General features: G+C 41.6%; 3 protein-coding genes across 7 annotated transcripts; 1 reads left to right on the top strand and 2 right to left on the bottom strand.

Moving 5' to 3' along the window:
* Positions 1 to 22,657: 22,657 nt before the first annotated feature.
* Positions 22,658 to 35,949, bottom strand: ATG2 (metallopeptidase M24 family protein). The gene is made up of 10 exons (XM_087388166.1): positions 35,653 to 35,949; positions 35,340 to 35,466; positions 35,140 to 35,224; positions 34,291 to 34,440; positions 33,912 to 34,065; positions 24,238 to 24,453; positions 23,891 to 24,027; positions 23,620 to 23,711; positions 23,357 to 23,536; positions 22,658 to 23,182 (listed from the first exon to the last, which is right to left on the bottom strand). The coding sequence occupies exons 2-10, from the start codon at positions 35,431 to 35,433 to the stop codon at positions 23,109 to 23,111; spliced, it is 1,182 nt and encodes a 393-aa protein (XP_087244292.1). The 5' UTR covers positions 35,434 to 35,466; positions 35,653 to 35,949; the 3' UTR covers positions 22,658 to 23,108.
* Positions 35,950 to 73,221: 37,272 nt separating this feature from the next.
* LOC147904743 (uncharacterized) lies at positions 73,222 to 77,367 on the bottom strand. 4 transcript variants are annotated; one of them, XM_087388154.1, is made up of 3 exons: positions 76,893 to 77,367; positions 76,725 to 76,770; positions 73,222 to 76,607 (listed from the first exon to the last, which is right to left on the bottom strand). In XM_087388154.1, exon 3 carries the CDS (start codon positions 76,255 to 76,257, stop codon positions 73,657 to 73,659), a length of 2,601 nt encoding a protein of 866 aa, XP_087244280.1. In that variant the 5' UTR covers positions 76,258 to 76,607; positions 76,725 to 76,770; positions 76,893 to 77,367; the 3' UTR covers positions 73,222 to 73,656. The 4 variants fall into 4 exon arrangements, with proteins under 4 accessions (XP_087244280.1, XP_087244253.1, XP_087244271.1 ...); XM_087388127.1 differs by having other exon boundaries at positions 73,222 to 76,545; XM_087388145.1 differs by having other exon boundaries at positions 76,725 to 77,367.
* A 23,133-nt stretch (positions 77,368 to 100,500) lies between these two features.
* Positions 100,501 to 143,543, top strand: LOC147904742 (uncharacterized). 2 transcript variants are annotated; one of them, XM_087395320.1, is made up of 11 exons: positions 100,501 to 100,630; positions 101,870 to 101,965; positions 123,298 to 123,463; positions 123,552 to 123,636; positions 126,163 to 126,211; positions 126,349 to 126,377; positions 135,320 to 135,373; positions 135,505 to 135,572; positions 135,749 to 135,859; positions 142,037 to 142,108; positions 142,595 to 143,543. In XM_087395320.1, exons 1-11 carry the CDS (start codon positions 100,593 to 100,595, stop codon positions 142,841 to 142,843), a joined length of 1,017 nt encoding a protein of 338 aa, XP_087251446.1. In that variant the 5' UTR covers positions 100,501 to 100,592; the 3' UTR covers positions 142,844 to 143,543. The 2 variants fall into 2 exon arrangements, with proteins under 2 accessions (XP_087251446.1, XP_087251451.1); XM_087395325.1 differs by lacking the exon at positions 135,320 to 135,373.
* Positions 143,544 to 144,179: the final 636 nt, after the last annotated feature.

Genomic DNA, 144,179 nt, shown 5'->3' with positions numbered 1-144,179 from the left:
ACATCTTTACTTGCTTCTATCACCAAGGATTGTTTGTAGATGGGCACAAAACAATAGACGAGAAACAAGAACCAGCATCTTCTGTCATAGAATATGTTGAGCTGATTGTAGTGTGTCCACTTGTGAGCATTGGCTACAATTGCAGCTCCAAAAAATACACAAGCAAAACCGTAAAATTCTAGGTTTGGCTGTTGAACTGGTCTCCTCCTTCCTACCTAAGTTGCATTAATTCACCCTTTTTTTTTTAACTTTTAAAAAAATGCTCAAATTCGCATTTTTTGAGCTTTAAAATGCATAATCGATTTTTCTCATTTTATTCGTACGAATAACATAGTATTCATACAAATAAACGAATTATAAAAATAGGACCCACTCCCATTTTTTGCATGCATACGAATACTGCCACTTGCCACCTCAGCTACCTACTTGCTAACCTTACCTACCTCCTACTTGCTTACATTACCTGCTAGATTACCTTACCTACTAGCTCACCCACCCTTCATAGGTAACTTCTTCTCTTTTGTCTGAGACTAGCACTCATCTCTCTTGTGAGAGTTGTGTGTTGCAGTCTTTTTTATTAATTAATGTTTCTTTTGTTTTGTGTTTTAGACTAGCACTCATCTCTCTTGCGAGAGTTGTGTGCTACAGTATTTTTTTATTAATTAATGTTTGTTTTGTTTTGTGTTTTAGACTGGCACTCATCTCTCTTGCAAGAGTTGTGTGCTACAATCTTTTTTTTATTGAGTGGACCAAAAAGTAGTGTCCATGGACACTGCTATGAGGGACTAATTTAGGATGTCCAAAGCATAGGTGAACAAATATATTGTGCTTTTAATCCTCCTTATATTTAAAAAGAACTAGAAGCACTTCTTTTTGCCAATGGAAATTCTATTTTAACTACTAGCAAAGCAATAAAATCATACCAACCAATCATGCTTACAGCCAATGTTTGTTTTGTATTATGTTTAAGATTGGCACTCATCTCTCTTGCATACTGTAAAATACGACAAGAACGACGACTTGGTGGTAGCTTGCAGGTGGTGGGGGTAGGGGACAAGGAGCAGTATGTTTCTTTTGCATACGCGAATTCATTTTTTTGGTTTATGTTTTTCCTTGGAACTTCAAAAGCATGGTGCACGGCAAGATTTGGTCATATGTGATGGAGATACGAAAAGTGCATGCCTCAGTCTCTTTCATGTAGTGTAAATATTGAGGGGATGGATAGGAGAATATGTTAAGTGATGGAAGAGCACATATGCTCATATCCATCGAGTATCCATCTTGTCTCATTTTGTGCTTGAAAGCGAAGAGATGAAGCTCTAAATATGTAGCTTGGTACGTTGCATGTGAGGGGATGGGTACGAGAATATGTTAAGCGATGGAAAAGTGCATATGCTCGATTCCATCTCGTCCCATTTTGTACTTGAAAGCTAATAACTTATGGGCTATAAGTTATGTTGTTATGTTGTAATTATTCAGTTTGTGGATGATTTGATCTACATAATAGCTAGAGCCAACCTTGTGACTTGCAAATACTTTCAAGGCAACATCGAGAAAAAGGGGAGAACAATCATATATGCACAATCGAAGTTTATATTTTCAAGTCGCAAGGGTTGATCTTGTTATCATGTGCACTAATCCACTTCAATATATTTCAACATTAACTTTACAAGTCCACATAATCCACTTGATCCATGTAGTCAACTTTCAGGTAATGCTTGTCATTCTAATCCACACGTCGATGCAAGTTGTCACAAATGTACACCTGCTGAATGAAGAATATGGGTATATGCTAGTCATTGGAGATGCTTCCTTCCACCTCTATGAATCGTTAGAGAAAGATGTGGGCAAGGGTTTTGTGCCACAGGTCTATTTGGGCTATGCATATCTGTTTCTAGCATTTATGGTTCAAAGAAACAAGGTGTTTCTTATGAACTCCGATGGACAAAGGCTTTGTACTTGTTGAAGAGAGAGCGGGTCGCCTTGCCTAGTGTGATCATCCATTGGATCAATGGCAAACATACCCAATCTCTGCCTTCCCAACATCTCTCTTTGGGCTTGCAAGATAGCTTGAGCCTCATCATGATTTAGTTGGTCCACTAAATCAGTCTCTTGAGGCACAAATGGTGCTTTTGAATCCTCACATGAACTGGAGGATTCCTTGGTTGTGCTTGTGGTTGGGGAGGATCTTGTGGGAGAATGTTCTCTCCCTCCCTACTCATGTTTAACCTAAAAAATGACATGTAGATAGAATTTTTTTATGTCATGTATATTAAATTAAACAATTAAATTCAACATGACACTTATCGCATCAATTCTTATACAAATAATATCTCATTAAATTGTACCAACATGGTACTTATCACTTTAAATATTACTGACTTGAATTTCAAATATACAAACAATATTTAAATAATATGCATTGAATCATGGATTGGAGACTCAATGATATATAAAAATAGTAATGTTACAAGTAATCATGTTCTAAAATAGCTATTACAAATTGTTCAAGAGGGATTCAATCATTTGCTAGTCTAAGTCCTTGGTAGGGACTAAGTTGCATGCCGCATCTCGTAGCAATATCAAAAACACCACAAAATTTAATAGTGCTTAGACGACTATTTGGTTGTGCAATCTTTCCTTGAACCATAAGTCATCATAATCACCCGATTAAAGCTTTTGTAGGCCTAGTACTAGTACATGGTCTGCAAATGTCATCTTCAAAATGTGGTGGGACATTGCGTACACATCTTGTGCAACATCAAAAGGTGGGGGGTTGGTGCACAGGCACTCCGGAGTGACATGGTGAAATCTTTGATGGGAATTCTGCACAATGGTGGGAATGTTACTGAGTAATGCTGGATAATGCTTGCTAGTGCTTGTTGATGTCATCATTCCCCAATCACAAATGCCCAGATACACTTCCTTGAATGACTCAGAGAAATGTAGGATAATGTTTTGCGCATGCAAATCATTATGTAAGCACGAAGTCTATCTTAAAGTACCTGAATATTCAGAATCTCTAAAAATAGTAAATGTTGTGTTGGTGCATGTAATGAATAGTGCATACAAGAGCACTTAAAATATCAAAACATACTGATGGACCCATGGAGCTCTATTAGGCATTTTTGCATCATCTTTGTGTCCCACCAGAAATGGTCACCTTCTATCATGTCCGAGGTAGGTCAGCCATCTTTCCAAATGATTTCCATTCCAAAATGGAAATATTATCATTTGATTATCATCATGCACTAAACCTATAGCTCGAATGATGCCCAGATGTATGACATCACCCAGGCATGTGGCTTTCTCCAAGGCTTTTGCCTTCAACTCATCGGAAGACACAAAGTGCTTCAACACCTTGCAGTAGGCATAAATTGTACCGGAATCAAATGGTGAGATGAGAATATTAGAAAAGATAACTTTTACTACAATTCATTTTTACTAGTTTCTTACATCCGTGTGATTCCACAATCAACTTTTCTTGCATCAACAATAAAGGAGAGTTAGCTATTTGCCTAACAAGATTCACCAAACAATAATTATATATTTGGCATATTGTGTGCATCTGAGGTTAACAAAATAATCTAGGTGAGTAATAGTATGAGACTAGTTATTGTGGGGGTGGCTACCACCTCCTCCATGTCCATGGGTTGTCCCCCATCCACCATGATTAAAATTCCACTCTTCTAGTGCTTATAGCATATGTTGTTCATTATGTCCAGGTATCATCACTATAGTAAGATAAATAAATAGACTCCACGCACCATAGGGGGTGGTGTTGGAGTCCTCTACAAAGCCATGTGCTTTACTGCACCTTTTTAAAAATCTTAATAGTAGAGATGAACAAGGACACTTCACATAATGTCTGTAGACATTCCATAGTTGAGCAAGATAGTAGAATTATTCTTTCCCTTAGTACTGATAACATCGTTAGCTTTAATGATCATCCCAAAGGGGAATACATAGTTTTTAGGCTCAAATGAGTTCATGGGAAAAGGACAAGTGAGACTCATGGTCTCAAATAGACTAGACAAATTCTCTTTTGTAAGTTGCATCTCAGCCCAAGTAGATTGTGGGTTCCTTATCTTTGTCATTGAGCGGCACAATGACAAGACCTTCATTTATAAGAGCCATCAAATCCATCTTTCAATATCTGTAAGCTCTATTATCATCATGTCCATCAATCTAGGAGGGATAAATGGATCTGTATAAATATCAAACAGCTTTGTAACTCTCACCTAAGGAGTATGGAATATGGAATCCTATCTGGTCCTCTTGCTCTATGAGGAAGAAGGGATCGAAGTGCTCCCTCATGAGGGCATAGAATCACTACAAGATGATCCTTATAGAGGAGCATTTGATTCTACCTACTCAAAGGGTTGTTCTTTGGTTTTCGTCCATTCAAATCATAAAAATGGTGCATAATAGTGGGGAATTTCAATCCATTCTTTTTGGGCATGTGCATCTTCTTTCATGATCCCTTCAACTCCATGAGTCAGAGCATGAAAATGAGAAATAGCACCCTATCATATTCCTTAAAATGATGACATAGGGTTTGAACCAAGTGGCTATGTTCAACCGGAGGAGGATCCAATCAGAATTTCCACCCACATCTAATTTAGCATTGTCATGCCTGATGATGACCCAAAGAAACTTTGCATAATGATAGGAGGGGCTAGTAGTTTCCCATCATACCCAGTTGCAGTGTCTTACCATGCCATCCATTATACTCCTTCATGTAGCACGAGGTGGTGAGCAAACAATCAATCAAAGCTTCTTGAAGTATGAATCATGACAATGTACAAATATCCATGGGATCAAGAGGTAGTAGACTACCCTCAATCCATGTGTGTGTCTATGCATGGGTGCATGTACATGTGTGTGCATGCATGTGCATACATGTACATGCCTCTTTGTGCATGTGTGTGTGTGCATGTGTGTGCATATGTGTGCATGTGTGTGTATGTGTATGTACATGTATGTGTAAGTGTGGGTGCAGGTACAGGTGCATAGATGTGTGCACGTATAAACAAGGATACTTGCAATTAGGTTATATGATTAGGTGTTTGTAGTTAAGCAGCATTGATATTTAGAGGCTTGGCACTTATAGTCGGTGGCTTAGCAATAGGCTCAAGGGTTCATGACATGCAACCATGCCACATGGAACAAGTCATTGCAGGGCCCCTTTTGGGATTATTTTTGTATGTTGCCATACTCAAACAACATTTTATTATGTAGATGGATCCAATAGAATGATTCTGAAAGAATTGTCCAAACTTTACTTTGGAAAACAAAAATGAAACAAAATACAATTGAGAGATTCATGCTTTTTAAGTGATTACTATTTTACAAAAGCTTCCACTTTAAAAACTACCAATATCCATCCCATATTTCTAGAGAAAAATATCCATGACAAAAAGTCTATACGTTAAAAACGTCATTAGTATCTAGGAAGCATCCATAAACAATGTCACTACATAGGCCTAATACTTCATTTGTGAATCAAGCTCTAGATGGTTTGTTTTACTCTAAGAGTAATGTTATTAATAGTTACATCAAGACTGTAGACTACACATGGTTTGAAGGTTTTGTCTATTGAGATTCCTTTTGCACTAGCAAATTTATGGACTCTCCTAGAGGAGTCCTTCTATATTGGGTTTGCTATGTACACTAGTGCTAGATTGTCTAAGGGACCTTGGTCCGACAAACTTGTATGGAGTGAGTTTTGCCCCTTGTAGGTGTATGTTTGGCTTGGTCTTCACATTCACTTCATACTTGTGCATCACAATTCTCTTTCTCCTATTCTATCCTAGGGTTTTATCACATTCTTCGTTCACGCTCTCATTCATATATGTCTATATTTTTTATAGCATCTTGATGCCACCTTTGTGTGTCGAAACGCCCTTGTTCATGTCCACCACTACCAAAATAAAAAGATAAGATCAAAAATAAGTATCTAGGAAAATGAATGAAAACCTTGTGTTTGCAAAATGCATCCCATGTGACTAGAAAATAAAATTCCCTATTAATTCATTAAGGAGGATGAGGAGAACTTCAAGGTCATGAATAAGCTTAGGAAGTGGAATATGGGAAATTTTGATTAGTTTCTTATAAGACTAGCTACTTGCCTTTGTATGCTTTCAATAATATAAAGACCTTTAGGTATCGTCAAGGAAAAGGAGGAGAAAGGTGAAATAACTTCTTTTAGCTACCTTTCATTCACTTGACTCCCATCCCATCTAAAATAGGTCTATAGACATAATTGAGGGGAAGTTTTTGCATGCTATAATGTTAGATGCATGGTATAAAGGAAAAAGAAAGGAAATGCATTAAAATATACATAATTGGGATACAACTTATTGAGATGGAAAGCAAAGGTCAGGCAATTGTGGGAGTGTTGAAACATGAAAGTTTAAAGAATAGAAATTGAGACTACTACTCCTTCACATTTCAGTAGCAATACGAAGCTTCTACTAGTGGGTTGTGGCACAATAACATTGGAAATGATTGATTTTTTCTCTCTTTTTCCTTAAATGAAATCCATCAAGTAGGATCCCTTCCAATGAAAATCATTGCCTTGAAATCTGTGTTCCCCCTAATGCCAATAAATTTTCATCCCTTCTTGAAAATTGTAAATCTTGAATTCTTCATCCCTTCTATATGCAAGGTGTAGTTGAAAAGATAGGATGCAATTGGATTGTACTAGAACACAAGAATGTCTAGAGAAGATGTCACTGATAATAAATTGTTTGCTTGCATGACCACGCTCTCGCAATCAGATTCCATCTTTTTTACTAGAAGATTGCCATTATGTGAGAATCTTTATTGTTTGTTATTTCTCATAGATGAATAAAAGTTATGCATAGCATTGCACTTATACCTTAAGATGATACTTGAATTTAGCATTATAGGTTCCCTTTGTGCACTTATGTAAATAAGAGGATATTTGATTGTGAGAGTGCAGTCATGAAGATAAATGAGATTGGGAGACAAGATAACAAAGGCAATTTGTTTTGCTTGATTGCTAGTGAAATTCTCTTGAAATGCCTTCCTTTTTGTGCAATGCACAAAAATTATCATGGAGTCAAAAAATAGGGGAAATAAGGATAGCTATTTTGGATGTTTTCCCCTTAGAAGAGCATATTTTGGGTTTTGTTCCCTTGATGCATGACAAAACCATCCAAGGAAAAATGAAAGATGTCTATAAAGAAATGTCACATCAATTCTTCTCAATGGTGTGGTAAAAAGCACCCAAGCTCTCGAGTATGCAATGCTATTTCACATGGTCCCCACAATTTCCCACTTATTTCCCCTCTCTTCCATGAACATTTTGCAAAGCATAATGAAATAACTATTTCCTCTCTTTTTCCATCCATGATAGAAGACCCTAAGGTGGTATTCCAACCATTTACATTTCTTGATGCATTTACTTTTCCTTCCTTTGTGCCATGCATCTATGTATTTTGGCCTTTGTTTGACATGTTAACTTTTTCCGAAGATTATGGACCATTTCTAAATGGCACCAGAGTCGAGGTAGGCAAAAGAAACTAGTTCAAGATGTAATGATGTTGGTTCAAGAGGCAAATATGTGACGTAAAAAGAGTTAGTTCAAATGGAGAGAATAGGAGAAAAGGGATGAGAGGAGCGATGTGAAAAGGGAGTAGACCAACATTTATTAGAAGGGGAGAGGGCCCCATTGATTAGAAAGAGGAAGGTTAGTATCAAGCTCGTATCAAGGCATGGAGCTCATGTCATACATTTAATAAACGCCATGTGATGCATCTTTAATAAACCCCATTTCATGCATTCAATAAAGGCCAACCACCAAGGGTTTAAAAGACATCATAATCAAAGATTAATCACTAATTAAATGGGCAATTAACACAATCTCAAACAGTAATACATAATTCATTAATCAACGAAAAAATCAAAACCATACCTAAGATCACGAGCACAATCAATAAAAGGTTCCCATCTTGTACTAAGGAATTTTAGCCCTTAAAATGGAGGTAACATGTTTCAAAGTTATAGCTCACCTATGAAAGGGAATCTAGTACCTTAAGAATGGGGTGAGGGAAATATATGGGTTTATATATATCCCATTATTTTTCTAGAACGTAGGTGGAGACTTCCAAACACTGAGCTACAAAGATTATGCTAGGTAGCTTTGAAGTCAAACAATTTGTGAGGAGATCATGTGAAAATAATAAGTTCAGCAGATCTTAAGAAAGTATAGAGGGGAACGTCATCCATACCACATAAGTGAGAATGCACTCATTTAAGACATTATAGCGTAATAAGTTAGCTGTTGTAGTAGAGATAGCCATGTATATAGATATCCATAAATATGCATCAACCTCCTATGGTTGCCCTTGATGGGTGGACCTTGGCAAGGGGCGAGATAAACCCTTTGAGCATGCCATGTGGGTAAGTTGAGTTATGCAAAAAGAAGAGAATACAAACTTAAGTTTGGGTGAGTTAAGTAAAAGCTAAGTAAAAGTAAGGGAATAAAAACTTACAAAACTAAGTCCAAAACATAAGTGATTATGAAAATATTTATATATTTTTTGCAATATGAAAACATGAGCACAAAATAGACATCGCTGGAGTGATTATGAATATTGCTTACACTTAAGATAAGGGGCTTAGGGAAGTTGAGTCTGAAACGGTAGGTAAACCAATGTCACTAAATCCGTTCAAAATGAAGGCAACCACTAAATGTGTGAATATTGCTTACACATACTACATGGGGTTTAGGGGAAGTGGAGCCTCAAAATGTTGGTAAACCCACATCACTAGACGCATCACAAAATCTAATTGATTACGAATATTGCTTACACTTAAGATAAGGGGTTAGGGAAGTGGAGATTCAAAATGTCATCACTAAATCCGTTCAAAAGGAAGGCAACTCCAAGCAAACAGAATTAGTTTAAAAAGAGACTGAATCTCGTGTTTAGAAACCAGTATGTAATCGTCATTTCTGTCAAGACTTGCTTCAACCAAAAAGCCTCAGCGACTCTTTTCCTAAGCCTTTCGAGTTCCTATGTCCCAAGTGCCGCGTCCAGCAACACAACCTCACAGTTCGCTACACTCTGCTTGCGCATTTTACACCTCGGGCTTCTGTACACTATCGCCTCACCGCAAGGTTCTGGTATTCTGCTTATACATCTCTAAACCTCACGCAGAACGGGATGCTGGCCGCCTGTGAATGCTACATACAGGAGAGGATGAGTGGAGGGAGAATAGTCAGGGGGAGGAAGGACTAGATCTGTGGGAGCCGGCTGAAAGGAGAGAGGAGACTCCGCGCACCAAGGAAGTAGCGATGGCGACTTTGATCTGACCGCGACGAGGAGGAGGCCGGGGGCGATCTTTGGGGCGGTGAGGGGACTGAAGAGCTCGGAATGGGGAGTTGAGGTGGGAGGAGGCCATGAGCAAAGGAGCTCGAGGCAAAGCAAGACAGTATAGGATGGTGGGCGAAAACAGTATGGGCGGAAACCAAGGAGATGGAGTCTACATATAATTCGAGCACATGCAAAAGATGGCAAGAATTTCAAAGGGCAATTGGCAAGGTGATCCCACACTTCCAATAGCTATTAGTAAGGCCTCGCAGCCTTACGGAACTTTTAAGGCCAAAGATGCTTGCTCCAACAACAAGTAGTTTTACTCATAGAAAACAATTTCGAATTTTAAAACCATACATGCCATCTTGATTCTTGCACTTCCCCTTTATTTATGCTCTATTTTGAAAACTGATGGTTTCAGACACTCATCAATCTCATTGTTGGGTTACACACATGCATCTTCACACATGATGTCTCGTTTTTTGAAAAAGTGAGGGGGTACTTCCAAAAAATGAAAATGAAACTCTCAATTAAAAATGTGTGTGTGTGTGTGTGTGTATGTGTGTGTGTTGCCTATCAAACAACTATCCTACTACACTACTAGACCAGTTTCCAATGTCAAAATAGATCAATTGCAAGCATCTGCTCTTGCCCTTTTCAAACACTTAATGAGAGTAATCCATTATTAACCACTCTCTTAATACTACCTAAGTGAGAATAATTCATGTCATATCGTTTCTTTTGACAAAGTTGAAAGTCAATTTTTATACTCACATTCATGTCAAAACATTGCAAAAAGTACAACAATATTAATGGCTACTCTCCAATAGAATGTTCAACCATATTTACTAGTACTTGGAGATAACCCGCTCTATAGTATGCTTTGAAAATGCCAACACCGTCTTTCTGCCTTAGAATTTTCAATGCAAATCTGATGGAGAGGTATGCTGACTCACCTGCATCCATCCACAAACATAGCACGTTAAAACATGTACACTATGAATTGTGGGACTGCAAGCTTCAATGCCGACACACAATTGTTATCCGTGTCACTCGATCTAGATTAGCATAATCAAATCTTGGCATTAAACTATTCAATAGTAATCAGAGGTAGGCAATTAAAGATATGAAGGAATGTATATAAAATGTTAGTGAAATCCAAGTAATAAATGGAAAACTCAAATAAACCATAAATACAAGAGTTCCAACCAAGTCCAAGGGAATTCCCAAGGTCGAAAAATCCAGATATGCCCTCAGAATACTTATACCTTTTCTTGATTTCCTGTTGTCATTTTCCAATTCCAATTATCAATATTTAGGCTTAATGCCTCCTTAACCGTGGTACTTGTCCCTCAACAAAGAAAATGAAATAAATTCCCAAGGGAAATTCCAAAGGTACTTTTGCAAAATACAATCCTACCAAAGTCACCCAAATCCTAAACCTAAGAACGTCATCAATCTCTACAATAAAGGAAATGCCATCTTTATACTCTTCTTGTCAAGCAATGGACTTCATGTCTAAAGTATAGAAATCCCAAGTAGAAGGGTGCCTTAGGGCAAGTGTATGAATCCCAAGTAGCAAATTATAGTAAGAGAGTGTTTAAGAGTGAAATTTCCCTCATAACATAATAATCTTGCCCCACTTGCATATACTTATCAGTTCTAAGTTCTCAACGTTCTAAGTTTTTCCTTTTCTAATTTTCGAAATACAATAGTGAATAATTATCCTAAAGGAACTGAAGTTTCTTTTCTTTTGGTATAGTATGCTCTTTCCAAGTGTAAAACATCCAGTGGAAATTCACTAAAAAGTTTTCCCAATTAAGATACATAGATATCCATGGCAACTTGCCTCACGGATACCCATCCCTAAGAGGTAGAAAGGTGTTCGAATGGCTCTTGAAAACCAATAATTTTTAATTATTAAAGGAAGATCTAACTTCCTTTTCTCAATAAACTAAGTTTTTTGAAACTATCACTAAATAGTGCCATAAATAAACTCACCTTAATATGAAATGAAGAATCAATAAAGAGACTCTAAAATGCCTAAGTCTTTAGCTATCTCCAAAGTCTAAAGTCTATAGCTGAAGAGCTGGGTCTATAGCTATCTCCATAGTTCATGAGTGATTCCAAGGTATCTCTAAATCCACCAAAGCACTAAAGAAGAGCCGCCAACCTGGCCATTCTCTGTCTTGCCAGTTTTGGCTATTAGTGACCTCAAATTTGGAGGCAGCAAGTCTAAAAATGACAATCATTTATCACTGCAAAATTTAATACTGAAGCTATGCGAAGCTGCCTGCTCCTCGAACTATTCCCAAGTAATGCAGTGGTAAGGAGTCATAGTACAAATGAAATTATGGAACTTCTTCTAGCGAACGACAATCGACAAGATGGCCACTAGACATAAATACATGACCCTCACCATTCGATTCATTGCACCCTCCTATTCGTGTACACAGCATCCCTATCCAACACAAAATAGCTATCTCTAACAAGAGGCCATAAGCTATTGGCTAAGGCTTCGGCAGCTTGGGATGACCTTAGAAGAAGCTCCCAGCATCATCATGTAATTGGGTCTCAAGGAAGGAGTATAGCTCTACGCTCTGAAGTAGCCAGACAAAGAAAAAGGCTCATCCCCAAGGAGTTCACATGAAATCACCTCATTGCTGCTAATCTGAAAGAATTCAAGTAAATCTTATAAGCTACAGGTAAATGCAAGGAGTTCTACAAGTCTGTCGCTCAATAGTTCCACACAGTTTTTTCTTACTGTGTAAGCATATTTGCATTTCGTTTTCCTTTTCTATAACACAAAGCCAGGGCTAGTAGAATACTTGGATGAGCAGTAAAGCACTACGCCACAGTAGAGACACAAGCTTAGGTGACAAAGGGAACAAGGCATAGCGTGCTCTCGTATAGAGCTATTGCACTCACCGAGAATCAACACGGAGGTTAGAGTTCAACAGGCACGGTGGTCTGCTCCTCACTGAAATGAGTGCCAATACTTGGCAAGCTTGTGCTCAGATCTGCGCTAGAAAGATCTACTCATTCTCTCTCATCTTGCATGCAAAATCCATGTGGCTAATAGGGATAACTCCAGAGATAAATGTAAGTATATAAGAACCGAACCCGACCTAGAATGTCGCGTTGCCAGAATCATCACGCTTAGCTTTTCTTTTGGCTGAGTCAAGCTACTGCTTAACTCCCACACTCCACAACCAGCAACTAGCCTGGCAAGCTCTGGTCTCGAATGACGAGCGTTGATCTTCACTTCTTTATATATATATATATATATATATATATGATTAATGTAAATGCTTAAGAAGAACGCACTGGGAGGAAGAAGGCGACCTAGTTGAAGAGTGGACGGGATGAAAATGGTGCAATACGTAAAGCAAGGATGAAAGGAACAAGAGGGAAGACGACAGCTTGAGAGAGTGCAACGTGGTTATGAGGAGAGCATGGTTGAAGACAGGGGGCATATGGGCAAGTAGCAAGGCAAAGCATTAGAGGTCTATGATAGCAAGGTAGTCACATAGCCACGAAGGAGGGGTGAGGTTGGATCATCAACGATCGGAGCCATGAATGGCTACGAGTAGTGGAGAGGTAAGAGGGCTACATAAGGAGGAAGGGGAGCGTAAGTGCATGAACAAGTCAACCGAGAAACCAACAGCCAGGAAATAGAGCCCGGAATAAAGAGATAATGCCGCCATCGTTCCAATAGGAACTAGATGACCTGAAAAGAAAGAAGGGGCATACAAAAGCCACACGCAGCAAAAGTTACTGTGGAAATCAAAGAGTATAGACAAATCAAGGTAGCTTGGCAACAAGAGTACCTGAACGTGAAGCTCAAAAGCATTACATATGTGAAGCAAATTAGTCAAGGGAACAAGCAAGGTGGCGGAACAAGAAGAGCAGTGGCTTATGCTAAAAGAAGAGGTGAGCTATATCTTACGATGGTGGCATCAAAGGACGTGCAAACTGAGCTAATATAAGCAAAAGAGGAGAGCAAGATACACAAATTGGGAATGAGATCACGAAGCATAATCAGGAGCTGCACTCAGGGAAATGCCTGTAATCAGCGTAGAGAAGGGGATGAGAGGGGAACTGAGGGCAGCTGCGTTGAAAGAAAACCACGACCTAAGGAGGAGGTAAGAGAACCTGAGCCAAGAAGGGCCAAGAAAGAGTCTTGTAGTGAAACGGCTTGCCATAAGAGCCACTTTCTATAAGATACAGAGGAAGCGTGAAGGCTGAGAGGGCAGCCAAAAGGAATTGGTGATGCAAGAAAGTGAGGCACGAGCAAATTCAAAGGGGCTAGACAAGAGCAAGCATGACAGGGAAGAGACTAGGCTGAGCAAGCAACAAGCAAGGAAGACAACGTAACATAAGTTGCAAATCTGAGTGAGCACGCTGGCCAAGAGCATAAAAGGAAGTCAGGGTAGCCGTGGACTGGTGGAAGAGTATAGTAGCACAACAGTTTGTAGGCAAAGGCAGGGGAGATGAATTCAAGTACCTGAGCAAGGAGATCTGCCTGAGAGGAGAAAAGGCGACGTAGAAGCCCAACACATGGTCATGGAGAAGTGGCACAGCCCCTGAGTGTGATGAACTGCTATGGGAAGAATGGATAAGGTTACGTGTAGGAGAGAGGAAAGCAAGTCCAGGACACGGAGGTTGAGATGCTATTTGTCGACAAAGTGTACGCAGGAACCATGGCTAAGAGCAGTAGTTTATTGCACGAGTAGAATGGGCCAGCCATACACAATCTGCCATGAGGCTCTACAGTGAAGGCGATGTAGGGAAGGAGAAGAGGCATACAAGGAGTGTGATGGGAAAGTGCTAAGGTACTTGAACGAAATGAATAAAAGTAAGGGAAGGCCGCTACTCCTCGGATGCAAGCCACTGCCACCACCATCGCCATTGCCCACATAGTGCATGGTAAATAGATATATATCTAGAATCTTAGTGATTAACAAATAGATAACCTAGTCTTACCATGCATCTTACCTCTAGGGAGAAGCTCTTCAAGCATTGTTTTTCAATTTCTTTTCCTATGTAATTTCAATAGCGTTCATATTCTCTCAGACCCATTGTTTTTTTAAAAACCGTGAGTAAGGAGAGCTATACAAAATAATGTTGAAATACTACTATGAGTTAGGTGTTTGAGAAACGAAGAGTGGATTTTTAATGACTCTAGTAGCGGGAGGGGGAATTATAGAGGGGAAAATAAAAGTAACTTAACTATAACTAGAGAAGGGTGTTTAGATTTTAATTTTACAAAGCAAAAAAGGGGGCGGGGGGGGGGGGGGGGGGGGGGGGCATTGACTTTAATGAATGAAGTAGGGGAAGGGGTTAGTAGAGAGAGAGAGAGAGAGAGAGAGAGGGCTTTTGGGAGGGAAGTAAGGGGGGAGAGAGAGAGAGAGGGAGGGAGGGAGAGAGAGAGTGGTGTAGGGGAGAGAGAGTTTAGAGGGAGTGATAGCGAGAAAGGGATATTTTAGGGAGAGAGGAAACAGGGAGAGAGAGAGAAAGAGAGAGAGACAGAGAGAGTTTGGAAGAGGCAAAGAGGGGATAAATAGAAAGGGAACTAGAGAGAGAGTGTGAGAAAACTATGGTGTGATAAGAAGGGGGGAAAATAAAAGGTTAATATAAATGAATTGTAGAGAAGGTAAAGGAGAGGGAGAGTGTGAAAAAATTATGGTGTGATAAGAAGGGGGAAGAAATAAAAGGTTAATATATACAAAAATTATGGTGTGATAAGAGGGGGGGGGTGGGGGTATCATTAAAAAAGGACCTGTAAATCCATTCCTAAGAGGGTAGACCGTAGAAGGTGTTGGTTATCGAGCTGCGGGCGTCCAACTGCATCGAATGCAAACTGTGCGAACTCCTGAGGCAAGCGTGCAGTGGGCAAGGAGTAGCGCAGAGCCTTTTTGAGGGCTGGCACAGAAGTTCAGAGCAGCAAGATCGTGAGAGAAGGGAGAGACATGCACGTACAGCAAGGAGCAGGTGACTACGGGCGGGCAATGTAAGGACCTTAGTTGGAGTTAGAGCCGCGTGTGGGTGAGAAGGGTAGCGATCAATACGGGGTGGGAGGAGCATGCGCAATAGGGGGTTGTGGGAGGGATGGTGATAAGGGTGAGTAGATGGATTTGAGCATGTGAACTTGGAAGCAGGAGTTTCCAATCAGTCAACAAGTGTGGGGGAAGGTGAACCAATGGGAGAGCTAGATGAGCCAATTGACGAACCAGTGGGACTCTGACTCAGGAGAACAAGAGACTTGGAAGTGGGAAGGAGTGAAGCTTTAAATAGGTGAGTGAAACGAAGCCAGGGAGTTGAGGGAACCAGCCAGTCAGGAGTTCGAAAGGTAGGGGGGGTGGGTGGTTAGGAGTAGTTATGCTTGGGAGAGAGGTTAGGTTAGGTTAAGAGAGAAGGAAAGAAAAGTTTAGAAATAGGAAAAAATTAGGGAAAAGTGAGAGAAAGGGGGAAATAACGGAATAGTTAGGGGGGGGATTAGGAAAATTAGGGATATGGGATTTAGGGAAAATTAGGAAAGAAGGGGAAATTGGAAAATCGAGAAAATTTAAGAAGAAACAAGGAAATAATTAGGAGAAATAGGAAATAATTAGGGAAATTTTAAGAAATTAGGAAAATAAAGAAAACTATGAAGAAAGGGAGAATAGGCAAAATATAAAAAAATTACGACAAAATTTTAAGAAGAAAATTAAAAATTAGGAAAAAATATGGAGAAAATTAGGTGGAAAATAGGAAAAAATTGGGGGATATTGGAGAAAGTAGGGAAAATTAGGAGGGAGAAAATAAGGGAACATAGGGGGAGGGATATGAGGAAAATTTTAGGGAATTAAGGAAAGATTAGGAAAATGAGGGTAAACAAGGAAAAAGTAGGTAAACGGGAACTTTTAGGAGAAAGAGAGCGGAGAGAAAGGTAGAGAGAGAGTGAGGGAACAATTCTAGAGAAAGAGAGAGAGAGGGGGGGGAAGGTATTTTTAAAAGGTTTTCAAAGGATTATAAAAGGAAGAAAAGTAAAAAGAAAAAAGGGATAGTAAGTGTGTGTGTGTGTGTTTCCTATCAAAAAATCTAACCTACTACACTACTGGACCAATCTTCAATGCTTGAGTAAACCAAATGCAAACAAATGCCATTGCCCCTTTTTTTCAAAACAACAAGTGAGAGCAGTCCATTAAAATTCAACCCCTTCAGATAGAGTATCGAAGTGGGAGTCATCATAAATATTCACATTCATATTAATAAAATTTCAAACAAACAAAAATGATAAAAAGTAATCTCCAACATATAAATTCATTCCCATATTACAGAAGATGGACATAATCTTCCACAAAGTTTTGCTCGAAGTTGCCAACTCCGTATTTTCTGTCCATTTAATCATGCCAAAGATTTTATAATGCCAATCTGATGGAGAGGTATGCAAATTCACCTGGCACCATCACAACAAAAATGAAAGTTACGACAATACATTTTTTATGTGGAAGCTAGATTTCAATGCCAGCACACATTTGTTATCCCTGTCACTCAATCTAGATTAGCATTAGTAAAATCTTGGCATTCTTAAAGCAGCTGGCATTTATAACATTAAAGAAGTGTTTATAAAATGGTAGATGACTCCCAACGGAATAAATCAAAACCCCACAAGCATGGCATCTGAAATGAATTCTTTGTTCCCCAAAGAAGAAACCTCAAACCATAAAGGAGATTGCCCAAGAACATCCCAAGTGTAGCATACTGTAAAAATTTCCCAAGTGTAAAAGTTCTCAAGGGGGATCTTCCTCCATTTGCCTGCTTCAGTAATCCTAGAAAGGGATATTTTCCTTTACCAATAGACAAGTCTGACCAATCAATGATAAGCATAAAAAGTAAATGTACTAGTCATTTCCATCCAATGTAGTAAAAAATTACGAGGATGGTATGAAGCAATTCCACAAAGGAATAAAGTAGACCCAAGCCCTTACACAAGCTTGTAGTCCATTAATAATTCATCTAAAGTAATAATACAAGTGGTCTATCTTTTTTCCAACTTGATCAAGTCTGAGATGGACCAATCACCATAATCAATTCTACAAAACCTAAACATACAAGTGCTCTAAGTACATAAAGATGGTTGTGCCAAACCTTGCTACTATAATGAGATTCAAGTCACCAATCAACCAAGCCTTAGGAATCTTCAAATAGACCAAAGACTAATCCAATCCAATGATCACAGAATACAGTAATAAAATTTCAAACAGTAAATAGCAAAAAACTCCCTAAATTCCATGGCAAAATAGGCTGTAATCATATCCATGGAAACTTACCTTACATTTCAAATTTGTGCCTCATGATAAATAAATGATAAATTTTCCATTCTAATACTCCAACCATTCATAGAGAGTTGGATCCAAAAAGTTAAAGAAGTGCTATAAATTGCTAAAGAGATTTTCAATTGGATTTTTGGAAAGCCAAAAATAGGGGGTCTTAATTGTTCAAACAAAGGGAACCCCATTGCTATTTGGTGAAAAGATCGTTAAGAGAGACTTAGTAAACCTTAGTCAATAAAATCTTCTACCAACCATATGTACTTGGAGTGGTGGTAATAGTCCAAGGCTATAAAAACTAGAGTCCAATAAAAATAAGGGGTCGTAAAATCCCAATTGTCACTTCAGATCCAAGTACCACCTAGCTACGCCAAGATCTCTATGAATGGCTATAGTCAATCTATATGAACGGTCATCCAAAGTAATCCTATGAGCATTTCCAAATTTGAGTTTATTAAAAATGGTGAAATTTGTCAAATAGATCCCATAAAGCATTCAATGGAATGTAGTATTCTTTCCATATAGACCTTATAGATGAAGTGGGGTCCATAATGCCAACAACAATCCATCAAGTTCTTATCAAATCCATTTCTTATACATTCTCACCCCCTTTCTAAACCAAGACAATTAAGAAAAATCAAATGGATTTAAGAAACTAATAGATATGATCTCGAGCTTGCCCCCAACCATTATATTACTGCAATCATCGAGTTAAATATATTTAGATTATACAAGACACTAGTGCTAAGCCATACGAACTAACTGAACTCACGTCCTCAAGAGGTCATTGCCAGAGAGCCAAACGTGGTAATGTATGTTGTGTTTATCATGAGTTCCAACCGTGATCCTAATAATGAAGGTTGTGCTTGCCTCGAGTTCAAGTAGGGACTGGCAGACCCGAGACCTCCATATAACTCACAGTGTACTCGAGTGTTGCCACACAGGTTCCACTTAAGAAGAGATGTTTGTTGAGCAAGGACGAACTCTCACAGTTGCGACCTCTTCCTCATTTGCTTCATGCATCTCTCTACTTACTATGGCATCTCACTATGAAAGTATTTCTATCATTTGCATAGCTTACCAAAGTCTCACGCAGCGTTTAGCACAAATGACCAACTTCCATTTGATATCCAAAAAGTCTACGTAGTTGTCTAATGCTAAAGCAGTACAATGGCATAGGCACTCACTAGTCTTAGATGGCTCCTGGCTCGTTGAACAGCACGCTGGCTCTTGGTTCACATAGCATATACGATCTAAGAGTCTAGATAAGCATTGGCTTCCTTTTGACATGCAAGTGAAAGCTTTTGAACGCTTGGAATGTTAAAACGTCACACTAAAAGAGTTAAATCGATAGAGATCCGACTTGCTGGCAGCGACTCTCCATTGTCTGTGGCAACACTCAAGAACAATATACGTTCAACTAGGGGTTCAACTAGCTATGTCAACAGGGAAGCTCGTGTGTAATCAACCATGATGGGCTTGTCGCCTAGTCTTGAATATAGTTGCAAAGTCATAGCACATAAGTCGTAGCATAGAAAATCGTCCTTCAAATGTTAAGAAACCCTCCCAGCCTCACATACGAAATCTACACTCAGCAATGTCACTTCGCACAGGTTCCAAGCAAGCAAGGTCTTGAGAGGAGTATATTGGCAGGAGTTCATACAACGTGGCCATGTTTGCAGTGTTATGTGGTTCCATAGCATGTAGCTCACTGCCAGGCACTATGTGAGAAAATGGTTGCCTTAAATAAGAAGAAATCATATAGTTTGCTAACATTTCAAGTTAGACTAAGGCAACTACAATCTCCGTGAGACTAAGGCTGACACGGTCTCCATGAAATTTAGAGAGATTAGGCTTGCAAAAATGCCCGCGACCGGAGGACAGAGTGTCACGTCCAACATATAGGGTCGCTCTAATAGTTACGTGGTTTCAAAACAATCCAACTCCTACTTATCGTGAAGAGCTTGGGCCTCTGACTATCATCCTCTCATGCGACATCAAGAGCTTAAAGGAGAAAGGTAACCCCCAGTGTACATCAGAAGAAAGGGATGGCAACATGCAAGAGCGCTGTTGTGGACTCACCTGAGATGCTCGCTCGTGCATGCAAAATGCCATGGTCCTTGCTCATCTTCTAGTCATTGGGGTCACACATTCTTCATAGTTCTTGGGCCAAGATTGTTGATTCACCAGATGGTCTGATTGTCTCAGAGCTCCTTGGGCTGAGTGAGAAGTGAATGACTATCTCAACTGGAACACTCTCCAAGGTTGGGAAGTTGGGAAGGCAAGGAAGATGTACTTCCCAAGTGGTCTTTTCTCAAGTGTTTTTGCCTTCCAACCATCTCCATTTAATGAGGCCACTATCCCCTAATTGTGTTCTTCAATCCATAGTATAAATAAGGGTGTGCCGGGTATTACCACGAAAACCTCTCCATATCTTGTAAGTGTCAAATATCAACCTAAAAGTACAAATGTGCTCCTTCCTTTTCACTTAACATATAGTGCTTCTACAATAATATAATATTCCTAATATAATGTTTTCACATTATATTTACATAAAATCACTATAAGCCTTCCCTCCATACCCAAGGACAATATGGTTATGGTGGTCCATAAGACATGTTTCTATGGGCCACCACTTCATTGTTGTGGTCCCTGTAGATCTCCTCCGTTGTTGTGGTCCCTGTGGATCTCATCCCTTGTAATTCCTTCAAAATTTAACATACATAATAGCATCCGTAATGCAACCAACATAGTATAAGAGGGCAAATAAGCCCTTTTTTAACAAAGGGTAAAAGATAGAAGATCAATATCAATAATTACAAGATGAATCACAAAATCAATTCCATTACTATTTCTAAGGTAAAGTAAAAAATCCCATATGTAGATTTTTTCCATAAAGTTCTAGTAGATCCAAACACCCTCGAAAATCCAATGGGTTAATGATAATTCATTACAACCTATCAAATCAAGGACCATAAGGGAATTACCACAATTATTACAAGACCAATTAGGTCCTATGCATAATCCCCATGTAAGGAAACTACACAGATCCCCAAGTGAGCAAGTGAGAGGGAGCGAGCATGCACACATGCACACACACGTGTATGTGAGTGAGAGAGAGAGAGAGAGAGAGAGAGAGAGAGAGAAGGGTATATGAGACTAAGAAAAACCTAAATGGAGCTATTTGAGAAAGCATTCACACAAATACACCTTGTAAGACTTGTGGATTGCATTGGTTATAGATTGAGTGGATGGATTGCATTGGATATAGATTGAGTGGCTCCATCACCTAGCTGACTTGAAATCTTGGATGAAAGCAATGCCTCCATGATAAAAAGTAGAAACCTAAGTGTACTTCATGCATCATGAGAAGTAGAAACCTAGCTAGCGATCTTGACATGGGACTTAATAGTAAATCAAGGAAGTGATATAAAGCCAAGGAGACTTCTAAAGCAAATATTCCATAATTAGCCATCTTCATGCTTCAAATGGCCAAGTGCACTCACTATGTAAAGTCATCGCACTAACTTAACAAGGGTTCAAGGTCTTTGAACTACAACCATGTTCGACGCCAATTTTCATGGGCTTTCACTCCTATGCTTCCGAGAGATACTCTCTATATTCTTGATGAACCTTTATTATTTCTAAGGTTAATTCACATAGTATATCCACACATATTGAAATGAATAAAGCTTTCTGCATAAATGATGACCAACACAAAAGAAAAAGGTTTCTGCATTTTTTGTTTTGAATTAGAATTTCCAAATGGCAATTTTTTGAGACAAAACAAACTATTCTAAATCTTTCCGAATACTCAAGACACAAATTTAACCCTTCATAACGGTCCATTGTCACATATGAACTTACTTTCATATGAATCTCAATTTTTTATCTTGTAAAATAAAAATCAGCCCTCGTCCGCTAGAACCAGGTTCCACTCTTAAAATAAGAAGTTTAACCCTTCATAAGGGTCCATTGTCACATATGAACTTACTTTCATATGAATCTCCATTTTTTATCTTGTAAAATAAAAATCAGCCCTCATCCGCTAGAACCAGGTTCCACTCTTAAAATAAGACGCATTAATAAGGTGCTTGAACCCAATGGTCTTGGTTCAGCTTACCATAAACTCATCATCAAAGGGCCTGATAAGTTGGTTGATCCTAGTGGTGTACAAGAAGAATCAACTTCTACCTAAATGCCCATGAGCTCAGACTTCATTCTTTGAAACCAAATGACATGTTAGCTCCGAAGTCTCTTTATTTTTTTGCAAACATAATGCTCTTAACAAAATGAGAGAAATACATCTATACCTCAGAATGTTGAGTTCACTGCATCATTTCTAAATAAAACTGTGTAAAATATGCTAGAGCCTTACAATGGCACATATGGTATGACAATTCATTGTCTAATGCTCAGATAACCGAAACCTTTATAACCTAACAACCGAGTAGGTTTAGGCGAACCAGCTCCCAAAACCAAAATCTTATTCTTTCAAAATGCTGCTTGACCATTGAAGACATAACTAAACAGTAGTCCATTAGAGTGTCAAGTGCACTAGCCAGTAAAAATTCAGAAAAATGAGAGTATTGAGAACAAAGCTTGACAGCAGGTCATCATTACAATAACCAATACTAATCCAAAGTCTACCCTATGAGCATGCTCCAAACAAGAACTGGATGTGTGGCAAATGGAGTGTCAAGGATAAGCCAACCCACCCACACATTATGTAGCGTAATCTAAAGTACTGACACTTCCCATGAAAGAATATACTCATTACCATAACACTTTTCACCAATCGTCTGTCAAGCACAAGACATACCCAACAGTTATTGTCCCTTGATCCCTCAAATGCAGAAGATCAACACGTCCAGTTTTATGCTAAGAATTGACTAAAAGCCAAATCTTAATGCTTTACAGTGCTAGTGCCACTTGTATAACTATTATTTTGCTATCAGCTAGCCCCCAAGTTGGACTCCGGTACCCAAACATATTGAATTAGCATGCAGAAAAAGACCTGCACTGTATGAGAAAAACTTTCAAGCCCAGTTTGGGCACTCACTTACAGAACTTCATATGAAAACCGAGCTTCCTATACCATAATCGGAAAAAGCCTTCCAAGCATGTGCTTGAATCTTGAAGCAAACACAGCTGGCACATGAAAGCATTTGCCCCAACCCCCACCCCCCCCCCCCACCAAAAAAAAGAAAAAAGCTAGTTCTGCACCTTCTACATACATCATCTATAAAAAACTTCATAGGTCCATACAATTGTCCTTGAATATCTTTGATTTTCTCTAAGAATGTGTAAGAGAACTCAACAGGAAAAAATTCAAGTACTTGTAAATAGCCATGGCAAAACTTCTTGTATTGCTAAAATCGACACTGCTTCATGTAATTCTCAGTGAGATGAGGTTACACAGAGGGCCTAAGAACTGGAAGCAAACACCTTAAACAGTCTCCTCACCATCAGCACCTTCGACTGCAGCATCTAACATCTCCTCTTGACCATCTCCTTTTTTACCTGCACAGAGTAAACTCAGAAGCTTCACATCTGAATAGATGCATATACCCCAAAAGCATACCTCACCGTAAACTTATTTGAATGCAAAAGACAATTGACACCAACTGTGAGAAAAGGAAACATTGCTGCAAACGAGTAAGGCATGCAGATAATTTAAGATTTAGCCCATCATACCTTTCTTCTTTTTTCCCCCTCCTTTTTTCTTCGCCTTAGTTCCCAAAGCCAGCCAAGCTTTGATTTCAGGATCATCAAGAGCTTTGCTTGAATTCACTTCTTGCAAGGGATGGCCTGTGATTCTGTCTGAACCATTGGGCATCAGCAGCACTGTAAACTTCATGTGAGCAACATAATCACCTGCAAAGGACACCTTTACAAAAATTAATCATCTCATCCCTCCCACAAGACCTGGATAAATGCTCCCAAACATGAATTCATACCTGGCTTTTCATGAAGAACAGAATATGGTTGAAGCAGCTCATGATTCACACACTCAACCAGCCCCAGCCGTGCACGTTTCTCCTCTAAAGCCCTGCCACATATTTTGAATCAGGGGACAGAATCTCATACTCTTTGAAAAGGTGTGCATGGGTGTGCATGGACTACACATAAACAAACATTCAAACACTGTTTCCCTCTGTCTACGCACAAACAATGGTCTTCTATTTTCCACTGATCTTCTTAAAATAGCCTTTTTAAAAGAGGTGTCACCTGGCTGTGAATGGCATTATGGGAAACTTCTGATTGATCTCACTGAATATAAACCTTGACGCCTTCATTTTGAGATGGTAATTTTTATCAACCGCTCTTTTGTATATCGTGGTTTGCTTCTCATCAAGTAGCTTTGGCTGTGCTCCAAAGCACAAAGCAAAAAACCCAAAAAGGGCACGGGGAAAAAAGAAGAAAGAAACAAAGGAGGGTGAGTTTTACACCAGCACAGAATGCTCAATGGATGCTACTTGGTCAGTCATAAAAGATGGCTGGAGCTTGAAACCCTTGGAACAAATTTCATAGCCCATAATGCATAACAAAATCTGACAAGGCATGCTTTTTGTTACCTTGCCCTCCCCAGTGCTCATGACGATGTCTACAGCATATACTTCATTCTCTTCGAATTCTGCATCATCAACTCTTGTCTCTGGGTTGGTTACACTTAGTATTACTTTGTTTGCATCAATCACAAACTGTTTCATTTGGTGACTCAAAACTCCCTCTGCAACTTTACAATCATAGGCAGCAGCAACCTTTTGAAGAGCTTCAGTCACCTCTTTGTTCTGCGAAATACATCAATAAGAGGATCAGAAAGGTTGGAAACTTACACAGCCCTTGTCAGTAGAGATAATCAATGAGTGAAAATGATTTCAGATTCATACAGCAAGAGTGAAGCGCAGTAAGCTACAAACTATCACTATTGCAAGATGCGATGTTTTAAGGCATTTTATATGGGACTATATTACTAGTCAAAAGATCCTGGTTTCAAGCAATCCTTCCCTCAACAGAGTAGAGTATCTGGTGACTGCATGAAAAAGTTCATGCTGTTTCATCTAAACATTTTTTCCAAAGCATGCTGATGCCTGTTTCAAGGCACGAAAACATAAAACAATAAAAGTAAGTCATCCAGCAGGGGGCGGGTGGTTTCTTGGCAAGGTTCCAGATTCGGGAGCTTTCTTGGAGGAGTCTTCAAGGATTTTGGTTTTTCTGTGCTGTACTTTGGTGGTCCTTCAGCCCTCAAGGAGTAGCCCACGGCCAGCACTCTACTTTGGGCTTGCTGGTTTTTTTGTGTGAAGTTCCTTAGGTACAGGATTCGGGCCTTTTCCCCTCTCGTAAACTACTTCCTTTTCCTTTTCCATCCCTTCTCGCAGCACAGCAAAGTGTCTTGTCTTCTGAAGATCAAACCTTGGTGGTGACCATTGGTCTGGCCAAAGGGGCTCACATGGCAGCACTCTTGACTCCCCAAGCCATTAAGGTTCTTCTCATTCTAGACGACAAGCACCAGGTGACGAAAGCCATACAATCACTCCAAGACAAGGTGGTGGTAGGCAGGATTGTTGGCCTCACTGTCATGTGCACGGTGTACCTAGGGTTGGATAGCAGGTGAACGTGGGTTACGGGATAGCATAGGGCTGGATGGCTATTTTTAGCCAAGATTGCTATATATAGAGATTGATTCATATATAGTGCTCGCTTTATATGGAGGGAGCTATTCATAGCATTGTGCTATCTATAGCGGGTTTCCTTCTATATAGAGGGGGGGCCAGTGCTATTGTGCAGATCAGTTGAGCGCTCCTCAACTAATGGATGGGGCTTGGAACCAGGCCGAGACTTTGGCCATCTACATGGCGGATCATAGGTGATGTATCGAAGGTCCTCTGGACGGGCTCAGGTGGTATGGGACGCTTGGGTTAGATACAGGCCTATGGATGAGTCGAGCTGTAGCCCACATGCTTGAGGGTGGTAGGGCGGATCGAGGCACCTGCGCTATAATTCTAGTTTGATTGAGGACGAGATTCTAGGTCAGTGATAGGGTCAGATCTTGCGAGGTCATGTCATTTGGTATCAGAGCCGTGCTATCACGATAGAATTCAACGTGAGGGGCTGATTATGTGCGCTCATGATTGGGAGAGTTGTGGAAGAAATAGAAGTCCATAAGCTATGTGCTCTCTCTCGGTTGCTACTTGTTTGAAAATCGTGATTCCCTGAGCAGGGTAGGTGACAAGAAGACTTGATGCTTTCAGCAAGAGATATGAGGATGGATCGTTTCCGACCTATAACTTCCCACGCTTGCGTTGTTGATGTGATTGGCTGTGTGGGGAAGAGTAGGTTGGTCAGGGAAAGAATTCGCTCTAGGTTCTCAAGGATGAGATTCCTACCCTAGAGACCTAGATTTGCTACAGTTGAGAAGTAGGAGGAAAGAGAGGGCGTTCATAAGCCAGAGAACGGCTTGAGTAGGAGATTCAGGCATCAAAGACAGAGGCGATATGATTGGGGCAGGCGCTTCTTTGGGAAGGAGTGTATGGCCTGATTTTAGCGCGTTTTGGCTATTTTTGGCTGGCTGGAGAAAAGCGGGACAGGATCTATTAAAAGCGAGACTGTTTTTTGGTTAAAAAGCAGGTTGTTTTTTTGTTTTTCTCTAGCAAGGAAAGCACTTGATCTAAATCAAGCACCCACCCTAAATTCGCCTAGCTTTTGATGGCCCTTCCTGGCTATTTATATACCCAAGATTCCTCTCTCTCTCTCTCACTTCAGCACTTCAGCGCATGAAGGCGAATTTCCCACCCTCTTTCTGAATGAGATCAGCCTATCAGATTCCGCCATCTTTCTTGCTGTCCTCTACTCGCCTTCTTCCTTGATTCCACGCAGCACCAGATTCTCTCTTGGGAAGAACACATGTTTGGACGCAGCTGTTTTTCTTCTAGTCCCTCTCCCGTGCAAGCTATTTTCCAGCCATGGAAGGACATCAAAGTAATGAGACACCTACGTTGGATTACTGTTTTATTGAGATGGAGGCTACATCGGAGATTATTCCTCGTAGACCTCATGACCTGCTACGAGAGATGGATTCCTTGATGAATGAACTCTGGGCAGCACTTCACTACTATAAAACCCCTTCAGTACCAAAAATATATTGAAGAAGGCTCATGTTGTTCTAAATGTACATGTTTGGACGCAGCTGTTTTTCTTCTAGTCCCTCTCCCGTGCAAGATATTTTCCAGCCATGGAAGGACATCAAAAATGAGACACCTACGTTGGATTACTGTTTTATTGAGATGGAGGCTACATCGGAGATTATTCCTCGTAGACCTCATGACCTGCTACGAGAGATGGATTCCTTGATGAATGAACTCTGGGCAGCACTTCACTACTATAAAACCCCTTCAGTACCAAAAATATATTGAAGAAGGCTAATGTTGTTCTAAATGTAGACAACTTGTTTTAGAGTCTTTGTACCGCTTCCGAGTTATTGAGAAGCGACGAAGAGGTTCAAATCCTCAATTTTGACAGACACCCAATTATTTTTTGGCTCGACTGGATCTTTTGAACCACGTTTGGTTCAAGATGTTCCCCAATTTTGTATGAATTATAAACTTCCTTGTTATTAAATTGACCACGTTTTGATTAATTTGGTTATGATTTGTAACTTGTGGCATCTATAATTTTATGGGTTTTTTTTCAAATTATATAACGTGTACTTTTGTTCCATATATCTTGATGTTTTTTAGGTATATGGTACATTGAGGATGCTTGAGATTTTGTTACATCTTAAACCGGACTTAACTAAGACAATTGGATTTCCCTTTCTCGAATTTTGGATTCTTTACCCTGAGAGAAGCCATGTATTTTTTGGGTTCAACCATAGAGCTCCATAGTCTAGACTCAATCTCATGGAGGGTTACCGCATCTCTTCTGATGATGGTCTGTCAGTGCCTTGTTTGGAACTTGATGTTCCTAGATAAGAGATCCTAAGAACTGGATGATCCTGCGATCGGAGCAGTTTATTGTGCACAAGTTTATACAGGATATTCAATAGTGGATCTTGTTTTAAGAGATTTCGGATTGTATGTTTCCGTAGTCTTTGGATCACGTAGGATGTTATTCCTATGATGGTTGACTATATACATGTCTAGAACAATACCATTGACTGGATACAGCCAACTGAATTTTTACTAATTATCCTCATGTAGGGGCATTTCAAGGATAAATCAGGAGGACCATGTCTTTGGTCAAGATTTTGCCCATTGATACTTCCATGAAGATTCTTCCATCATGAGTTATGAAAGGATACCTAATTGTTCTGCGATGGAAAGTCTGTCATGTATTTCAACCCAAGAATTTGAATTACAAGGGTATTCTGTTGAGGGATTTTCTGAATACTACGTAATTCAAGAATTAGGGTTGATAGAAATTGCAACCCAAAAATTGACCTCGACGAGTTCAATTGATGGGGTTGTTCGAACAATGATTCCTCGATCTCAACCTAAGATTTAGTTCAAGGACACTCAATAGATAAGGTTGATAGAAACATTTACCTTCACGTACAAATTTTACAATGCTTGTGTACGGATATGTCAACGGAATTAACTCTATCGATTCAAGCGTTACTTGATTTCTCGAGGAGACTACTCGACGATATGTAACCTTGTTTAGATTGAGAGATTTACTTTCCTTGGGTTGGTTATCAAAGATTGTGGCTTTGGCCTTAGATTTTCTTTGATTTGAATCTCATGGAAACTATAGCACACTCAAACTGTCAGTCAGAGTATAGTTATTGGCATTGACTCATCTTCACAGAGAGTTTTCGGGCTTTCTCGTGAACTCATGAGTGAGTTCTTAGAGCAAGGGGAGTATGTTATGTGGTTGTAGTCCCCAAGCTCATGTTAGTTGTGGAGTATCCGGAGACTCTCCCAGAGGATATCTTCCTGGAGACACGCTCTCCTTACACTACTCAATCACTGGTGGAGCGTAGCCCGATCTCTTTGGGCCCACATCATGTTTACATTATCCCTTGGTACCATGGGTTCACAGTTGATGATATAAAGCCAACCCATCACATACCTCGCTTCCCTGTGACACTTCTATTCCCAAGGCTACCCAAGGAATACAAGTCCATTCTTCACTCCATTGGGGGAGCCTTGGGCACGGTGTTGGAGCTACCTCTTGAGACGACCACCTCAATGGTTGTAGTCCCCAAGCTCAGGTTAGTTGTGGAGTGTCCGAAGACTCTCCCAGAGGAGATCTTTCTGGAGACACTGGATAGTGGTGAGTTCAGACGACAGATAGAGATTTCAAAATTGCCAGGGCAATGTTTACGCCACAGACAGATAGGACACCTAGCCAAGGATTGCAAGAGAGGGCAGAGCAAGGATGCCCCTCAACCGCTTCCCGAGCAGCGGACAACTCAACCAAGGGGTGCACAACGTGGGACAGGTAAGCGGATGGAGACCCAAACACCATGGGTAGTGGGACTTGGACCAAGGTGAAGCAGAAGAAACCTAGCAAGAATGCCCTAAAGCAACGAAGAAATCGTGCTAAGGAGCGAGAGCAGAACAAGACCGAGCACTAGGCCACTCCTCAGTCACAAGGGAAGGAGTCACGTCCCCAACCAAGGGGGAAGAAGGCAAAGGATGCAAGTGCGGTCCACCTCACAACACAAGTGACAGGGACTCCAACAACTACTCAAGCGGTCCCATCGACTTCAGCAAGTAGCGTTCCTGTGAGTGGACTGGGCAACATGACCACAACGCTCAAGCCACGCCAGTGCCAACGGATCCACTCCAACTTTGGTAGCTCCCTCTCCAGCCCCCTTGCAACCTCCCCTCCTTCTCCCCCTCTGCCTCCTCTTCCCTCCTCCTACTGCTGTCATCCTCACCTCCCACCCGCCCTCCCACCCGCTCCCCCTCCCACTGAGGTAGGGCGAGCATCTCTTCTTTCATCCTCGCATCCCCCACCTTGCCCCAAACCTAAAGCCTCCGAGAAAGGGTCTGACAAAGCTCCTCCCCTACTCCTCAAACTACGGCTTCGTCAAAGCAATCTCAATCATCCGCTCCTTTGCTAGACACAGCCTATCACAGAATGCCTCTCTAGGAGACTTATCTCAACTTCCAGGACCAGTGCCTCACCTTGTGAAGCCTTTGCCTCAACCTTGGCAACATGGCCACTTTCCAGCTTGGTTTCTCATCCGAGAGACCTGGGGTAGGGTACGCCACAGGCATCATTCGCCTTGGACCGGAGATACCTTGCTCACAAGTCACGCACTAGTCGTTACACCAGTGTGCAACCAAATTAGGGATTGAGGTGTCCTTCATGATACATGGGCCCCTAAGATTGGCGTGGAACCTTTAATGCACTTAATTCAAGAGCACAAGGATGCGGATTACTCTCCATCTAAACCCCCTCAAAGTCTCAAAACACAAAGGGTCTAGTCAGCAGCTCTGAGGTTTTTCGGTTCTCCTCAAGCTCATTCTCCAATTCCAAATAAGGACCAAGGTGCCTGTAATATTGTAGGATTCAGTCTCTTGCTACTCCTCATCCTTCTTCATGTCATCTGAGCTAGAGCCTGAGTTATCCATGCACCTCTCTCTCATTTTCAGTTCTCCTCCTCAAGCTAATTCTCCAATTCCAAACAAGGCTCTCGCTCTGTCTGAGCCTCAACAACTGCATCATGATACTTTATTCCATGTAGATTGATCCCCCACCTTCCCTTATTGCTGATAACTCGCCCAGGCCCCAAAGTGTGTGCCAACGGCAACTATGGTAGGAGCATGGGCTCTTATGATGGATCAGATCATGCACCTCCCTCGCAACACATCCTCTCACGAAATCATATAGATAATCCTGCAACAATCACTGCAACAGTGACCTGGTCTGCCATGACGATTCTATCTTATCACTGAAGCCATGACGATTCTATCTTATCACTGAAGTGGATCTAGACGAGGCTGGGATGTCCCAAGTCTCTACAGCCAGACCAACACCAATCACATCCTACGGGCATACATTATTAGACATGGGCAGGATACATGATTTATCGTCTATAATGGCCTTTGTTCCCCACATGGAGGAAGACTCCAGTGTAGTTAAATATCTCATGGGATCCCCTGCTTTCACCTCACGTATCACAATTTTTTGTCTCACCACCAACTGGAGGAGCAGATCACACCTATCTATTCTTTAGTATATCCATCCCACGTCTTACGATACACGCATGACACGGCTCACACACATACATATCACAATATACATTTTGATCACAGCCTTTCACCTGAGGATTCTGCACGCCTCTCCACTTTACTCACATACATTGATCACATACCACTCCTAGAGGATCGGGCCCTGATCACCTGCTCTCCATGAAGCTGCCCTACACACACACACACACCATCCATTCCACCCGTCCACCACCTCTTGGGTCAGTATATTGTAGCAGCTGGTACGATGAGTTCTTTACATCGGCAGCTCAGATTTGAGACCACACACAATCTTCGAAGTGAGACAAAAGACGATTACGTGGGTACCATTGTCTGGTACGCCAAAGGAAGCAGGCTTTCATTCGCCAAAACAGGGAGTTAACAAACATCCTAGTTAGTAAACAACTCGTTTGGAGGAAGTTCTTGAGCAACGAGCCCCATCTCCTCTCACGGACACCAAACTGTGGCACTCCTAGGAATGCACATTATATGATGTTCCTAACCAGTCACCACCCGACCTCTCACACTCAACACATCCTGCATCCTGACACTTTTCACAACCAATGGTACGCAGCCCTTAAGCTTCACAACAGCCACACAAAAGATCACGAGGGCCTCCGTACTTAATTCATTGCATATGGAATAGATACTATGGCCTCGACATTTGCAAAGCTTTTCAATGAAGCGGTTTGCACAAGCTTCCATCACTAAGATCAACCGGTTTGCAGAGATGCAAGGGCTCAAGGTTGAGGGACAGACAGGTTTAAGGCCCAATCATGCGCCTATAGACCACATACTCACACTCAGGGCATCAATGAAGACACTCAGGGCATCAATGAAGACAAGAAGGGAAACAAACTTCAAGCTTTCTATATCCACGAGAGAGAACTCTCCTCTGTTTTACAGAATGGTTGGCCAGTTTGGATGGTGGCCTGGAGGCACTATAAATAGGTCTCATTGTGGAGGCTGTTATTAGTTCATGGTGCACACCTACAGCCAGTAGGAGATCTCATGCTTGTTGGAAGGTCTATAAGTAGGCCTAAAATAGGCCTCATTGGGGACGATGTTATTAGTACGTGGTGCACATCTTCTGCCAGTAGGAGAGCACACGTTTGCTGGAAGGTGCTGTCTAAGGAACTGGCACTACAGATGGGGACTGAAGCTCACTGAGGAGTGTGCAACACGAGGAGTGCAAGGACAGAAGTAGGAGCAGTACTTGTGCTTACCATAGAGCATCCAAGGCAGCAAGATTGCTGCATGTGTTGGAATCCACCTTCTGTTTTGTGCAATATATGAGATATTTTGAAATGTTGTTCTGTTGTCTGTTCTTCTGAATATGATGCTTAACCAGCCACACCCCAGTCGACCTGCTCTGTCGTTCCGCCGACCTGGTCAGGACCATATAAGGTCACTTCCTGAACAGTATCAGTACCTGCATCTACTGCTGTTGTTCCAGCCTGCACATCTGCCAAGCTGTAGCCAATATATTCTGTTCTCTTCCAGGCCCTGCAGAACCTCTGTATTGTTACTGTGCTGTTCTGCTGTACTTGTGGTGCCAGTCCCCCAGTACCCGCCTAAAGATTGGCCTCCTTAAGCGCCTTTGTCAGCCCTAAATCCTGGACTGTGCATGGCAGCCTACAGTGCTGCCCACATGGCTGTCCTACAGAAGTTCCTTTCCACCTAGATCTGCCCATGTGGCATCTAAACATGACGCACAAAGCACATACTCATGCCCCCTATTGCTACATTGGTACCATGTCCCCTGTGCTATCATATATGGGGGAAAGGACAATGGACCCTATTTTCCAACAGAGTCTTCCAACAATCACATCTTAGCTCGACGTAAGGGAGATTGTAGATGGCACTGAAACGAAGCCAGACACAAATGCTAAAGATATAGCAAACTTTGTGAAAAGGTAAAAAACAGAAGTTAGAATCATCAATCTCCAGTACGATAGCATGTTCTTCCTAAAAATCAGGCACTAGCCAATCTAAATGCCACTTGAAAAACCCTGAAAGACTTGTAGACAGCGAAAAGGATGCCTCCAATTGTTGTTGTAAAGAATAATTTTACTCTGAGACAAAAGAGCTCTAGTATATTCCTAAATTTAGTTCAAGGGTCGAGAAGATCTACAATGAATTGCTCTAAATTAATAAAAATTTGAAGAAGCCACTTCACTCTAGATTGTACTTAATGGTCTGAATTATACTTTCCAGTTATATATAAGCAGCCTAGCAGCACAGGAGAAACTCCCATTTTTTATGCAGTTGATTGGCTATCCCTTGCAAGAGGAAAATAGAAAACAAGGCTAAGAAAGGAAGCTAAAGACAAGGTGCTGCTTGGTAAAGGAAAAAAGGGCAGAAGCACAAAAGGAACTATGCTTTCGTTGTGGGAATCCAGGACACTAAGCTTCCACACCGTCTCATTTGAGCCAGTGTAGTAATCAGGGCCAAAAAACTGCTACGTGGATCCCAATAGGCATCCAAATGTCCCAGTCATCCTGCAATGCACCTCCTCAATAATAGGACCTAGGTCCTAAGTTAAAACTTCCTGGAACCAACCAGATCTCTCTCTTTTGCATGCTTTAACCTCCTCGCACCTTGATTGTTGAGGGCTTCCAGCAAAGTGTCAAATAGACAGCTATTGTCCGTCCACTCTCAACCCATTATTGTTTTACACATCCTATTGTCATTTTCCAAGTGACATTCTGTTATGAAGTAAGTCCACCCAGGCACGCTATAATTAGAAACTATAACCTATAGAAACAACAAAACCCAATAGGGAAACGCCTTTGTTCTAGATGTAGATGACACATGGAACCAACGGAAATTCTCAATGAATAAACAGACCTAGTAGCTTGAGACCAACAGACTCTCATAGGAAACCCCCTTTTCAGGATGCAAGTGACATGGACCAACATAATTAGTCAAGACCCAAAAGGGTCGTCTAAAATGGCAAAACTAACCTGTCTCAAATACAAATTCTGTTAACAACAGGAACTCATCATCCGTCACTTCAACCATTTCTTCATTATACACCTTCTCACCTTTCTTCCAGGCCTAACAAGCCTGAGGGCAACCTCAGCTGCAGTATTGGCAGCAGCAAGAACATCTGCAGCTCTTCCAGTTATAGGACCTTCTTGTACAACATGTGTATGGGCAACAACCGCAACAAATCCATCAATATGGCAGCCAAGATCACTGAAACGCAAAGCACCAACATAGGAAATAAAGTAAGGTATCCAAGACCCAAACCAGGCGATTGCAGAATAAATAAACCAACAAGTTCAATAATAGCTTGTGTAACGTTTATAGTACTTTAAACTGTTTCTAAAATGGCCAGAAAATTTTTCAACGTTATTTAACATGGGTCCCACAAAGGATTACAACAACAGAAAAATCAAAGAGTAGCAAAAGTTGACATACATTTTTACCATGTCATTATCTGAAATTGTAGCATCGTCACTTGCGAGAGGCGAGAAGTGACAAACTATACTATTCAACGAAACACAAGTAGGGAAAGCAACACCCTTTTCGATTTTCTTCTTGGTGTTCTTGTAAACATTTCCTGTTTGCCTGCCAGTACAAAATGCAGAGCTGTGAGAATATTAAGTGCAGTCTTAAAAAATGCACTGGGAAATACTTCAGCAGTTCCCCAAACCTAGACCTAGGACCTGATCAACTTTAAAATATAGGCCACCGCCAATATCAGACATATTGCACTACAAAAGGCCACAGCTTTCACAGAACGTTACTTTCCCTTTGCTAAAGGGCACTCCCTCCTCATCGTTCACAAGCTTCAACTTGCCTAGCAAGTATAAGCTTAAACATATCATTGTCCCGACTGTCAAAAGAAATAAGTACTAACATACTTTAGTCCAATCTTCTCAGAGAGGAGATTTGTGTGAAGGAGGTTATTAAGGAGCCACAAAACAATTTGAGCAGAATCTTGTTTCCATGAATGACAAATTCAAAATAAGGGGCAGGCATGCCACCTTCTGAGTGGCAGCTAAGCCTTAAGTCTGTCCTCACTCGTTATGAACACTCTACACGTTTTAAATAATACAGTTTGTCTTCTTCCATTTGTCATGGTAGTGAGACAGGTACTCAGCTTCAGGACGTCTGACCAGCTACTCAAACAAAGAACCAGCAGTGTACAACCAACGAAATCATAGGGCGTTATCTAGATATGCTCGCGGCCGCAAATATTTCAAACATATGAGTATTTCCAGATGAAAAAGATGATGCCACGTGTAACGTTGTTGCAATCCTTACTCTCTGATGAATGAATCGCCCTTCTCACAAAGATCAACAACCTTCGCTCCAGGTTTGCATTCCGAAATAACCAGCTGTAATGCTTCTGAGAATGGAAAATTTGATGCAGACGTCAGGTAAACCAATGCTCCAAAATCCAAACAAGGGTTTCCATTCTCGATTGGGTCTCGACACGTTTTACTGTAAATGAATAGACTCACTGTTCGCAATTTCTGCTGCAAGTTTGTATTTCGTAACAACATCGGGAGACGTCAAATCGAGCTCCTTCTCCTCTTTTGTTTCTTCGTCCGACATGACTAATAACAGCGAGGGGAAGCAAGCAGCTCCCTGGAACAAAGATTTTTCCTAGTCAGGCCAAGCAACTAGCAACGTCCTTTGAGCATTAGAAAAAGCAGGCGTGCGATATAAAAAACGACAGGAAGCCGGTAAAAGGCAGAGGTGATGACAACGGGACAACTCTGAGCTCACAAAAAGGTTTGAAAAGAAGCAAGAGGGGAGGAAAGGAAGACTCACTAGGGCTGGGAAGCCAGGAAAGCGTGAGCTGAAGGGGTTAGGGCTGTAAACCTTGCAGGATTGAAGCTCCAAGAAGCGATGGATGGAGAGAGAACTGCAGAAGCGGGAGCGTCAACAAATACAAAGAAGAAGGCGAGTGCTCTTTGCAAAATCTAAGTTAAGGGTTTTAGAGAGGCGTAGTGGCTATGGCGGCCACCACTCGTGTGAACAAATCTTTCCACGTGTGTTACAGGATTTCTGTGTTTTTCTTTTTTACTTGTCTAGCCTTCTCTCCCAAACACATCTTTTCTTTTCTGTACGCTAGGGTAGAGCCCAACTCTTTTTGGTGAAATCCCAAGTTTACACGTAAGTTACACGTGGATGCTATCCTTTTTCCAATTAAACGACACGTGCAATCATGCATCGTCCTACCCATAGGCTCCCTTGAACACCCACAAGTACCTTGAAGGGTTAATAATGTGCAAACATTCAATACTCTATCATTGGCACAAACTCCCTAGGATCAAATTTCCTTTGAGTGACTCGACAAAAGCTCCAATGGTGTCTTGCCCATCTAAAAGTGCCCAAATTTACCTTGATCTTTTACTTAAATAATCAAAAATAATGTAGTTCAATGCTCTACCACTGATACGACCATCTCTTTTCTTAAGTTCGCATGACCACTCCCCTCAAACTACGAGTGCCCTTCATCATTTCTTTGATGGGAAAAAAAGAGAGACCTTAGTCGTTTGTGGGTTCTTTGTAAGCTTCACTTTGTGTGACTAAGAGAAGAAAGAACTTGGTCATTGGTTCCTCGGCAAGCTTTAAAAACCTATAAGAGTTGGGCAGCCCTTATTCACAAGAAGAGGGGATGTTTTTGTAACATGTCCCCTTAAGTGTATGCTTGAGCAATTAGAAAACATATTGCATTTCAACACCCCCCTCCCCCCTTTTCTCTCTTCCTAGAAATGCCGATCTACTCAAGGTGAAGGCCTCATTATGATAGTGTTCCTAGATGTGATTTGATAGCAAGAATCAATTTGTGTAAATCATCCATATCTCACTAGATTCTTCCTTTCACCTAGCAACAAGCTTTATAAATCTTCCATATCTTTTACATCCTTCTCACTTTTACTTTTGACTAGCTAATGTATCTCTGTCATGCATTAACCTACCTTCTCATATTTCTTTTAAGTGGCCAAATGTGTATCTATCTTACAAACTTGCCTTCATTAGAAAAGCAACACTTTGATATATAAACTCCAATATACCCCTTCCATATAAACTCCAATCTTAGCATGAGTCTTGCATATTAAGTGCCATAATTGTTTATGCTTTTAAAAAATGGCAAATAATAAGGTTAGCATTTTTCGGGTGACATGTATAGCAACCTAAATGCTATGGATCTAATCCATGAGTGTATAGCTTGATTAGCGACAAAGTCAAGCTTGGGAATGCCAATTCAATACTATAACCAATAACACAACATGAAGGGGCATCCTTTAATAATTAAAGAGAGGCAATGACATTGGCCGCTAGGCAAAAGCTGTGAATAAGCACACAATTACAAAGGCCATCTATGATTCTCCTATGGCTTGATAAAAGTAAAATTACCCTCACAAATGGCTCTAAGGTAAAAACAAATGCAAGATCGCATGTCGTATACACTTGTCCTACAATCAAAAGTAGTAAGGAGCTAGCTTCGATTGAACAATAACCTAAACCATCTAAGGAAATCGATAGTCTCTTTAAATAATAATGTATAGTTCCCATGAGCTCTAAGCTTATTGCCTCTCACAAGAGCTCATGAGTTTTCTTCCACTACTACCATATTATTTGTAGGTTATTTGAATCCACCCATCCTATCATACTCATGTTAGAACTGTATTTTGCTTATGAAGGGCAACTGGGGGGACAAAAGTCCTATGCTGTGAATGCTCAAGATGTGGAGTTAGCAACTATTTTTACCAAAAATAGGAATCTTGATATATTTTATGCGATGCAGATATTCAAGGCTTTGGTGGATGGCAAGAAACCCATGGTCTCTAATATAGCCTTACATCCAATCACGTTCTGTCCAAATATAGGTAGCCGTGACAATGGAATTATGTTTGAAGGACCTACCCATTTTGAGGAGACTTTCAATAAATTCTTCACACAAAGCCTTCGACAAATTCCGCATGAACAAGGTGAAGAGGCAAATTCCAAGAGATTTGTAAAAGAGGCAAAGAGAATTTCTTACTGCATTGTAAATTTGAGCCAATTGATGGTCAACATTATGCATATGCTTGTAATGAACTTGCTAGACAAGCAAGGGACTCCAGAAGACTCACTACAGAGCAAATTTCAAAAGTTCTTCCCTTCAATTTTTATATGGCCACAATATGTATTTTTAAGCATCCAACAAAATATTTGATTGAGTCCAAAAGACTGAATCATGATATTTTTGCAAAACATAAGATAAACTTGACATTGGAAATCTTAATGAAAGTGAGATGTCTATGGACCACACTTGGTTCTCCAACAACACATTTGAAAAGAACTGCCACCACAAAAGCGGATGCAAACACATTAGTCAATTTTTTTACATGTTTAAGTGTAGTTGTACCAAGGGGAAGTTAAGAACGGGAAGAATCTCTCACAAGCTTCAAGGTAGCGAGAGATGGATATGCAGACTACACAAGTATAATGTTTCGACCTGATGAGGTGTTTGAGCAAGTTGTGGCAGCTTGCTGTGCATATGAGAAGGGTGAGGTTACTTAATGAATGTCCATTGTTACTATCAAAAAAGTCAAAGGTTGAGAAAAAAGAGGTGACAGCAAGAATGTGGAGGCTTATAAAATATTTGCCGGATAGCTACATAACAATGGCAACAAAGAAACTCCTCAAGAAAGAATGGTTTTTTGGCAGGAAGGACAAAGATCATTGCATGGAGGAGTGCATCAACATATAGGTGAAACGTGATGTAGTGGATAGTGCAATTAGATATTTGCTCATAGAAAAAGATATCCCTACTGGTCAATGCAATATTGACCCTAATATTGTGAAGCATATAGCCGCTTTATCCACAACTAAGGAAAAGGCATGGGCAGATAAGTGGATGAAGAATCAAGAAGACGGGTCCAAAGTAGTCACCTCGTTCATGAGAGCCCAAATCCCACCACAAGTGATTGCATATGTTGAGAAGCTTGTGAATGAGCATAAACTGAGAATAACAAGGGATATCAACCACGACTTTCATTTCAATGCGAACGTCACTTTAGAATTTGGAAAGCTTGTAGCGTATAGGGGCATTTCAGGTGAGGACCTTTTACTTGATGAAACAAGTTGGGATAAGCCCCAAGTTTTCTTTATTGAGATGAGGTTTCTTCCAATGATATTCACCAATTCATCAATAGAATACTATATACCACCATTAGCAGAGCTAGAATTTGCAATATTGTCATTTTTATCAATAAAGAAAACATGGAAGAGATGCATAACACTTTGGAGAAAGTTTATGCCTGTGATTTCAAGATCTACAATGGTGTGTATGCAACCAAGACAAGCAAGAGAGAATGTGGATTAAAGATCCAATGCCTTGAATCATTCCTCTTATGCATGTGGATTCCTTATCCTGACCACTCCCTACAACATAACATAAGGGGGACTTCCAAGCCTGTTTGCGTCTCATGCTAGAGGAGAAAGAAATCCATAGGTCCTCTCATCATCAAGTGCACTCCAAAATCTACGAATGTCCAACAAAAAGTGGAAGTCTTTTGATTACTATGCTGGAATACTTGCAACCACCTAATTGGGAGGTCACCTTATTACGGATGGGATATCTTTTCAAAGATCTTCCCAAAAAAGGATATTCCAATAATATTATTGAAAGAAAGGCTTGCATGGCACACTTTTACTTGCAAGTTGATCTAACTATTAGCTACGAGAAAGAGGTGGAGCATAAGAGGATTGGAGATGATGACATGGAAGATCTTGATGGCTCCGAGGATAAAGACGAAGGTGATGCACAAATGATTGCAGACGATGACATGGATAATATTTTTGGCTCACAAGATTACGCAAAGAAATCACAAACATATATCCTGGTATGACCCTTTACTTTTCTTTTACAAGCATTAGATTTAACTATAACCTATCAATCTCAAATTTGCTCTCTTCTTTAACTTATAAATTGTTTCTCTTTTTTAACTCATAAAATTGTTCTTAAAATAATTATAATGCCTTTAATTATTATTGAATTATTAATTAAAATTATCGATCGCTTATTCATTTTTGCTTGAGTCTCTTGGGTGAACTTTTTTTTTTTGGGTTCACTTATTGATTTTAGCACGAGCTTCATGGGAATTTAATTACTCTCATATAAGCTTCATGTTTTAAAACTTCATATATGTAACCTTCTTAACCCTAATTATTTTGCTTACTTTTTAATTGCAGGCAATAAAAGCCCTCCTAGACTCAATCAAAACCCCCTAAGTGCACTATAACTACTAAAACCATCCCTAAACCTCCCACTCATGTGACTGCATACATTCTTGCAGGTCAGTTTTCTTTGTAAACGGTGTTTTGCCCCTAGATACACACACACAAACAACTACCATTTCACACATGAACTCATAGACTCAAACGGACATCGCATGGCCACCACCTTTGCTCACCTATTTATTAACCTCTCTGTCTTGATCGTAGTCACCGCGTACCTCTCCATTAGTACCTTTTCATTTTCGGTGGATCTCCTTTTTCGCTCTCAACTCTTTAGTGTTTTCTTGCCTTCACCTTCTTCGCCTTCATCAACTTTCACTCTCTTGTGGCCAACCCTCTCTTGCAGGTTCGCCTTTATCACTTTCCTTGCTCTTTCAACCTTATGACTTGCTTGCTCTTTCAAACCTTCCAGCCCTTTTGTCATGACACCGTATGTATTTTGGCATTGCTCTTTGTCGGCTGGTGACTTGATTTGTAAGCTCTCGTACGCTTGGTTGTCCTTCTCCAAAAGTTATATTCTTAAGCTCTTACCTTTCAACTTGTCTTTCACTTAGTTTGCTTTCTTATAGTCGCTCAGTTTCTCGGCTCCTTGCATTGTCCCCTCGTGTTGCAGCTTGTCCTCTTTTGCATTGCCAGCAGTGTCTTATCCCTCTTTTACGTTCAGTCATCGTGTGGCTGCGCTATGCTTGCAATCTCTTGGCGACTGGTATTCTCTTTAGTTTGTTTGTCTTGCTTTTGATTGTTGCTTGCAGCTTTGACTTATAGTCACAGTTTCATATTCTTCCACACTCAGTCCTTACTTGCATGATTAGCTCTTTTAATACATTTTTTTCACTTTGATTTTTCATGTAATTTATTTTTTCTATTACTTATTGTTCTCTTTTTATGTCCCCTTATGACTTGCCACCTTATTCCCTTAAAATTATATATATCCCTATAGCCCTCTATAAAATTCTATTATCCCTACTTGTGTGTATAATTGACCCAAGTTTAGTTCAATGCTTATACATATATATCTATGTCTATATGTATATTTATATATAAATAGATATAGTGAAATATTTTTATTAATTTGCATAGTTATAAACATTTGGTGGTCTCTTGTGCTTTTATCGTGAGAATTTTATTATTTTTTCCCCTTATAAATTGACAATTCATTAATTGTCTCTATATAAATAAATTTATTCTTTTTTTAGATTAATTAGTTCATTAATCTATCCTCCCTTGCATTCAGATATAGCTAGATTTGTTGCATTCATTTTTTGCATGTAAATCGAGCATTTCTTTTACACACACACTCACACCCTTAATTCACATTTATATACCCTCTTTCTAATGTTATGTAATTTATTTCCTTTGATGAGTAATAATGATACTTTTATTAATGTTCCATTTCATTTATTATTATGTTTGCATTAAGGGTGCGGACTACCCCCCTATTTACAACAATAAGTTCCATTAATATTTTTCTTTCATAAGGGTGTGGAATACCCCCCTTGTGGTTTCAAAAAGAAAAAGGAAATAATCTAATTATCTCTTGTATGGATGCGGGATCCTCCCTTGATAATTTTAAATTTTTATGCCCCATTTGGTTTAATCATTATAGAATCTTGATAGGTGTCATGTTTTGTGGTATAAGTGATAACAAGCTAGGGTTTATAGGGGTTACCTATCTTCCCTCACAAAACTATGATGTTCTAACACATTGTTTTGTCTGGATGGTGGTAGGTAAGTGGACCTTGACCTTGGAGCCTGGACTACCTGATGGATTCGACACTTTTGTACTAATTATTTTCTTAAATTTGCAAATTCAGTAAAAAGAAAAATTGTAGTTGCTCAGGTCCTTACCAAAAAATTGTTTGGATTGTAATATGGTCGTAAGTTACTTCAATTTAGTTTTCTTTAAAATTTTCAATCCATGTATTATATGCAACGTTTTATAATTATCCAAATGATTGAATTAATTGTATGGTTCATTTATTGATGGGATTATTAAATCTAAACACACACACACACTTCCTATTCCTTTCCCCCTTTACATTCACTTTACCTTCCCTCCCTAATCCTTTCTATTTCTTAATATTTTTCTCTAATTTTCTACTTTTTCTAACACCCCCCCCTCCCTCTTCCCTCTTAATTTTACCCCCTCTCCTCCTCTCTCTTAATTTTACCACCTCTCTCTACTCTTCTCTCTCTAAACCCTCACTCAAACTTTGCCCCCCCCTTTAACTAATTCGCTTCGCTCTTCTACCCCGACTATTCCTCTTCCCCAAAATTTGCACGAGTTAGCTCGTTTCCCCGCTCCTGGAACCATTCCTCTCCATAATCCCGATTGTTGCTGATCACCTCCTATTTAATGGCGCCCTCCCTTCCTCAAAATCTTATTACTCCAATTACCTGCTATCCTCACTGCCCATCACTTGTTCCTTGCTTGCACTCTCTCAGAGCTCCTTGAGTCCTTGCTCTCTACCCCTTCTTTCGAGCGTCGTGTCCATCTAGTCCAAAGCCTTGAAAGCTCTACTCTCGTCGCCATTCGTCGCTAAGTCCTGTACGCAAGACTGCTACCCAAAGTTACCTCGTACTTTGTGGCTTCCTTAAAGTCCTTCTCACATGTTCTGCCCCTCAAGTTCCGCTCCGCACTTCATGCCATGGACTCATGGGTGCAGTCCACAGCCTTTACTTAGTCTTCTTTTCATTACTTCACACATTTAATCCCCCTCCCCTCTCTCTATCTTTACTTAATTCCTCTCTACATTTTTCACCCTCCCCTTCTCTAATTTTTATATATATCTTTTAAAATTTACTTCCCCCCCCTCCCCTTCCCCCTCTCCCCCTCCTCTTTTTTCTTTTCTTTTTACTTTATCTTCTCCCCCCCTTACAATCTATCCCTTATTAAACCCTCTCCCCTTCTCTTCCCCCAATTCGTTGAGGACAGCAGATGCGCAGACAAGACTCTCTCTCAAAAGAAAGAATGACACTCTGTTTATCTCAAATCTCTCTCAATGACAAAATTCTCTCAAAGATCTCTCTCTCAGACTAATGAATACTCTCACTCTCTTTCGTAGCAGAATTCAAAGTTTCTTAATGAACACTGAATGAACATAATTCTCTATCACTCAATGGACATGAACGGAATGAATGAAATCTCTCTCTCTCTCTCTCTCTCTCTCTCTCTCTCTCTCTCTCACGTAAACGGAAATATCTAACCAAATGGACTGAATTTTTCTCTCACTCTACAGAAGTGAATGGAACACTCAATCTCTATCTCACTCTCGGATCGCAATGCCTCAGCAGTGCCTCAGCAGAAGGTAAGGGAGCTCTGATACCATGACAAAATATGAAGAGGGGAGAGGAGAAGAGTGGAGATGAGGCACAGCTAGAGAGCACACCACAAATGACTAACTGTACACTAGATTTAGTTGAAAATGTAGAAAATATACAAACCCATTTAGGGTTACGGTTAGGGTTAGGGTTAGGGCATCTAACCCTTTCCTTTATAGCACTCTATCTCCTCCCCCCTTAATTCTCTAAACCCCATCCCCTTCCCTCTTATCTTTTTAACCCCCTCAATTTGGTTTCTTTATATATACTTTTTTACCACCATTTTTGGTTGCTCTAGCTTCTCTAAAGCTCCCACTTAGGTTTTTTTTTTTAAAATTTCCCCCCCTTTTTTTCATTGGTTCTCCTAACTTACCTTATTAGAAAAATTTCCCTTTGGCCTATTAATCTTAGAGCTCACATTGATCTCCTTTTTTAGATTTTCTATCTTCCTAATGTTTACTTTAAAAAACTTTTTATTTTACATGTTCGCACTAGCTTGATTAGTCTAATGCTAAGCGTTAATTTTTATTGTGACCTCGATAACAAGGAAAGAGTATTTATCCCAACTAAAGCTAAACCTGGTTCTTACCATTTTTCTTGTTGGATGGTGGCAAGTAGGTAGATTCCGCTCTTCAATAAAAATGATGCTGCCAATGACTTATCAAAGCTCGAATTCTCACATTTCCTTTTTTCTTAAAAAAATGCTCACCCTTTAGTGATGCTACTTATTCGTAGTGGAATTTCTAAAGTTTGTCATTAAACATTTCTAATTCCTACTTTTAATTGTCTACTCTTCACTATGGAAAGGGGTGTTGTAATGTCTTCTACACACACACACGCACATCCTACCCCTTCCTCCTTTTGAACACCTTTTTTCTATTTTCATCCCACCTTCTTACCCCCCTGCCCAAGGATTCCCCCCCACCCCCCCCCACCCTCCCCTCATTCAATTCCTCTCCCTAATGTTTCCCTCTTTTCTCCCGCTCTCCTTTCAAGCCCTTCTTTAATTGATTTTTTCCTCAAGCACCCCTTATTTCCCTCTTCTCCTTTTCAAAAATTCCCTCTTTCCTTATTTTCCTTATTTCCTCCTTTAATTTATTTCACTTTTTGATATTTTCTTTTGTCTCCCCTTTATTTTCTTTCTTTTTCACTATTTTATTCCCTTTTATATATATACTTTTCTATCCTATTTTTTATTTTAATTCTTTTTAGTCTCCTTTCTCTTTCACCTTTTTTAATTTATTCCCTTTATACACACACACACACACACACACATATTTCCTTTTTAGTTTCCTTTCAACTTCATTTATTTTAAGTTTTTCCTTGTTTTGACCCTTGTTTAAACTCCCGGTTATCTTATTTCTTTCTAATTTTCTTAATTTAATTATTATTTTTTCATTTTTTCCTTCTCTCGACTTATTACTTCTTTCCTCTTCCTCAATTTCCTTATTACTCCTCTCATTTCCTTTGTCTATTTACTCTTTTTAACTATGATTATTTTTTTAACTTCCTCTTAATTCTCTATTCTTTCTCGTCTTCTCTTCTATTTTTCCTATTATTTTTTATGTATCTTTTAAATTTTTTTCTTCTATTTTTAATCTCCTTTCTAGTTTCCTCTATTTTTTGTTAGTACTCCTCCTAACTATTCCTAAGTTAATCCCTAATTTGCTTTTGGGGATTTTGACATTTCTTTACATTTTTTTAAAACTGCGGGGGACTCTGACTTAGTCTGATTTGATTGTTTGAAGTGCAGTTGGTGAGGTGGTTAGAAGGAAGAGTTCAGTGAGGGGGAAACTCTAGACTCATGCCTAAAGATGTGAGTAAGATGCTATGCATGTGTTGATTTTGGATTGTAAATACCCTACTCACCTAGTGCATGTTAAACCCAACAAGGCTTTATGTTTTGTGAATATGCAACAAGTTGCCTAACCTTGGCACTCATCTAAGGTTACATAGTGGTGCATGCAAGTGAGTGCTTCTGGAATGTTAGATCTTTCAAGAAAATAATAGGGTGGCATACCTTTTGGCCACCCAAGATGAAAAGGGATTGGTTGAGTGGGCCACTATTTTTTGTGAGGGTCTTGTTATAGACTCCTCTAGCATGTTGATGGTGACTTTGGTCAGCACCCCTTGTTGCTCTTGGGGTAGCAACGTCAACTTCAGTTGTTTGAGATCCTTTACTGCAAGCAGGTTCTTGTGGTGCCACCCCCATGATAGGGGCCTGATAGGGGTAGTGGACTATCGATTCAAAGTGGATGGCATTTTGTTTGGGAGTGCTCCTCTTGAAGTCCCTTGTTGGGGAAGATTGGAATGATTTAAGCATCGAGGGGGTGTTGATATCAAGGCTGGGGCTATTTGTGCTGTAGGTTCTTATGGAACGTCCTCCTCTTGGGAGGCACGTTCTTGTGGTGCTAATGCAAGTGCCTTTGGAATCCAAGTAGGGGATGGCCATTCTTGCTTGGGCTGCCATACTAGTTGTTGTGGTTGGGAGGGCACAGGGTCAGCCTTTACATAAGTGGCATTTGCAACGAGGGTACAAGTGGAGGGCTTCGATAGTTATATTCGATGGTTGCCCTTGTAGTACCCTTAGGCCTATAGCAATGTCTTGGGAACCCAACAGGATTTGCATTGTCACCTTGGTCATGCGTGATGTGCTATTTTCCTCTCCTTGGGGTGAGTCCTTGGCGAAGCACATTGCCAGATGTTGGCCTTCAGTGATGCTGGTGATAGCTCTGCTCATGGTCCTTCTTCTTCCATACTTGCTTTACTCAAGGTTGGTTTCCTCAGAGTGGGGCTTCTGATGAAGAGGAAGTAGCAACATCCTTAGATACCAAGGGAGTTGGAAGCAAGGGGGCTATTGCATTTAACAATGTAGATTTCTTGTTCTAATCTTTGTGCCATAAAGGCACCACTGATATCCATCTACCAGTTGTCAAGGATCCACCAAGGCTACTTAGGGATGTGTGGATTTTCCATTAGCCTACAACTTAACTGGCAACTTAGCATGGTTGATTGTTTGATTATCAAAGTCGTCTGCCTAGTCTAAGGTTTCCTTATAACACTAAGTCATTAAAAATACAACAAAATCATGTAAACGACAAGTCAACTCCATTTCTAGAAAAAAGCCTACAAAATGTGCATTTTTTCAAAATTATAGGGAGAAAATATACACATGTCAAACATTTTTAAAAACTAGTACTTTTATGAAAAAAGAATGCATAAAATATTACTTACAATATACTCCATCCAAAAATGTATAGTATTATCAATTGAAAAAGGTGTTCTCTTCTTTAATTTGAAAAACATGACAAATTACAATGGAGAAGAAACTGCTTCATTCAATAAAGAGAGTCATTAGAGCTTTTGCTTTTGTTTTCTGTGCAAGTGTCCATATAAACTCAAATCCATATGTAAGGATTTCTGCATCCTACAAATCAAGCATGTCCACACATCGATGAATTCCATTTTTTTTCCTTTGTCACGTTGTTTAAGCACCTCTAGATGATATGTTCCCTTAAGTCCATTGGTTGAAAGATTTTTTAATGAATTGACTTCCACACAAGTAACAACATTGCCCTTATGGATATGTTGTGTACCAATATACATTTCTAGAATACTTCTTGTACATAGCATGCTATCCACAAATTGATAGTTGGTAAAATGATATCTAATAAAACAACTTTTCTTTTTTATACACTATTCATCAAATGGTTGAAGTTTAATATATTTTGACCAAATATGGGTAGGTATATATGGAGTCCATGACCATAGAAGAGGTTTATTCAAAGCAAGCATGTCTCTAGATTTAGATAGAGCCCAATGATTCAATCAGTCAGATTGTCAATGGTCATGATTTTAGTACAATTTGAGCTCTAGTCTTAGCAATTGTCCTTTTGAAAATTAATAAAATTTTGTATTCTAGAATCCACTATGTTGACAAGCGTGAACATAATAAAAATTTTGTCTAAAAAAAGGAAAAGTTTTGTCAATAGAACAAAATTTTCATATAAGAAAAGATGAAATTTGATTCATGAATGACCAAAAATATTGGGCAAAAAACTTGGTCATGTTAAAATTCCATTGAAGGAAAATTTCCATCGGTGGAAGTGAGATTCTCGAATCCCAAATTTCATCGACGGGAAAAAATTTTTGTCAATGAAAGTTTTACATGACAAAATTATTTGTCTTCTAAGGGAATGAATTTACATTCGTTTATGTTTAAAAGTTTTCTTTTTTTGGATGAAAAATTTGTTTCATTGACAAAAATTTCTATCCATGCAACTTTATCAACAAAGTGGATTCCTGAATCTAGATTTACATCATTTTTAAAAAGGACAATAGTTTTCATCTTCATGATTCATCTTTAAATCAAAATAAAGTAAACCACTAAATTTTACTACACACAATCGCCTAAAATTTGACAGTTCATATATTTAATTTTCTTTCTACATCTATCAAAATATTTTCTTTCAACAAGCCTCTTCTTTGGCTATGGTTGGCATATACCAATTTATATTAACTCCAAATATATATTCTCTAATTCAATGACTGGGATGAGCTTCAATGATTGGGATAAAGTTTTCAGAGAAGAAAAGCCACATTTTGTAATTCTAAGTAAATAATGTATTTTATTTACTTAGACATGCATGAATTACTAGTAGTTTCAAAGAATATGATTGTATCATTGATCTTGTTTTTTTCAACTTGTCATTTGACGTGAAAAGTATAAAATTTTTTATCTTTCAATTAGCAATATTTACATTTTTCAAAAGAAGTTTGAAACTATGCTTATTTTGTAAAAGTTATGAAAATAGTTCTCATTAATGTCTCCAAAAGATTGTAAAATTGATCAATATTTAAGACTACTAAAAAATCATAATATCTAGTTGCAAATGACAACTCATGACTCATTGTCTTTTTTCATGACTTGTTGTTCCCTTATGTTTAAGTTTAGCGTGATGAGCTCGGGTCTCTTTGATTGCTTATCTTTTCATGTGAGTGACCTCTTTTTTAAGCCCCTTCTCTCTGTGGATAGCTTCTACTATGTCAAAGGGCCATAGTAGCGTTTAAGCTTATTGCCGTTAATACATCCATCCATCTCAACTCCATCAAGGGTCACAATTTTGGCATGCCACTTGTGGCGTGATTTCCACAACTCGGTATGGACCTATACCACGATACTTGAACTTTTGTTTGGTATTCCTTACACTATTTAATAATATAAGGTCACCTTTGTTCAGGTCCTTGTTTTAAAGGTTGCGGTCAAACCTATGTTTCCTTTAGAATTTCTCAACTTTCATGCCATATGCATCGCGAACTCTACTCTCCTCAAGCTTTATGAATGATTAGAAACTCGCTCATTAGGATTTTTATAGATTCAGAACGAAGTGAGTCCCTCGATCACTAAGAATTTCCAAGAGGAGGCCAAAGAGTGATATGATGGCCTCATACAATAACTTAGCTATTGCCCTAGCATTAGATTTTTTGGTCGCCTAGGCTTCTGCCCTCTTGGCAAAGTAGTCAATTGCCACAATAATATATTGGATTTGTGTCCCTTTGGTTGCTGAAGTTACAGGTCTCATAAATCCATGCCCCACTTTTTAAAGGGATGATTCGTAAGAATTCTTGTTAGGGGCATATAATCCTTCTTTTGAGGGATGGAAGCTCTTTGGCAAGGGTCACAATGTTTAGCAGATTTAGCTGCATTGGCAAGGAGAGTAGGCCACCATAGTCTGGCTTGCAATACCTTGTGGGCCATAAGCTCTCCTGTGAACTGTCCGATAGCTATGCCCAAGTGGGCTTCTTCCAACACCTCAACGAACTCGTCTTCGTGGACACATCAACACATTTTGTCTGGCTTTTAGTTGATAGGGTGGTATGTCCTTATTAAGGTCCTTGCCTTGAGGCAAAAAACTCATGGGCCAAAAAGTGGCCAATCTCCTGAGCCCATTCTAGTATTAAGTCAATAAGGAATAGCAAGGCATCAGGGAGGTCATCATAACACTAGTTGCTAGCTCCATTGGGAATCCTAGACATATGGTCCACCATAAAATGCATTCTTCCTTTGCAAACCGTGATGCTCCAATAATATAAGCATCCACTGCATGATGCATCGAGTCATATAGGGCTTGTTCACTAAATAGAGAAGCGTGTGATGGTCTATAAAGAATACAAACTTGTTTTCTATCAAATGTGGTAGAACTTCTTCATGGCATAAACCATTGTGAGGATTCCCCCTTTGTGGTTGTGTAGTTTGTCGCAACATTGTTGAGTTGGTGGCTTACAAAATATACGGGGTAATCCAAATTATACTTGCTTGGCTGCACCAACACGCATCCTATTTGCAAACTTTGAGACATTTATTTGCACATGGAATATTAAACCCAATTTGGTACTCGCAATATAGGAGTTGAGGAGGCCAATGTAAGTTTAAGGGTTTCAAATGAGGCTTAGCATGCCTTTGTCCACTTAAATACAGTTTAAAGCTTATATAAAGGGCACGTAATCTTGGCATAGCTATAGATGAATCTTCTATAATAGCCTACATGTCTTGTAAAGTGTTGTACACCCTTGGCATTTGTGGGGGGGAATAGCTCTGAGATGAGCTTGATCTTGTTGTAATTTGTGGAAATTCCATTTTTGGACACAACATCTCCTAGCATTACCCCATGTTTAACCCAAAATTGGCATTTGAGAGGGTTGAGGAAAATTTTGTATAGGTGACACCTCTCGAAGACTAGCCTTAAATATCTGAGGTGGTCATCCCATGCCGAATGTATGCATAGATCATTGAGGAATACTTCTAAAAAGCCCCTCAAATATTCTTTAAAGGCTATGATCATCAGCCTTTGGAATGTTGTAGGAACATCCGTGAGTCAGAAGAGCATCACTCCTGAACCATAGACTCCCCATTCTGTGGCAAATGCTTGGATACCTGGTTGTACCTAGAGAAACCATCGAGGAAGTTGTAGGCTTCTTACACATACCCTTGCCGTTCTTTTTAGCACGATGATTATGGGGAATATCCAATCCATATGCTTGATCTCATAAATGAATCTCACATCGATTAGGTTTTGAATTTCCTCTCTCACCCTCATCGCATATTTGGGCTTCATGGGGTAGGGTCTTTGCCTAAATCAATTCACAAATTTACCCCATTTATTAATTTTGGAAGTTTTTGTACTATGATTCTAGGTGGTTGGTGAAGATTCTATGCATAGTGGATTACTTAGTGATCACAATGAGACAATTTAGTTCAAATTTTATCTTTTGTAGTGATGACTAGCTAACCCAACATGCACTATGTTAAGGTTAATGTAGTGTGCACTGGGATTCTAATGCAATGTATGTTGGGTTAATAACTCAATGTGCATTGGTTAAGGGTTGAATCCTATTCTAGATCAAATTTAGTGCATTAAATATGTTAGCTGGTAGGTCTTGTCAGGTGTTACGGTGTCAGTCTGTGTTAGAGAATTATTTGTGCTAATCCAGCATGGTCAATTACTATCCCAACATGATCAATGGCTAACCTTATGTGCCAATTAGTTCGATGTGCATTGGGTTATAATTCGGCGTACATTGGATTAAGATTAACCTAGTGTGTCTCTCCCAAACTCTATTATCGATGGAATTCTTGAAGATTTTTGAGCTTCTATGGCTTTTGTGTAGTGTTTGGAGTGCTTGGGGAGTATTTTTTTGCCTACTCTACCTACTTACAAACATGATGCAATAAGGAAGAATAAAAACAAAAAAAAACAAGAAGTTTGGAGAAAAGTAGAGTGTTTTCTTTAAAAGGAGGACTAGTTGTCATTTTCAAGACCTTGAAACACACACACTTTTCATCTTTTATGAAGTTTAGCAATGATCTCCTCTACCTTTTACACCTTGAAACCTCAAAAAGCATCAACACTAAGACAAAATGACTACCTACCTCATTTCTCACTCACTTTCATCTTTTTCTCAATTCATTCCTCTTTCAAATACCAAGACCAAGCACCTTTCATGTAGCTACCACTAAGTGTTGGGCAATGGGAGATAATAGAAGAAGCATGTGCAAGCAAGAGAATTCCTCTAATTCCTCGATAGCAATGCCAAAAATGTGGTCTCCCAATGTGACTCACGTGTCATGGGGATCTGAGAGGAATGTCGACAGAGCCTCCTACTCCTGGCTACTTGTGGGAGCAATGCAAGCATGTATGTGCCATAAGTGTCACAAAAATGGCTTTCGGAGTTGTTGCAATTGAATCCGCATGAGAAGAAGGGGGAGAAGGAAGGGGAGGGGGAAGAAGAAGAGGAAGTGGGAGAGGGGGAAGGGATGGGGAGTAGGGGGCAAGAAAGAGGAAGGGGGATGAGAGGCATTCACAAAGGCAAGAGGCAAGAGAATCACAAGACACACTCTTGGAAAAGAAGAGAGCTCTATTTCTCAAAACTTGCAAGTAACCAATTGAAGATCAAAGTTTGACTTTTGGCCTTTTATGTGAGTCATCTTTTGAAGGGAGGGCAACCCTATGCTCTCAGTCCTCTTCTTACCTTTTCTACTATCTTATTCCTAGTATTACATTTCTCTTGGGCTGCATGGCTCCAAGGCAACTTCTAATAAAATTCATGAGTGCTTTGTGCATCTTTACAAGAGTTTGTGGGAAGGTTCAAAATGTCACAATGCCAAACCCAAGTGGTTAACACTTAGATAGCAACTTTATAAGATTGTACAAATATAAGGATAGTCTCCTAAAGAAGTTCCATATGATAGATTGCAAGATTGCAACCACTCCCTTAGAGCAAGTCTAAAACCTTGAAAAAATACAAAAAAGCTTACATAGTGAATGACAAGTTCTATCGTCAAATCCAAAACAATCTCATTAGAATGTAACCAAGAGAGTCTTGAGGTACATCAAAGGTATAAAACAATTTGGAATACAATATAGAGGAATTCATGTAAGGTCGCATGTATCTTGTGATCATGAGACTAGAAGATCCACACAAAAGACTAGGAAATCCACACAAGGATAAGAGATCCACATAATTGTTATGCATGGGGCTAGGAGATAATGATTATGCAAGAGATCATGAGACTCGGAGATCCACACAAGGATAAGCATTTTCCTTGGCCAAGGTGCTATACCATGGTTGTCAAATAGATAGCCAACTTTTTCTTTTTCTTCAACAAAGAAAAATGTCGGGCACTCACAATGGGTGCATGTAAAGCTATATGGCTTAGAAGACAATTGTTCAAAATACACTGCTTTGCTGACACAAGGTCAACAACAATATACCATGACAATGAATCGACTTAAGAAGTAGTCAAGGATCTAGTATTTTGATTCACAAACAAAGCACATTGATGCCAAAGAGCACTTAATATGTGGAAGAGTGTTGGTGACATCACATTACAACAATATGGTGGCGGCAAAGATAATATTCCCATTAAGTGGATGTGACAAAACATAACATTCAACTCCTTTTTCATTCCTTACAATCATCACCTTTAGAAAAGGCCTACTTCATGATGTTCCTCTTGAACACCTTGTTTTATTACTACATAGCACTAACACAAAAGAGTGCTAAAAAAGGAAAAGGGTTGGAAATCCTAATCCTAATCGTACTCTAAAGGAGTTGTATATATTCATTCTTTTCAACTAATATAGTGTCTACTTAATCATTTGTGTTGTGCTCTCTAGCTGTGCCATCTCTCCTCATCTCCACTCGTCTTCTTTCCCTTTTGATATTTGTCCATGGTGTGGAGAACACCTCATTGCATAGTCATATCTACCCCATGATCTACTCTTAGAAGCTTTAACTAAAAATAGTTAATGATCTCCTCTGACAATTATTTGCTTCTTAAATATGAAATCTACATTATTTTCTTGAAATAGATCTTGACATCAATAATCCAGAGAAGGATTTTTGACACCTATAATACCCATGCACAAGGGTCTAACTTTTGATTGTTTCTAGGATGGGTGCAAGTAATAGACCCTCTCCTTGGAGCTATATGGAAATTTGGAAATTTTGTAAGATAGAATATGATCGCTTTGCAAATTCTCAAGGGTTATTATTATTACATAATATTATTAATTGGACTAGTCTTTGTTTTAGTAGAGTATACTCTTTTTTTGCAACTTCTTGAGGGTTGTAGTTTACAAAATATTGCTAATTGCACTTTTTAATGGGACTCATGTTTAGTCGATGACATTGTTAGGAGGTGTTGTATGATAGAATGGAAACACACACACACATACACATACACATACACATACACATACACATACACACGTGTGTGTGTGCATGCGTGCACACACACACACACATGCACATGTAGACATGCACACATGCACATGCATAGCATGCATGCACAAATGCATACAATATGCACACATGCACACCTGCATGCATGCCCCCCTCCCCCCTATTGGTTTCCTTATGAAGTCTATTTGCCTCTCCTAGACATGGAACTTACTATATGACTTGTGCTTTGATGATGCATAAAAGGGTCATTGAAAGTACTTTATCTGAATGGGTATGCAAGGATTTTTACTTGAATGCATCTTTCGTGGAGTTGATGATAACCTACGGTAGGTATTTGTTGAAATTAAGAATTTTGGATTCACCTAGTCTAGGCTCACTTGTTTCAGCTTTTGGATTCTGCTACGTTCACTTGTTCCAAGTTCCAAGTTATAAGATCACTTTATTTTCAAGTTCCAAGTTCTAAGCTCACTTTACCTTCAAGTTCTAGATTCAACTATTCTGGGTTTTGACTTCACATATTCCAAGTTTTGTGTTCGCTTGTGCTAGGTTTTGTTTTGTCTTTTTTCAAGAAAATTACTTCATTGAGTATGATTAAAAACCACGAGAGCAAGCTCAAATGTGGGAATACATCATGAGGGAAAAAAATAGCTCAAAAGGAGCTAATAAAAATCCAAGGCAGAGGCTGAAAATGCCAACTCAACCCTGAGGGAGACTCAGAGAAGAAGGGAGATCCTCTCCAAACTCTAAAAAAAGTAACTCTCCTAGCAGTGGCTACTCCGGAGGATCCCTGCATACTCACCCAAATGGCCATCAGAGTGTGTACTGTGTCGGTCCAAATATTGGCCATAGTCTAAGAGGGGTGAACATGGGTACCCTCCATCGCCTCTGTACACCTGGCTCTTCAAATATGCCAAGCTGCAATGCTAGACAAAATCTCCCATGATGTGTCTACTGAGGCATGAGTATCTTTGAAAGGAGTAAAGGGAACATCCTAGAGGGAACAAGACTCCACTAAGTGTTGCTGTACAATGAAAGCTAGATCTGGATCATGTCCCTCAAAGAACACTTGGGGTGCCAGTAAGAGATAACCATGCTACTGAACTCCAGGTCATATAGAAAGGTGCTGTATGAAAGATATTGAAAATCCTAGCAACACTTTCTAGATCATCCTCACCTGTCTGCACTCCCAAAGGCAATGCTATATTGACTCAACTGCTATGTGGCAACGAGGACAAGTAGGGATAGCCCCGAACCTGGATCTCCACAGGTTCACTGCAATCCCTCCATGAATAGAAAGCCAAAAGAAAAGAGTGATCTTTCTATTCTTGAGGGATTTCTAGAGCCTACGCCAAAAGTTTTTTCGCACAACTATAGACATTTGAAAACTATCCCAATGAGGGGCTCTGGAGGGCCTCCACCTCTACTGTTGAGCTAAAATCTCTAGGCATTTCTGACTGTATAACAAAAGAAGGGGAGCTCTTCTCTTGGCTGCCCTCATCAATCCATTTCCACTCCCTGGGTCGGACTGGAGGAACCTAATAGGGGAACCACTGTATAACTAGAGTCTCCAAGACCCCAACACAAGGAGAAGAGGATCGAGGTCAAGATGCCACTGTGAATCTATGCCTCACTCCATGAAACCTACAATCTTAACAAGTTGAAAGGCAACCTCCAAAAGAATATCATCAAAAGATCTGGTAAGTCTGCCTCCCACCGACTAAACATCAAAGACTAGGGTATCCTCATGTGCATCCTATAGGGCAATAACCTGTAAAGGAATGCCTATCCTTGAGAACGCTCCCCACCAAGTGGACTCTATGATCAGCAAGTCATCTGTGTCTATCCACTCTGTCCAAATGGCTGCCTCTATCTGCTAAATCCTGATTGCACTCCCTCTAAGGTGGCTAACTACTAAGAGTCTTTGATCCTCTAGAAGTCTCCTAAAGGCCTGCCAAGCACCTACTATAGAAGCAGGTCCCCTCTCCTGTCTAGACCACTGCAAATAGTGTGACACTCCAAGTGGCTTGCCATGGTCATCCAATATTGAGTCATTCCACATGACTAGTTGGCTGTGAATTTCTTCATGAGAGGCATCCAATCTCCCCCATGAGATGGAGTACAAGATTGAATGCTACTAATGCTATCCATCCAATCTCCAAAAGATGAGTTTCCTCTTGATACTCTCCAATAGGGGAGCAAAGTATTGTGTTGAAGAGATGCCCACCCCAACCAGGCATCGCAAATATTTGACGAAAACACCCCTCTGAATCCAAGTGAGTCCTATGTCAATCCCCTAGTCTAGAGTGTCCTCACCAAAAGCCATTGGATTTGTTCCAATTAATGTGTGCACCTATGACAATGCAAAACAATTCCAACGCCATCCTGAATGAGGTCAGTGTCTGTGGAGTGGCTTCCCAAAAGATAGTTGTATCATCTGCCAACTCATTGTCTAAGAGCTCATCCTCATTGTCTAAGAGCTCATCCTCTTGCATCAATGGAAGCTTGGGCCCTACAATATCAGCTTGAGCTCTAATGTAATAGCTCATAGCTTTAGCCACAAATAAGAATAGAAAGGGGGCTAGAGGACATTGCTGGTGGACTGATCTGGTAATCTCAAACCTATCCACCCTAACTCCACCAATAAAAACTTGGCTGTGGGCTGATCTGTAGAGGGATGACACCCCTTTGATCCATGCATCTGAGAAACCAAAGTGAGTAAGTGTGCCCTCTAGAAAGCCCTAGTCTACCCTATCATAGGCTTTCTCAAAGTCTAGGAGTAGAATAGCGAGCCTATGGCCATTGTGCATGGCCCACCAGTCAGAAGCCTCCCAAAATGAGAGGATGTTGTCAAAGATGCTCTTGCCATGCACAAAGCCCATCTACGTATCATGGATAAGATTTGACAGAAAGGGCTGTAGATGAAGGCTGATAGATTTTGCTAAGATTTTATACAAAGTACCTGGCAAAGTAATCAGTCTCCACTGAGACACTAAATTCCTGCAACCCCCTTTCAGAATCAAATGAATGAGGCCCTCTATAAGTGAGTATGGCATCTCACCCGTGTCCCAAACACCTTGCAGGGCTGAAGTAATGTGATCCCCAATCCAATCCCAAAAAATAATAAAAAATAAGGGGGTAAGTCCATCTAAACTAGGACACTTGCCCTTGTGACAGGCAGAGAGAGCAGTCTTGAAATCTATGTTGGTGAAGGATGCATCAAGTGAGACAGTCATATCCCCAGTCACCAACACAGGTAAGTGCTGTCAAATAACCACTCTAGCATCATCTGTGGCTTGAGTGTCAGGATTTGCTATAAGAAGGGAGGCATAGAAATCGGTGGCAACCTGTAAGGCGGCATTCAAATGTGTCTGAAGAACTCCACATGAGTCAACAAGCTATGAGATGCTCTCCTTACTATGTTTAGGGCCAAGAGTAGAGAAGAACTGCTTGTTGAACCTACCTCCCATTTGAGTCCAAAATGACTCTCTAGCATGAAAGGCATCCTCTACTCTTTGATCTAAGAGTGACTGCTACTAGGCCCTTGTTGTAGCAAGGTGCTCCTGAATCCAAGCATCTATAGGCCTCTTCTGCTCCTCCCTCTGGAGGGTAGCCAACTGCTGACAGATACCTATCTCATGCCTAAGGATCTCACTCCTCCTGATATGAGCAACTGAAACATAAAAGTTGCTAACACCAAAGAGGGCTGCAGCTAAGTCTAGTGGAGAAAGCTTCCCATCATGCATATGAGATACCCAAGTCCTCAACATTGTCTCTATAAGGCCCTCCTCAGTATAAAAGGCATCTGGAGTCCTAACACTAGTAGAATGGCCCCTCACATGAGGATATGAAACCATCAAAATCACTAGAAATGATCCGAAGTGGACACCCTAGCTACAATGCTAACTATACCACCTCTATCAAGAGCCCAATCATCCACATAAAATCTGTCAATACGTGCATGGATAGGCATTTAAAATCTCCTGTTCGACCAAGAAAATAGGAAAGAATGTGGCTAAGTGTGAAAAGCATCATCGTGCCAAGCATCCCTGCCACTATACTAAAAAAGGAAAGCATCCCAAGCTACTCTCTCTAGGGAGTGTGGATACCACCTTCCCTACCACCCCTTTTGTTTGAGGGCATTTCAATCATGTTGAAATCGTCCCCTATAATCCAAGCCTCTGCAATATGTGACCAAGAGAGAAATTCCTTCCATAGAAGGACATGATCCCCTCTAGAATTGGGTGCATAAAGGTTTAAAAGACCAACCTTTTGCCCACTAATCAAAAGTGTACTCCACTGCGCTCTGGAAGGGCCTATGATCCCATGTCCAATCACCAAGGGGAGTATAGAAGAAGAAACAGAGATGCAAGTACCTCCCCTGGTGCCCAAGGCAGGTGACCAAAAAGTATGGCCTGAGAGAAGCTTACTTGACTTGGCACAATACCTGACATCCAATTTGTGTTCCTAAATCATAAGAATATCAATGGGTCCCCTAGTAACACTTATATGAAGTTGGCAACTGCCTACTGTGGCAGTCAGATACACCCCCGAGAACTTGAACATTCCAACTGACAATCCTCATCTGCAAGAGGAAGAGGCCGGATGGAAGATCCTACCCAACCTAGTAGTAGAGAAGGCCCTCTCCTGAGAAAAGTTCCTCTTATCAAGAGGAGGGAAGTCAGCTGGGGATAGCACAACTAATGAGGGGGAAACTCTATCCACGGATGTTTGAAAAATGTGCTCCCTAAGCATAGATGGTACAAACTCCTCCTCTGCCTCAAACTTAGCCAAGTCTACGAGAACTAAAAATGAATTTCTGTGAGGCACCTCTAGCACAGGAGTGTGAAGGAGCCCTATGGATGGAGGAGTGGAACCCATAACCCCCTTACCTTAAACAAAAGCGCAAGAGAAGGAGGGAGGTGCTGCATGACCTCGACCATGACTTTAGCATTATTCTCAAGTAAGGCATGGGTCTCTGCCAGGATGTACTGATTGTCCTATCCACATTGAAGAAGTACCAGGATGAGAGGTTGAAGGTCCTGGCTATGCTGAAGAAGAACCAAGATGAGAGGCTAGTCTTGGCTATGAAGTCAAAGGTCCAGTAGTATGGGAAGAGGTAGGAGCTGGTCATGAGGAAGGTCCAGGTCACGGGTGGAGCTATGAGGTGCACCTGTGGACCTTTTAGGTCTTTTCTTCTTTCTTTTCCTTGGGCAATCTTTGGCAAAGTGCCCAAGGGTCCTACAAATACTACATTGGTCCTATTTCTCTGCAATCTCAACTCTGTCTTTGAAGAAGGAGCCATCTGGACACTAAATCATATAATGTGGTCATCCGAGATATTAGGGTCATAGACAATGACCCTAACACATGGTACCCCATCCGACCTAACTACCTCTACTGTTGAGGAGGGCATCCCAGGGAGAGGGGGGATCTTGGTAACATCCCAAAGGCGGCTCCAATGGAATGCAAAAGTTGGAGGTACACCTGAGGAAGGTTGGGAAATCTGATGAAAAGAGACATCGTCTGGCTATCCTCCTCAATAAGATCAAACCCCATTGAGAAAGGGGTCAAAAAAATCCTCATAGAGCTCAGTGCTAATGGACTAGCCTAAAGCACTGTATCCGCTACCTCTGAGGAGTCAAAAACTACTTGGAAGAATTCTCGTCCAAGCAAACAAACATTTGTGAGGTGCCCTGAGAGGTCTCCAGGTAGAGTGGAGAGCATCCAGTGTAATCTAGAAGGGTGGGACCCATGGATGTGAGCAAAGAGAGATGTTGAACTCTCTTGCTCTGCATCTTTTTTAAGTTGGTACAACTTGTCTTTTGAAAAAATCATTGTTTTCACAGCCGATGGGAGTGAACAGAGATTGGTTGAAGGCATGATCACTTGTATAGATGCCTCATAAAGTGGTGGTGCATTCTTTTTTTCTCACAATCACTCTTGCATTTAGGCTAATACTAATGAACTATAAATGTGATTATGACTTATAAAGACGCTTTGGCCTTGGGTCTTACACATGGTCTTAGAGTTTGTATTTGATAATTATAGCTCTCTATCCTCTTGTGGTCTATTGAATTATGATTAGCCAATACATGGGTAATGTATATTTGCTTGCTATGCTAGATTAAAGTGTGGATATGACTAAAGGCATGTTTTCATCTTTGGCCAACATGTGGGTTATATTATATTATAGGATGGTAGTGACATACCATGTTTGCTTTGGCTCAAAAGAGCCCAACACCTTCATAATAGGCATCTCAATGGTCATAAATGTTTTTAAAAAAAAGTCTAACTTCTATTTGTGCTAGCTTCTTTTTAAAACTTTTGGTGGCTGATGACTCAAACATTGAGTTACCTTACAAGTATCTCTTGCTAGCATATCATTGTGATTTGATGTGTAATTGCATTTGATATTGTGACATTCGATAACAAGTGGAGCTCGTCATTAAAGCTTTGTAATCCCACAATGAAATATTCTTGTTCTAACATATATTTTTTGTGGATGGATGCAGGTGAGTGGAACTCCTTCAATATCATGTGCAACATGGTACAATCTTGTCAAATAGTTCAATTCATAGCATCTTGTGTGTAAAATGCAAGCCCAACATGTTGAGTCAAGTTTCATATTTTTGTTATATACGTTTGAGTGGTGTTTTTGTCTAGAGCAATGAATGCAAATGTGTTGATATGATCTTGAAAACACACACACACATGCACACGCCTTGTTGTATGGACACAAACACATTCACACTCACAAATTTTTTGTATTTTGCAAGAAAGGTAATGTGAAAGAAATTAATTATGGTGATAGGTTTACATAATATAATGGAGGACTTAGTCAATTGGAAAACCATACAAGTAGGATTAGTATGGTTGAGCTCAATTGCATATGCCTATGTAACAGTTACATGGGTGCCTTTGAACCTAGTAAATTATGGCAAAGTATATGCTTTATTTCCTAAAGTATGGGGCTACCTTAGATAAGGGAAGAAATACTATGTAAGGAGGGATTGATATAAATGAGAATATGCTAGGTCCTCATATAAGAGTATCCTTATCTCTTATGTAGCAAAGTGGTGGCCTTAAAATAAAGGTGTTGAATAAGTAGCAAATTTATGAAGGTCAATGGAAGCATTTCGATAAGAAAGCTCATGCTTTAGTCTCACTTTGCTAGTCTTCCGTTCGCACCCAATTGCCTACATGACTTTGAGCTCTATCTTCATAGTGACTTCACAGGCACTACTTGATGTTCAGTTCACTATGCTTTGTAAATATTTCCATGCTTTGCAGCACACTTGTGGAATGGTGCATATCCTCTTATACATAGAAATCTACTCTCTACATATACTTATTTGTGCATACATGCAAAGATGCTTGATCTTGGCTAATCCTTAGTTCTTATTTAAAGAGTTTCTCATGGGATCCTATGTTTGAAATCATTATTTGCAATAATGCTTCAAGGTTGGCTATGTAGCAAGTCATCTCCTTTGTCTACTATATAGGTGCTCAATGGGCCTATGAGGCTTCTTTATATTCCTTCACACAGTAAATTAGAGGGTTGAGTGTTGAGCTCGGCTACCTCATTGTTTGAGTTTCAAATAGTTTTATTTAAAGATGGCATCTGTGGGATTTGTGAATCATTTTCTTAAGGGCTTACTTAGCGTAAGTTGTTCATGGATGCTAATAGATGATTGGGACCTGGCTATGATAGGATTTGTACACTTCTTGAATGACGTATTGGCTTTTCAATTGTCCTCTAAGCTGGCAAGCCTTGATAATGTTCTGGTTCCTTTATAGTAATCTCTATCTATTAGTACCTTGTACATTCAAATGATGAGTAGCATGACCCATCTCTACGATGAGTTAAAGACCAATCCACTTGGTCTCAAGGTGGGATCTTAAAATTTCTTTAATTTCAAGAAATAAAATTTCAATTTTCAAGACCCGTCCACTTTACAGACTGCTTGGCATTTCAAGGGATTGAGGGAGATCCTATAAAGATAGCATCTTTCAAATATAAGTCTCAAATACTGGAGGTGATCATCCCAATTAGAATGAATGCACAAGTCATGTAGGAAAACTTATAGGAAATCCCTCAGATATTCCTTGAAGGCCATGATCATTAACCTTTGGAATGTCACAAGAGCATTTTTGAGCCCTAAGAGCATCACTTTGGAAGCATAAAACTCCCCATACACATACTCTGATGTTGCCATTATTTTTTAGTACTGTAACAATGGGGGATACCCAGTCCATATGCTAAAGCTCATAGATGAACCCTGTATCGATTGTTTTTTGTATCTCTTCCTATACAACCGTTGTGTACTTTGGATTCTCTACCCGCACTGGTCTTATGTCATCCATCATAGGGATGGCGTGTTTCATAACCTCGGGTGGTACACCCTTCATATCCATATACTTCCAAGCAAAGCAATCTTGGAATTTATGCAGTAGAGCAAGTAAATCATGTCTTGCTCAAGGGTCAAGTCATTGACTATATAGATTAATTGAGGGTCTTTGCCTTCATTGGCAAGGTCCACTTCCTTGACATTGGCTGAACCATCATAGCATATTAGTTTCCTTGCTCTATTGACCACTAGCCTGCTCAAGAAGTATCTTGTGGTCCTAGATCTTGTAACCTTTGAAGTGCTTAGGGACTTAGCGTAAATCAAGTTCCTCTTCCTCATCATCCTCCAAGGCTTTCAAGGTGGATTTATTCTCCTTCAAAGAAGGCTTAGCATATTTGGTCTACCAGGCCTTTTCCTTTTGTTGTGGGTTAGCCCCCAACGGGGCTTATCCTTAGCTAGATGGGCTTCCTCTACTTTAAGGGATCCTAGGGGGGCCTTAAGTCTATCCAATCTAGTTCCCCAATTGGATGAGAATTCATGGTGTGCTGTAACTGCACCCACATATCTTAATCAATGAAGGTCCATTTTTACTTTTCATATCCCCTGGCCATCCTCTGGTGCCCTCAAGTTGTTGATTATATTTAAAGGGACTATAGTTCCTGGCACCATGGGATCATGGGCTGCCATTTCTGTTCATGTTCTCTTGACCACGTCTATGGTTGCTAGGACATGCATATAGTTTTGTGAGAACTCAAGTTCTTGCAGCAAAGCATACCAGTGTTCATCTCAGTCCTCACCCAGTTCCTTCTTGTTACATGCTTGGAACACATTATGCAGGTGGTACATTGAGTAGTGTCTAACTCGGCTACAAATAAGTTGGCGGTCATTGGTGGGTGGGGTTTCCATGTCTATAGATGGACCCTCACAATTTGCATAAATAAAGGGTCTCCATAAGATGACATCATTACCATCAAGCTGCCCATAGAAAATTATCACCACAACCAAACATGATAAGTAAGATCGAAGGCCTTGATATTTATTTCCTTCAAGACTCCCATCGGCTAGACTATCACCCCATCAACTAATTTTATAATCAGGTTGGTGCTTTCCATTTTAGGCTTTTCCCATTTAGCCCAGCATTGCTTCGACTATGTTGGCACCCGTTCCTCCATCTAGTCTTGTTGTGGCCTTAGTTTGCTAGAAAATCGAGAGCACATCATTTGTATCATCACTCTCGAAGTATTGGCCCAACTGTTGACAGGTATCTTTAGCAAATTTGGCTCGTTAATGGGGGCTTCAGCTACCTTAGTTGCCACTTCCTCCAAGTTGATCATTGGTCCATTCATCCAATATGATAAATCTCTCCAAAAGATGGGGTTCCCTCTTAATAGGGCTATAGGCATTTTCACCTCTGTGGACAAGAATGCGGTGAGCCCTGTCACATCCCGAGGTTGGCTAATCTATTCTCGACGTTCAAGCTATGGTTCTTCAAAGCCATAAAAGGACACAGGGTCCTTATCTGTAGCTTGATGCCATTTTCTAGGGTAGGCAAGGATTTGGGAGATCTTTTTAGGGCCAGATGATTTGGGTGGATGGTGTCCATGCCCTTGTTATTCCTAAGCCTTTGCTCAAGTCTCTCTGCAAGGCTAATTATTGTGCCTCTACAAGGCATTTTTTCTCAGTAGTAGGGTTAGGGTATTCATTATGATTGACTAGGGACTTAAGTCCCATCTTTGTGGCTATGCCTCACTTACCCTATTCTTTTCCTCAGGCCATAGTGCCATAGGATCCAAGGTTACCTGGGCAAGCCCTAAAGATGTGGATGTGGAGACTGTAGCAGTCTCTTCATCTGAGCCACTCTTAATGAAGACTCAGTTTGAGCCTGTGAGCCCAGTAGAGTGTTGTACTAGCCCAAAGGCGAGGGCACTCATTTGTAGGGTGGTTGATCCCGCACCACACATTAGTTCATCTTGGTAAAAAGTGTGGATTACTGGAGTCTTCTTTACCCAACCCTCCCTTGAGCTATTGAGGTATTGATTCAGTAAATCCATGGCTACTTCCTCTATGTTTGCACCCTTAGCCACCATAGTTGCCTCCTTTACCTCACCTGCACCAATGGCCTTGCCCATATGGGACACTTTGGATGGAGCTATAGGCGACTTTTCTAGTTCTACCTTATCCTTCATATTATCATCCAAGATCACAATAGTTTTGCTACATAACTTGAACGATGTGGGGTTTAGGGTGAACACATATCATGCAACTTGGCATCCCTTAACCCAATGAGGAAGAAATACAAGAACCACTTGTCACTCATTTTCTCATGAGGCTTATAGTGGGAATTTAGATGTTTAATCCTTGCGATGTATTCCCATAAAATTTCATCTCCTTCTACTTAACCTCAATAGTTGGTTAATCAGACTCCACTTTGGGCCAATAGGGCAAATCCCACTATAAAGGCTTTCCTTAACGTTTCCCAGTTGATTTTCTCTTCTGCTCTTAGGGCCCTGTACCATTGGCCTGCCTTACTATCTAGGCTCAATCCAAATATGTTCACTTTATCTAGGTCACCAATGTCTCCAAAGATCTCACAAATTTGCTCAAACCTTTTAGCATGGGATAGGGATCTCCTTCCCCTAAGAACTTATTTATTAGCTTGGAGATGGTGACTGGGAAGCTTCATGAAGCATTAGTATCTCTCCCCATAACAACTTGGGGCGCACTAGGATCCTAATAGCCTCATTTGTAAGTACCGTCTCTGGTGCAAGCAAAGGCGCTTGAGCATGGCTAGCCTAGTACCATAATTGGGTAGCTCTTGGGGGGGATTATAAAAGGTTGTAGGCCATGTAGGTATTGTGTTAGTCTCAGTCTAATAGGACCTAGAAGCATGCATCATGGGCTTTGAATGTACTAGCCTTACCGACATGGGCATGTTTATATTAGGCACCAGCCTATAGGGGCATGTTTATATTAGGCGCTAGCCTATAGGGTGCAACCATAGGGAAAGGAGTACCTTCTAGAGCTCCTCCCCAAGTTGAGAGTATGGATCAAGATGAGGGGCCATCGGGTGTGGCAAGGTATTTTCCCCAAAATCCACTTGATCAGTCCCTAGCCCTTTGGGTCTTGGTGGCATAAACCTAGGTACCTAGGGCTCAAAGGTTCTAGTGAAGGATGGTTTGCCCTCATACAATTGAATAGGAAGTCCCTATAGGTCACACAGTCAAGGCGAGCAAGGGATTACTTTGAGCATTATTAGATGCAAAAGTTGGCCAAGGATGTTGCTACCCTTCAAATACTGTAGTTTGCTTGGCAAGGGGCTTGACTTTGGTTTGCCTAGAAAAGGGGTTAACTAAGTCGGGTCAAAGACTAAGTCAAGGTCAAACAAGCTAAAACCTCCCAAAAATTTGGAGAACGACTCCCTTAGTCCTCACAAGGATGCGGTTGATGGTGTGGGGGATTAGGGCATAATAGACTTGGAATTAGGAGCCATGCTAGCCCCAGGATTATAGTTGTCCCCCAATTCGACGTCAAAGCTCATGGTATCTTGCAAACTCAACTAGGAACTTAAGGTTGAGATCCCAGATGGAACTAATAATGTGGTGTTTGATGGACTAGTTAGGATGTTGTTTGAAGGGCTATCTAGCTCTAGGTCATAACCTATCACCCTACCAAGCCCCAAGTGCATGTGTTGCCCACTTAGCCTAGCTGCTTAGTTAGAATCAATCACTGTACCTTTCTAGCCTGAAAGTAGTAGCCATTGTGTTAGCCCTAAAGCAGTGACTTCATGAGTCATTGCGTTGTTAGTCTTGCAACACTAGCCTTAAAGCAACAATCACTACATTAGCCTTAGGGTAGCAACTTTTTAATGTGATGGGTTGTTATATCAACAACTCCTAACGTAGTTGGGTTATTAAAGTAGCGACTAGTAACGCAATGAGTGATTAATGTAGCGAGTTAATTATAGCAGCTACTCCTAATGCAATGGCTTCAAAGTACTCGCTATTACCCTTAAAGCAGCAGATTAACTTTTGATGTGGCAGCTATGAGTTCATTTAACGCCACATGAAGTTAGGCAAGGTGGGTGGGGTGGTTGGCCAATTGACAAGCCGTGTGTCAGTCACTGTGTTCTTAGTCAATCGGTGTGTTAATCTTAAAGCAGCAACTCACTCACAAACCATGCACAAAAACTCAAAAATTCACAAGGAGCACCAAAAACCAATTGGCAACATAGCTAGACTAGGTGAAACATAGAGTCATACTTGGACACATAGTGTCCAAGAATCAAATATCCACGAATTATAATAAGATCAAACTTATCCTGAAATTACTCCCACCCACCAATACAAAGGGCATACAAAGGTTCATTGGGTACACAGGCTACTGTCGTAGGTTCATCTACAACTATGCTGAGATCACTCATCCCTTGTATAAGCTAGTGATCATCATTCATTGATAGAAGAATGCCAAATTTCTTATGAGTTCCTCAAACTCATCTTGGCATCAGCCCCAATTTTGTGAGCACTTCCAACACTATTCTTTGGATTGCATACCACTTTGTGCAATCTACTTTCATTGGGATTGGTTCAAGGTAGTCAGTTGACTATACATTCATTGTAGCCTTTTTAGCTCCTTTCTTTTTTTGCTTGTTGGATGACTTTCCATTGAGCACATGTTACTGATAAGGTGATTCTTTTAAACAGGTTGGCAGATTACCCTCATTACTGTTTAATGCATTTGATTATTTTATAGGCTTTGCCCTATGTGTCTTAAGGGATTTAGATAAGAGATCGCTTCACTTGTATTACCACCCGATTTGCCTAACTTTTTGATTACACTTCAATCACTTCTCCATTGATTCTTTAATCTGGGACTTGATATTTCATGTCCATATTGATGCTTCAAAGTTCACAATAGGGTTCATGTTAGCAAAGTCAGGTGAGTTCAATCTAGACTACCTGATATACTTTGCAAGTTGCCAACTGAATGACATAGAGATGAATTATACTATAGTTGAGCGAGGACTTGCCATGGTATGTATGTATAGAACAGATACTCCTAACTTTATAAGAATTGAAATTCGCATATTCCTGCCTTATAACAATTTATCAAGGACCTCCGTTCATGTGCAAATGGCTAATGATCATGGGGGGATAAAGCAAGAATATATGGATCGATGAAGAGATCTAGGTGTGACCAAGGTGAAACAAATGTAGGAATACTACCAACTTAAATAAAATGCAACATGGCCTCCAAATTGACCAAGCCTAAACTCTAGGAGGAAGTTTGAAAACCTTTGGGGTATGGCATAATAAGGGACCAAAATTATCAAATGACCATGTGCTCTATCCATTTTGATCACTTATCAAAAAATTTCACGTGTAAGAAATATATACTATAAGAAATTATGAAAATAATTATACTTGGAGAATTGAACAAGGACATATATAGTAATTCATGTAATGTTAGCTATGCTCAATGCCCCACCCTCCTGGTAACCACCAGTGGTCCAAGGTGCTCAAGTTGTAAGGCCCCCTATTCGTTTTTTGTTCCGCTATGCCGTGTAATTTAACATGGTATCAGAGCCCAGGCGGCTCTAAGGATCGAAGAGTAGAAGAGAGGTGACGGCTTCAACAACATACAGAGTGATGGCAACAGGAAGCAGCTCGAGTTCAACAGCTACAGTTGCACCAGTTATACCAACAATCCAAGCATTGAGGATTTGCCTGCCAACCTTCATTGAAGGCAAGCTAGATGGCACGAACTACACTCTATGGATGTTTAAAATTACTACTATTCTCGATTCATATGAGCTTCTGGAGACAGTATTGGGGACTGACCCAGAACCACAAGGAAACCTCGACCCAACAAATCTGATGAGTACGATACCTCCTAGTGTCGACCTTCTACGAGCTTGGAAACGCAAGAACGCAGATGCTCTGTGTGCCCTGGTTACAAGTACTATTGATAGTGTTTTGACCTTGATTCAGCATACATCTAAGGCAACTGTGGCCTGGAACATATTGAAGAGTCAGTATGAAACGCAGAATCAAACAAGGATCCAGTTTCTAGAGAATCAGCTCGCTACTGAGAAGTTTAATGAAGGAGAGATAGCGGAGGCATTCATAACCCGAATCAAAAATCTACGTGACCAGATGGCTAGTGCTGGGATACAAAAGACTAGTGAAGAGCTAGCTCGGTAGTGTCTCTAGATATGTCTACCAAGGATTGATGGACTAGTAACAGTGCTTAACACTCAGGTGAGACCCCAATCATTGTCATTTGAGGAGTTCTGTGCTTTACTTATGGAGGAGGAATTGAGGCTTAAAGCTCGAGATGGAGGCGGCAATGGGGATGCTGCATTCTCTACCACTGCGAAAGGCAAAGGTGGTTCCTTCACCAAAGGTGAGTTCTCTACTACTGGTGATAAAAGGAGGAAGGGCGGCAAGAAGAAGTTTGAGGGAGAATGCTTCTACTGCAAGAAGAAGGGCCACGTGATTATAGATTGCCAGGTCAAGAAAGTAGATGAAAAGAATGGTACCCTGAAGAAGACAGATAAGGGGTAAGAGACAGCTAACACAACGGAAGCAGAGATGGATCTATTTTTGGCCATTGAGGAAGAGTGTTCCTCAGTTCAAGAAGTGTCAACCACTAATTCATGGGTGTTGGATAGTGGTGCATCTCATCACATGACCTTAAAGAAGGGTCTATATTGTTCTGTGCAGCCTCTATAGGAACCCATTACCGTGACGGTTGAAATGCCCTATTGAGGGTACAAGTACGATTTCATTTGTTTCTGTAAATGGAGATGTTAAGAAACTATCTAATATGCTGTATGTTCCACAAATCAAGAGAAATTTTCTATCAGTTGCTTCCATAACTAACCTTGACCATGAGGTGAGGTTCAACAAGACAGGAGCAAAAATTCTAGATAGTGTTGGCAATCTTGTTGGCACAGGAGTAAGGAGGAACAATCTGTATGAGCTAACTGCTCTTACAGCCACTGCTGGAGTGGGCACAAGCAAACTTTGGCACGAAAGATTCGGCCACATCAAATTTGCAGTGCTGAAGGAGATGCAGAAGCAAGGTAAAGTTGCTCACTTACTTGCAGTCGCAAAAATCAAAGAATCGTGTGAGGCTTGCATGATGGACAAGCAATAGAGAAAGGCATTCCCGCAAGAAAGCAAGAATAGAGCAAATGCTCCTCTAGAGTTGGTGCATGTTGACTTGTGCGGTAAGATGCCTACACAAGCCTTGGGAGGATCTTCCTATTTTTATTGATTGTCGATGACTATAGTAGGAAGATGTGGGTGTACTTTCTTCACGAAAAGGCTCAAGCTTTTGATAAATTGAAAGAATGGCTACAGCTTGTTGAAAATGAAATAGGGAGAAAAGTGAAGAAAATCAGATCAGATGGTGGTGGTGAGTTTGTTTGTACATATTTTGGAGATTTTTGCAAGAGCAAAGGGATCAAGAGACAAATGATGACACCACATATGCCTCAGCAAAATTCGATTGTTAAACGTCGAATGCGGACCGTCGTGAAGATGGGGAGGTACATGTTAAAAGGTGTTGGAGTACCAAACCATTTTTGGGCTGAGGCTGTCAATACTGCGGTTTACATCCTTTATCACAGCTATACAAAGGCACTCAAAGGTAAAAGATCACATGAGGCTTACAGCGGTAAAAAGCCATCTGTCTCCCATTTCAGAACGTTTGGGTGTGAATGCTATGTGCATATACCAGACAAAGAGAGAAACAAGATACAACCAAAAAGCACCAAATGTATCTTTTTAGGCTATTGTGATGAGAAGAAAGCCTATAATTTGTATGACCGAGAGTCAAAGAAGATCATAGCGAGCCATGATGTGGTGTTCAGGGAGCGGCCACATGCAGTGGAGGTAAAGAAGAGCTCCTCCACTTTATCATTAAGCAAAGAGGTAATTCACTATGGACCTATTCCAAGAGCTACAAAGGAGGAGGAAACATCAGATGATGAACGCATAAATCACCAACCTATTATTACACCACCGGAAAAGCCATTGCTGCGATGGGTAAGGCAGCTCTATGACCATGATAACTAGATGCCTATGTCTGTTGAGCAGCATGCAGATGGACCAAGGCGGTCTTAGAGAATCGAGAAGCAAAGGAGGGCTTCTGCTCACATAGTCAATATGGCCTTAATGGCTGAGATTATTGCAAAAGTAAAGGAGCCTGCAAGTTTGGAGGAAGCACTTATAGCCTGAGATTGAAAAAATGCTATGCAAGTAGAATATGACAGCATCATAAAGAATGAAACTTGGGAGCTGGTAGATCGACCACCTAACAGAAGGGTTATTGGCACCAAGTGGGTTTGGAAGGGAAAGTACAAAGCCAATGGGACTTTGGAAAAGTACAAAGCTAGATTGGTTGCACAAGGATTTTCGTAGGTTGAAGGGTTTGATTTTCAAGAATCTTTTGCTCCGACTGCCAGAATGACCACTATTCGCATAGTACTATCGGTGGCTACTCATAAAAAGTAGCCAGTTTATCAAATGTATGTTAACTCAGCCACCAGGAATTGAGGCCCCCCATTCTGAGAACAAGGTATGTAAGCTAAAGAAGGCAATGTAGGACTAAAATAGGCCCCAAGAGCATGGTACCAACATATAGAATTCTTTCATAAATTAAACTTCAAAAGATGTGCCTTAGATGCTAACTTGTATGTGTATAGGAAAGGTGGAAAATCTACTATTATTATTCTATATGTGGATGATCTCCTTATTACAGGTGACTATGAAGACATGATCCAACAGACTAGAAAGGAGTTGAGCACGAAGTTTGAGATGACAGACTTAGGCTTGATGCACTAGTGTTTGGGGATTGAAGTCTTACAAGAGCGAGGCAAGATCTTCATCTCTTAGTAGAAATATGCAAGGGAAATCTTGAAGGCATTTGGTATGTTTGAGTGCAAGGAGATAGCTACACCTATAAAGGTATATCCAAGGCTATCTATGGAGGATGCCTCACCACCAGCAGACATCGGGAGGTACAGGAAGTTGGTCGGCAGTCTCATCTATTTGTGCAACACCAGACCGAACATCAGTTTTGCTGTTGGCGTTTTGAGCAAGTTATCCAATAAGCCCGAGGAGAATCATTGGAATGCAAGGATGCGGGTGCTCAGGTATGTAAAGGGTACTCTTGATTATGGCATCACCTATGATACAGACACTTCCTTCGTTGGTCATTGTGACTCAGATTGGACTGGAGATGTTGATTTCAAGAAATCAGTTTCTGGATGTTGTTTCTCTTTAAGTTCAAGTATCTTCTCTTGAATCAATAAGAAACAACCAACAATGGCATTGTCTTCTACCAAGGCTGAGTACAAGACAGCATATTTTGCTGCATGTGAAGCAATGTGGTTGAGGAGGATCTTATGGCACATGGGAGTGCAAGAGGATGAGGTAATTGTGCTGAGGTGCAACAATCAAAGTTGCATAGCCATTGCTAAAAATCCAGTGTTTCATGCGCGCACAAAATATATAGAGATTCAGTATCACTATGTGTGATTTGATCAAGGACGGGATAGTGGAATTGGTCTACTGTCCAACAGAGCAAAATGGAGTAGATATCTTCACCAAGGCAATCGGGACAGATCAACTTCAGAGACTCGGCATTGGGCCGAGAAGGTAGTTCATCTACAAGTGGACATTGAGGGGATATGTTAGATATGTTCAATGTTCCACCCTACTGGTAACCACTAGTGATCCAAGGTGCTTAAGTTGTAGGGCCTCCATATGAGAAGAAGCCATGTGACACTCGATGGATCTTGACTTGCATGTCAAATGAGGTCTATCAATAAGACCGTCGATGGTGAAAAGGTGATTGTGTGGAGTCCCTTGCTCTTGCTGGGGTCTGAGGACCAGCTGGCTCCTAACTAGGGAATCACAAGGAAGCTAACGGCCCCCCTGGTAAGGGTTCAGGGACGAGAGTTCCCAAGACGACAATATAGGAAATATTTCATGAATATTCTATAGACGACTAGTCGGTTCCACTGACTAGGTTGACTAATCGATTCCATCGACTACGTTGATCCGACTATCGCCCTCATAGCTACAAAAGAGACGATGTCCCCAGTCCATTATATCAGATCACATCTTCCAACTAGTAGCTCTTCACCTATTATCTGTCTAGATCACCATCTAAGCTTCACTGTGAGAGCGCACGGGTGGACGAAGCCATCATCTGTACTACATCAGTATTGAAAGAAAAGTTTATTCCTCTCCAGTTTGCTGTGTACTCACTATTCTTTGTTCGTTTTCTATTCCGCTACATCGTGTAATTTAACATTAAGTGCCAATAAGGCATGAATAAAGGAGAAAAAGACTTGTGTAATGCGCTTATCATCATGAATGAGAACTGAATGTGAGTGAGTTGGTACGCATTATGTAATCTACTTGTGGGACTCTCTTCAATTAATAAAGAAATACTAAAAGGGACACCAAGGCTTTAGGACTAGTCTGTGTCTTTGTACTTAAGCAGAAGCGCTCTAGCTCCCCATATCTGTGTTTGGAGTGTTTGCTGAATATCTAATTGTGAAGGATTTTGGATGTTTAGTTGTTTTACCACTCTTTTGTTGAAGTGTAGTCATTCATGAAAGTTTAAACACAAATTTTCTTCTATTTTGATAAGAATATAGTTAGTTGCAAACGTGGGATAGGAGGCAACAGGTTTCTGCATAGAACAAGTTTTTCAAATGAGATCAAGATGTCCAGCGCACTAATCCATGCAGATGTTAATTGGAGACATTAAACTTCAAGGCTTCTTTGAAGTTCTAGCAAGGTTTCCCTCAGTGCAAGTCTGTTAGTGAAGAATACTGTGGAACAATTTTAGCTCCACATCCAGGACTGTTTAAACAAAGTTTTGCCGAACTTTCGCAGTTGACATATCAGGACTCCCAGCGTCTATACAAACCAAACCGGCTGTCTGTATGCAACAAATTTGATTCTCTGGGAGCAGTGAGCGATGTTCGTTACCACAGTTCGTTGGTCTGCTCGATGGCACCAAACTTGTCTGTAGCGCGGTAACATTTTGACTAGGCTAGAGTGTATAAGGACCACTGGTCTTACCGCTGAAAGACAAAAGGGGAAAATTTTGCACATTGGTTAGAGAAAGGAAGGCAAGCGAGTCCAAACTTTTATTGAGCAGGGGTTTCCACATTACTGCTTTTAGGAAGAAGCTACATTTTCTTTCTTTTTTGCAAAGAAAAGAAGCTACATTTTCAGCCGCTGTAATCAGTAAAAAATACAGCGACCTGGCCAAACTACCATGCATCATAACAAATCTCATTTCCCATATTCCACATATTCCAAAATTGCCCCTTGCACCTTACAGCTGAAGAGCGATTACCTCAATGCATTAGACATTCAAAGTACCTTCAGGTTGATAGCAATACCTTCCCATAATGGCAAGCTTTAAATTTCAGTTGATCTCATGCTTTATAATCCTGTAGCCCTATCTTTTACACTAGGGATGAAATATAAACTTTCATGGTTACATGTCTTAGAAAACTCTGATAAAATTCCAACGCACAGCTACACTAGGAAATCGGCAACGAGAATAGACAATGCTTAAGCATGCATTGGCTGTATCCTTAGTAAACAGGCGGTGGGGGAGATGCATATGAGTACGGTGGAGGTGAGGATGGAGGGGTTGAGATGTGAGGATACTGTGGTGGGGAATCAGAGGGAGCAGGTATTGGGAGGGAAGGTGGTTCAGATTCACAGGGTGGCTTAGCTGGTGGTGGGTAAGAATGTAGATAAGGGTGCTGGGGTGGACTAGGTACTTGATGAGGTTGAGGGGGAGGAAACAACCTAGGTGATGGTGGACTAATATTAAAAGGATGTGGCGGATAGTGGTGAACATACAATGGAGGAGGAGGAGGAGGAGGAAGAAGAGGAGGTGTTGAGTAAGGGGGACGCAATGGTGGTGGCTCAGGTCTAATGTGTGTAGATGGTGGTGGTGGGGGTGGGGTCCCATGTCCATGTTTGGATGGTGGAGATGAAAAGGGAGGTGAACGGGAGAGAGGAGGCCAATGTCCACGAGGCTTTGGTGGTGGAGAGTGTGACACAATTGGTGGAGAGAGATGTCCATCTGGCGATGGCTGAGAGGGTGGGTGGGGCAGAGGCATTGGGGAACGAGGTGGAGGCGATGGTGAGTGAGGTACAGACGATGGTGGGTGGGGCGATTGAGATGGAGGCAATGGGGAACGGGGTAAATGGGATGGGGGATGACGTATATGTGTTGCAGGAACATGCATCCAGGGAGAAGATGATAGAGGTGGATGAGGTGTATGCAGTGGGGGAATATGTGGACGGGGAGAAGGTATTACAGGGGGAAAGGATGGTGGGGGTTGTGAGAGGGATGGTGGAGAATGATGGTTAGCCTTTGAGTGAGGAGGAGGTGGTGGTGGAGAATGTGGGGATGGCGTGTAATGTGGAGGGGAAGTTGGAGAGTGATAAACACGTGGGGGAGGAGGTGGTGGGTGCTTGGGAGATGGTGAGGGAGGTGAATGTTTAAAAGGTGGGGAAAGATGAGGAACATGTGGAGAAGGTGGAGGTGGGGATAAGCCCAGCCTAGGAGAGGGTGGTGAAAGTACAATTGCAGGAGGTGGGTGCGGTGATGTGTGTGGCGGAGAGTGAGGTGGCATGGATGGAGTGTGAGGTGGGGATGGAAAGAAAATTGGAGAAGAACCAGAGGGAGCTGGTGGTGGAGAAGCATGTGGGGCATTCAGAGGGGAAGCATGCCTTGGAGGAGGTGGATGCTGCCTTTTATTTGGACATGTATGAGTGGGAGAAGGGGAAGAAACTGAATGTAGTGGAGGGGGAAGGGGGTCTGGTGGAAGGTGAATAGGGGACTGGCTGTGAGAGTGAGGGGATGGGGGGCTAGCAGGAGGACCACATACAAATTGCTCACATTTTTTGGAATGATTTCGGTTCAAGGCACACTCCTCCAATGATCTCTGATCCAAGAGCCCAGATATGCAGTTGAGACTATCATCCAATGAAACTCCACGAGAAGGCAGAGTGAGACAGATGGGAGCCTCTCCACTGAAGAAATTAGACGAAAATGTGAAGTTCTCCAGCTTGGGAAGAGCACAGATCTCTGGGGGGATCTCACCTGTGAACATATTGTGAGCCACATCCAGCTGCTGTAGGTTCACCATCTCAGCAATGGTCTCTGGCAGTGGACCACTGAGCTGATTGAAGGCCACGTCGAAGACAGTGAGATTTGTGAGCTCTCCGATGTTGGGATTGATGCAACCAGTCAACTGGTTGTCGAGGAGGATGATCTCTTCGAGGGTAGGACCCATGTTACCAATGCTGGGGGGGAGGCAACCAGTGAAATTGTTGTTGGCCAAGACGATGACAGAGGCAGGGGAGGAGCCGAGGTTGAGGGGGATGCCATTGACAAAGCGGTTGTTGTTGAGGAAGATGGCATCAAGGTGGGGGACACTGAAGAGGGAGGAGGGGAGGGGGCCTTCAAACTCATTAAACCGGAGGTCGAGGTAGTGGAGGGATGGAAGGGAGGAGAGGAGGGAGGGGAAGGGACCAACGAAGCGGTTGTTACTGAGGTCAAGCTCGAAGAGAAGAATGAGGTTGGAGAAGGAGAGGGGGAGGAGACCACAGAAGCGATTAGAGTTGAGATGAAGGAGGGCAAGATCAGAGAGAAGGCCAAGCTGCTCAGGAAGAAAGCCTGCAAGGTCTGCATGGTTGAGATCAATGCCAGCCACTGTGAGGATGCAGGGATCATCTGGAGCTGCTTCACAAAACACTCCCTTGTAAGAACACACATCAGGACCAACCCATGTTGATGTCAAATGCAAAGGATCGGAGAAGATGACCCTCTTCCAAGCTTGCAATGCAATGTATGCTCTCCTTAGACGCTCGTTCTCGAACTCCATAGCCACACTCGCTTCCTCCTCTCCATCTCCTCCTCCATCTTTGTAATACTTCGTCACATGCTCCCTCTGCTTCTCCACCACCTCCTCCCTCTCGCTCTCCGTCAGATGCCTCCCCACCTTCACCCTCTCCCACCCCATCCCACCCTCCTCGACTTCTCTTGCTGCTGCTGCAGCCTCTGCTCCCCACGTTATACTACCCCATAACATCGCCATTACCACCACCCCCGCTAGCACCATCGCCACCCCTCGCCTCTGCCCGGATTTCCCCGGTGCCTCCCCCGTTCTCCTCATCTCTCATCCCCTCGCTGGAACCCCACTCACCCCTCTGGCTGCTTCTTGTGATGCTTCAAATTAGTTCACCCTCGCCGCAGTCGAGTGTGTAACTCTAAATCGTTTCGTGCCTTCCAGCCGCAGATAATACAATCGTCGATGGCTCGCTTCACTTTGTAGATCTTTTATCGTCTTCCTTAACTTTCTCCAATCGGTTTGCCTATACCCCTGCTTCAATGTTCCGTCGCACAGGATCTCGACCCCTCTGGCCAGCATGCACACCAGTTGGACTGCGTTCTTCAACCGCACCTGGCGTTCCCGAACAAGAGCTGCATTTTCTCAGACGGGCATTGACACACAAAACAAACGACCTGAAGCTCCGCCATGCAGCAGATGCCAGAGATTTAAAAAACTACGAGAGGATGAAAACTGAAAAAGAAGGCGGCGGAAAACGCGCAACCTCGCTCAACTGTTTCGTGGCTACTTACTTACGACAATGCAGGTCCAGCGAACGATCTACCAGCGAACTGGAAGCTGCGATCAGGGTAAGAGAACCTAAGTTGATGAAGAAGAGAACCCAAACGACAATGCGGGTCCAGCGAACGATCTACCAGCGAGCTGAAAGCTGCTATATTCAGGGAAAGAGAAAAGAGAACCTGAGCTGATGAAGAAGAGAGAACCCAACGTTTCACAGCTGGAGCTGCCCTGGGCTTCGTCTTCTTGCAACTCGCAGATCCGCCAGCCCGGCCTGCACGGGTTAATGGAGCTATAAAAAAAACGGGACGTCACGTCGTCATGCGTGCTGCAGTACAAGTCTCTTCAGCAGCAGCTACTACATCTCCGACGAGACGACGACTGAGCCTGCAGGCGGTTTCTCCCACGGTACTGCGATGGGAAGGCAGATGGGTGTCCGTTCGGATTGATGCTCTGGAGACAAGCTTGGAGCTGGGGAGATAAGGTCGGGGACTGAAAGGCTGAAAGCGTCATTCCAACTCCCAGCAGCTAACAAGCTAAGAGAGGATAGGAGCGATGCATGGGGGGCGGTTGAGATGCCGAGGGGAGTGGAGAAGACATGGAAGCAAGCAATACGAGGAAGTCGCTCTGATTTTGAAGGGTGGTGGAGAGTTTCAACTGAAGAGATGAAGAAGATGATGAAGAAGAAGAACGACAGTTGTTTGATAAGACCTTTCAGGATGTCCGAGGCCCGTGAACTGCACCGTCTATTTGCCCCTCCTTTGGCCGTTACTTTGTGCCGTTATCTTTAGCGGTTCTCATCATTCACCGCATTCCCTTCTCCCTCCCATCATTTTGGACTCCACTTCACGTAACTTGCTTTCTTAGCTAGCTCCCACTTGCTTCTCATCAAGCTCCTTGCCTGCCATGTGTTCCCACCCCAGGTTTCACCAAGGGAAAGCACAAGGAGTAGGAGCCCCCCCCCCCCAAACCCAAACCCCGCTCCTACTGAGGGTGTTTATGCACTATCCCGAGATCATCATGGTTGAATCCACTCCGATAGTTTTTGTATTCTCAATCCATTACCTATGGCAACAACGGTTCATGTTCCCCCCAATTCAGCTGTACCAAAGGTAGCTCCCTTTGAGGCCTATTTTGGGAGGAAGCCTGATGTGTCTCATTTTCGTGTGTTCGACTGTGACGCCTACGTCCAGCATTCCTAAGAAGCAAAGAGGAACGACTCATGGACGTGCCAAATTGCCCATCCATAGTCGAGATACTTTCAGTGCGGGTTGGGCGCGCATAGTGTGTAAACACCCTGAGATCCCAAAGCAGGAGGAGGAGGAGAGCAGGAGCCCCCCCACCAATACGAGAAAGCAAGGGGGGGGCTCGCCCCTTCATGCTTAGTTAGCACCACCACTTCTTATGCTTGCTCCCCCCTATGTTAGTGTAGACGGCAATAATCACACTTCTCCCTCCCCCTAGTCTCATCCTCACACTTGAATCATCTCTCTCCCATTGGCAGCACAACCTGTCTTTAGGACTGGCTAAACAAATGCATTACAATTGGCACTCCAATGTTTTAGATTTAACCCCCATTATATTGAATTTAAGGCACCATGAGTTTAGGTACCTAGGTACTCTAATGCAATCATGATAATGCAATCATGATCTAGGATTTTAAATCCCTCACGAATGGGTAAGTCAACCAATTTTTAAAAATTCCTCCCCATTACATACATCAAAGTTGCCTTTGAAAAATTCTAATGTGTCATAATACTAGCATTCCTACCTAGTGCTCTAGCTACTTAGAGCATGGATAGTTGGATTTTTCCCACATGGTCTTTGTTGTTAGCTTACTTTTTAAAAGGCTTTAAAACCTCTCTCTCTATCTCTCATACCAATCAATGTGCTTGCTCTTATTCAACTCACAATAAACTACTCCATAGTGCCCTTGAGCATTCATGGCCTGAACTGTCCTTGCTTTGCTTCATCTCATAAAAAACCATAAGGTAATAGTGACTAAGAACATTCATTGTCTTTGATTCTCTTCCATGTCATGCATGCTTAAGCACAAGGGTTGCATGTTGCGTGGGATGGGGGACAACTATTAATTAGGAGCTAACTAGAATGAGCTACATATTGTAGCACTTGCAATTTCTCGATCATCAATTCCCTAGTTTTGCAAATGGCAAACCACAAAAGATTACCCGTTCCTTACCTAGAGTGCACAAAATCACTCCATGCAAGTACAAGGCATGCACCAATACCCCCTACAAATTAATGTGAGCCATGACACAATGATCTCATGACCTCTTTTCCTCTCCATCTCATTGCATCCTTGCAACATCCTAAACAAATTGGCTCTATTACTGTAGTGTTTGTCTTCTCCACAACACCACATAATAACACCTTTGGATCACTTAAGTACCTCGCTAACATATTTTATGTAACATATACAACCTCCTAATGGTAGCTCTCTTTTAGTACGACATTGAAACATCTTAGGAGTGAACTCTATCAATTTAAAGCATGTAGACGTTGTCCATGCACTAAGTTAGCTTTATTGCCCCATTATTTATTACCATTGTGCCCCTTCATTGCTCTAATTGTTCAACTTCGTTCCTACCATTGTTCCCCTTCATTGCTTAATTTTTCAACTTCGTTGTATATGACATTTGGGATTTTTTTTAAAAGAGAAAAAACTCTAACTACTAGATCACTTGTGAAATGTTTATCCTTGGTATTGTAAAAGGCACTACTATCACTCCATAGTTTGTAAGGGCTTCCCCTCAAATCGCCCTCTGGTTTGTCACAAAGAAAATTTAAAAGGTTTATTTAATGGAGAGGTTGAGGAAACTATATGAAAACCTCTGACAATTGATTTGAAAGCAAGATTTTTAATTCCCATAATCCATGGATTGTGCATTAAATGCCCCCTAGTACATGTACATGGGAGGACATAACATAAATAGGTATTCACGTGTAGTTTTATTTTCAACTATTAGGCATTGATGTAACACTTACATATGCCATGTCAACTAGGCACTTGCTAATAAAAGCTAAAAGAAAATAGCAGCATGAACCAAGCGTTGAAGTGACACTACACATGCCATGTCAACTAGGCTCTTGCCAATAAAAGCTTACAGAAAATAGTAGCATGAACCAAGCATTGAAGTCACCTCGAAGTAATACTTACACATGGACCATTTCAACTAGGTACTTCCCAATAAAAGTTAATAAGAGAAAATAGCATATTCATGTACCATGAACCAAGTATTAGAGTCAAATATAACAAAACACTTAAATGTGAGTCATTTTCAAATGAACTAGCTTATGTCGTGCTCTACAACGCCATATCACATGCATGGATCCCATACTATTATGTGCACACCCGCCCATCCCCCATGCGCACATGCACATGTGTAGGCATGCATGCATGCATGTCCTCATCCAACACACAACACGTTCTTTGTGGGGTTAAAGGCCCCTGTGCCTCACTAACCCTAGTTATGTACTAAACTACACACATACTTCTCTCTCTCTCTCTCTCTCTCTCTCTATATATATATATATATATATGAAAGACATAGAAGATAAGGGTGACTTTGCACCCACCACATTTGGGTCTCTCTCTCTCTCTCTCTCTCTCTCTCCATTGTGTATCCTTCCCCCACAGCTGGTATCAAAGCTTTGGGGTTCTCTGTCTCCTTCCTGAGAATGATGAAGATATCGAGTGAGCTTTTCGGTTAGGCATTTGTGAGGCAGCGAGCCAGGAGCTGCAGCTTTTAAAGTGACACTGATATCGAGATTTTGAGGCTGAATTTCGTCCTAAAGCCTTTAGTAATGTTGTAGAGGACTTCAAGAGATACATTTTTGCTTTTTACTATGTCTCAATCCAAGCTCTCTATCAAAAGATATAGCTTCTGCAAAAATAGGCACTGGAGAGGAGAAACACCTACGCCTTTTCCCTCCAAGTGTTGGATCCATCGTGTATCAGATCTCCCACTACTAGCATCCATTTGCAATTCTATCCATTCCATTAAATTTGGGATGGTCCAAAACCTTTACCTTCAAACTCTCTTCTAATTCTGTGAAGGTTTGAAGGCATGGTAAATCTTTGCTTCGTCACATTTCTCTGCTACTACATGAAATTTCTCCAAAGTTCCAAGACCTTCTAGATGAGAGATCTCAACAACGGAGTGGAACAAAAAATGGTGAGAGGAGGAGCTCACACAAGAGAGAGTGGACACTCATTTGGTGGGTGCAGAACACCCTAATCTTCTATGTCATCCATATATATATATGTTTGAGTATTGTACATAATCAGGGTTAAGGCATTAAGGCACAATGGCCTTTAACCCCCCACAACCTCACACTTAACAGCCAATGTGCCTTTAAGGGAGAACAACCAATGGACATACTATCCAATGCCCATTAATACACGACATTATTAAACCGCTAACTAGGTAGATTCTTCATCAGCATATTTGCAGAGTTATCATTTGTATGAACCTTGACAAGCTCTATGCACTTGTCCTCAAGTATCTCCCTGATGAAATGGTACGTGACCTCAATGTGTTTGGTCTTTGCATGAAAGACCGGATTCTGTGCTAGCTGAATACCACTCATGGAATCATTATGCAATGTCAGTACACCTTTATGGATCCCCAAATCTCCCACTAGCCGATCAAGCCATATAGCCTCCTTACAACCCTCTCTAGCTACAACATGCTTGCCTCTATTGTAGAAAAAGCAATGCATGTATGTGCACGAGACATCCACCACACTGCACCACCTGCAAAGCTGAAGACATAACCAGAAGTGGATCTCTTGCTATCCACATGCCTTGCATAGTCTGAATCTGTGTATCCAAGAACATCCATCTCTCATTTGCCAAAGCAGATGCACATCTCCTTGGTACCCTTCATGTATCTCATGATGCACTTAACTGCCTCTCAATGTCTCTTTCCTGGATTGGCCATATACCGGCTAACGACTCCCACTATAAATGCAAAGTCCGGTCTAGTATAGCTATCATAGCATACATAAGACTTCCGACCGCTGCTGGTGTATAGGGAACCTCGGCCATCATGGCCCTCTCCTCATCTGATTTGGGACTATCTACCTAACTCAGTTTCACATATGGGGCAACGGGGTACTCACTGCCTTCCCCCCCTCCATATTGAAACGCAGCAATACTTTTGTAACATACTCCTTCTATGAAAGCCAAAGAAGTTTCCTACTCCGGTCAGGCATGATGCGTATACCAAGAATATGACTTGCAAGTCCCAAATCCTTCATGTCAAAGCCCTCATGCAGCTTGGCCTTCACTGCATCTAGCCTCCATTCAGCTCATAAGTGTTCTTGTTAGCCAATAGCATATCATCCACATAAAGTGCCAGGAGTATCAGGTTATTATCCTTAGTCCTTTTTAGTGTAGAGGCAGTGATCAATCTCAATTCTTCTGAAACCCTGGGAGTAAATGAAAGAATCAAACTTCTGATACCATTCTCTAGGTGCTTTCTTAAGGCCATGAAGACTCTTTTTTAGCTTGCAAACCAAATCCTCTTTGCCCTTTTCTTCAAAGCCTTTCAGCTATACCATGTAAATTTCCTCATGCAGATCCCCATGCAAGAAGCTATCTAGACATCCATCTGCATAAGCTCCATATCTTGTGCGACCACAAGTCCAAATATGCATCTAAGTGTGGTCATCTTCACAATAGGAGATAAGATTTCATCAAAGCCCACACCCTTCTCTTGCTTGAACTCTTTAGCAACTAGACAGGCCTTGTACTTAGGCACATCATCACCTGTGACCTTCATCTTGTAGACCCATTTACACGGCAATGCTTTCTTTCCATGTGGCAAAGAAACCAAGTCCCAAGTCTTATTCTTCATGAGTGAACTCATCTCTGATTGCATAGCATACTCCCACTTGCACCGATCTTCGCTCATCATAGCCTCTCAGTAGCAAGAAGGCTCCTTGCAATCAGTAAGCATCACATGGTTTCCCCTTGGAACAAATCTCTCAGGCAATCTAGACACTTTAGTTGATCTTCTCAAGGACATTTTAGCTTGTTGTCCTGCCTGCATATTAGCCACATTTCGCTAATCATTTCCACCAATAGATGATCCATCATCTGCTCTTGATTGTGTACTTGTGGGAGTACTTGGTGGCACCATTTCCTGCACATTCAGTGCATGGATAGATCGCTGTCTATCAACATATATAGGTGGATTGACATCTTGGAAAGTGATTTTGCTCATTTCCACATCCCTCATGGGTGTCTTATGCATCTTCTTTTCATTGAAGACCACATCATGGCTTTGTATGATCTTCCTTTCTTCTAGATCCCAGAGATGATAGCCCATCTCTCCACTTTCGCCATAACCCAGAAAGATGCATTTCCTAGACTTAGGATCTAGCTTCTTTCGAAGCTCTTTTGGCCCATGTGCATATGCCTCACACCCAAAAATAGGCAAATGAGAGTAAGAGGACTTCTTGCCACTCCATGCCTCTTTAGGATTACCACCATCCAAACTCTTACTAGGTGATCTATTGATCACATGCACTATAGTCTTCATTGCCTCAACCCAAAAACCACTAGAAAGACTTGGAGTGGAAAGCATACATTGCAACCTTTTCTGAATGGTTTGGTTCATTTGTTCTGTAACTAGATTTTGCTCTAGCGTACTAGGGGACATGAGCTCCCTCTTGATCCCACGTGTATCATAGAAATCCTTAAAGTCATGAGAGAGATAGTCTTTCTAGCGTACTAGGGGACATGAGCTCCCTCTTGATCCCACGTTATCACAGAAATCCTTAAAGTCATGAGAGAGATAGTCACTCTCAACCTGTAGGCATTTAAGTGTTCTTTTCAACCAAAGCCAACCATTTCTGAAATACCTGGAAGCCCCACCTAATGACCATGTGTAGGCATGGGACCACATATGTCTGAATGCACCAAATCAAGCCTTTCATGCTCTTTCTATCCCTTCTTTTATGGCATGATTTAGTCTGCTTCACATAGAGACAATGCTCATAAAATTCAAAGTCAGTAAAACTTAAATGTGGTACATAACCCAAACACCATAAGAGTTTCATTCCATTCTGGCTCATGTGCCCCAACCGGCAATGCCACAAAGAAGTACTTGGCTATTCACTTATTGCAACAACATGATCAGACACCCATGATACATGTAAGGGATACAATGTCCCACACGTGGCACCTCTTGCCAAAACCATAGAGCCCTTCTAAATTTTCCAGCTCTGAAAGCCAAAGGTGGTCTGACAACCAGCATCATCTAGCTGACCCACTAAAATGAGACTCTTAGTCAGGTTTGGCACATGTCTCACATTTTTCAAGACAAAAGTAGACCCATTTGCAAAAGAAAACTTTATGTCACTTGCTCCCACTATGTCACATGCATAGTTATTTCCAAGATGCAGACAACCTGTCTTTCCACTGTCATAAGTGGAGAACCATTCCCTATGGGGTGTAACATGGAATGAAGCACCAAAATCTAAAATCCAATCCTGGGAATATGCATCATTTGAAGTGGTAAGCAACTCTGCAGGTAGATTAGACATTAAGAGAATGTCATTGTCACTATTATCAGTGAGACTGCATTGATCTCCTCAATTTTCACTTTTCCCTCCCTTGGACTCTCTTCCTTCTTATTTGCACCCTAATTTGCATTCTTTTTCTTATCCTTTTGCTCTCTTTTCAGTTTGTAGCATTCCTTTTCATGTGGCCCTTCTTGCCACAATGGTAACACTCAATGTTCCGTGCCTTGGATTTGCTACGAGGCTTCCCTCTTTCTTGGGACTACCCTCTGAACTATGATATGCCCCTTTGTACATTTAATGTTGCATCTTGCTTGTTGCCATCCATAGGCTTCTGTCTAATCTCCTTGGCCAACAAGCTACTAGATCACCAACTTCTCTATATTTATTTTGATAACGTTAAAGCATGTAGACTACCTTCCACTAATGTCATCAACAACATCTCATGAAATGAAGAAAAATAGGCTTCGTCAATTGATGGTAGATTCCACAATAAATGATTATTATGGTTTGGGAAATCATGGGTTGCATGTAGGTGTGTTAGCAATGTTAATATGACTAGCACTCAAATGGAAGCTAAGCATGTCAGTAATATGCTAGGTCGGGTAGACAAAATTAACCAAATAGTAGAAAGCATGGTGGTTGCAAGCCAAGTGGGTAAGGGTAGTAAAAGCAAAGCCATCAACAAATGAGTCATGATAAACTTAGTAGTTTTTACTCAAAGTAAGAACACATAGTAGGGTAATATCTATGATCTTTTCTCATCAATAGAAGACTTGATCATTTCATTAGGCCTTTTTGGAATAAGAGTAGAGAAATCAAGTGCTATTCACAAGTTTGTACGTTGTTAGAACTTGGTATCATTTGTAGCTTTTACTAATCAATATGTTTCGAGCAATGGAGTACTACTCTTGCTTTAGCCTATGTCCATCATATATATATATATATAGAAGCATGGCCAGGCTTAGACCTACCAACATGGCACGTCAACGAGAATTGGTAGATTGTGCAAGGCTACTCCTACTTCACTTCATTATGATGTGCACACTTTTCTCTTTCAAATCTTTGCCAATCAACATCACAGACCTCCTACCCTCAAAGCTCTTTGAGGCTAGAAGAATTGTGCAACTCTATTCTTAGGGCGCATTGTCTACATTAGCAGCTACTCTATGTATCTTTGACCATAGTTTTCTATTACATGTTTAAGCTAGGGAGGCTCACCAGCTTCTTTGGATCTATTTTGAAAACCTTAGCAGAGCCATAGTACATGTAGATCCAACCCATCTACCTTCCATTAATGTCATCAACAATATCTCTTCCTTAATTGATCGTCTTCCTCAATTTATCGTAGATTCCACATTCAATGTTTGTTATGGTTGAGGAGTTCATGGGTTGCATGTAGGTGTGTTATCAAGGTTAATATGACTAGCCCTTAGATGGAAGTTAAGCACATCAGCAATATGCCTAGTTGGGTAGACAACATTAATAAAATAGTAGCAAACATGGTGGTTGAAAGTTAGGTGGGTAAGGTCTCTAAAACAAAGCAATCAAAAAATGAGTCACTATAAACTAAGTAGTTTCTACTCAAAGTAAGAACACACAGCAAGGTAACATTTATGATCTTTTCTCCTCAATAGAAGACTTGATCATTTCATCAGGATCTTTTGGAATTACAATGGAGAAATCAAGCACCGTTCACAAATCTGTATGTTGTCAGAACTTGGTATCATTTGTATCTTTTACCAATTAATATGTTTCAAGGTGGGCAATGGAGTATTGCTCTTGCTTCAGCCTATGTCCATTATATATATATATAGAAGCCTATTAACATGGCACGTTAAGGAAAATTGGTAGATTGTGTAAGGTTGAAGCAGCTTAGAAGAAGTGATGTGGCAATGGATCAATATGCAAAGATGCCACATGGCGGCCAAGCATGATACATGGCAAATTAACATGTAGAGAATGAGAGAGAGAGAGAGAGAGAGAGAGAGAGAGAGAGAGAGAGAGAGAGAGACATACAGACAGAGACAGAGAGGTCCATAGGTATAGATATATGCATGTGTATATGTATTAAAAATATTGTTTATTTATTTTTTATTTCTTTTTGGAGGCATAAGTATAGGTAGTTGTAAAGCTGTAACTATAGGTATAGGGATATGTACATGGCTTATGTGTGTGAGAGAGAGAGAGAGAGAGAGAGGACAAAGCAAAGAGAGAAAGAATGTAAAAGATGTGTGTGTGTGTAACCTTAATGCATGTAGCTCTAACTCGCCTACTGTCCACTAATGTCATCAACATCTCATGTAAGGAAGGAAAAATTGGCTTGATGGTAGATTCCAAAGTCAATCTTCATTATGGTCAAGGAGTACATGGGTTGTTCATAGGTGTGTTAGCAGTGGCAATGACCGATAACATCACTGGCAGTGAGGGAAGCTAAGCACATTGGCGATATGCTAGATTGGGTAGACAACATTAACAAAATAAGTAGCAAGCATGGTGGTTAAAAGCTAGGTGGGTAACGGAAGTATAACAAAACCATTAACAAATGAGTCACTATAAACCAAGTAGCTTTTACTCAAAATAAGAACAAAAAACAGGGTGATATCTATGATCTTTTCTCATCAATAGAAAATTTGATCATTTCATCACGCTGTTTTGGAACTCGAGTAGAGAAATCAAGCACTGTTCACAAGTTAGTATGTTGTTAGGACTTCATATCATTTGTAGCTTTTACCAATCAATTTGTTTGGAGGTGGGCAATGGAGTACTTATCTTGCTTCAGCCTATGTCCACATATCCATAATATTTTTTTAAGTCAAATTTGGGTAGCCAAAAAATAGCTTCCCCAAAGACTCCCCAAAGAGGCCCAAGATATTTTGTGAGATGACTGTGAAATATGGAAGGAAACCATGGCTCACTAAGATACTAAGTGATACATGAAATAATCCCTAAAGGAAGTAAAAGATGTAATCAAATGCTACATTTCAAGAATCTTATAAATTTGTCATATTTCAGGTAATCAAAGCCACACGTTCACAACCCCCCAACTTTTTTAAAAGCTATCTCAATGAACAAGAAATAATATTATATACAAAGGCATCATAGAATTATACACCATCTTTCATTAGATTGATTCAATCAAATAAGACATTGGACATAGAGGAACACCATGCTATATACAATGGTAAGGCAAAGAATTAGAAACAAACCACTTGGGAGGGATTCATAAAACCAAATCATCAACCAAGATGGAGGCCATATAAATCACCATTTCAATATTTTGGAATTTGATGAGGGAAGTAATTTAGGATGTGAATAATACAAAAAAATATCATATACAAGCCTCTATCATAAACCCATCTCCCTTATCTATGTTTTGATACCTTAGAAAACATAGAAGTAGTAAAAAAATGCTTATTGCTCTGTGTGTGTGCGTGTGCATGCGTGCATGTGTGCACGTGCGTGTGCGCACAATTTCAATATTTTGACTTATCTATGTTTTGATGCCTTAGAAAACATAGAAGTAGTACAAAAATGCTTATTGCTGTGTGTGTGTGTATGTGTGTGTGCGCACATGCACATGCACACATGCATGTGTGTGTGCGAAGATTAGACTGAAAAAAAAAAATTAGATTAGAACCCGATCCAAGAATATATGCACTTCACTGAACATGATGTGGTTATATTTATAAAGAGTTGATAGTTGAATCCTTTTTAAATATATATATAGGATTTAATTAAAACATTCGTGGTAGAACCTTTGTGCAAAACCTCAACCAACAATGTTGATACTTGCCACCATCCAAAAAGTTTGAGTTAGGATTAGAAAATATAGCATCCCGATCTTCATTAGACTATCCTTCCAAATCATAAAAATTGTGCTGTACCACCTTTGAAGTAGTTACATCCAAAAGCGAGAAGCACTTCAACCCCAAATTATTAGGAGAAAGGGGACTAGAAGGTTGGAATAGACAAACAGATTTCTCATTATTCTTTATGACTTTTCAATGAAGTCCATTAGAGAGTTATTATCTTTATCTTCAAGCTGTTTGATGAATGCGAGGGTCTTGTCAACGTTCCCCTTGCCTAACACCAATATCTAACACCAATCACATTAAAAGAAAGCTGCATGAGTAACAACTTTATGGACTCGGATGGTCTATCAGCTCCTATGAGTCCAAAGCTATGATAACCTCATGGATTTTCTTGATAAACATTGATAATACAGCTTGGCTAGCCAAATAGGGGGCATGAAGAGGCTCAGCATAGACAAGAACTCTCAAATCCTGATACCAAGAGAAAGTTGCTGCAATCAAATAAGCATTCAAGCCTACCATGCTGTCAATGTACCAAACCTATTTCACTTTAATGTGGGATCCCCCATTTTTAAGTATCATATTTTACATTGAGTGCAAGGTAAAGAAATATTCTAAGGACAAAATCCAAGGTCCCCAAAAGCTACCCCTTCCAATTTTCATTCCAAATAATTAGCTAGTCTCTAGCTTGCAGAAACAACCTTCAATCCATAAGGTCCCCAATTTCTTTTACATATATAGGCCAATTCTTATCCAATGATTGCAGATTGCTGTCCAAAATTTTGTAGCCATATCCATGTTTAGATTCAACAACATACATATAAAATAGGCCCACACAATGTGATCCATAAGTACATTGAATTTTTATTGCTCAAATAAGGTCTTCTAAAAACCATCTAGTCTTGAACCTACAATAGTTTTCCAAAACTTGTTAAAATTTTCAACAAAAAAAACCCGTACTAAGGGCTATTCTTTCAGGGCAGACTGCTCCATCCATGTTCAAAAAGTCCCTAGTCATGGGATACTCATGAAAGTCTCCTCCCATTCATGCCAAAAGAGCTACGACTAGTTTTTTAGAGAACCTTGCTGAAAAGTGCAGGGACTCACCTGCCACCATCCAAAGAAAACATTTTTAGTTAGATTTCAGTGGTGGGAAGATAGGCTTCAACAACCCTGAATAGTTGTTATCCATGTCAATCTACATGATTCGTCTTGGTTACTTAGAGATAAATGGGTCTAAAAGATCATAAAAGTGATCCCATATATTATGTGTCAGGCAATGTAATATCAAAATCGTAGTAAAGCAGACACTTTTCCTTGACTTTTTTTGTTGAACCATACTAACCCTTCCATGCACAGCTGTAATCTGTTACAAATCACAGTTAATAGTTAATCCCACCTAAGGTACTACCAATTTTCCAAGCTTACCAAGAACTGCCAATGTTAATAATTACAAGCATATCACTGCCCCCTACAAATGCAAAGGGGTGTAGATATTTACCAAGCATATGGGCTGTTATCATAGATTTATCTATAACTATGCCGAGGTTGCTCACCCTTTGTATAAGTTGTTGATCATTTTCCATTGGATGAAGGATTGCCAAACCTCCTATGAAATATCACACCTGGCGCTGAATTCTTTTTTGAATTCTATGTTGCAACTTTTTGCACATTAGATGGCTCATGCCGGTGAGAAGAGGAAGTTTCAGCATTTGATCTCAGTAAGACTCAGAGGAAGGCACTGAAAAATAAGAATGTGCACTTCTTAATGAATGTCGATCAGGACATCATTGAGACAGCTTTCAACAATGGTGAAAGCGGTGTACAAAATTTGGCTAGGACATTGGTAGAGCGTGGAGTGAGGACCGTGCATGAACAATATCTAGATGTATTTCTAGTAGAGTCTGTAGATCAATTCATGCACCACTTCACCTTAGAGAGTTGGCGATGCCTTGGTCAAATAGATCGAGACATCACTTCATGTGACACGAAGTGGGAGGGTCCCACTGAAGAAGCCAGGGTCCCATACATTAAGAATGAGTGGCGAGGTTTCAAAGGCAAAGGAGCTGCCTCGTCCTCCCTTCCATCAATGCACCCATGCCCCCAAGCACAACCACAGCCACAACCATCAATGCATCCACCATAGTCTCACAAGCTGCATTGCAACCACCGCAGCCACACAAGCATCACTGCCACGCATATGCACTAGTGCATCCACCACATATTCCTTTTCCCCAAGTTCTTTCATACCCACAAGCAGTTCCTCCACCTAGTCCACGTCTCCCATCACATGCACACCCAAATTTTGCAACTTCTTTTTCATCTCTGTTTGTGCGTCCTGCCGCTCATGCTAACCAATTGCTTCAGCGACGTGATGTTTGATTCACACTCAGTGCAATTGTGGGCATAGGCACATGCGGAACTATCAGCATGTGCAATCTTCTTGTTGCACCATTTGATCCGCACACAATTTATGCCTGTAAGATTCTATGCCTACTGATGCATTAAAGGCAAGAGCCTTAGAGGAAGCCATGTGCCTGGGCGATGTCATACATCCAAGCATCATCCATGCTATAAGTCTAGTCCATGATGATAATCCGATGATAATATTTCCATTTTGGAATGGAAATCATTTGGAAAGATGGCTGACCCACCTCGGACATGACGGAAAGCGACCATCTTCGGTGGGACACAGAAATGATGCAAAAATGCCTGCTAGAGCTCCACGGGTCTACCACCGTCAGCATGTATTTGATATTTTAAGTGCACTTATTCGCACTATTCATTACATGCACCAACACAATGTCCTACATAATGATTTGCATGCGCAAAACATTATGTTGCATTTCTCCGAGTCATCTGAGGAAGTGTGTCTGGGCATTTGTGATTGGGGAATGATGACACCGACAACTAGCAAGCATTATCCAAGATTATCTAGTGACAATCCCAACACTGTGCGGAGTTCCTATCTAAGATTTCGCCATGTCACTCTAGAGTGCTTGTGCACCAATCCCCCACCTTTCAATGTTGCACAAGATGTGTATGCAATGTCTCATCACATTTTGAAGATCATAGGCATTTGTGCACCATCGACTAGTATTGGCCCCGCAAAAGCTCTAATTGGGCGGCTACAATGATTTGTGGTTTAAGGAAAGTCTGCACAACCAAACAGACGTCCAAGCACTACTAATTTTTGTGGGGTTTTTGATATTGCTCCTAGATGCGACATACAGCGCAGTCCCCACCAAGGACTTAGACCAGCAAATGACTGAGTCTTTCTTAGACAATTTGTAATATGAAATTCTAAACATGATTACTTGTAACATTAGTATTTTTGTATATCATCCAAGTATCCACTCCATGATTCAAGTTTGTATATTTAAAATTGGTACGATTTGGTATAAATATTGTTTGTATAATAAATGATGCGATAAGTATCCATGTTGAATTGAATTGTTTAATTCGGTTTAGGGTTATAAAACAATTCTATCTTGTTGTCATTTGTTCGGTTAAATACGAGCAGGGAGGGAGAGAATGTTCTCCCACAAGATCCTCCCCAACCAGAGGAACCTCCAATTAATGACGGTCCTAAAACCTTATTTGTGCCTCAAGAGGCCGATTTAGTGGACCAACTATATCACATTGAGGCTCAAACTATCTTGCAGGCACAAAGAGAGATGTTGGGAAGAGAGGGGCTCGATATTTTTGCCACTAGTTCACCATGCAAGGCGACCCGCTCTGTCTTCGGCAAGTACAAAGGCTTTGTCCATCAGAGTTCGTAAGAAACACCTTGTTTCTTTGATCCGGAAATGCTAGAAAGAAATATGCATAGCCCAAGTTGTCAGACTTGCGGTACAAAACCCTTGCCCACATCCTTCTCTAGCGATTCATAGAGGTGGAAGGGAGCATCCCCAACAACCAGCATATACCCATGTTCTTTATTCAGTAGGTGTATGTTTGCGACGTCTTGCATCGACATGTGGATTGGACCGACAAGCATCACTTGTCAGGAATAGGAAAGGGACGTCCTTCGGAGCGCAAGCGCCCTTTTTGCACTAATTTGCTCATAAATTTCTACCATGACCTCCGATTGATGATCCATCTGCATCGGCACATTTCCCTACTTACGTGGGACAATCCTAGGCACATTATTAACATGATGATCCCTACAATACCAATGCATCTCTAACCTCCCTAACATACATACATCAACACATGCACTTGCGGCGGTAGAGGCACTGTTCCACCTCTCTCCAAATCTACCTATAACTATGCCTGAGCCAACACCTCTAACAACCCTCTACCCCGAATTCCCCCCCTAAAATTTAGCAAATCCCTTTGACTCCTCCATGACATGACATGGAAGAGATTCGTCGCTCGCGATGATGGTGACCTTGAACTCAAAGTTGAACTCAAAGTAGATGGGAACAATTTCTTTAACCCTCGTAACAATTTAGGCTGAAACAACAATAGCAATCAAGGTAGGTGCCCCCTGGGCAAACTCGAACTTCCCAAATACAATGGTAGGGGTGATCCAGCTTGATTCCTCCAACATTTTGATGCCACATGCTGAGCTGGTATCCAATGAAACCAAGGTTACTTGGATCCCCATGGCCTTAACCGATGAAGCCTCATCTATTTAAATACCAAGAGAAGTATGAAGCTAATTTTTTCCATAATTACCATCTATGAATTTGGTATGTCTATGGCTTTAATTCCTTTCTTTCATTGAGGTCTACTTCATTTTCAGTACCGAAACAAAACTGTGTTAGCATCATTGATAGCTTTATAGCCTAATAAGCTCTCATTAACTGTGTGTGTGTGCATGTCTTCTTGCGGGCCTCTCTCTCTCTCTCTCTCTCTCTCTCTCTCTCTCCCCCTGGTCATTTCTTGGCATGCAATGCCACGTGTCTTCTCAAGGGCCACATGTGTTCTTGATGTTGTGCCATGTGGCAAGACTGCAAGCCAGCTAAGAAAACCCTTGTAATTGCCTCATCGTCTGTCACATGTCATGTGGCCGTGTTGCCCTCATTGACGTTGCTGCTCCACATGCGCCAAACCTTTCAGCCCCTGTGTCTGTCTATCCCCGCTCCTCTCACCATGTCACTCGCCCGTGTGCTAGTTTGCATGATTTATGCCATGTGGCCATCTGCGTGCCACTGTCATAGTCTGCCCCACTCACTGCGCCTACTACCTTGCTCAATGCACCATGGGGTTCATGCCCTCTTTTGCATTGTCAGCTGCACTAGCGAGCCCTCTCCTCCCTTTTACACTTCTGCCATGTTAGTGTAGCCTCCTGAATCTGCTCGTTGGGCAGCTCAAGTGGACACATGGCCATCAACCCAGTGCTTGTCACCTATGATGGTTGCCATATGTCACTCCCACGAGATGACGTGCTCTCCTCCACCACATGACACGTGGCCCCTCAGCCCTTCAACTTCTCCACTCTGTCTCGAACCTCCCTCCTCCTCTTTTCCAACCTCCATATCTTTGCCATGTTGGTGGCAGGTTTGGTAAAGTTCACCATGTGTTCCAATAAAGGATCTTATTTTGTACCCTTATTATTTATGTAAGTATATATGAATACACAAAGACATAATATATGCATATATATGTAAATATAATCACGTAAAGTGTTGGTAAAAAACACATGGAATAACCCTTCCTTGAGAGTGTTGGAGTATTGGCATTGTGTATTACAAAATGTTTGGTCTTAAAGTTGGATTTTTACCTTGACACTGAGGTTGATGAGAAATATTATAATAACGGTGAGATGGTTTCCATTATATTCATTTGCATACCTTATCCATTGATTGCAAAAATCAAAATACAAATGATCGACCAACTTGATTGCAACACACCTACAAGAAAATATAATAAAAACATAGAAGAAATTGAAAAAAAAAGACCTATGAACCCTCATGCTAATCATCATGCCAACGATACATAACAAGAACATTGTAGGCAACCAACACAAAACAAACCAATGGACCATCTATGAAAAGAAGCAGCATAAGCACATACACTACACAAGTAAAAAAAAGACAATGTAAGACAATAAGGTGGATGTGAAAGAGTGCGATAAGGAAACATGGGGAGGGAAAGGAAGCAAAGGGGCAAGAGGAGAAGGAATGAAGGCACATGAAGACTCATAATACTAATCCAAGGTATAAAGGCACTATACAAGGATGCTAAGGATGAGAGTACCTACATGGAGAGGTGTGGAATGTAGAGGCTTCTGCCCTTTCACATCAAATAGTATTCCTCTATTAATGGGCCTTCCCACATGTGTAGTGTGAGGGAGGCACCATTCTTATGAACAAATAAGACCACTTCCTCAATTGTATGTGACAACCTTGGCTTGAAGTTTGCACAAGAATCAAGCCTCAATATCTTAGGCTATAATACCCCTTGGAACCTTTCCTACTAAAATTATAGTACCATGGGAGGGTGGCACAAAGATGCACTTGCCATCTTGCCATCTCATTCCCACTCACACACTAAAATATTTCAAGAGGTAGGTTGGCCCAAGATTCCTTGCCATCTCAACCTCTCTCACACATTTTATATTGCCAAACCATTGACCCTACGCATAGCTCACTTAATGTTGGGATGGGTCTACTTTATGTGGCAAGATGGCCCATGGAGACACCTTTACAAATCATCAACATTTTTCATATTTTATTCTTGACGGCGGATCGCACTTGCATACCTTATGACGTACTAGAACATATGGAATTTTAATTTGTAGGACAACAACATCAGTATGACAAAACAAGCTACAATAAATAGCTAGATGGGAGTAGCTAAGACAAGGCTTACCAAGAGCCTAAGACCACCAACATACTAAGAAGGACCAGGTAACTCTTAAAAAAAAAACTCTTTTTTTTCCCACTGGGACCTCAGTATTGATTTTAAGCTGGCATCAGAGTGAGCTATAATTTTTGGGACTTCAGCAAAGCTGGCATTAAAGTGAGCTATAATTTCATTCATGTACATTTTCTGTCCTCCGTAATTGGTTGTCTACCTAAAAAACAAGGTGGTGGCCCCACTATGTCCCTTTGAACGTTTTTTTGGTTTAATAATTTTGATTTTAACAAATTAAGGTTTTTTTTTGGGTTTTCTATATGAGAAATGAAGTTGTCTTTGTATTTTTTATTTTTTTTGGGAGTTGTTTAATGTGTAGTACGTCGCAAAAGTCATTGTTTTATTATGCATGTATGTATGTTATGGAGTGATCTATCCAATATGCATGCGTTGTTCCACAATGAGTGGTTGTCTTCGGTATGTTGCTCCAAATGTGATCGAATTGTATTCCATATATTGTTGTGATGATGTGGTCACATTGTAGGTCATATTTAAAGGTAGTCATAATTTCTTTTAATGTGTGTGATTGTTTTGTTTTTTGTAACATATCAATGTTGAAATCTCCTAGCAATATAGCATTGTTTGCTTTATCGATGGTTGATAATGTGTCATGCAACAATCGGAGGAATAATTTGTATTTGCTGGATGTTGATCTGTATATATTTGCAATTATGTATTGGGTGTTGTTTGTTTTGATGCGTATAGTTGTAATTTCAATTTTGAATTGTGCAATCCTGTTTGTTTGTTGAATGGTGATGTTATTTCATATTAGTGTGCAAGTAGGGCAGCTGTTGTTAATGCATTCAAAAGTTGAAGGGAGATGTGTTTCACATTGTTCAGTCTTGGTTTCTTGTAAACAAAGAATATCTAAATTCATAAGTGTTTGAGTGGCTATAATGTCTTCCTTATGTTTTTGTGAGGATCTTGTGTTTAAAGATTGGATGAGAATAGTTGAGTCTCTATGTTCGTGCATTCTATTGTTGAGGTTCTCCCATCTTGATTGAGTGGCTAGTCTTTGCATTTCTTCACGGTTGGGTTGTTGGGTAAGGTTGAGGGGGTTAGAGGCAAGTGAGGGTGTGAGCGTGTAAGGGAGTACTATGTGTATGTGTGTGTTGATGAGTTTGTAGTAAGTGTGTGTGAGAAAATGTGTGTGTGCACGAAAAAAAAAGGGGGGGGGGGGTTTCAATGAATACCATGCCATTGTGTGTGTTTGTAAAAGTTTTGAGTCAAGCAATGATAAGGATTAAGTGTAATGGAGGGTCGTGTGTGTATGTATTTGTTTGTGAGTGTTTGTGTGTGTGCATGTTTGGAAAGACTTATATAAGCATGTAAGAGAGGGTTCCCCCAAAAAAAAAACACTTCTTCCAAAAAAGAATGCTTAGCAAATAAATGTAAAGCTCCTAAACACAATGCGCCTCTATATAAGATAAATGTATGTCTTCATAAATCATATAAAGTATATATATAAAACAAAAAAAAGGGGAGAAATGAAGATAAAAGAGGGCATAGGAGACTATGTGCCCCTCATGAGTGCATGAGTATGATAGACGTGGTGTGTGTGTGTGTGTGTGCGCGCGCGCGAGCACCTATAAGAACCTATAAGAAAATATATATGTGTGAAAGAGAGAAAGATAGAAGATATGTCATACAATGTGGTTCCTTATATTGAAAGACCATGTGGAATGCTTGCCCTACTGACCCTTATCATGAGACTATGTATGTAGGAATGCTTTGTAGGCACCACAATATGTTTAGTATCCTAGCTATAAAGGACTATAAGAACTAGTTATATTTTTGGAGACTCCACATTGATATTTAACCATAAGTGAACCGATCCGTAAACCCATAGAGCCTAAGTGCCTACATAAGAGTTCTCAGGATGTACAAGCTGGGAGTGGTATGCAAACAAAGAATCACCATGGTTGGTGACCACTCTATGTATATAGAGATTTGCAAGGAGCTAGTACAAGAGATGCATGGGCATGCTAACTACTCTATGTACGTAGAGATTACTCATGGATGCTTTACTGCCTTTATATTGTAGCGTGAACTCTTGCGTATGCAAAGATTCTTGCTCATGGTCCCATATGAAATTAGTAGATAGGTTGATTGACGTTCTCTTCAATCCACAGGAGCCAATGCATTCAGCGGTCTCAATACGTGAAGCCAATAGGTCTACGATGACTTTGGATGTCTGACACTCTAGTTCTAAGTTACCATCTCTTACAATATTAGTCTCCAACACGTAGCAGGACACTTGAAGATGAGACTGCAAAAGCGCATTTCCCTACATGAAGCTCCTTGCAAAATTCATGCGTATTCATAGCCAGAATATTCATATGTGCAATAGGTTGCCACTAGAGTGTAGAACTAGAGAACCATCTTACCACATCTATGAGCAAGTAGGTAGTGGAAAGCTACGTAGCTCACGACTGTTGTAGGAGAGTACGGTTGTTGTTGTAGGAGGAGACTAACGGCAACTATCAATAGATATTGCAAAACATGCATACTTTACATCAACCTAGATGTCGAAGCATGGTTGATATGTAAGGGCCCGAAGCATCACATCAACTTGGACGTAGAAGCATGGCCAATATGTGAGGACCTGAAGCATTCGTGATGAAATGTCCATACCTTGCACGGCATAGTGGCATTGATCAAGCTCTTGAATTTGCAGCTGATTGATCGCTTCATTGATCCACTCCATGAATCTCCACACTTTGTAAGGCACTACAAGATTTTCCATCTTACGCTGAGACTAGTTGATTATAGTCTTTGTCTTTATAGGACTTGATGTTATAGTGGGTTGGTGTGGCTCCTTGTTTTCAAGGCTTTTCCCCTTCCATAACTATTTGTCATGGTAACGATTAGGATTCTAAACAGAACCTATCCAACTTCCTAATGATAATGAGACAATTATCCTTGTGAAAGTCTTTCCACATATATTTAATTGTCCATATCCAAGAGATCTCTTTGTTTTTCCCACTCATATATCATTCACTTGTTAATGTGTAAGTTGGGATTCTTTATAGATCCAAATCATACATCATGTCGCATTATATATCATGTTTATAGAGCCAAATTATACACCATGTTTGTGTGTAAATGCTCTCACCATAAAAAATAGAATTCCGAATTTCCTGCTTAAGTGCTTGGAAAATGAAGGGTTCTTTGGTCTTTTCGTTGCCCTTTCAAAAATCAAGGGACATTTGCTAATCATATTTGACCTTAATAGTCAGCAACATATTATTGGAACTGGCTATAAGGAATATCCTTTCTTGACCATAACGAGCAATGAGCTCTTTGACTCATTAAATGATATCCAAAAGGTTGGCTTATAAAGTACATCCATTCTTGAACGTAATTTAAAGCTTTTATCCCAATTTTTTTCCTTAGCCTTATGACTCATTGAAATCCAAAAAAAACATTTTGTTGGAACTGGCTATAAAGAGAATCAATCTTTGATCATAACAAGCCACGAGCTTTTTGACTTGTTAAATGTTATGCAAAAAGATGGCATTTATAGTACATCAATTCTTGCATCTGATCATTGCATTTAGAATCTCCTACATAAATGTTTGAGCAATTAATGCCATTACACAAATGATTTATTGAATATCACAAACAACTTATAATTCAACATTAACATGATCATAGATTTGGAATTAAAACCATGAATACTCAAGATAATTGTAAAGATAAAAAAAAATATATTAACAAAATGGAAATTCCCAAAATACTTAATGTACATTCCATTGATAATATCAAGTGTTTTAACTAATGCACAACTTTGACAAATGTGCAGGTATTCCATTGCACTTGTGTAGTGTCTACATATAAGTCTACATATAAGCTAAAACAAGGATATCCTAATCAGTTTAACAGTGGGACTCACGCACTGAAGTCAAAATAGCTTGAAATGTCGGGCCTTCCAGAGAACATCTTCCAACAACTATGGAAGATGAGATGATGATATCGCAAGCAATCATGCATCTCTAACCAGAGTAAACAAACAATAATGACAGACAGCTACACATAATCCTATGACATCCAAGATTCAATGACATTATTCGAGAAATCAGAACATCGACTCACTCCTCTACTGTAAAAAGTACAAACAACCTCCCATGAAGGCTTCATGCATAGCAGAATCTTTGGCACAGAGACCCTCATTTCTCTCCATACATTTCCTCTCATCTCTGTGCAAGTATGAGAGACACAGAAACAGAGACAGCTAGAGAAAAAAGAGAAGCTACATGAGCTCAACACTTCTCTTTCAGCTAGTCACTACGGAAGCTTTGGTTGCAAGGAATGACATTCTCGCTCTCGATTTGTTGTTGGCAGATCCGCCAACAGAAAAAAGCCGGCTACAGGTTTTGAGACATGCTATCTATAGATCTCTCTTCACGATGCGGATTGGGCCAAAGTATGACCACATTTGTGCGATCATTGAAGCTTGTACATGTTGCATGTGCGCGAGACTCCGGCGAGGGACCCCAAAAACGGCGAGGAGACCTAGTGTAATAAACAAAACGGACCAACGTTGAGATGCAAGAAGGAACATAGGCATGCGCATTGTAGACCCTGCCATAAATGATGAGCCAGCAATGATGGTGGAAGGGGTGAGGAGTGGGACTGTGTGAGACATGGCGGAAGAGAATGAGGAGGAGAGTACAAACAATATGGCCATGTAAACAAAAGAATCACCTTTGACATACTCTGTCGTATCCATGTTGCAAGTGCTCCCCATATCCGTCGAAAACCTATTTTACCCACTTTTCGACTACAAATGCACGATAGAGATACGATTCCAGTGCATGCATCCTAGCTTTTATAAGTGAGGAACCATGAAGAAAATTCAAAAATAGCAGATTGGGAGCCAAGAACCGAATGACTGACAACAAACTCTCTCGAAGCTCCTTTTTTAATTCCTTTCTACACCGACATCTGAGAGAAAATACCACATACACAGGTTGAGACAGGAACCAGCGACACGACATCCTCTCGAAGACCCGACATGTGATCGCATGTACAGACCAAGACACGACAACACTATTGTCTTCTAGAAGGCCCTTTTAATATTCCCCACTGCATCGACATGCAACAACAACCTATTGCACCTCAAAACATCTCGGGGATTTAGATAAAGAAACGAGCTGCTGGTGCAATTGTTTTGGGGATTCACAAGCACGCAATGAAGAGCACAAAGCACGGGATGAAGCGCGCAAGAGAAGCGAGCCAAGAAGAGAAGCGACGGTCAACAGAACATTTGCAGAGGCCAATGAACAACAAAACAAGATGGTGTCCTAACTACAACAACCCCCACTACCCTAAATACCGAAACCCTAACCTAACCTCACCACACCACTAACCTGGTCAAAATCGACCGCCTACACAATAAAAACGGTTTTCCTAACCCAACCCCCCAAAAAATCCACGACCCTAAGACCCTTGGAGGGCCAAAAAGGCACAAAAGAAAAAAAGGAAGTTTCTCAATATGAATTATTGAATTTAAGGGCAATAACGTCCCAAGCAAAAGTATATAATATGAAATAATATGAAATAAGTTGCTTGTTTGAGAAACTCCTGATAAGCTGAGTTGATGGGACAACTTCGAATCGTTGTGGATCGCAGCGGCGAAGCTCCCCCATGGCTGCTCCTTCCTTCTTTCGCCACCTTCAGTTTATGTGAGTTCCTGTCCTACCTTAGAAGTAAATTTTTGTGCGTAACTTAGAAGAGGTAAAATTTACTGATTACGTCTTACTTACACTTTAAGACCTACTGGCTGACAATTGGAACTACGTAAGTCAAGGGTTGAGACGTCATTATATATTTTACTCCGTAGGAACAATTGTGCCACCATGTTGGAGTCTAACGACCTGGCGGGTTGGGTGAAGGGACGATGCGACAAAGATCGATCCACCTTAGTATTAATGCTTGTCACAGACGAGTCTGTTACTAACAAACAATGGCTTGTGGGCCAAATTGCAACGTGGGAAGGCACGGGCGGAGTGTAGGAGCTAATCGGAGACCAGTCAATTCTGGAGGGCAATGAGCGAATCACAATTAGGAAAGCACATGAAGTAGGTCGTTCCTAAGAAATACCAAAGGCCAAAGGATAAAAACATGAAAGCTAGCTAATCTAAGCCAAGTTTTACAGTTGCTGAACATGCGTCACTTAAATTAAGTAGAATCAAGCTATAGAATGAATCATAATTTAACTCATGGTTAAGGTTGCGTTAAAAGTTAATGGACTTCCCCATGAATTCATAAGCCTTACATCTAATTTATTATTTCTTGAAAGTCAAACTCTAGGCTCTTAAAATTTCCAAGGCTTATGACTATAAATAGAAGGCTCAATTTTACCTCAAGCTTTGACCATGAGCCTATTACTGTGCGCTAATGTAGTAGGCATATTTAGGGCATGGGTGTAATGCTAGACAATTATGAAACGCTCAAGGTCAAATGGTCCTGGAGGCCACGTTGCTAACTCACATGGGTATACCTTAACTTACCTCATTGTTGTCACCACGCACATGTTCTTTTGTTTTGATTCATTCTTGCTATTGTTAAGCTGTCTTGTGATTATTTTTTGAATTGCTGGTTTATAGTATTTTCATGTTGCTCTTTTACAAATTCAAGTCATGTCTTTAGCACATGCATTGAAAAGAGTATTGATTACGTCCTATATGCATGTAGTTAAGTGCTACCAATACAGATTACATTAATAAACTTCGATGTATGAAATGGGAGGATATTTAAGATTTTGCAGATCATGTTGAATTTTGTGTTTGGAGCCGGTGAGATGCTCTAGAATTTACTCGTTCCTAAAATAAATCATAGAAACCTGAGGATGTAGAATTTCACCGAGTCCCCAACTATATTTGCTGTGCTTTCTGCTTTATGCATTCGGTGTGTCCATGCAGGTGGGCTTCTGTTGTACTAAGGATCCAAATTTTTGTAGACAAGGCAGTGCAAGTTGTGGGACCCCTTTACATTGCTCTTGCTGTAACATTAATAAGGTGAGATTTGGCAAATTGCTTGCTCCAACAAAATATATTGATATTCATTGCGTACAACTTTAAGAAAAAGGCAAAAAAAGAAAAATGGACTATGATGTTGGTTCAAATATGAACAATGATGCATTTACTACAGGAATAGTGGGTAGTATTTTCAAGTTCTGAAATAGCGGGACGTAGCATGCCGTATGATCAGATTTGTGGCACACCAACTCTTTGTGAAAGCCATTCTTTTATACATTGTACCTTATTCGGGTCCACTCTAATTCCATTGTTGCTGACGATTGAGCAAGATGCGCCACCTCACTTGCCATGAATGAACTTTTGCTCCACGCCCTAAAATTACAACTCAGTTAAATGGGGTTTCTTGGGCTTGCGCCTTTCTATAGGGGTTTTATTAAGCATTATACTTTTATTGCAGCACTTCTTATTATAAAGGCACTTTTCCAGACGGAAATTGCAGAATAAGCTTCCAGGTCTTGAAGCATGCCTTGATATCAGCTTCTATTCTTGTTTGCTCAGATTGAGCTCCTGTTCTTGTTTGCTTAGATTTTTCTAAGCCCTTTACCATAGAAGGTGATGCAAGTGGCACAAGGATTGGAGCTGTATTAATTCAAGAGCATGATATGATAAGCTTATGAAAGTTGTAAGCTAGATGAAGAACAACTTTGCTACCATTTATGTGTTAGCTGTCATACATGCAATCAAGAAGTACATTTATGGTGGTCAATTTCGGGTCAATACAGCAGACAGATGAGTAGACTGTGAGAGTAAATAGGTGGTTGGAAGAGGACCTAGACACTTGTGTGACACTTAAGACTGCATGGGGTACGTGGCTGCACGGGCTGAATTCTGCTATAACAGTATTCAGCATAATGAGTCATTTTGAAACTATGCATTGTTATAAAGCGCATGTTCCTTGTACAATTTTCAGTGAAGTGGTGCATGGTTGTAAAACACATGTTTCCCTCTAGTCCCTGCTATGCATGATGGAGTTTATGGTTTTCAACCTTGTGAGTGACTATCATGAGATTGAAACTGCACTATGTTGTGTTTTTAGAGGATGAGTTTGGGAATGTTCCTAGATTCATCTAGGTATATGCTTCTGCCATATTAGCGGACATGCAAATTTCACCTTGTGAAGTTTTCGTCCAAGTTGCGGCCTGCTAGTATTGTGATAATTCTTTCTATCTTAAATGGTGCGTTGCCCTATCAGCTAGATTTAGATTTAGATGCTCGTTGGGGAGAGACTAAAATGAAAACGTTTAGACTTCACAAGCAGTTGTAGCTTGAATGAAGAGATTTTGGACTACCTTTTGATTAGCCTTCTCCTTTAGTGCTAGCCTTCGTCAAGGCTGAGTCTGCCCTTTACCTCCGGAGTGCCGATAGAAACTCAATACGAAGACTTTGTATAAATGGATGCTCAAGTATGTGTGGGTGTGTGGATTTGTATGTGTGAGAGCATATTTTTATACTATGGTCTACACCCACTGTTGGGCGCTGATGACGTCAGTGGGGATGTCATAGTAGCTAGTCCTTGCTATGCATGATGGAGTTTATGGTTTTCAACCTTGTGAGTGACTATCATGAGATTGAAACTGCACTATGTTGTGTTTTTAGAGGATGAGTTTGGGAATGTTCCTGGATTCATCTAGGTATAAGAAGCATTGATGAACCAACAACGCGATGGTTATTTCATCCATATGAATGCTCTATCACAGCAATGCAGAGACAACATGGCCAAAGCTGAAGCCCACGTGGAGGAGTATGCAACATTTTTTTGAGGACGGAAATTATGTATTTCTTAGGCTTCACAAATCTAATTATGCTTCATTGAAAATGAATACTAATACTAAACTTGCCCACGTATACTATGGTCTTTACAAATTCTTGAAGAAGATTGGAAATGTTACCTATGAGTTGGAACGTCCCTTGTCTTCAAGAATCCACGTCTTTCATAATTCAATTTTGAAGAAGTATTTGGGACCCACGATGCAAGTTCTTCAGGAATTGCCTCCCATGGGATGAGAAAGGGCATATTCAGCTCATTCCAGAAAAGATTCTAGGATTCAGGGACCATGTCCTCAGAAACAAAACTTACGTGGAGGACTCTCCATGAAGTGGAGGGATCTTCCAGACGATGATTTTTGGAAGCCATCTCCTATTGCGGAGCCGAATCCTACTTCATTAACTATTGTAGTGATTAGTCCATAGCATCTTCATTCTACTTGGAGATGAATCAGTCGTTTGTCTCCCTGATGTTGAGTATTTGCAGGGAAGTACTACTATAGTGTTGATGATGTCATGCTGTTTTTGTTCCACCTGTTTTTTAACCTCTAAAATATGAGGACTTATTTTGTTAGTGGGATGGATTGTAACAATGGCTAGGAGAGGGCTTGATGAGTAGGTCAGGATTCACTACTCACTCGTTAAAATTGGTATGTTTTGTTGGAGTTATTTAGATTCTTCAATTTAAGCTTTGGTAGGGATGCCATGTGGGACATTGGGGTTAATCCCATATACAATAGTGTGCTGACAGCAAGCTGTCCTGTGTCACCCATTGTAATGGCATGATCCACTAAATTCAAGAATTGGCAATAAATCATTGTAAAAACATCAATCCCCTTGAAACAGAGGTAGAAATATCCAATAGATGCTCAAACAGTCCCAAACAGTGAAATTGTCGAGGAAAAGAGCTGGAACAGGCAAACATTGCCAGAATAAGCTCCCATATCAAATCACAATCTTTAGGTGTGTATCTAGACTAAGCCGCAATTGCCAGGTCAAGACAAGTGATGCCACATTCAGTGCAAAAACCACTCATCGAGCACTTCAATTGTGGGTTAACAGGCTGAGCATAAGAAGGGGTCCATGAAGATAACAGGTACATTAAAAAAAAACAGCGACTTTATGTATTTGTTCCCCCCCCCCCCCCAAAACAGCCCAAACTTTCGGTTGCAAGAATGGAGAAGTCTGACGTAGAAAATCGAGCACAAATGCTTTGACAGGTGCTATCACATCAGAGATGGCAGATGCAGATCTTTAGCATGCCCATTTGGTGATTTAAATTTTCATAGCTTGCTGCTTTTGCATAGGAATGATGGTATCTGAGATGCCATAGATATCATGTTTGTGAGGGGTGGATCTTGGGGAAAATGCAACGGGCATCATTCGAAAAGATGGATCAATTGAAGCTTGTAGAAAATTGCAGCTCATTCACAGTGATTTGTGCGGTCCTATGTGGACATCATCTATTGGGGCATACCACTGTTTTGTGTCTATTGGGGGCATGGGTATATCCGATGAAAGAAAAATATGAGGTATTTATGCACTTTTGACGGTTGTCTTGATGATTGAAGATCTGTCAAGTGCACAGTTGGTACTTTGCGCACAGATTGGGAGGGGGAATTATGTCAAATGAGTTTCATGCATATATGGCAGACAGAGGCATTATTCATTAGTGTATTGTGCCATACACACCTCAGTAGAACCGTGTGGCTGAGAGGAAAATAGATCTCTGATGGAGATGGCAAGATGCATGTTGAAGGTGAACGTTCGCCTAACAGGTTTTGGGTTGGAGGTCATCATGTGTCCAACATATGTGCTGAACAGATGCCCGTCCGTATTAAGCTTGGTTTGGGAAAAAGCCTTTAATGGGACAGGCACCTTAGGGTGTTTGGATGCTTGGCATATGCGGCATGCCTTAGTTACGGAGCAGCACATGACCAAGCTGGATGAAAAAGCAGTAAAATGATTTTTCATGGGTTACAGTATAGAAAGTAAGGGTTACAGATTCTACCACCCATCTAGCAGGGGGATCATCACAGGTGGTTGGCATTTGTTGAGCATTTCATCATGCTCAAAAAGTTGCCCAGAAATCATCCCCAAGGGTGCGGGAGGTGCCCAGGATCAAGGGGCAGCCTGTCTTGACACCAAATGTGAGAGTTTGGAAATGGGGAAAGCTAAAAAACGTGGACCTGAGCTGAATCGAGATTGCAAGAATGAGATACAAGAGGGCTATCAACATGGTAAAACCCTAAAACCCTAGGTGAGCCTAGGGTGAGTCAAAACTCACTGTACTACTAACTCAACCAGTAACAATGGTTAGGGGGAAGAAAATTAGAAGGAAAAATTATCCCTAACCCTCCTAATTTGAAGGGTTGTGTGGGAGCTAGCGAGCAAAAATGCGACAGTAAGAGAATAGAAGCTGAAGTCGAAGTGAGAGTATATTGCAGCAACAGCACAATTCAAGGAAAAGTACAAACCTTTGAAGGCTAACCCTAAACCCTAGTCTGGTCAAATCAGCTATACGGTACAAAAAATGAACTAATAAAGACTAGAACTAACTAGTACTAGCCTGTAAGGCCATACCAAGGGTGTTGGAGTTGGAGTACAAGGATACAAAGATGTGGGAAGCTGGAAACTCAAGGTGGATAAGCCTTATGGGCATCTGTTTGGATGCTTGAATTGCTGCCATTTTCTCATTCACTGCATCCTCCACAGTTGCCTCATCTATGGGCTGATCTGTGGGCATATTAGCAGGCTGATTTTCTGCTAAAATGGGCTGCTATCCTACTACTATGGGCTGCATTTCAGCACCCTTATGTGAATCTGAAAGCTGTACATTTGGCTGACTCATCTTGTACAGGGGCATCAAGGACGTAAACACATCAGGTGGACAGATTTCATTTTGTTTTATGCATGACAGAAAGGGCTGGACTAAGTTCTCCACAAACACAACATCTCTACTTGCTATAATCCGCTTGGTGGCCGGATGGTAGAGTCTGTACCCTTTGCTTTCAAAACAGTAACCCGCAAAAATGAATTTTACGGCTTTGTCATTAAGCTTGGTTCTCTGTTGCTCTGGCACTAATGCATATGCCAAGCATCCGAACACTTGGAAGTGTGCCACTGAAGGCTTGTTGCCATACCAAGCTTCAAACGGAGGTACTATTTGTAAGGCTTTTGTGAGGCATCTATTTAGCACATATGCTGAACACATGATGGCCTCCAACCCAAACCTGTTGGGCAAGCCTTGACCCTTCAACATGTGTCTTGCCATCTCCATGAGAGCTAATTTTCCTCTCAGAATACCCAGCAAGAGTTCCATTACTCAGCTGAATTCTAATTCCTCTTGTCCTTGTGCAGCCCCTCACAAGTCTCTGTTGTAGGTCCAGCCCATGACCTTCCACTCCTACTTTTTTCCTAATACATAAGGTACTTCACTACTCTAAATTTCCTGCCCTAATTCCATTATGTTCTACCAAATTAGTGGTATTTACCTTCAGTTAGAAGTAGTCCTGTTGCATTGGTATCAGAGCACTTTTTGTGGGAATTTGTGGGAATTTTTTGCCCAATCACTTTGAAAATTGGAGCATCTACTCTTGAGCCTATGGCCTACCTCTGTGCAAAAATTCAGCGCCAGAAGTGCTCTCTGTTGTAAGCTGTCACGTGGCATGCTCTGGGAAACCCTGATTTTCGAAGTGTTCAGAATTTGGGGCTTCTTGCATCAGTAGAAAGCCCTTGCTTCCCTGATCATTTCTATGTATGAGAATCCTAAAATGGTGGAGGATTGAGTCAACATTGAAGGGGTTTTCTCTCTGGCGCAAGAAAGTGACGATCTGCTGTTTTCCTGCACCAAATTGAGTCATTCTTGGCTTGATCTGTTCACCCTAGTCTCCTGAGGCTGCTCCCGAAGTCTGGTGGTGATTTGAGATTGTTTGGAGGAGCTGTGAGCAAATTCGACCTGCATTTTGTAGGACCTGCAGCATTTCTTCTCCGAATTTCAATATGTTGGCATCAAGGGAGTCGCCTCTGCTCTAGGAACACCAACACCAAGTTCTAGCAAGATACAGGTTTGTTTGCGTCAGATCTTCCCCGATTTTTTTTTGTTTGGAATTGACGCGTACGCTGCCTAGTAAACGACCTGGCTACATATCACTTCGAAATTACTCGTGGCTGTTGCTGAGGTGTCGTCCTAACTGCTGGAACCACTCCACAAAGTTTCATGTCAAATTGGGGTTCAGCGATGTGGACAGTGACCCGACTGTTCATTGACAGTTTGGTACAGTAGTATATTGTTCGAACAGTGCTTCTGTCTATAGCTTTGACAGAGAATTGGCTGTCCAAAGAATTCAAAGTCCTACATAGGTCTCTATACAGTTAGTTTACACATTGTGCAAAAAGAGCCTTGCAACAGTCTGCTACTCCTTGGAAATTGAGCTATTCTTGATTAGTAAGCAGCCAATGGGTATCCTTGATTTCCATCTCAGAGAAGGAAGAAATTGATGATCGGGCTGTAGTTTTTGAGCTGAATGATTCTCATGTTGGCAATATTCAAGGGGATTTGGCAGCAACTCCTCATGTACAAATATGCCTTAACCAGGAGCAGATTATAAGGAGTTGTATGGATCAAATGCTATAGATATTCAAGGCGCTAACCAATGAGATCAAGACCAATAATCAGAGGATTGACCAAAGTATGTAGAACATGTCTGCCACTCTTAATAAAAGGTTTGACCAGTTCAAGAGAAGCCAAATTTATGATGGGAAGAGACCTTTGGATCCCCAAATTGATGGAGACTTGGGTTTAGATGATGATGATGATGATGATCCTATACATGTAGTTGACCCAGTTGGTTTTATGGCTTGTGCCCGAAGGACCTATCACTCTATTGGAGTTACAGCTCATATGGATAAGGATTCAGCACATGGTAAGGCTCCTAGTAGTAACAATTCAGCAGCTGAAGAGTTGTCAAAAATTCCATGAATATAAATTGGTACCAGCAGACCTTAGGACAGCAATGACATTCCAGCAATATATACAAATAGTTAAATCTATTGAACCAAAAGGATCTTTTCATCAAGACAAAGATATGAAAGACAAGATTATACTTCCTAAGTTCAAAGGTGATTCTACCTCTCCTGAGGAATTGGAGAAATGGCTTAGCAAGATGGATGACTACTTCCTTCTATATCCAAAAGGTGATCAAGGTAAAATCAGATTTGCTGTTCTTCATCTCGAAGATTATGCTCACTCTTGGTGGAGGCATTTACAGCAAGAAGGGTTAACTTTTAATGCTTGGGATGAGTTCAAGGCTGAAATGTTTAAAACTTTTATATCTCCTTTTACTAGAGATCAATATATTTGTAAGTGGTATGATCTTACTCAGCAAGGATTAGTGAAAAATTATATCAAACAGTTTTGGAAATTGGCTTTATTTGTTCATGGTATTGATGAAAGAGTTAGAATGCTCAAATTCATCCATGGTCTACACCCTAGTATTGCTTCAGACGTTGCAGCTCAAAAGTCCAATTCTCTTAAAGAGGCCATGCAGTTGGCAGAGCTTTATGAGCCCAAATACAATTGGAAGGAGAAGACTTTGGGTATTGGTCACTTTGGAACTAAGCCTACGGTCAAAGGTGTTTCCAATGATGAAAACAAACTTCGTGCACCTGCTACAACTTCTTCTATTTCTAGGTTCCCTACAGTGTATGGCAATGGCATGGCCTAAGGTTTACAAGGCTAAAGATGTAAAGCCATCATTTAAACCTACTCTAAAGGATGATCTGGGTGATAAAAGAAACAAGTTGGTTAAGCAGTTATCTCAAGCAATTATTGATGACAGGAAGAAGAAGAATTTGTGCTACCTTTGTGGTGAGAAGTGGACCCCTGAACATAGGAATGTGTGCAAAGCTAAAACAGGAGCAAAGTTGAGCATGATTCTAGAGATTGATGATGATTTATCTCCTAATATTCTTGCAGCAGAATCTGAATTCCACGAATATCAGGACTGTGTGAATGAAGGCCTTAATGATGATGAGGATCATAGTTCCAAAAAGGGGACTACCTTTCCCTTTGATCTAGGTGGTTTTTCCATGTGTGACACCATGCTTATGGATGATAGTTTGCCAAAGTGCCCAAATAGTTCTAGACATGGAACATTGAAGTTGTTGATGGTGATGTGGATGAGATCAGAAATTTTGATGGAAATGATGCAGTTGATGATGATGAAGTGTATTGGGATACACAATCAGTTTTGTACAGCATATCTCCTGATGTTTTTATGGGCTGCAAAGGCTCGAGCTGAACTATGGTTATAGACCTGTGAATCCAACTACAGTTGGAGTACCTTAGAAAGTACCTAGTGCCGCGAACTTTGTGGTTCAGATGCGGGAGATGCTAGCACTTGTGAAAGCTAACATCCGCCAAGCTATGGATAGAGCTAAGGCGTATGCGGATGAAAATAGATCCGTTAGAGAATTTAAGGAAGGAGAAAAAGTTTTTCTCAGAGTTCCTTCACACTCAAAGTCTTTGACTGCAGGAGAGTGTGCTAAGTTATCACCTCGATATTGTGGGCCGTGGTTAATTCTAAAAAGAATAGGCAAGGTGGCCTATAAATTAGAATTACCACAGGGTCGTAAGGTGCACCCAGTGTTTCATGTTTCTCGTTTAAAGAAATGTTTGCATATAGGTGACTCACTAATCGAGGGTGTTGTTTTGTTTCAGGAGATAGAGGATAATGCAGGATGCAAACCAGCAAGAATCCTGGACCGAGGAACAATGCAAGTACGCAATCGGAAGATACCCATGGTGTTGGTTGCATGGCATGGTTTACCTTTATCAGAAGCTACCTGGGAATCCGTATACCAGTTACGGAGAGTGTTCCCAGACTTTTTATCATCGAGGACGCTGACGCCTGAAGAGGGAAGGAATGTTACGCTCAAGTTGAGGCAACATGACCTTGGAAGGGTCAGTTCACATTTTCCTTTGTAAGGATTTATATTTATTTGGGCTTCATGTAAATGGTCAAAGGGGTTAATGTCAAGGTCCTTGATGAGGGTGACAAGGCACTGACTAGATGGGTCTAAGGCTATAGGTCTTAAATGCATTAAGTGGGAAATGTGCCTAGGGGCAAGTGAATAAATTGATATCCCAAGAGAGGGGTAGTAAATATGCATTTAAGAGGTACCTTAGAATGAAGACATGTGGCATACTAGGTCCATCTAGGGAATTGGGGCTTGGTGGAATATGTAAGCTGGAGCCTTCATGTAGGTGAGTTGTTCTGTGAGTTTGCTACCACCGAGATTGGCTGGGAGGAAAATCTGAGTGCCTGCCCTGTGATTGATCGTTGAATTGGCAATATGAAGTAGGTTCAAGTATAGTGATCGTTATATAATACCTCCCCTTCCTGTACTCCTTTTTTTCTTTGACCTGAACTTCCATTTCCTCTGCCACCTCTTTTCTTGTAAGCAAATCTGCCAGGGTGGCACACGTTGAGTGCTCTGTCATGAAGGTAAATTGAAATTCCTGCAACTCAGCCAGCCACTTCACAAACTTCCTAGAGGGATTGAGCTTCTTCGCAAGATAGGGCATGATGACTGAATCTGCCTGAAAAATAAAAGACTTGGGCAGCAGATAAGATGTGAACTTACGTACTGCATACATCATCGGCATTAGTTGGTGGGGCTTGCACCAAATGCAACTTCAGTTCATTGAACTCAGCCATCATTTTTTCTATATTCTTCTCCAACTAGTTGGCACTAGCGGATGGCATAGCAAATATGGGAGGACATCGTACGAAGCTTGTTGCAAGGTATAATTGATCCAAGTTCACGGGCGATCTATCAGCAGGAGAATTTGTGTCTATCCCGCCAGGCGGAAGGGCAACAAGTATAGTCCTGGAATTGATGATGATGCCCTGGGCAAAGAAGCGAACGTACTACTCATAAGTGATTGCAGGGAAAGCTAACTGGAGAGAAGCCGGTGACCAAAGATCGATGATGTGAGAACGAGAGGGAATTCATGCCATGTGTGACGAATTACGCCCAGATTTGTTTCCATGGTGGTTGTGAGGCAGGCAGTCCTTAGGAATACCTATTCCGTTGATATGAAGGGGCGAAGCTAGAAACGTTCCGTCGCAATTACGGGAGTGTCGCAGATAGTTAAACAGATTTTGGTATAGCGGTTGACGGGAGCTCTCCAGGGTGTTGCAGGCAACGAGGTGGGGCAGTTTAATTGTTCAAAGGCAAGGATAATAAGGGGCTTTTAATGCCAAGCAGTGGTCACCGTGGTGAATTGTATGCAGAATAGTTGTTCCATGTGCTAATGAATGTAATTCAAGTGGTCTTTAGACTTTCCTTTGCCCCAGGGCCCACATATGCCGTGTATCATTCGGCCCAGTCCACACCCTATCCGGCCTACTTAGCTTTCTTTGTGTGTTCTTTTGGGGACTTTGAGTTTGAGACTAGTGGCTATTGTGTTTGTTCATATCAATACTCGGGCAGAGAACAGTCAAAGTGATTAATGGAAGTCAAGGTGTTGGTCAAAAGGAGCATGGACTATGATTGGCATGCCAAATGTGCATCTTTGACCACTAAATTGAGTGTTTTGTAAGGGGATTTTAATGCAGACTTGTGCTTGAGATGGTAGATAGTAAATTGGGGTACTGTTGTGTGTAGTGGCTGATGTTTGATGAATTCTGTGCAGCTCCAAAAGTCAATGCAAAGCTGACTGTTGACTGAAGACAGCTCATTGGTACAGTTTGACCAGCAGTTCAAAGCGCTGGAAAAAGGGATTTTGTTGCAGGAGTTGTCATGCATCTGAATATTGTCTTGTGTGGACAAGTTGTTTTAGCTGAGCTGTGTGATCATTTGAGAAGTTGCTACAGGAGGTAGTTTGGGGACTGTTTTTGTTCACTGTGCAGGTGTGGACAGCAAGTAAAAATGGTAGAAGTATCAATTTTCTAAGGCACAGAAGGGGAGGATGTTGAAGCCTATCATAGGAGTTTTGTGAGAGCCAGTCGTGTCTCTGGTTGGCCAGAAGCTTCGTGGGCCCAACTTCTTGGAAGGGATGGCATTAGCCTGGTATAGGACACTTTCTTCAGGAGTAAAGAATGATTGGGGGGCTGTTACTAATTCTTTAACGAAGCGGTTCGGGGTAGAGGAATCCCCAAATGTTTTGTTGGTTCAGTTGGATCAATTATGCCAACTAGAGGGGGAGTCAGTTAAGGGCTTTGAAGTGTGAGTGTGGAGCAAGTACAAGGCAGCTGTCGCAAGGGCTGTAGCTGCAAAGGCAGTGGGAAGCTATGGACAGACTGAAGGTGAGTTGGGGAAGTCACCTGTACTTGTATCCACTATGGAATTGGAGCATTTGAAGCTGAATAGATTTGTCGTTGCAGGCTTGGAACCCCAGCTGAGGCGGAAGGCTCAAGGGAAGGATCCCCAAAATTATGCTGCTGCTTTACACATGGCTTTGGCCAGAGAGGAGAAGAAGAAGTTGGAACTTGGAAGCAGAGCCAATTATACCTCTTCAGTGGGAGTGAAAATATCTTCTGCAGTGAGTAATAAATTCCTCATGTTATCTCCTCAATAGTCAGGGGTGATGATGATGCGCCATGCTTGTCATGAGCTCCTCCTCTCGTCCGTCGATCTCACTTACATTCAACCACCCAGTTCATTTTGACGATTGCATGCCTGTCTCCCATATCGCTTCATACCATTGCCCACGTTGGTTCCTCTGTTAGGTGCTAGACCTCCTTTCAAAGCATAATCACGTCTCCTTGTCTACCTGCCCATCCCCTGCCAGCAGTTGATCGCTACCATCATACAAGGCAAATCATTAAATCGTTTCCTTCCCATCAGTGGCGAAGACATTCCAAAAACATGGCCTTTGCGTCTCTTGTGCATCGTCCCTCTTTTCTTGCATCTTGACTAAAGCGCACGACTTGCTACAACTCTCTCCGTGACCAATTTGCTTACTCTGCGTCTCCACCAAAATGAGATCGGATTAATTTATTCATTTGTTGTGCGTGTCTCAAACCCGAGAAGCAAGCAAGGGTGTGGAGGAGGGAGAAAGCGACACAAAGCACATAAGAACACCTCACCATATAAACTGTAGAGCTTCTTCTTTTTTCCAACGCTGCATATCTCTCCCCTTACCTATCTTCTCTCTCTTTTCATACATAGAAATTCGTCAACCTCCAACTATCTGGAACCCTCTCCCTACTCTCTTCACACCAAGTCGTAAAAAATTTATTCAACCCACTAAAACCCCCCCTTCCCCCCATGGGTACATGACCCTACACTAACTTAGTTGATTGTATATCTCGGGTTTAGATGACCTGATTGACTTGAAATAAATCCCATCTGAAAGCCCTTTCGACACCCCACCTCAACACAACCTTCTATACAATAACACAAACTTGCTTCTATCACCCCCATGGGGTTTCCCTTGGCTCTTATGGCGTGCAACAAAAGTCGAATATGTAGTGATCAAATCACTAACTATTTTTCCTAGATTGCTCTTGACAAGCTGGTCAAATGTGAATGCATCTTGGCTTCTAGCCATAAACTTACATGTATACATGTCTTGGCAAAACTTGTTGGATATTGAAGTTGTGGTATGAGAAATCCTAGAGTGAGTAGAGGCTCTGTGGGAATGAGTCAAAGGTTTAGAGCCACATGTCTTGTGTGGTATTGGTTGTGATTGAGTAGGAGTCTGAGGTGGAAGTCCATGTGACCTCACCTATGATGTCAAAGAGAGGGCTACTCTCTCGACCCTCCTTCCTCCTTCAAAAGGCCTACCTATGTTTGGATTCAGGAGCGCCTTGCTACTGCAGCAAGGGCTCATCAACAGACATTGTTAGATCAGAGAGCAGAGTATGCCTTTCATGCAAGAGAGTCGTTCTGGACTCAGATCGGAGGTAGAGTCAATAAGCATTTTTTCTCTACTCTTGGCTTCAGACATAGCAGAGAAAGTGTTTCACAGCTTATTCACTCAGGTGGGATTCTACAGACAGATCCTAATGTCGTCATGCATATTGCTACATATTTTTATGCCTTCCTTCTCATAGTAGGTTCTGACATGCAGGCTAGAGATGATGCTAGGGATGCTATTTGGCAGTGTATACCTGAGTTGGTGAAACCAGAAATGAGAGTCTTACTTCATGCACCTTTTGTTAGAAATTACCCAACAGAGGGTACGCACAGCGGAAGACTGATAGTAATGCCCAGGAGCTCACACAATGTGGTGTGGGATGTGGAATCACAAACTTCTTAACTTACGTGCATAAAATAAATGTGCAGACTCATCAATAGACAATGAACCAGCCAGATAGAGAAACCACCAAAATAATATATTTCCATCCAAAGCTATGGACACAATACAAAAGAGAGAGATCCTGAGTCCCACCTATGGTGTGGTCCTTTGATCTTACCACAAGGTCCTTCTCCTATCTACCAGTTATCTCTAGACTCGAGCCCGCGTGCTCCACCTTGAGTGTAAGTAGACTTTCCGTCTAGATCCCTTCCACCTTCCACCTTGCTGTCTTTGCACCAGCCTAGGTGGGCAGCACTTTGAGCTAGGTCTGCAGCTCTACAGCCCACTTGTCTCCTTCTGGATAAAGGCCCACAGATGGCTGATCTGCTGCTCCAAGTGATGATGAAATGAGGCCAAGAGCCTTTGCTTTTATAGGCCCTAAGGGGCTGGCAAAAAACCGACCAATCAGGCTGCTTATGGCCGACCCAAACAGGCCGACCTGGTTTGCCTATAAATGCCCCTTTGGGTCCCTCTTTTCTAGGGCCTTTGGCCCACACTTCAAGGCCGGGTCCAGCCCCTAGTTCTGCCCAATATCTGGCTTGGTTGGCTGGCTCCAACCAGCCCTAACCAGCCAGTTCTATGGCAGACACTCCTACTGGTTCCCCCCGCCATTAATGCGCCATGTGCTGGCCTTGCTGCTGCAGACACCTGTTACAAGCGCCTTTCTTTGGGCATACCTTGCCCTAGGTCTCCCTCCCCCATGCTCTCCTCATTTGGGGGCTTACAGATGGGGAGGTGACCTTTCCAACACCCCCTCTCACCGACACATCTCAGCCCAATGCCAACACGTCGATGACGATGCTCCAGTAACTCCTTGGTCATAGTCCTCTGGAACATTTCGGTGTCAAAATCTTTTCCTGGCTTTTCATCTAGTGGCTCCTGCTCCACCAGGTCTGGTTCTGCTTCCGCACACCATCCTGGTACACAGGTCCATCTTTGGTAGCACCTCCTGGCACCGCCTCCTTCAGTCACATTCTCGCCTTCGAACTCGAGCAATCCAGCCGTCATGATCTTCCAGTTGTCCCCCTCATAATGAGTGAACAAATTGGAGTCTTCCAAGCACCATGCTCTTAGGGTCTGTTTCAACCCGTCCTTCCTTTGGCAAGGTCTGCAACTAATGAATATTTCCAGATAACCTGGACCATGAACTCTCACTGAGTTCTCAAGCAGGTACTCTTCTAGCTTCAGTACTGTTTGTCCATCACCTTCTAGCAATCTGTGTCCGAGATTTGAAGAAGCACCAATACTTCCCCTTTTGCCTTCGAAGAAGGCCAATTCCTTCCAATCTCGTATCACTTGAGACAAATGAAGAGCAGAGTCATTCCACAGCATGCTATAAAGGCTCAAATGCAAAATATCAAGTACATACCAGACTGTTGTACTGCCTGTGTGTTTGCCCTGAAAGCAAACCTTGTACCTCATTGCGGCACCCACCAAGAGCCTATGTAATCCTGTACTGTCCCCTTCTGAAGTACAGCATCCATTTGACCATGAGACCCCAAGGCCCTCCATGGAATCTACCCTCGTGTTGGCGTCAACAGCCACGCACCTAGAAGGTACCAAGCGCTCCATGCTGTCCTTGGCCTTCACAAAGGCATCTGACTCCTCGTCGACCCACATCTCTATGTCAGACATCCTCACTGTGATTTCTAGATCAACATATCTGACCTCGGTAACACTTGGTGATGTCACCAGGAACAACTCTTTGATTACCACATTTGCTTTGGCCTCTCCCTTTGAATCTAAGTCGGACTCCTTTTTGTTTTTCTGATCGGCCTTTTTCTTTCTGCAGTCCTTTGCAAAATGTCCTGGCGTATTACAGTAGAAGCACTTCTTCTTCTACTTCCTCTTCAAAGTCTCCTCGTCATTAGAGTCGTCTTTCTTGGACTTGCCATCGTTATTCTTGCCCTTTCCTTTGCCAGTGTAATCCTTTGCCAGCATCACCTTGTTGTCTTTGTCCTCGTTGTAGAGCTTCTCCCGAGCTTCCTCCTGTAGCAGTAATGGACCCAACTCCTCAAACGTCAGAGGTTTGGTCCTCTGTCTTGCTGTCACAGTCGTAACAAAGCTCTTGAAACTCCGAGGTAGTCTCCTTAGTACCATCAAGGCCAAATGGCATGAGTCTGTCTTCTGACCAACTGCTGCCAGCTGATCCCTCACCACCTTGACGAAGTGGCTATGTACCGTATCTCCTTCTTCCATATCGAGATTGTAGAGTTGATGCTGAAGAAGCAAAATCCGGGAGGTGTTGTCCGTCTCGTACAGATCCTTCAGAGTGACCCACGCCTCTACTGACGTCTCGGCCATTTGGATATGTGGAAGAACAGAGTCCACCGTAGTCCCTATGATTAATGCAAGGGCATGGGCATCTCTATCTTCCCAAGCTTCGAGCTCCTCTTTATCTACTACCATGACTATCTCCCCTTGCCTGTCCACCATGTCCTCTGGCTTCGCCTCCACTCCCGTGGTTAGCTTCCACAACTTCCGAGCCAGTAAATGACTCCGGATCTTCACTTTCCAGATGGGGTAGTTGGTCCCGTCCAGTTTCCCAGACTCTCCGAAGTTAGGGATAGTGAATGAGAGAAAACTGGGGGAGGAGGAAGGGAGAGCAGGGGCTGAAGAGGCTGTAGAGGTCGACATCTCTGCTGTTTATACCACACAGCAAAGTCAACCAAACTCAATTTCAGTAGACCAGAACTCTGAACGCACCTGATTGAACCTGAGTCACCCTCCTTCTCAGAAGGGCACAATCCTCCAGTCATGGAAGTCGATTCCCAAGAGCGTTTGAATTAGGGTCATCCTTCAGCAAGGTCCTTGCCTTCAAGCTCCCACACCTGTGAGCCTCCTACTTGGGCTCTGATACCATGTTAGAAATTACCCAATAAAGGGTACGCACAGCGGAAGACTGATAATAATGCCCAGGAGCTCACACAGTGTGGTGTGGGATGTGGAATCACAAACTTCTTAACTTATGTGCATAAAATAAATGTGCAGACTCATCAATAGACAATTAACCAGCTAGATAGAGAAACCACCAAAATAATATATTTCCATCCAAAGCTATGGACACAATACAAAAGAGAGAGATCCAGAGTCCCACCAATGGTGTGGTCTTCTGATCTTGCCACAAGGTCCTTCTCCTATCTACCAATTATCTCTAGACTCAAGCCCCCGCGTGCTCCACCTTGAGCGTAAGTAGACTTTCCATCTAGATCCCTTCCACCTTGCTGTCTTTGCACCAGCCTAGGTGGGCAGCAGTCTGAGCTAGGTATGCAGCTCTACAGCCCACTTGTCTCCTTCTGAAAAAAAAGCCCACAGGTGGCTGATCTGCTGCTCCTGCTGCTCTCTGAACTGCTGCTCCAAGTGATGATGAAATGAGGCCAAGAGCCTCTGCTTTTATAGGCCCTAAGGGGCTGGCAAAAAACCGACCAGTCAGGCGGCTTATGGCCGACCCAAACAGGCTGACCAGGCCCTGACCTGGTTTGCCTATAAATGCCCCTTTGGGGCCCTCTTTTCTAGGGCCTTTGGCTCACACTTCAAGGCCGGGTCCAGCCCCTAGTCCGGCCCAATATCTGACCTGGTTGGCTGGCTCCAACCAGCTCTAACCAGCCAGTTCTATGGCAGACACTCCTGCTGGTTCCCCCCGCCATGTGCTGGCCTTGCTGCTGCAGACACCTGTTGCAAGTGCCTTTCTCTAGGCATACCTTGCCCTAGGTCTCCCTCCCCCATGCTCTCCTCATTTGGGGGCTTACAGATGGGGAGGTGACCTTTCCAACACCTTTCACTAACATAGAGTTCAGGACTGCTCTTACTGCCCTTCACAAGGGTAAATGTCCAAGTTCAGATGAACTTACCTCCTCTTTTTTCATTACTTTTTGGGATTAGATTGGGATTACATTACCTCAGCCCTGCAGGGCGTTTGTGCCTCGGGTGAGATGCCTAAATCAATTACAGAGGGTCTCATTCATCTTATTTCAAAAGGCTGTTGTATAAACTTAGTGTCTCAGTGGAGACCCATCACTCTACTAGGCACTCTGTATAAGATTTTGGCGAAAGCAATCAACCTATATCTGCAGCCCATACTTCCAGATCTCATTCATGATTCACAGACGGGCTTTATACATGGCAGGAGCATCTTTGATAACATCTTCTCATTTTGGGATGCTTCGGAGTGGGCCATGCACAGTGGCCAAAGGCTGGCCATTCTACTCCTGGACTTTGAGAAAGCCCATGATAGGGTAGATTGGGGCTTTCTGGAGGGAACCCTTCTTTGTTTTGGATTTACAGAGGATTGGATTAGAGGGGTTTCCGCTCTTCATAAATCAGCCCACAGCCAGGTACTTATTGGAGGAGTCAGGGGAGACAGGTTTTGGATCTCTAGATTAGTCCATTAGGGATGCCCTTTAGCCCCCTTTCTTTTCTTGTTTGTGGCTGAAGCTATGAGTATCTACATTGGATCTCAAGCTGATATTGTTGGGCTAGGTTTCCACTGAGACAGAAAGATGAGCTATTGGACATTGAGCTAGCAGATGACACAGCTGTTTTTTTGGATGCCACGCCACAGACGCTCACTTGTTTTAGGACAGCTTTGGATTTGTTTTGCATGGCAGCAGGGGACATATAAACTGGCACAAATCCCATGGCTTTTGGATCAGCCAGGAGGACACTCCGTACTAGGGAGCTGATATTGGTTTCACTTGGATCTAGAGGGGTGTCTCTGTCAGGTATTTGGGATGCCAGGTAGGTGTGGGCATCTCTTTTGCACAAGAGTTTTCTCTTGTGTTGGAGAGCATAAGGAGGAAACTTCTTGGTTCGAACAAACTAGACCTTGCATTGAGAGTCATGGTGGTCAACCAACTGCTACTGACCACTGCCTGGTTTGTTTGTTCTTGCTGGTGCCGTTCTAGGGATAGTATCTCAGCTCAAGGACCAGTAAGTAGCTTTTTGTGGAGTGGACTAGATGGCTTTGCAAATGTCATAGCCAGGGTGGCTTGGGAGACCCTATTCTCTCCACTAAGGAAGGGAGTCTCAATATTATTGACTCGGACTTGCGGTGTAGGGCCTTGCTCTGTAAGATGGTGGTGAGAGGATTTATGCTTAGATAGGTGCTGTGGAAGGATTTTTTTATACGCAACATACAGTCTTGTACACCCACCTCGGGAGGAGATTGGATGGACAGCACTAGCCTCTCGCGAAGAAATTGACAGGCATCACGTCATGTGGAATGAAAGCATACTTTATAGACTTCACAAGCAGTTGTAGCTTGAATGAAGAGATTTTGGACTACCTTTTGATTAGCCTTCTTCTTCAGTGCTAGCCTTCGTCATGGCTGAGTCTTCCCTTTACCTCCGGAGTGCCGACAAAAACTCAGTACGAAGACTTTGTATAAATGGATGCTCAAGTATGTGTGGGTGTGTGGATTTGTATGTGTGAGAGCATATTTTTATACTATGGTCTACACCCACTGTTGGGGGCTGATGACGTCAGTGGGGATGTCATAGTCGCTAGTCCCTGCTATGTATGATGGAGTTTATGGTTTTCAACCTTGTGAGTGACTATCATGAGATTGAAACTGCACTATGTTGTGTTTTTAGAGGATGAGTTTGGGAATGTTCCTGGATTCATCTAGGTATATACTTGATGAGCATGGCAGACCACGAGGCATTTCACGTTATATGCAGTGGTCTAGATGGTAGAGGGGCCATGCCTCCACTGTGGACATAATGCTTCCAGAGGACGAAAAAGCTTTATTAGTTAGTCATCTTAGAGGGAGTGCAGGGAGGATTCAGCAAATTGATGCAGCCATACCTGTGGAGTGGATGGATACAGATGATATGCTTATTACGGACTCCACTTGGTTGGGTGCTTTTACTAGGACAGGTAATCCTCTTCAGGTTATTGCTTTGCGGGGTGCACAAGAGGATGCCCTTGTTTTTTATGTTTAGTTGGGAGGGAAACTTCTTACATCTTCAGATGACATTCTTCAGGGAGTCCCCTTCCAGCCAGTCAGGATTGCAGGGTATGTGGAGTATGATACAGATTCACAATGGTACTTGGATCCCGATCCGCTTCTTTTGGCCCTAGGTTCATGAAGACTTTGGCTCTATGGAGGTGCCCCTATGAGATCCTTGCAGTGGGACCTTGGGGAGTGGGAGTGGATTTATGAAGGGCACTGAGAGAAGAGCATCCCCTTCTTTTGTTATGCGGTTAGAAATGCCAGGAGATTCTAGCTCAGTTGTAGAGGTTGGAGGCTCTTTAGATCTCCTCATTGGGACAGCTTTCATATTTCTGCAGGTGTGCAGAAAAACTTCTGGAGGAGACTCTGAAAATCCCTCAGGAATAGAAAAATCACTCTATTCTTTTGGCTTTTTTATTCACGGAGGGTGAACCTGTCGAGGTCTAGGTTTGGGGCTGACCCTACATGCCCTCGATGCCATTCCATAGTTGAGTCAGTTCAGCATTGCCTTTGGAGTGCAGACAGGTGAGGACGATTTGGAAGGGTGTTTCTAGGATCTTATGCACTTTTCATACATCACCCTTCTTCATGACTTGGGACTCAGTTGCTTGGCTATCTTACGGGGCCTCAGGTCTTCTTCGAGGGACATGACTCTGATGGGGCTTTCTTTGTTTGACGACATGTAGTAGTAGAGTCATGTCCTCTCCAAGATGTTTCTCTTTCCTTTTAGAGCTGCACATGCTTCTGTAGACACCTCTTGGGAGATTCTGGCTAGTATTGCAGCATGACACATTTGGAGAGCTAGATGTATAGAGGCATTAGGTGGGTCCTAGGTTCACCCTTCTCAGACTTTGGCCAGTATATGGACCGATACTATACATTTTCTGATGGCCATCTTTGTGAGCATGCAGGGGTCATCGAGAGCAACATCTGCTAGGAGGGATTTTTTTTTCAGAGTATGGAGGGGATCGCCTTTCTTCTTTGACTCTGCCTCAGGGTTGACGTGGCATTTTCAGCCTCAGCCTTGGTTATCTGCTAGTTTTTTTTAAGTTTTGGTTTCTCTCATGCTTGACATGATGTACTCCGCATTGAGCTTGCTCCTGCAGTTTTCTTTTATATTTTTGCAAAAAAAAAAGAAGCTAGGAGGTTGAGAGGCATACACCTCCTCTTGCAAGTCTCCATGAAGGAAAACAGTTTTGATGTCGAGTTTAACAGATACACGTCTCTAGTCTTTTGTTTTATTAATCATACCATGTCTCCTTAGTGATCCAAAACCTTGTAATAAGCCTGTTGATAAAGGCTTCTCCCATTTATCACTTGATGATAGTCTCATTTTGTATTGAGGGGGAGCACTGAGATTTGTACATCAGGATGATTGAGGGTGTGAATCTACATAAACGTGATTGGAGGATGTAGATCTTGGATATGATTTGGAGGTGGATGCGAATGACTTGGTTGTCTATGAGTTAGATGGTACTTTGTGTGAGCACAAGGAGCCTTGTTCTTTGTAAGGCAACATAATCTTCATTTCAAAAGCTTGTTGTACACAGTGCATTGAGAGCTCATATTGCTAATGTTCTTGCCTTGCCCTAAACTTGCTCAATAGCTTGACTAAGCAATGGTTTGCTGAGGAAGTCATAACCATAGCTTGACAGCAAAGTTATGTAAGAATTGCTGTTATGACACTTTGACAAGTATACTACTTCTGCTTGAACATGTAACTTTGCATAGGTTTCAACATAGGAAGTTGTTTTACATAATGGTTATCAAAACTATACTGCTTCTGGTTGAACGTGTAACTTTGCACAAGTTTCAACGTAGGAAGTTGTTTTACATAATTTTTAGTGATACTGGAGATACAGCTTTATGTTGTCTAGCTCTCCTTGCATGTAATTTTATTTTTTTCTGTAGAGTTAGGGTCTACAGTCTTACAACTATATGGTGGCTACCTTGATTTTGGTGGTATTCACAGCTACAAGGAGCTGCACATTTAGAAGATATTTTATGTTGCACCAATTTCTGCTACGTTGTGTCCTGTATAAGGATCATGTATATGAACTATCACATTATGTGATGTATGTGTTTTATATGTTTCTAAATTGAGTGTGGAGCTCTAAACACCATGTTCGTGCTGACACGAGTCTTGCTATTGCTTAGTGTTGACATATCTATTTGTTAAAATGATACTTTGAAGTACAATGCATAGGAATGGAGAAATAGTAAGGAATGAATTGTCTTCTTTGATTTTGAGGATATTAATACGTGTTTGTGCTGCTGTTTCAGTTGTATCATCTATCTCTTCTTTACAACAATACTTCCTTCCATTCACAACATTTACTCTGTAGAAGGAATTGCTCACACTATTGTTTCTGCTTGGTTAATCTTCAACGTTTTCTTCAACTATTTTTACTGCATCAAGACAGATCCTGGAAGTCCACCTGACTTTATTGTAAGTATGGTGCAACAAGGTGCTATTGCAAAGACTTGGCAAATGAAGGAATTCCACAAATTAGAGCTTTCATGTGGCTGTTTAACAGGATGTGGAGCAAGACCCAATGAACATAGGCTACAGAAAGGAGGCATCTGCAAATGGAGCCTTAGTATCTAGATGGTGCAAAAGTTGTAAGTTATTTTTTGTATTTATGACAATGGAATCTTTGGATGATTGCATTATTTGATGTCCATCAAATATTTTCTTCATTATGATGATCTAGGTACACATTCCTGCATATGGACTGAGTGTGTTTTTTTGGCCAAATATGAACTTGGCATAAAATGGATGAAGTTTAACACGATATTTCTAGCTAAGTATTAATATTGAAAACAATTTAGCAGCTTAAGAAACAAGTATGAGAAATCTTTGATTGCAAGGGTTATTTCCCTAAGTGGTGTAAAAAGACAATATCAATCTGCAAGCATGATTTTCCAACTTTGTGATGTGTCTTTCCTTGTCTGATGCAGTCCTTCAGTTGGGAATCCATCTTTTAAATCTATTATGTTTTAGGGTATGCTCTATCAATTTCTGTTTGTATTGTTTATGTGCTCTTAGATTTTGATGATGAAGTCATTACAGTCAATTTTATCCTTTTGTCCTGTGGAGCTGTTTTAGGAAAAGCAAGGCTAGTCCTTGAAAAGTAGTTCTTTATATGGAAAAGTAAGCTATGTATTGTAATTAGATGTGAATGCTAAGGATGTTGAGCTAGGTTTCTAAATACAAGACTGTTAAGGCTAGTCCTTGAAATGAGTTCTTTACGGAAAAACAAGCTATATATGAATAATTCTTTCTATCTTAAATGGTGCGTTGCCCTATCAGCTAGATTAAGATTTAGATGCTTGTTGGGGAGAGACTAAAATGAAAATGTTTAGACTTCACAAGCAGTTGTAGCTTGAATGAAGAGATTTTGGACTACCTTTTGATTAGCCTTTTCCTTTAGTGCTAGCCTTCATCATGGCTGAGTCTGCCCTTCACCTCCAGAGTGCCGACAGAAACTCAGTACGAAGACTTTGTATAAATGGATGCTCAAGTATGTGTGGGTGTGTGGATTTGTATGTGTGAGAGCATATTTTTATACTATGGTCTACACCCACTGTTGGGCGCTGATGACGTCAGTGGGGATGTCATAGTAGCTAGTCCCTGCTATGCATGATGGAGTTTATGGTTTTCAACCTTGTGAGTGACTATCATGAGATTGAAACTGCACTATGTTGTGTTTTTAGAGGATGAGTTTGGGAATGTTCCTGGATTCATCTAGGTATATAGGTATATATATGAATAACTCTTTGTAATTAGAGATGGATGCTAAGGATAGTAGAGCTATGCTAGTAAATACAAGGCTGTTTTAGAAAAGGAAGGCTATTATGGAAAAGCAAGCTATATAGGAATAAAACTTTGTAATTAGAGTTGGATGCTAAGGATAGTAGAGGTAGGTTTAATTACAATCCAAGGGCTCATTACTCTAGACATCTTGGGAGAGGAGGTCCCCCAGCTTGTAGACCTGTTGGCTGGGAGTAGTATCTTGGTGGAGGGGGCATGTGGTGTGTGACACATGATCTGACTAGCGAGGTGGCCTAGACCTCAAGCATGCTTTGAGGCATAGTACGTATGGCTGGGAGGTGAGCTTGCTAGTGCAAACATTAAGGGCTTGGTTATCATGTTCATTTTCTTTTCAGTATGGTTTCACAGATTGACAGATGCGCTTCAAGCAGAATACTGTTAATACTGTTTGCTGATCAGTGCCAATAGAGTTGCCTTTGAAATTGAATTGTGGCTAGGCTAGTGATTGTTATAGGTGCTAGTGCTGGATGTAGTATTATAGGATGCTTCTGTCAGACTCACCACCCAACCATAGAGACAATCCAAGCTTACCCCCTTGTTGGGAGGTTTAGGGTGGTCTCACTAAGGCAAGGCTAGTTGTAGAAATCCCGGCGTTTCTTATACCACCAAGACACACCCCTTAGGTGTACCTCTGACCACAATCCTTGGCACTCTAGAGTCTTGCCCAGGCTTAATGATCAGCAGCCTCCTAGTGTGAGTTAGCCTCGCTTATATAGCCTCAATCCTGTGCTATATTTAGCCAGGTTAACACTAATTGGTCTCCCTTTTGGCGTTTAGTTAATATCTAGCCCATTCAAGGGCTCCCCTAACCTCGATTGGTACAAGCTAGCCTTAGTTAGGGCCTGCTAATATGTGAGGGCGCTCCATTATGTCCATGCAATGACTCTTTGGTTTTGATAGAGTTCTTTAAACTTGTACCTAACTTGAATGGTGGTAGACCTTCTTACTGCTATTTGGCACATCTTATCTGATGGGAAAGATGTTTGCATTGTGTATAACGGAGAGTTACCTTCTTCACATCCTACAAGATATTCACTTTTTTGGGGGACAATTTTAAATTGCTGTAGAAATGATTTTTGTTGTGCCCTCCTACAGGCATCACACATGATAATGGTGATATTAAGCATATTCACCCGTGAATCTTAGTCATTCTGTTTTAAGGGCTCATATTTATATTACAAAAAAACTGTGAATGCCAAAGTTCATACCTCTTAAGCAAGAATTTGTCTACTGATGACATGGGTAAGTCTTCCTGGATGATTATTTTCACTTGTTCGTTGAATATTTTTCTTCTTGCCTTTGTAAATGACCAGGCCGGAAACCAAAGCCCCCAATGACACATCACTGCCACATATGCAGGAGGTATCTTCTTCCTCTTTTTATTGCAATTGCACCCTTGTTAATGCTGTCATCCTTTGCAGTCTGGAAAATATACATACTTGTTGAAGGGATACTGTTAGTCTTGTTTTAAGATCCCCCCCCCCCCCCTGCTGCTGCAGGTGCATTCTGAAGATGGACCATCACTGCCGTATCCTTTGATTTGTTTGGATTTGAGAACAAAAGGTGCACAAAGTTGTAGCTGCTGAAGATGTCCTTTGTTGGTTGAAATTCCTTAGAGAATTTGTTCATAACTCTAGGAAAGCCTTAGGTTCAACACAATCAAAGTTGACAATTCCTACAACACAATCCTTATCACATTTTGTGGGTGGATTTAGAAAATCATGAGAAAGAAAGTCTCATCACATGAGAGAGAAATTCTAAGCATCCAATTTTGTTTTCACAAGTAGGTATGTATGGATATATATATCTTTGTGTCTGTCTTTGCATTTCTTCTTCTAATTTTCTGCTTGTTTCTTTCTTTTTGCTATCAAATTTTTGTTGGTTGGTTACGATTTCAAAACTTTGTAAGCATTGGGTTTATCCAAGAGATTCCGAAATCTTTTAAAACCCAGATGGCAGCTCATGCTTGAGTTATTTTTCTTCTTTTTCATTTTCCTCATTCACTCATTTTTAATATTTTTTTCCTTTGTTCTTTTGCTTGTTCTATAAAAATTATAATTTGTAAGATTGGATATATTTTAGTCTTATGAAGTATATATTTTAGTATTTGTAAGATTGAAATTCCTGTTGAGGCATAGTGACCCAAAAACGTGTTTCATCAGGTCAAAATGTGAGGAAACCTTTCTATCAAATGTGCAAAATGTAGCAATTCCAGATGAAATGTTATAAACAATGTTTTTTTCAAAATAAAAAATTTCGGATGGTTTTTGTCTTGCTTTGTTTTTTTGTGTGTTTGTGTGTGTATGTATGTGCAGTGTGTACTATAGTCTATATATGTGCACTATTTTTTGTATGTGTTTATGTTTTTGTTTTTTTCATCATGCGTATGTCTGTGCATCGTACACTATATAGTATGCGCGTGCGTGCATGTGACTGTGTGCGCGTGGTGTATGTATGAAGAGAGAGAGAGAGAGAGAGAGAGAGAGAGAGAGAGAGAGAGAGAGTTTATAAAAGTCTTTGAAAGACCGATGGGTCTATGAGACTGTGAAAAACTTGGTACAAACCAGCTGTGAGGGTGGAGCTACTAAACGAGCATCCACACCAATGTAGAATGCAGAATGCAAAAATGCAAAATGATAGTACTAAATACAACATAGTCCAGAGTCAGTGACCTGACTACAAAGAAACCTCATCATCATCATCATCATCATCATCATCGCCATCAAGACATTAGGGTGGATGAGGCAATGGAGGCATGAAATCGGTGATAGAGTGTTGTTGGTTGGTCACGGGTGCGTGACAATAGTCATGGCTCTGCATCTAACAAGGACCACCGTAACCCCTTTTTGGTCGGGCTCCAACTCTGAACAGAGTGGGGATGTCTGTAAGTGTAATTTGCACGTCAATCCTCTGTCTGAGCTGTTGGGTCACTGGCTTTGGATCGCGATCATGTCGAAGCCTTGTCTCGTGGTCGTCCATGTGATCTGGCAGGAAGAACTCCGTGATAGAGCTTTGAGAAGGATCTGCTAAGGAAGAAGTCTGCTCCTATCTCCATGATCGAAGTATCCTCTCGTAGTGCCTAACTACCTCTTGGATGAAGCCCGCCAAACATCTCTGGTTTGGGTAGGAGAGGAACCGGGACAAAACCCCAAAACTATTGTTGGAGATATCATAGTCAAAGAGTGTGGTGATGTGATGTGATGTGTGTGTAGTACTAGGTGATCTAGTACTAGGTTATGTGTGTGAGTCTTGTGTGAGTGCCACGTGTCATCATGGGACTTATCCCGTATGCACTAGGTGCTAGAGTGTGTGAGAGTAGCCTATATAAAGGCTTGTACTTCACTTGTCACGATACACTTGATGAATGAATGAGAGCTTTTCATTGTGTCTTCATTTGAGCATTATTTCCTCACTCCCTAACACTCTCTCTCTCCCTTCACCATGTTTCTAACATGGTATCAGAGCCACCTTCAATAGCTGCCACGCCACCCTTGCTCTAACCCTAATTCGTGACTCTTGCCCTAACCCTAATTCTGCTTCAGCCGCCTCTCCTATGCAGCCTGCTCATTTCCGTCTCTAGCTGCCTCCTTCTCCATAGCTTGCTGCCTCAATTCTGCCTCTATCTGCCCCTCCTTGCAGCCATTTTGCATTCGTTTTTGACCTTACAGCCAGTGGAGCACTAGGCGCCCTATTCCATGCTGGCTTGTGCGTTTTCTTGGAGGTACCTGCAACATGTGAAGGTTTTCGACACCAAACCTGTCTTTTATTGCTGCTGCTGTGAAGTCGGCCACTTGACAGCATTCTTTCCAATATTTCGAGGTTTTTGAAGGTTTTTTCGACCTGTTTTGAGGCTGCTGTTGCATTTTCGAGCTGTTTTGAGAGTGCTGCAACAGCAGCATTTTCGGAGCTTTTCCTGGCTTCCAGCTCATCTATAGCCATTTTTCATTGTGGTGGCCTACTACAACATTTAGAGTTGTTCTAGGGAGCCGCCCTTCACTTCAGAGAACTATTGTTGTGCTTTGGTACACCTACACACGTGCTACAGCATCTTGGTGTACCTTGGAGCTGCCTTGCTGAGCTGCTTCACAAATTTCGAGATCTATTTTTGTATTTGGAGCACCTACAGCCGCCCATATCTGCCCACTTGCATACGTGGATGCTGCTATTGCATTTTGGAGTCCTAGACCAGCCGCCATACTTGCTGGTTCTTCAGCTAGTGCTGCAAGTTTGTTCCCTCAGTTTGCACACATGGAGCCTCGCCCTTGTGGTGAAGATCAATCTGCACAAGTCTCAGCTTGGGATGAGAAGAATGACAAGGCACTAGTACTTATTGGTGTGAGGTCGGCTAACAAACTACTTCATCATCTTGACCTCACTGCTTCAGCCAAGGAGACACTGGACAAGCTCGGGAATATATACGCCACATCTACTGGACTTGAGGAGCAAGCTCTATTTGCTATAGTACATGATCTATCGCTCTCTGAGGTGATAGATGATGACCAATGATGCCATGTGTGTTTGTGTTGAGTCACATCAAGGTTCTCAGCCTTGAGTTGTCCCTATAAATTGAATATATTTGGAGTCATTAAGAGGTACTCTGCCTTGGGTTGTTCCCCAAAAATGCTTGTATTGTATTTCACTTTGGTTGATGGTATACACCACCCAGTTCAAAGTAAGGGGGGATGACGAGTGATGGTTTGCCCTTGCCGGTCGCAAGCTGACTGAGAAGTCACTATCACACGCGAGGTGTTGGATAGTTGGACTTGCTCTTTGCAGTATTGCGGTGGAGGGGGGATCGGTCTACTCTTGCGTGCTGGATCTCACATCTCTTTGCTCTGAAGGGGGGTGTTGGAGATATCATAGTCAAAGAGTGTGGTGATGTGATGTGATGTGTGTGTAGTACTAGGTGATCTAGTACTAGGTTATGTGTGTGAGTCTTGTGTGAGTGCCATGTGTCATCATGGGACTTATCCCATATGCACTAGGTGCTAGAGTGTGTGTGAGTAGCCTATATAAAGGCTTGTACTTCACTTGTCATAATACACTTGATGAATGAATGAGAGCTTTTCATTATGTCTTCATTTGAGCATTATTTCCTCACTCCCTAACTCTCTCTCTCTCTCTTCCTCTTCACCATGTTTCTAACAACTATCTTTGAAGAGGCAATAGAAACACCCTCGAATCTCATAGTAAACAGGGCACCTGAAGATGAAGTGCTCCTCCGTCTCAACCTCCTGTATGTTGCATAATGTGCATATGCGCCTCTCCTTGGGTATGCCCTCTGCTCTGTCGCTCTCAGTACGAAGTCTATGTGAAGAGACCCGAAACTACCCAATAGAGATCCTCAGTGAGTGGGGTAGGTGGATCTGCATATATCTTGGTGGGTCAATGAAACCCTCCTGTGTGATGTGCAAGCAGTGATCTATGTAGAAGCTGAGCTTCACTGGGAGCTTGCTCGGTCCCAACCAGATCCAGAATGTGTGTAGTTGCAAGAGATCCTCATAGATTACCTGATTGACCTCATGTGACAGGAGGGGAGAAAACGGAGCATCCATAATATACTGGAAGGGAGGGAGTCCATCCATGTGGAGTCATAGTTGCTCAAACCATCTCTCAATGCGTGCATACCAGCATCTTTGGTCCCCTCCTGCTGAAAGTGCCATAGAGGAGGACAAAGCTAGCCAAGGTAGTCTGCTGCGGCCAGAAGTGTAATCCCCGTACTCTCTGACTCGGTGCAGATACGTGATAACCTGAAATGCAGCATCTAGCTGTAATGGGGATGACCCAAACTCAGCCTGAATGATCTTGTGAGGAACGGAGAGCTTATCATGAATCATCTGCGATAGCATGAGAACCTGTAGCCGCTCTACACGAGCCCACTCTGTATCCGACAAGTCTGGCCCCCAACAAGGACTTCCATACATCCCCGTTGGGGGGCGGACCAAGGAGTCAAAAAGCAGTCCCTCAGTCCGTGGATCCTGAAAGTGCGAGCGGAAGCACTGTCTGATTCTTCGCTCGGCTATTATGAAGTTTCCGGCATTCTTCACTTCCCTCTTAGTGAAGAGGGTGCAGAAGTGGGACGTGGTATATGTGAGAGGTTAGGGATTGGCTGATTTGGGATGTCATATAGTGTGTGTGCATAGTAATGCCATACCTAAGTGTCAGTGAGAGGTGAAGGGGATCGTTGTGACGCCAAAAATTGATATTTTTTATTTGGCATTAGTATTGTTTTCTTCTATGTTTAATAAGAGTTTGAGTATCAAGTGAGAGCCTAGCGGCTCTCACTTATTTCTATTTTCTAAGATATTGTATGGGATTGAGAGGATGAGTGGAATGGATCATTGTAAATACCATAGGAATGAATTATAAATACCTTGGTATGGGGTGAGAGTTATTTGTGTATGGGATATTATGGGGTTTTTAAAATAGGAAGAGTGAGTCATATAAAGAGGTGGGCTCATGTCCATGTGTTCCAATAATATATGAGAGACCACATGCCAAGCGTGTGGAAGGCATGTGGAAGAGTATGGAGTCAAGAGGAATCCTTCTAGAATTCCTATGTGGAATAAGGAGGATGTGGACAAGAGAGGGTCCCTATGGGCTCCATGTAGGGAGACTCTTGACTTTCTCAATATTTTAAGAGTCTTGAGCATCTTTTGATGGGACACATGGCAAGACTAGCGAAAAAGGACATGGATGATGACATACGGGCTTATGTGATTGATGGGGAAAGGAATCTACAGGCAGCAATTGTAAATGGGTGAAGGAGGGTGGCAAAATCTCTATAAAAGGAGTCCTCCTCTCCCTTGTTCATGATCTCTTCCACCATTAGGCCTCATGTTGCTGTAGCTCTAGTCTCCTCAAGTCTCTTCCACGAGCCTTCTCTCGCTCTTGTAGATATTCTCTTATGTAGACTCTTGAGTCCATCTCTCTCTAGTTCTTCTCTCTCTATGAGTAGTCTTGGAGCTTCCGCTCCCTCTTGTACGTATGAAATCTCTTCTTCTCCCTTGTGTTTGTAGTATTTTGAGTTGCATTGGAGTGGAGTCTTACTCTATTGGTAATGAAGGTCACTTCAGGTTCTCTCTCTTGAGTGTCTCTTTCCTTTTTCCATTGTTTTCTCGATATATATCAATTCATGTCATATTGAGCCGCAAGATCTTCTTTCAACAACGTATCACTCTTCTCTTTGGCGCAGACCGGTTTGCTGAGATTATGGCCTTCGCTGATCCTTTCCTTCTCCCTATACTTGAGTACATTACTTGGGATGTTACCATCTTCATTCTCATATAAGGGAGGATAGTATGGTGTGGTCTCTTGGTATAAAAGCTTCTTTTAAATGTCTCTTTTTCAGTGATGTTCCAACGAATGAAATCTAGTTTCTTTCTACGTACCAGTCGATGATACTCGCGTGGCATCTCTAGTTCGCTCGGAAGATTGTTTTTGGCTGCGAATTTGAGATGACGGCGTAAAGCCTTACACTCATCATCATACTAGCTATTACAAGGTGGAGGGCGGGTGGAGCGAGTGGTGTGAGGGAAAGCGTGAAGCACAGCGTCATGTAGTGAGCGAGTGATCAGGGCAACGTGATCTTCTAATAGGGGTATGAAGTCAATAAGAAAGAAAGAAAGAAAGAAAGAGAGAGAGAGAGAGGATCCCAATTTCTTTGTTCTCTGGCTGCTGGTGGAGTGAGCAAGTCCACAAGGATCTTGGTGATGTACGAGGCTGCAGTGGCATAAGAGCTGTGATACAGTGCTGGCGACAATCAGTGTATGGTTTGTTGTAGTCTCCTAGCTGTGGTTGCGTCAGAACTGTCAATTTGTCACACTTGTCGGTCGTACCTCTAGTCTGGTGAACATGAAGGAAAGATTCCCAGCGCGTCGACTCGCTGACAAGTCTGGTGTGTCTCGCTTTGGGCCTCGGCTACTATGTTTCCTACTTAGTGATCACACTTTGGGTGGAATCTGGTTGAGTGTCATGATCTCGTCTATGCACCTTGAGTAGATGGTCTTTGTGTCATACGGCCTCATTAATGAAAGTCGCCAAACATCTTCAGTAACACAAGAGGTTGGAGAGGTGTCGAACTTGTCCCTGAAAAGACAGTGGTAACAACCTCAAATCTCATAGTACACAGGGCATGTGAGAGCAACGTGCTTCTCTAACTCAATTTGTCCTTGAGTGCTAGCCCTTCACCTCCGGAGTGTAAACTCAATACCCTGACTTTGTATAAATGGATGCTCAAGTATGTGTGGGTGTGTGGATTTGTATGTGTGAGAGCATATGTTTATACTATGTTCTATACCCACTGTTGGGCGCTGATGATGTCAGTGGGGATGTCATATTAGCTATTCCCTCCTATGCGTGATGGAGTTTATGGTTTTCAACCTTATGAGTGACTATCATGAGATTGAAACTGCAATATGTTGTGTTTTTAGAAGATGAGTTTGGGCATGTGCCTGGACTCATCATCTAGGTATATGCCCTCAACATGCTGACTCTTAGTTTGTAGTTGTTGCGATAAAACACAAAACTATCCGATTGATATTCTCAAACAGTGGGGGGAGGTGGACTCCTCTGATATCCATAAGTACTGGTCCATATAGAAGCTGAGCTTCGCAGGATGCTCGCTGGGGGCTAACCGGGTCCTGAATGTGTGTCATTGTAGGAGATCCTCCGAGATAACATGTTTAGCCTCGTGGTGAGTGAGTAGAACAGAAGGGGCCTCAAGGCTATATTGAAAGGGAAACAATCTATCTCTCAAACCATTTGTGTGTACATGGGTACCAAAACCTATGATCGCCCTTAGTTGCTAAAGCGAGCCACGATAACCTGCATTGGCCTGTGGTCGAGGAACCATAATCCGTGATTCGGTAGAGGTATCTGATATTTGGCATGCTGCATCAAGGTATAGTGGAGGTGCCCCGAACTCAACTAGAACGATTTCATGTGGGACTGATGGCTTACTGTGGATCATCCGTGACAATAAGGGAACCCAGAGCCTCTCCATTCACGCCCAATTTACCTCTGATAGGTCAGGCCCCAGCAAGGACTGCCATGCTTGCCTGCTGGCCGGACCAAGAAGTCAAAGAGAAGAGACTTAGTATGTGGATCTTGGAAATGAGAGTGAAAGCACTGCTGCTTGAGTCTAGCAAGTGCGGTGTATCCCCTGCTCAGTCAGTCCTCCATCCTTGGTTGAATTGTGAAAATCGGGCTGGAGAAAAGAACCTCAACTATGTATAGGATGTGATGACCTCCACCGGCAATCCTGCGCATGGCTGCTTGGGACGTGTTGAAGATCATGGCCTTGGTTTTATCAAGGTTGACCTCCACATCATGTGTCTTATAGAAGGTATGGAGTGCATTCAAGTGTCGTTGTATGCCCTTTGTTGAAGATGACAGTAAGACAACATCGTTTGCATCGAGGAGGATCTAGGTCAAGGAGCAAGCACGAGAGAGAGAGAGAGAGAGAGAGAGAGAGAGAGAGAGAGACATTAACGTCTGCAGGAGGCCTCGCGGGCCCATACAGACCACTGTGAGCCGGGGCAAAGGGCTCACTAAGGCCCTTGCTGAGTACTAAAATGCATACTAGTACAAAATAGCAAAAAAGTAGCAAAATAGCATGAGGGTGGCATGAAAATATCGAGTGCTCAGAGCTAGAGTCCCAAGTGCATGAACCGGCTCCATGTATCCAAGCTCCATGGTGGCTCTCTGATGAGATGCAAAGAGCGAACACGAGAGCGAGAGAGAGAGAGAGAGAGAGAGAGAGAGAGTCTCCATATATGATAGACTTTATATATTAATAATTATGCATACAATATTTTATATACTTTATATATAATGTGTTTTTGATGTATAACTAGAGTGCTTTCCTAGGCGAAACTCCAATCAAAATCTCGAAATAATGTACCAGGTTGGCTTTCTTCCAGAGACTGCAAAAAATTATGAAGTGAAACAGGTCTGGCACATAACTTGCTTGGGGAGAGAATTATGAACGTCCAAGGCTTCACGTATGTTATATCAAAAGACTGCTCCACTCCATAAGCTCAACAAATTCCAAGTCCTTCTATGCTTGCCCAAAATTATCAAACAATCAAATTAGCTCATTGATTAATATAACATCATCTTATAAATTCGCCCACAGCCTTTCGAACCACTTGATTGACACCTCAATCCAAGAAATGCTTAGTGAAGCACGCATGTAAAAGTTTCTGCAATGCTGAAATAAACATTGTCAATTGTTCTATAGGCAATTGCACTGCCTTGATGTTTTAGACTTTGTGATGAATTTGATGTGATCATCTTAAAATATTTCTTTTGACTAAAGGTACGTTTTGATGTTTTCTGCTAAGATATACAATACCATCAATTAGATCAATCTCTAGTTCTTTAGGAAATTGGAATTTGATCTGATGTCAATGTTACAAACAAGCATTTTACAATTGGAAATAGTATTTGAAAGCCTTGACATGATAGCTTGGATGCACAACTGTATTGGGTTCTACAATTACAGGTTCTTCTTTGTTTTCTGTATGTATCATATTCTTGACTGTCCTTATTTTATTTTTACAAGTGTGATTCCTGTAGATAGTTATTTTGTGATTCCTGTAGATAGTTATTTTGTGGGTGGGAAAAAGAGGCTATTGACACTTTTTCTGCAGTGTTCTACATGTGGATAGGGTGTGGTTATACAATGTACATGGCTTCTATTCCTTTACAGGAAACTGATGTAAGTCTATGTGCATCTAGAATTGTCCATGAGTGGAAAGGCAGGCCCCAATCGTTGATTGTAACTAGGCTTAGATGGTTCCTTTGGCAAATGCGCTAGGATTCTTGTTTCTTAGGGGAAACATTATTACTCATATCACTGCTTTTTCCACAAATGATGTACTGTTTGTCATGCAGGGTGATGAAGAGCACACAGGTGTACTCTTTACCTTTGTGGTTGCCCTAGCTGTGTTTTTCTCCTTGACTGGCCTGTTCTGGTTTCATGTGTATCTGGTCACATCAGCACAGGTTAGTCATGGTCTAGATCCTTAAACTCTCTCTCTCTCTCTCTCTCTCTCTCTCTCTCTCTCTTAATTGGCATTGCATGCATTGTATTGTACGTTGTCTCATAGACCCTATTCTTTCGAAGATGTCAATAAAATGTTTTCTTGTCTAATCTCCTCGGTCCTGCCTCCCATTGTGTGGGCCTCCAGTAGGTAATGAGCCACAACTCATTGGTCTAGTGAATCTGAAGCCTATCAAAGAGAGCCTTCCTCTTTGTGAAGTAAAGGGACGGTTTTCTGCCCAAACATGTATCATACTAGAAAGACATATGAATAGTTCACATAACGGCCATGCAAATACACATGCATGGCCTGGTACAAAAAGGGGATAAGAAAGAGAGATATACAGCCCAATGTGCAAGGAGAAGGAATATCATGCCAATGGGTGAAAACTGCGGACAGGCCATCTAATTGCATAAGACTGTTGGTTGGACCATATAATATTGTGTCAAGAATCTCAGGGAAAGGCAGGAGTAAGTTTAGCCAATGCTTACAAGAAATCCATCATCATACTACTGTTGATTCGGCCACTAATGCTACACCAAGTAGCATGGATCCGACTATTGAACAAACCGCTAGTGCATATGGTCAATGTAGCAATGTGTCCGTTCACCTGTCACGAGAGAAAGCTAGCTAGAAAGTAGCCGTATATACATGCATGATCCCAACTCCTTCCCCTGATACCCCAACTACTCGTCCATCATCCTAAACTTGTAATCCCTCAAATCAAAGAGTAAGGGGCTTCACTGCTCCTCCCCTGTGGAAGCAAAGTTGTAAGCCCCAAAAAGGATGGGATGGGCTCCCAACTGCAGCAATGGAGCCCCCTTTCTGGGGCTGCAACATGAGAACTCACACCTCTAGTGCAAGCGGGTAGGCATTTGGAATGTGTCAGGGCATGGCTGCCTGAAATGCTATGAAAGGGGCTGTTGTGGGTGGAGAGAGAGGGGAAGACTCCTGCGTCGGACGAGGAGTCACGCCCTAACTCTATGAGGAAGAAGGCTAGGTTGAGACGATGAAGCCGCACTTGGGGGCCTGGATAGAGACGGACGTCGAGCAGATGGTGAGGTGGAGGGGGGTGGGGGGGGGAGGCGACGGTTGTGGGGAGAGTAAGAAAGTGGAGGCTACGGCGTCAGGAGGAGGGATAAAGAAGAGGTAAGGGAGATGGGAGGGGGATGGGTGGTGAGCCCTGACTTCGCAGTCATTGGTAGCAGTGGAGGGGGGATAAGGCGAGGGAGAGAGGACAGAAGTGGAGGCGGCATGAACAATGGCGAAAGAGGGGGGATGGGAGGAGGGGATTTGGGGGTGGGGGCTAGGGGGGACTGGGTGATGAGGGCTGGGGGGTCGGTGGGAAGGTGCACTTCTTCTCAGTGTGAATTCATGAATCGGTCAAGAACCCTGGGGGCGATAAGGAGAACCGGGTCTATTGAAAGATTGAAGAAGACCTCCCCTTTAGGTGTTTGAGGTCAATCTGTAGGGGCTCCCTTAGCCTGTTCCTGTAGAGGCGTGGGGGATGATGACGGTCCTCACCCTTGCTTGTTGAGCGACGTGCTTGGTGTCTGTGATTCTTTGCAGCTTGTTGGCCTGGTTTTCCTTGATCCGCCGAAGTCCAAGCACATTCGTAAGGCTTAACCCAAGGAGTTTTTGTCTCATGCTAGTGCCTATTTGTGTGCATAGGTCTGGATGCATGCCCCCCCCGTTGCTGTCTTGCACAACGCTCAACCTGCTGCAAGGGAAGGCTCTCGCAAGATGCCCCATCTCTCTGCAGTGAAGGCACTACTGGGTTTCTTGAAACCTTGACCCTGTGATGGAAGGAGCCCCCATCCAAGGTCTGCAAAAGGATCGCCTTAAGTTTTTGGATACTTTGCTATCACCCTAAGTCGAGGGACCCCGTCATCTGCCAAAACTATGGCTGCTGTTGGTGGAGACTTACCCTCCGATAGAAGGCAGAATGAGTGATACTCCTTCAAAAGGTCGGGGAACTTGAGGGCCAGTAGAAAGCGTGGCACATGGTATGTCGAATCCATGTAATTCATCACAAAGCCATGGCACCATGGTATGAAGAACTCTACATGTGGGCCAAGTAAAATCAGGCTCTACTCCACAAGGGCCTAGGTGATATCGTTGAGCTCAACTAGAGAAGAAAGACACCTCCCTTATAGATGGTGACCTCGTGGAAGTGGTCACCCTCTATCGTCAAGTTTACCTGAATCCAATCTTTAATTTGGCTCCTCGTGGGCGAGAAACTGCAAGCTGCATGTGCTGCTTGTCCTCCATGGAGATGGAAATCCGAATGGATGTAGGAGTCGAGGGAGCTGCCATAAGAGCTCTTTCAGCGAGGGGGGCTTGGGAAAGGCGGGAGGGGGGGAGATGTCAAGAGGAGAGGAGAGCTCGCTGGAGCAGCAGGGATGGTGGAGGAATTACCTAGTGATTGGGAAGAGCCTAACTATGATCACAGCCAGATCCTAACTATCATCCTTTACGAGGGAGGAAGTGACATCATAAGTCATTACCTTTTACATGAGGATCATCGTGTCCCGGTATATTAGACAGCACCTGTGGCCTTGAGGGCAAGAGACATGAATTACTTGGCATGGAGGCCCCCAATCCAATGCTATACATGTCAAGGTCCACATAGGGCAAGAGAATGAACATATAAGGGCGCATCAAACCCTCCCGTATCATGCTTTAAATGCCAGGGGCTGCACTTTTTACAGGAGTCTCCTTACAAGGACCTCACCCTAGTAGTGCCCTCCTCAACCGGTCCCACGCCCCTATGCGTTGGATGCGGAGTGGAGCATTTATATAAGGATTGTCCCCGTTCAGAATGATAGTTGGTTGCAGGCTATGCAAGCTGAATTGGATTCTATCTATTAGAATAACACTTGGGAGTTGTGTGATTTGCCTCCTAGCAAGAATGCCATTGGAACTGGGTAGGTTTAGAAGATTAAACAGAAAGCTGATGGTTCGGTGGACTGTTACAAAGCCCGTCTTGCTGCCAAGGGCTATGCTCAGCAGCAAGGCATTGACTTTGAGGAGACTTTTGCTCCCACTTCTAGGATCACTACTATTCGCATTGTTATTGCCTTTGCTGCCCACTTTCATTGGGAGGTACATCAGCTTGATATCAAGACAGCTTTCCTTCATGGGCATTTGCAGGAAGAGGTCTATGTTTTCCAACCTCTTGGCTTTGATGTTGAAGGTTCTGAAAGCAAGGTATGCCACTTAAAGAAAGCCCTCTATGGATTGAAGCAGGCACCTCAGGCTTGGTATTCCAAGATACATACTCATTTGCTCAAACTTGGCTTTCATAATAGCCCCACAGAGGCTACCCTTTACATCCACAAGAGTGGGACAGATTTGCTGATTTTGGTCCTTTATGTGGATGACATGCTTGTGATTGGGACACATGCTAAGCAAATTGCAGATTTTAAGCTTGATTTGCAGAAGACATTTGCTACGTTTGATCTTGGTCTTTTGCACTACTATCTGGGCATCCAATTTGCTATTAGTGAGGTGGGTATTTACGTCCTTCCTAACAAGCTTCTTCTTTACTTAGCCAAAGCTTTGGAAAGGGAGATTCTGATTTAACATATCTGTGTGCTTCTAGATCTCTGATGTAGGGGCATTTTGATGTCACAATCCAAGTATATTGGACAGCTTTTGTAGCGTTTTTAGTTTAAGGATTGCAAACCAGTATCCACACCATTCAAGCCTAGTTTTCAATTCTCTTCTGAGGATGGCTGCATGTGATGCCACTCTCTATCAGCAGGCAGTTGGTTGTTTAATTTACTTATGCTATACGAGACGTGATTTACAGTATGCTGTCTCATAGTTGAGCAGATATATGCATAGCCCCTACGCACCATTGGCATGCCGTGAAAAGTGTCTTCAGGTATCTCAAAGACACTCAGCATTTGGACCTCCTTTATGAGGCTGATTCTTCACTTGTTATGCATGGATTTACTGATAGTGTTTGGACACCCGTGTGTCACATAGTGGTTCATGCTTGGTACTTCATGCATTTCTTGGTTCAAAGTCAGTTGCTACTTCTAGCTGTAAGCTGACTACAAAGCAGCTTTTACAGCTATAGTGGAGTGTGTTTGGCTTCGAAAATTACTTGCAGATCTTTATGCACGTCATACTGCTCCTACCGTCATCTTCACTGATAGTCAGAGTGCTTTGGCTGTTGCACAGAATCCTGTTTTCCATGGTCACACAAAGCATATTGAGGTTCACTATCACTATGGCAGAGAGAAATTATCAGTAGGTGATATTCAGTGTCTTATGTTCCCATTGAAGACAACTTGGCAGATCTTTTTATGAAGGCTCTACCTCGACCTAAGTTTGAAGCTTTTCAGCAAGCTTTAAACTTAGTACCTTTTGTGACTCGATCTGTTGTGCTCTGTACAGTCATAGGTTGCTATATCCCTATAGGACGAACATGTGCAACCATGACTTTAGATATTGTCTTCATCTAGGCCTTTGTCTAGGGTAGACAAGTACACTTGAAGACCTCCTCGAGGACTCGCCTTGGTCTTGGTTGTGGATGGGTGAAGAAGGTGTATTCCTTCGGCTTGACCTACTATTCACGAGCAACGCTCACTCAAACTTGAGAGTCCCACCGTGATTGCAAAAAATTGGTGGAATTGTAGTCCACTTGGTTGGTCTCTATGGTGACGATGAGTATAGTGGAGACACAGCCAATGTCGTACAATGAAATACAAACTTTCTATATTACACTCAATAGACAATGTCACACCATGAATGAAAGATCCCAACCTATCTGAGAACACACATTGTATGAGACAAAGAGGAAAGACAATGAGTCAAGCTCCTTTGTTGCTACACAGAGTACACCAATTATAGGACACTCATGCGTGTTGGTGCGCAGGGAGTCGAAGGCACTCAGCTGCACTCCCTCACTGTCACCATCTCACACAATGGAATGCCCTGAATGGAACCATCCACACTTGTGTCAAGGTCATTTATCCACCCTCTGTGACCGCTGCAATCTTGGTTTTACACTTGAGGAGTGGATGGCACCTGAACAACCAAGGACGTGGGCACATCCAAACCTTAACCAAGACGTGTGTACATGGGCCTTGACCATGGCATGGCCTCAAATATGCATAAGAAGTCATCAAAGGAGAAGGCCTCCTAAACCATGTACAACTTTTATGCATTAAATGCAATCTCAGGCTGCGAAGCATGGAAATTTCTCCCACTAAATCTCTCAACCAATAGAATGGTTCATACTATGCTAAGAGGAACTGGCCATCTCTTCATAGCTGGGCGAAGCTCTCAGGTTTTAGCAGAAATCATCAAACTCAGCTATGATGCGATACTGAAGGGAATTGCTACCTGAATACGCGTTCAGGGACTACTTTGTCTAATGCATAAACTATTTGAATCTCACAAGCATTAAAAGTACTTATGCACTATCAAAATAGATGCTTAATACCATGCTAAGAGGAGCTGGCCATCTCTTCATAGGTGGGCAAAGCTCTCAGGTTTTAGCAGAAATCAGCAAACTCGGCTATGATGCCATACTGAAGGGAATTGAATCTTTGTGCTACCTGGTAATGCATAAACTATTTGAATCTCACAGCATTAAAAGTACTTATGCACTATCAAAATAGATGCTTAATAATTGAATTTGGGGTTGTTTAGAGTGAGTTATCTCCAATCTGGTTATTTTGCAAGTTGTTTAAGTATCATAATCCGAGAAAGGTCCTTTGTGTTTGCATCTCTGGCATCTAAAGCATTCGTGATTTTTATTTCTTCACTAGAAAAGGTTTGACTTGAGTGGTCACATGAAGTTTCTTCAGCAACTTAATTTTGTTTAGTTTAGTCAATGTGACGTCCAGGAATGGATGCCATCAATGTAGACTTGTATCTCTTTTGCTTTAACTTGACCTCATTACCTGAGTTAGGAGTCACAAATTTTTTGCAATGCAAGATACTTTTGGATTTGCTATGGACAGTGTCCTGTTAAGGTCTAAGCATAAGCTGGGCTTCACTTTTTGCAACTCTGAATTCAAATGCTATGGGAAATACTCCTGCGTACATCAAGATTATCTTCCGGTTTCTTCATTTGTTTCATTGATTAAGGTGCCCTTTTTTTCTTATTGTCCCTCTGTAGACAACAATTGATTTTTATGCCTACCGTCGGCGAAGGCGACAAGCCAGGCTGGAAGCGAGAGAAAAGGGAGAGGTAAAATGTCTTTATATACACTAATTTCTGTTTAGTGTACTATTTGTTCCTTGATTCCTTCTGATTGCAATAATGAGGTCTATCTACAAAAATTTGGGAAAAGGTTGCCTGGTATTCAAAGATGTATCACAGATCTATCTCCTGATTTGGTTAATAAACATGCATAGAGATTGACGGCGGATCTGGCTGCTTTAGAAGCACTGTTTTTGTCATTCTTAGTTTAGTTTCCTGCATGATGAACTTTTCTTTTCAACATTGAAGCATTTATGGAAGCTTGATGCTACCTGTCACTTGGACTCGCGGGATGTGTAACCCTTTTGAAGTTATATCTGTGTTGAAATGGTGCACTTCTGAAATTGGCATGCTTTATTCTCTTTTGCTGTCTGTTCTTTTGTTCTTGATGCACATTGAGGATGCTATTTCCTTGTTTTTCAAAGGAGTTGTGTTTGTACTTGGATGAGTAATAAGAATTTTCTTCCTGGACAGATACCTGTTGTGCCCAATTATGTAAATGCCTATGACCTGGGAAAAATACAAAACTTGCGCACTCTCTTTGATAGAGGTGGTGCCTACTGGTGGTTAGTGATGTTTTTGCCACATAAGTATCCTCCGAAAGGAAATGGTATTCATTTTATGCACAGAAATGCAGATTGGAATCCAGGCATTTTCCCCAGGACCACAACTTTGGCATCGACACAGAAAATGGTAGAGGTAAGTATTAGTGGGTCTCATTGAAAGATGAGCACAATACAAGAAGTTAAGACTTGGAGATTGGAACTTCATCCTCCTGGATGGCAAGCTTATAGAGAAGCATGGATGTTCAGAAAACTCATTGCATACCCATTAGTGATAATGTGCTAAAACAGTGTTATGTTTGCTACTAAAAGACCCTCTGTAATCTTTGAGAGATGGGAATGAAAATTCTGAGTTCTAAGGTGAAGACTCAATCTTGTTGTTAGTCCCGAAGCACTGCATTGATGAACACAGCTACCACCTTTGTCTTTACTCACAGGCCAACTACCATAGGTTGAAGGCAATATCTTTATTCATCACCAAAAGAAGTATCACCGAAACCAGCTCTTAAAAAGAAATTTCCTACACCAGCATGTTGGAGTGGAAATTTTGATCCCTGGAACTAAGTAGCAACCCTGCTGAACCAGAATTGGTGAGGCTTTGATTCGCTTTCGATGCTAGAGAGAGTTATTTTGTTCCACCTTGTGAATTCTATTAAGTCCAGTCCTCTGCTCCAGCCTAACCACAGCCTGGCTGACAGGGTCCTTGGGTTTGTCCTCCTTGATTAGTCAGTATTGATGGCTGCGCACAACCAAGCGGCTTTGAAGGTTACGCTTTGCTTAATTCGATTTTCTGAAAACAAATAACAGTAGCACAGTGACTTTGAGCCCTGGATCTTACTTTCAAATTGGCATTAAGATCATTTGAAAGTGCCAAAAGTTTGTTGGATGCTATCAAACAAACAAATGGATCTTTTTTCTCTGCTATAAAAAATAGTGGAGACAAAAGGAGTATAAATAAATTCATGCTATTTGCATCTAAAAATGTCCTCTGCTACTCAGATCTGATCTCCTACACAACACAGGTAGTTCTCATGAATGATTAAACTTGATAAACAATGAATAAGTCACCTTATTTACTTTAGAGTATTTTACATATCTCCTGTAAAGGCGTTTATCCTCATGATTTGTGGGACTTAGTTGTACCTAGTGGAAGCTATTGTAGTTTCTTGGATCTTAACATTACTGGCTCTCAATTTAGTAATTCCTATTACTTTCTCGAAAGGGCTATCATACAAGAAAGTCGCTCTGTCCATCGTTTTTATATCTTTGGTATTTCAGCTTTGGGTGTGTGTAGCATCCTTGCACATAGAATCAAAATATAAACTGGGAAGCTTCAAATCCCATTTTCTTTTTAGTTTAGGTACCTGTTCAGGTTTGGTTTTTTTCCACTTCCTTATTTTATTCTTTAATATTATTTTTAAATTTAATATAAATAAGTAAATACTACTAATTAAAAATAGTGATAAAAAATGTTTCCTTGTGTTTCAATTGGTTTT

This window comes from Dipteris shenzhenensis, chromosome 2 (assembly GCF_047967505.1).
Source record: "Dipteris shenzhenensis isolate YYH24624 ecotype China chromosome 2, Dip_SZ_1.0, whole genome shotgun sequence".
NCBI lineage: Eukaryota > Viridiplantae > Streptophyta > Polypodiopsida > Gleicheniales > Dipteridaceae > Dipteris > Dipteris shenzhenensis.
The sequence above is the reverse complement of the archived record's forward strand: the minus strand, read 5'-3'. Positions and strand labels throughout refer to the sequence as shown.

What these genes read in the sequence shown, in the direction of transcription:
- ATG2 (XM_087388166.1), bottom strand. Translation starts at nt 35,433, where the DNA reads ATGTCGGACGAAGAAACAAAAGAGGAGAAGGAGCTCGATTTGACGTCT. An exon ending in TGCAGCAGAAATTGCGAACA is followed by an intron (nt 35,225 to 35,339) that starts GTGAGTCTATTC and finishes TTCCATTCTCAG; the next exon opens with AAGCATTACAGCTGGTTATT. An exon ending in TGTTCTTCATGAAAAGCCAG is followed by an intron (nt 23,537 to 23,619) that starts GTATGAATTCAT and finishes TGTCCTTTGCAG; the next exon opens with GTGATTATGTTGCTCACATG.
- LOC147904743 (XM_087388145.1), bottom strand. Translation starts at nt 76,257, where the DNA reads ATGAGGAGAACGGGGGAGGCACCGGGGAAATCCGGGCAGAGGCGAGGG.
- LOC147904742 (XM_087395320.1), top strand. Translation starts at nt 100,593, where the DNA reads ATGGCTGCTCCTTCCTTCTTTCGCCACCTTCAGTTTAT. An exon ending in CAGGTTCTTCTTTGTTTTCT is followed by an intron (nt 135,374 to 135,504) that starts GTATGTATCATA and finishes CTTTTTCTGCAG; the next exon opens with TGTTCTACATGTGGATAGGG. An exon ending in AAGCGAGAGAAAAGGGAGAG is followed by an intron (nt 142,109 to 142,594) that starts GTAAAATGTCTT and finishes CTTCCTGGACAG; the next exon opens with ATACCTGTTGTGCCCAATTA.